Here is a 138,432-nt window from a genome sequence, read left to right on the forward strand (position 1 = left end):
CCTCCACCTCCCAGGTTCAAGGGATTCTCAGCTTCAGCCTCCGGAGTAGGTGGGACTATGGGCGTGTACCATCACGCCCAGCTAATTTTTTTGTATTGTTTGTAGAAATGGTATTTTGCCATGGGGGCCAGGCTGATCTCAAGCGATCCACCCGCCTCAGTCTCCCCAAGTGCTGGGATTACAGATGTGAGCCACTGCATCAGGCCTAAAAGAAGTTTTTTATCTTCACTGATCTTTCAAGTATCAACTCAAACACAATTTCCCAACTTACATAGGTTTAAGCCTTATTCTACTTTGAACCTATTTAGAACAATCTGAAGGGGCCAGGCACAGTGGCCCACGCCTGTAATCCCCGCACTTTGAGAGACCGGTCAGGAGTTGAGGTTAGGTCTACCAAAAATACAAAATTAGCTGGACATGGTGGCGCACGCCTGAAATCCCAGCTACTCAGGAGGCTGAGGCATAAGAATAGCTTCAACTTGGCCGGGCGCGGTGGCTCAAGCCTGTAATCCCAGCACTTTGGGAGGCCAAGACGGGCGGATCACGAGGTCAGGAGATCAAGACCATTTTGGCTAACACGGTGAAACCCCGTCTCTACTAAAAAAAATACAAAAAACTAGCCGGGCGTGGTGGCGGGCGCCTGTAGTCCCAGCTACTCGGGAGGCTGAGGCAGGAGAAGGGCATAAACCCGGGAGATGGAGCTTGCAGTGAGCTGAGATCTGGCCACTGCAGTCCAGCCTGGGCGACAAAGCGAGACTCTGTCTCAAAAAAAAAAGAATAGCTTCAACTCAGGAGGCAGAGGTTGCAGTGAGCAGAGATTGAACCACTGCACTCCAGCCTGGGCAACAGAACAAGACTCCGTCAAAAAAACCCCCACGATTTACAAGGTAGGTAAGTTCTAGCTTAAAAAAATACAGCGAGACTCCCATCTCAAAAAAAAAAACAAAAAAAAAAAAACAGACTTCTTGGTCTGGCGCGGTGGCTCATGCTTGTAATCCCAGCACTTTGGAAGGCCAAGGCGGGCGGATCACCTGAGATCAAGAGTTTGAGACCAGTCTAGCCAATATGATGAAACCCCATCTCTACCAAAAATACTAAAAAAAATTGGCCAGGCGTGGTGGCGGGCATCTGTAATCCAGCTACTCAGGAGGCTGAGGCAAGAAAATCACTTGAACCCGGGAAGTGGAGGTTGCAGTGAGCTGAGCTCACGCCACTGTACTTCAGCTTGGGCAACAAGAATGAAACTCCGTCTCAAAAAAAAAATAAATAAATAAAAGACTGATAAGTAATTTTACCAAGTTCACTCTTACTTTCTTATAAACATAAAATTACATTTCCTTGGTTAAAAAAAACTATTGTAAATATAATTTCATGGATTTCTGGCACAGGACTGGAACCACATGTGATACTAACCAAATCATCCTAAGGGTTTTCATGAGCAATCACTATACCAAGTGCACGATAAAACTGACATGCCAAGTATAAGTGCATATTCATCCCATCAAAAAGTCACTGTAATATTATGCCAGGCTAGTTTTTGTTCCCATGAAAATAAGATTTTTAAAAATAGTTTTATTCAGTGGAAGTACACATATGAATTCCTCACCTGTCGTTCACAATAGGCTTTCATTAGTTTACTAAGTGGTGTATGCCTCTTAATCTTAAACTGCACCACAGAACCATCCTGCCCCGCCACCTTCAAATTAATATGATCGTTGTTCTCAGTCTTGACTCCTTCCTGTTAAAAGAAACATAAAAGTATAATTTGGGAAATGTGATCAACACACACTTTTATAAAGCAGCAGCAGCCCTAAGTTGCTTCAAAAATCAACAGGTTTCTCATACGGTATGCTAAAACGGCATACGGCTGTTTTCAGCTGCTGAAATCAATGTGAAAGAGGAGAAATCCTGCAGCAACAGTATTAGATAGCTGTCAGATACAGAAAAGCCCACATGCAATACTATCAGTAACAACAATACATGTTTAAAGTTGGGTCCTATTCAGTGTATTGAACGTTCTCTTGAAGCTAAACTTTCTAAAATGGCATATATCACTCCCAAAATATACTCCCAAAAAAGTTAAAAATAAGAGTCTCTTTTCTAAGCACTTTAAGTACAACTGCAAGAAACAAAACAATAAATATACAGCCTGCCATTCAAAACTCATTACCGCTGTCGTTAAAAAGTTACCAAACTCAGTTTAATAACCTAAATCCAATCTCCATTATAGTAAACACACACACACACAAATCGAAGAATATCCCGATTCCCTCCAGAACAGCGGTAATACTCAGGACCATAGTTACGTTCTCCTCTATTAGCAGCTTCATTTTTATCTTCGGTTAAGAGCACTTATTCTCCCCTCCCCTTCGTTGTCATGGATCAAATACACAGTTTTATCCCAAGTGTTTCTTGTAGATTTCGACCCAACCTAAAGTTGCCCAAAATCGAGTGTAGAAGGCATTCTGTAGCCCTAAAACGCTCCAGAAAGTAAAGGCGCGAGAGGCGGGAGGTGTCACCAAACTAAAAGCAGTAAGTCCCGTGTGCCCCGATGATGGGTGTCCCCCAGTCCTCCCGGGAAGTCTTCGGGTGCCTCAAAAGCCGCATTCAAAAGTTAAGGCGCACAAAGTCTCTCTGCTCGTACCTGTGCCTCCAACTTCATGAAACCACATGGTCTTCGCGGATTAGGGGTTCCTTGGCACCCAGGGAAAAGCCGCTGCCCCTCCCCCCTCAGGCCCCTGAGGCCATTAAAGTGGGAAATACTCCACGGGAATCCCCCTACCCCCAGGCCCAGTACGGCGGCCAGCGGGTATCCAGGTTCCTGCTCATCAGCAGCCCATTGATTCGCCCCGAACCCTCGCCCCGCCGCCGCCGCCGCCGCCCCGGGCAGGAGTCCCCAGATGCCCGCGGTTCCTACCCCTGAGAGGTGAAGCCCGAGCCCAGGGGACTCCCCGCCGCCTCGGAGACTGCAACATCCGACGCGGGGTCGGCGCAGGGTGGAGACCCCGCGCGCCCTAACGCCCCTCCTCACGCGCGCCGGTCGGCTGGGCCAAGAATCCCCGTTCGGGGCTGGTGGGCCCGCGGGCGTCCGCGATCTGCCCGCCCAACTCGCGCCCCGCGCGCACTCGGAGGCCGCCGGGGGCGGGAGAGAGCGGCGGGGCCTCCTCCGGCGCGGGAGGGAGGAAGAGAGGGAGGGAGGAAAATGGCGCGGAGCGCCGGGGCCTGAGCCGCGGCCGGCCCTGTGGGGGGCCCGGGAAGGCGCTGGGAGCCAGCGGCGGGCTCTGGCCGGACCCCGGCCCGCGCCCTGACCCCGACCGCCCGGCGAGGCGAAGGGGCCGGCGCCGAGCTCACCTTGGGCTTTTCGTCGGCCATGGCGAGCGCCGGAGTCTCCTCAGCTGCCGCTTCACAAAAGAGGTACCAGGTCCGCACCAAACGAGCACACAAGCAGCACCAGGAGCGGCAGAAGAAGGAGGCGGCAGCGGTGGACGAGGCAGAGGGTGCGCGCACGTCGTGCGCTCCCTCCCCCCACCCTGCGTGCGCGAGCACGAGCCGCCGGGGCCTCCCATTGGCTGGCGCCTCGCGGGAGCGCGCAACGCTTACATAACCACCCCCACCCCCCCGCCCCGCGCCACCGCGTCCTGGGCCAGGCGCCCGCCCAGCCGGCGGGAAGAAGCGCGGACACGCGCACCCTGGCCGCCGCGGGGGCGCGCCTGGCTCTGGGCGGGGCTGTATTGTCCTCCTTCGTGGTGGAGCATAATCAAAATGGCTTCCAGCTGGTCCTCGGTGGGAACGATGAGGCTCGAGGCTTTAGACGTAAGCCATAGGCCAGGGAAGGCTGACTGAGTAGAGGAAGAAGGGGATTCCTAAATCAAAGCCCCAGCATGAGGTTCTGGAAAAATCTCTCTCTTTCAGTGGACCAGCAGCCCTCCCATGGTTACTTCCTCTCAGTCAGTCTTAACCTGCTTCCCACCAGACTCTTGCCTCAAATGCAGTGTCTTCTTGTTTTTATTTTTCTTTTGAGACGGTGTCTCGCTCTGCTACCCAGGCTGGAGTGCAGTGGCACGATCTCGGCTCACTGCAACCTCTGCCTCCCGGGTTCAAGCGATTCTCCTGCCTCAGCCTCCCGAGTAGCTGGTACTACAGGCGCCCGCCACAACACCCGGCTAATTTTTTGTATTTTTCGTAGGGACAAGGTTTCCCCGTGTTAGCCAGGATGGTCTCGGTCTCCTGACTTCGTGATCCGCCCGCCTCGGCCTCCCAAAGTGCTGGGATTACAGGCGTGAGCCACCGCGCCCGGCCTGCAGTGTCTTCTTCTGTCCTGCTGGTAACCCTAGACTTTGACTAGCTATGGGAAAATGTTCATGTATTCATTCAACGAACTCCTTACTCATGGCCTATCTTCCAAGAGGAAAGAGTATCCTTAAGCGAGAACTACCCAACAATCAAGCTTCCAGCCAATTTAATCATTTCCTCCTTGCATGCAGTTAGAACATAGACATGCATCCCTCCTGTCTGAAGAACAATCCAGTGTGTGCACTGGATTCCATCTCGCTCCTCCCCCTGGGCTTTATTATTTCCTTTTGTCCCTGAATTTTCTTCCTCTCCTCCGTTAGTATAGAAAAAAAAAAAAAAAGAAGCTCTCAATTCTATTAAGTTACCATCCTATCTCTCTCCATTCTTGGCCAAACAACTTGAAAAAATGTCCCTGCCAGCTGTCTTCAACCCCTCCCCTCCCACTCACTCCTCAACCCACTGCAATCTGGTGCTGTCCCCAAAGTTCCACTAAAACTGCTCTCCACAAGGTCACCTCAGACTTCTTTGCTGAATCCAGTATGCTTCTCAGTTTGTCACTCTTTCTCTTGAACTTTGCAGGAGGTAGATTTTCCTCTCATCTCTAGCCTGTCCTTTGTTCTTTCTGCAATTTTTTGTCTTACTCACTCCTTCCCTTAACTGTTCTTTAGGGTTTTCTTCAAGATCCTTTTATCACTCAATTCCCTCTCCGAGGATGATTTTACCCGCTTTCGCTGCCATCTCTTTGCTAATGATCCTCAAATCTGTTATTTCTAGTCCATATCTTTCTTCCGAGTTTCCAGTTGATTTCTGAACATCTCCACTTGGATGTCCCAGAGGCACCTCAAACCCAGCAACTCTCAACTAAAACTCCTCACTTTACCTTCCACGTGGGTTCTTCCTCCTGACCTACCACTCTTAAACTGAGTGACACACCACGACAACAGCTGCGCTAAGCTGGAAAGGCCAGTGACATTCCTGACTTTTTCTCCTTCACACTCTCCTCATCCAATCAATCACCAAGTCTTGTCTATTCCACCTTCTTACCAAATCTGCTTTCTTCAGCCTCTGGATGGAGCTTCATTTGTTGGCCTTCTGTAGGTCCTCTTTGGGTAGGAAGAGGCTCAAGACCTTAGATATGTGATAGGCCAAAGTCGGAAGACTAACTTTATCTAGTTCAGATCAACACTCTCAAAAGATACTGCAATATCAGCTGGGCACGGTGACTCACACCTGTAACCCCAACACTCAACACTTTGTGAGGCTGAGGCGGGCAGATCACCTGAGGTAAGAAGTTTGAGACCAGACTGGCCAACGTGGTGAAACCCTGTGTCTCTACTAAAAATAAAAAATTAGCTGGGCCTGGTGGCAGGTGCCTGTAATCCCAGCTACTCTGGAGGCTGAGGCAGGAGAATCTCTTGAACCCAGGAAGTAGAGGTTGCAGTGAGTTGAGATCACAACACTCAGTGCACTCCAGCCTGGGCAACAGAGCAAGACTTGGTCTCAAAAACAAAAACAAAAACAAAAAAACACAAAGATACTGCAATATGGAAATACCCTCCTAACTCATCTGTTTTTGTTGTTGTTGTTGTTGCTTGTTTGTTTTGTTTTAGACGGAGTCTCACTCTATCGCCCAGGCTGGAGTGAAGTGGCACGATCTCGGCTCGCTGCAGCTTCTGCCTCTTGGGTTCAAGCTATTCTCCTGCCTCAGCCTCCCAAGTAGCTGGGACTACAGGCACGTGCCACCACACAAGGCTAATTTTTTGTATTTTTAGTAGAGATGGGGTTTCATTGTGTTAGCCAGGATAGTCTTGATCTCCTGACCTCGTGATCCGCCTGTCTCAGCCTCCCAAAGTGCTGAAATTACAGGCATGAGCCACCACGCCTGGCCGTTTGTTTGTCTATTTGAGACAGAATGTTGCTCTTGTGGCCCAGGCTGGAGTGCAATGGCAAGATCTCGGCTCACTGCAAACTCTGCTCCTGGGTTCAAGAGATTATCCTGCTTCTGCCTCCTGAGTAGCTAGGATTACAGGCATGCCATGCACCACCATGCCTGGCTAATTTTGTATATTTAGTAGAGACGGGGTTTCTCCGTGTTGGTCAGGCTAGTCTCGAACTCCCGACCTCAGGTAATCTGCCCACCTTGGCCTCCCAAAGTGCTGAGATTACAGGCATGAGCCACTGCGCGTGGCCTAACCCATCTGTTTTAAAGTACCTCCATTATGCCTGGATATTTAAGTGAGTCAGAATCATCTAAAGGGCTGGTTTAAATACAAATTTTGGGGCCCCTTAGAAGGTTGGCTCTGGAATTTACCTTATTTATTTATTTTTTTTCTTTTTTAAGAAAGGTCTGCTTTCCACCCAGGATAGAGTGCAGTCCCACAATCATAGCTCACTGCAGCCTCGAACTCCTGGGCTTAAGCCATCCTCTTGCCTCAGCCTCCAAGTAGCTAGGACTACAGATGTGCACCTCCACACCCACCTAATTTATTTTTATTTTTTATAGAAATAGCATCTCCTGGCCAGGCGTTGTGGCTCATGCCTGTAATCCCAGCAAGAATCACTTGAACCCAGGAGGTGGAGGTTGCAGTGAGCCAAGATCACGCCACTGCACTCCAGCCTGGGCGACAAGAGCGAAACTCCATCTTCAAAAAAATAATGGAAGAAATGGCGTCTCCTGGGCTCAAGTGATCCTCCAGATTCAGCCTCCCAAAACGCTGGGATTACAGGCATGAGCCACTGTACCCTGCCAAATCTGCCTTTTTTTTTTTTGGAGGGTCTCACTCTGTTGCCCAGGTTAGAGTGAATTGGCGTGATCTCAACTCACTGCAACCTCTGCCTCTTGGGCTCAAGGGATCCTCCTGCCTCAGCCTCCCAAGTAGCTGGAACTACAGGTGCATGCCACCACACCAGGCTAGTTTTTTTTAAAATTTTTTTGTACAGATGAGGCTCTCACTATGTTCCTCAGACTGGTCTCAAACCCCTGAACTCAAGAGATCCTCCCACCTCAGCTTCCCAAAGTGATAGGATTATAGGTGGGAGCCACTATGCCCAGCCCTGGTATTTCTTAAACACATTAAAGTTTGAGGCCGGGCACAGTAGCTCATGCCTGTAGTCCCAGCATTTTGGGAGGCTGAGGTGAGGGGACCACCTGAGCTCAGGAGTTCAAGACCAGCCTGGGCAACATGGTGAAACCTCGTCTCTACTAAAAATACAAAAATTAGCCGGGTGTAGCTGGCATGCCCAGCTACTTCAGAGGCTGAGGCTGAAGAATTGCTTGAAACCAGGAGGCAGAGGTTGCCGTGAGCCGAGATTGCGCCATTGCACTCCAGCCTGGGTGACAGAGTGTAACTCTGTCTCAAAGAAAAAAAAAAAAGGAATAAATAATAACATTTGAGAAACACAAGCCATTATAAAATATAAACCAAAAAGGTTGGGCACTGTGGCTCACACCTGGAATCCCAGCCCTTTAGGAGACCAAGGCAGGCAGATCATCTGAGGTCAGGAGTTCAAGACCAGCCTGGCCAAAACATGTTGAAATCCCATCTCTACTAAAAATATAAAAATTAGCTGGGCATAGTGGCAGGCGTCTGTAATTCCAGCTACTCGGGAGGCTGAGGCGGGGGAATCACTTGAACCCGGGAGGCAGAGGTTGTAGTGAGCAGAGATGGCGCCGCTGAACTCCAGCCTGGGTGACAACACAGCGAGACTCTGTCTTAGAATAAGTAAGTAAGTACATAAATAAATAAAATACAAAAATTAGCTGGGCATCGTGGCAGCCACCTGTAGTCCCAGTTACTCAGGAGGCTGAGGCAGGAGAATTGCTTGAAACCAGGGGGCAGAGGTTGCCGTGAGCTGAGATTGCACCATTGCACTGCAGCCTGGGCGACAGTGCAGACTCTGTCTCAAAAAAATAAAATAAATAAAAATAAAAAATAAATCAAAAGAAGTTTCTGACACTCCCTGGTTCCTCACTAATCATCTGCTTCATAGGATAAGACCTGCGTGCCCTTTGAGAACTAATCCAAACCAACCACTCTAGCCTTGTTTCTAATCTTGAAGCCTCTGCTTTGGTCATATTCAATTACTTGGGGTTCCTAAATGTTCCCTCTCAACTTCAAGCTTTTGTACATTGTAGGCATTCGAGGATTCACTGAATGAATGAATGAATGAATGAATTGAAACTATCAGCTGGATGCAGTGGCTCATGTCTGTAATTCCAGCACTTTGAGAGGACAAGATGAGAGGATTGCTTGAGCCCAGGAGATTATGAATGCAATAAGTTATGATTGTGCCTCTGCACTCCAGCCTGGGTGACAGAGCGAGACCTCAAAAAACAACAACAAAAACCTATTACTAGGCCAGGTGCGATGGCTCACGCCTGTAATCCCAGAACTTTGGGAGGGCGAGGCAGGTGGATCACCTGAGGCCAGGAGTTCCAAGACCAGCCTGGCGAATAGGCGAAACCCTGTCTCTACTGAAAATACAAAAATTAGCCAGGCATGGTGGTGCATGCCTGTAATTCCAGCTACTTGGGAGGCTGAGACAGGAGAATCGCTTGAACTCGGGAGGTGGAGGTTGCAGTGAGCCGAGTTTGTGCCACTGCACTCCAGCATAGGTGACAGAGCAAGACCCTGTCTCAAAACAAAAACAACAAAAAAAAAACTATTACTACGTGTAAGATCCTATGACACTGGAAATACCAATAAGGGGAGACCAAATCTCTGACTCATATGACTTATGATTGGTGGAGAAGGAAATACACAAGAAGTGAAAGAGAAAGAGAACCAACTTAGGCACTAAGTGGGACATTACTAATGTTAGCTCATTTTCCGCTTACACAAACTATTCCAAGCAGGTGTAGTAGTTATTTGCTACTCACTCTCAAAGGGGTTAAGTAATCTGTTATCACACAGCTAGAAAGTAGTGTTAACTGAGCTCCTACTATGTGCTAGGGAAAAGACAAAGAGATACTGGCTGGGCATGGTGGCTCACACCTGTAATCCCAGCACTTTGGGAGCCGAGATGGGCCGATCACCTGAGGTCAGGAGTTCAAGACCAGCCTGGCCAACATGGTGAAACCCTGTCTCTACTAAAAATACAAAAAAATTAGCTGGCGTGGCAGTGGGCGCCTGTAATCCCAGCTACTCAGGAGGCTGAGGCAGGAGAATCACTTGAACCTGGGAGGCAGAGGTTGCTATGAGCCAAGATTGCGCCACTGCACTCCAGCCTGGGCAATAGAATGAGATTCCATCTCAAAATAATAATAATAATAATAATAATAATAATAATAATAATGCACGTTCAAGGCCGGGCTCAGTGACACACTCCTGTAATCCCAGCACTTTGGGAGGCTGAGGCGGGTGGATCACCTGAGGTCAGGAGTTCGAGACCAACCTGGCTAACATGGTGAAACCCCATCTCTAATAAAAATACAAAAATTATCCGGGCACGGTGGCGCACACCTACAATCCCATCTACTCAGGAGGCTGAGGCAGGAGAATCACTTGAACCCGGGAGGCAGAGGTTGCAGTGAGCTGAGATCATGTCATTGCACTCCTGCCTGGGCAACAAGAGCGAAACTTCATCTAAAAAAAAAAGGGCCAGGCACAGTGGCTCATGCCTGTAATCCCAGAACTTTGGGAGGCCGAGGCAGGTGGATCACCTGAGGTCAGGAGTTCAAGACTAACCTTGTCAACACGGTAAAACCCTGTTTCTACTAAATATATAAAAATTAGCTGGGCGTGGTGGTGAGCGCCTGTGATCCCAGCTACTCGGGAGGCTGAGGCAGGAGAATCACTTGAACTTGGGAGGCAGAGGTTGCAGTGAGCCGAGATCACGCCACTGCACAGCCTGGGCAACAAGAGCAAAACTTCATCTCAAAAAAAAAACAAAAGAAACATGCTCAAATATCTGAGCAATACATATTCCAAGGGCACATTGAAATTCTGGGAGCTGGTCCTAGGGAATGTACTGAAATTATATCCTGAGAATCCTTTGGCAATTTCCAGGAAAAAGTTGTGAAGAGATAGAAATTTCCACCGGGCGCAGTGGCTCATGCCTGTAATCCCAGCACTTTGGGAGGCTGAGGCGGGCAGATCACGAGGTCAGGAGATCAAGACCATCCGGGCTAACACGGTGAAACCCCATCTCTCTTAAAATACAAAAAAATTAGCCGAGCATGGTGGCGGGCGCCTGTAGTCCCAGCTACTCGGGAGGCTGAGGCGGGAAAATGGCATGAACCCAGGAGGCGGAGCTTGCAGTGAGCCGAGATCGCGCCACTGCACTCCAGCCTGGGCGACAGAGCAGGACTCCGTCGCAAAAAAAAAAAAAAAAAAAAAAGAAAAGAAAAGAGAAGAAAAAGATATAAATTTCCTATTAATATTCTCCCTCCATCATTTTTTTTTTTTTTTGAGATGGGGTCTTGCTCTGTCGCCAGGCTGGAGTGCAGTGGCGTGATCTCGCCTCACTGCAACCTCCACCTCCCGGGTTCAAGCGATTCTCCTGGCTCAGCCTCCTGAGTAGCTGAGACCACAGGTGCATGCCACCACGCTCAGCTAATTTATTATTTTTAGTAGAGATGGGGTTTCACCATGTTGGCCAGGATAGTCTTGATCTCTTGACCCTGTGATTGCCCACCTCAGTCACCCAAAGTGCTGGGATTATAGGCGTTAGCCACTGCACCTCTCCCTCCATCATTTTTACAGGGATGGGAGGAAAGGGATAGCTGTGCACTGGAAAAGGATGCTTTAGAGAAAGAAAGTGGGTCTGGGCATGGTGTCTCACCCATAGAATCCCAGCACTTTGGCATGCCTGGCAGGCCGAGTTGGGTGGTTCGAGGCCAGCCTAGGCATCATGGTGAAAGCCTCGTCTCTATCAAAAATACAGGGCCAGGCCGGGCGTGGTGGCTCAAGCCTGTAATCCCAGCACTTTGGGAGGCCGAGACGTGTGGATCATGAGGTCAGGAGATTGAGACCATCCTGGCTAACACGGTGAAACCCCGTCTCTACTAAAAAAATACAAAAAACTATTCGGGCGAGGTGGCGGGAGCCTGTAGTCCCAGCTACTGGGGAGGCTGAGGCAGGAGAATGGCGTGAACCCGGGAGGCGGAGCTTGCAGTGAGCTGAGATCCGGCCACTGCACTCCAGCCTGGGCAACAGAGCGAGACTCCGTCTCAAAAAAATAAAATAAAATACAAAAAATCAGCCAGGCATAGTGGTGCTTGCCTGAGGTTCCAGCTACTCAAGAAACTGAGATGGGAGGATCACTCGAGCCCAGGAAGCAAAGGCTGCAGTGAGCTGTGATTGCACTACTGCTCTCCAGCCTGGATGACATAATGAGACCCCATCTCAAAAAAAAAAAAAAAAAAAAAAAAACAGGAAAAGAAAAAGAAAGTGGGCTGGGAGACGGTGGCTCATTTAAGTAATCCCAGCACCGTAGCAGGCCAAGGCATGAGGATCACTTGAGGCCAAGAGTTCAAGACCAACCTGGGCAACATAGCAAGACTACTGTCTCTAATAAATAAAAAATAAAATAAAATAAAATAAATAAGAATATAAAAAAAATTTTTTTTTGAGACAGAGTCTCACTCTGTCACCCAAGCTGGAATGTAATGGTGTGATCTTGGCTCACTACAACCTCTACTTCCTGGGTTCACGTGATTCTCTCACCTCAATCTCCAGAGTAGCTGGGATTACAGGCTATGCCACCATGACTGGTTAATTTTTGTATTATTGTTATTTTTAGAGACAGAGTCTTGCACTGTCACCCAGGCTGGAGTGCAATGATGCAATCTCAGCTCACTGCAATCTCCCGGGTTTAAGCAATTCTCCTGCCTCAGCCTCCTCAGTAGCTGGGATTACAGGTGTGTGTCACCACGCCCGAATAACTTTTTTTTTTTTTTTTTTTTTGAGACAGAGTCTTGCTCTGTCGCCCGGGCTAGAGTGCAGTGGCCGGATCTCAGCTCACTGCAAGCTCCGCCTCCCGGGTTTACGCCATTCTCCCGCCTCAGCCTCCAGAGTAGCTGGGACTACAGGCGCCCGCCACCTCGCCCGGCTAGTTTTTTTGTATTTTTAGTAGAGACGGGGTTTCACCGTGTTAGCCAGGATGGTCTCGATCTCCTGACCTCGTGATCCGCCCGTCTCAGCCTCCCAAAGTGCTGGGATTACAGGCTTGAGCCACCGCGCCCGGCCTTTTTTTTTTTTTTTTTTTAACAAATGTCAGGAGCTAATTGAGAAACGAAATAAGACGCCAAAATGGTAGCCCCTGTGGGGGAGGCCGGATCCAACCAGGTATATTGGGTTAGAACCTCAGTCAGCCTATTTAAGAATGCAGCTGGGCCGGGCGCGGTGGCTCAAGCCTGTAATCCCAGCACTTTGGGAGGCCGAGACAGGCGGATCACGAGGTCAGGAGATCGAGACCATCCTGGCTAACACGGTGAAAGCCCGTCTCTACTAAAAAAATACAAAAAACTAGCCAGGCGAGGTGTCGGGCGCCTGTAGTCCCAGCTACTCGGGAGGCTGAGGCGGGAGAATGGCGTAAACCCGGGAGGCGGAGCTTGCAGTGAGCTGAGATCCGGCCACTGCACTCCAGCCTGGGTGACAGAGCAAGACTCCGTCTCAAAAAAAAAAAGAATGCGGCTGGATTTTCTTCCGGATTTTGAATAATTTCTTTTAATTTATTAAAATTTACAGTTTTGTTTGAGGCTGCTTGCATACCAGCCAACAAACACTGGACCATTACGTCTCACCTACGGCGCCCAGGCTGGCCTACTGGGTAGTCCCAGTCTGGGTCTGCCGAGGGGACTGCTTACTCCCCTAGTGGAATGGCGGTGTCAATTAAATGTAGTTGGTTGGCGTGCTGCCTGGCGGCCGCTAGGATGCACTCCTACTCCTCAGGGTTTAGGGTAGAAATTAGGATCACCTGGAGGTCATGCCAAGTTAAGTCATAGGCCTGACAAAGGTATCTAAATTCCTTTATGTATATGGTAGGATTAGCTAAGAAATCACCTAAACGCTTCTCAATTTTAGAAAGATTGGCCAATGAAAAAGGGACATGTACTCTGACTACCCCCTCTGCCCCAGCTACCTCTCACAAAGGTGCTAACACTATAGGAGGGTGTGGGGCAAGAGTGGGGGCATCAGCAAGGCACTTAGAGTGGGTGTGAGCAAAGACAGGGGACTCAGGACAGCCAATTGGGGGCCCTGAAAGAGGCACGGGACTGAGTGGATTACTAGTAGATAAAGAGGAGGAAGGAGGAGTCTGGACGGGGGCAAGAAGGAGGAGTATAGGGCGGGGGTGAGGGTACGGAAACAAAAGGAAACCCTAGGTCCTCCGGCTGAACAGAAAGGAATGAAGACTCCTCTTTTTCAGGTTCCTGTGAGCCGGCGTCCCTGGCCAGCATAACCTGGACCAAAGAACACCGGCTACACAAGTCGGGACGAGAGCGTAAGGCCCAAAAGCCTTGTATGTAATTAATTTCAGCCCACTTGCCTAGCCGCTGGCAGAAATTGCTGAGGTCGATCAGAACATTGCGGTCTAGGGTGCCCTTTGGTGGCCACTGAGACTGATTATCTAGTTTATATTGAGGCCACGCCACAGTGGAAAGGAAAATTAACCGCTGTAAGGTTTTTAAATTGGCTAGGAGGCACCCTAAAGGGGTGCTCTTTAGAAATTTGAACTGGGGGTTTCCCATTTGTTTCCTCCTTACTTACACAATGGAGATCTCTGCCTGGCTTCAAAGCGTCCTTTGAAATCACCAGAGACAGACTGGAGGCTCTTGGAGCCAAGGTGATTACCTTCAGGTGACGGACGTCTCCATCCTGAACAGGTCTCCCGAGCCACTTGGTGGCTCAAAAGTAAGCCTCGGACCTGCGCAGGATTTTTGGCCGAGGGAGGTAAAGAGGAGACAAGGGCACTTACCCCAGAAAGGCCGTGAGAGTGAGGGTCGTGAGGGAAGCGGGTCTCAGGTCCTGGTCCGTCTGTGGCGTGGGAGCAGGAGGAGGTTCCTCAACCCTTGGAGGCCTGAGGAGGGGTCTCCTCCCGGGTTTCGGCACCAACTGATTTGTTTTTCTAAGACCACCATAGAGAGCACAAAAGAACCAGCGAGTAGGCAAGGGTAAAAGCAAAACTGCAAATTTATTCTTTGGTCATCTAGCTCCAGGGAAAAAGGTATGGGGGTGAAGTCTGTCAGCCTCCGGCAAAGGAGGCCAAGAGAGTCGCCCGGGTGGAGTCCCCACAAAGGTGGGGGCTGAGGAAGCCCGCCCCGCGCGTCTGCCGGGAGCGGCTTTTCTAGGAGTGGAAGGGCAATAGGCGGGGCACGGACGTGTTGGGGAGGGGGAGGGGCTCCACAGGTGCCACCAGGTAAATCTTGGTCTCTTCGGATTGACGTGCCTGATTAATCTGCATCTTCCCGGGCACCAGCTGCATTTTTGCGCACACGGGAAAAGTTGGTGATGAAGAACCCGGAAATGCGTCATCTTGCCTCCATTTGTCCAGTCTTCATCTCCTGACTTCATGATCCACCTGCCTCTCAAAGTGCTGGGACTACAGGTGTGAGTGTGAGACAGAGTCTCCTTCTGTTGCCCAGGCTGGAGTGCAGTGGCATGATCTCTGCTCACTGCAACCCTGCCTCCTGGGTTCAAGCGATTCTCCTGCCTCAGCCTCCTGAGTAGCTGGGATTACAGGCGAGTGCCACCAAGTCTGGCTAATTTTTTTTGTATTTTTAGCAAAGATAGGGTTTCACCATGTTTTTCAGGCTGCTCTCGAACTCCTGACCTCGTGCTTTGCCTCCCATGGCCTTCCAAAGTGCTAGGATTACAGGCATGAGCCACTGGGCCCAGTCAATTTATTTATTTATTTATTTATTTATTTATTTTTTGAGATAGGGTCTCGCTCTGTCACCCAGGCTGGAGTGCAGTGGCACCATCGCACCATCTCGGCTCACTGCAAGGTCTGCCTCCCGGGTTCACGCCATTCTCCTGCCTCAGCCTCCTGAGTAGCTGGGACTATAGGCTCCCACCACCACGCCCGGCTAATTTTTTGTATTTTTATTAGAGACAGGAATTTTATTGTTTTTGTTCTGTTTTGTTTTGTTTTGTTTTGTTTTTTTGAGACAGAGTCTCTGTCACCCAGGCTGGAGTGCAGTGGCACGATCTCCACTCACTGCAAGCTCAGCCTCCTGGGTTCACGCCATTCTCCTCTCTCAGCCTCCCAAGTAGCTGGGACTACAGGCGCCCGCCACCACACCCGGCTAAATTTTTTTTGTATTTTTAGTAGAGACGGGGTTTCACCGTGTTAGCCAGAAGAATCGCTCCTGACCTCATGATCCGCCCGCCTCGGCCTCCCAAAGTGCTGGGATTACAGGCGGGAGCCACCGCACCCAGCCAATTTTATTGTTTTTTAAGAGACAGGTTCTTGCTTTGTTGCCCAGACTAGAGTGCAGTGATCATACCTCACTGTAACCTCAAACACCTGGGCTTCAGCAAGCCTCCCACCTCAGCCCGATTGTCTGGGACTACAGGCATACACCACCACATCCATCTATTTTTTTGGGGGTGGGGGAATGGTCTCACTCTGTTGCCCAGGCTGGAGTACAGTGGCATGATCTCGGCTCATCCCAACGTCTGCCTCCCTGGTTTAAGCGATTCTCCTGCCTCAGCTTCCTGAGTAGCTGGGACTACGGGTGCATGCTGCCATGCCCAAATAATTTGTGTATTTTTAGTACAGACAGGGTTTCACTATGTTGCCCCGGCTGGTCTCGAACTCTGGACCTCGTGATCCGCTTGCGTGTCAGCCTCCCAGCGTGCTGGGAATTTTTTTTTTTTTTTTTTTTTTTGTTTTGAGACAGAGTATCGCTCTGTCGCACAGGCTGGAGTGCAGTGGTGTGATCTCGGCTCACTGCAAGCTCCGCCTCCCGGGTTCACACCATTCTCCTGCCTCAGCCTCCTGAGTAGCTGGGACTACAGGAGCCTGCCACCATACCCGGCTAATTTTTGTGTGTTTTTTTTTCAGTAGAGACGGGGTTTCACAGTGTTAGCCAGGATGGCCTAGATCTCCTGACCTTGTGATCCACCTTGGCCTCCCAAAGTGCTGGGATTACAGGCGTGAGCCACTGCACCCAGCCAAGTGCTGGGATTGTAAGTGTGAGCCACCACCACGCCTGGTCTAATTTTTTTTTTTTTTTTTTTTTTTTTTTTTTTTTTGAGACAGAGTCTCGTTCTGTTGCCCAGGCTGGAGTGCAGTGGCACTATCTGGCTCACTGAGACTTCCACCTCCTGGGTTCAAGGGATTCTCCTACCTCAGCTTCCTGCAAAGCTGGGACTACAGGCACCTGCCACCATGCCTGGCTAATTTTTGTATTTTTAGTACAGGCAGGATTTTGCAATGTTGGCCAGGCTGGTCTTGAACTCCTGACCTTAAGTGACCTGCCTGCCTTGGCTTCCCAAAGTGCTGGGATTACAGGTGTGAGCCACCATGCCCGGCCTATTTTTTGTTTATGTTTTGTAGTGATGGAGTTGGTGTTGCTCTCATTTTGTTGCCCAGGCTGGTCTTGAACTCCTGGCTTCAAGTGATTCTCCCACCTCAGAACTGAGTAGTTATTATTATTATTATTATTATTATTATCATGACGGAGTGGAGTCTCGCTCTGTCACCCAGGCTGGAGTGCAGTGGCGCAATCTTGGCTCATTGCAAGCTCCGCCTCCTGAGTTCACGCCATTCTCCTGCCTCAGCCTCCCGAGTAGCTGAGACTACAGGTGCCCACCACTATGCCTGGCTAAGTATTATTATTATTATTTTTTGTATTTTTAGTAGAGATGGGGTCTCACCGTGTTAGCCAGAATGGTCTCGATCTCCTGACCTCGTGGTCTGCCTGCCTCGGCCTCCCACAGTGCTGGGATTACAGGTGTGAGCCACCACGCCTGGCCAGAACTGAGTCATTATTAAGTGGAACTCTGGGCTAAACCCTTAATTCTCACAAAGCCTCTGTCACAATTATCCCCATTTTACAGATGAAAAAAGTGAGACAGAGAATGGATGGGCAACTTGGTCACCTAACTTGAAGTGGCAGAGCCAGCGTGGAACTTAGATCTTCTGACTCAGAGCCCAGTGCTTAATTATTGTAGAACTGCTGCTGTGGAAAGCCACAGAGAGAAAACATACCAAAGGACGGAAAAAAAAAAAAATTCCGGCCGGGCACGGTGGCTCACGCCTGTAATCCCAGCACTTTGGGAGGCCGAGGTGGGCGGATCATGAGGTCAGGAGATCGAGACCATCCTGGCTACGGTGAAACCCTGTCTCTACTAAAAATACAAAAAATTAGCTGGGCGTGGTGGCGGGCACCTATAGTCCCAACTACTCGGGAGGCTGAGGCAGAAGAATGGCATGAACCCTGGAGGCGGAGCTTGCAGTGAGCCGAGATCATGCCACTGCACTCCAGCCTGGGCGACAGAGCGAGACTTCGTCTCAAAAAAAAAAAAATTCGGCCGGGCGCGGTGGCTCAAGCCTGTAATCCCAGCACTTTGGGAGGCCGAGATGGGCGGATCACGAGGTCAGGAGATCGAGACCATCCTGGCTAACATGGTGAAACCCCGTCTCTACTAAAAATACAAAAAACTAGCCGGGCGACGTGGCGGGCGCCTGTAGTCCCAGCTACTTGGGAGGCTGAGGCAGGAGAATGGCGTGAACCCGGGAGGCGGAGCTTGCAGTGAGCTGAGATCTGGCCACTGCACTCCAGCCTGGGCGGCAGAGCGAGACTCCGTCTCAAAAAAAAAAAAAAAAAAAAAAAAAAATTCATAGAATAGTACCAGGAACACCAGTCAAGTTGTCGTGACCTAAATTTGTGTGTGTGTGTGTGTGTGTGTGTGTGTATGTGTGTGTGTGTGTGTTTTGTCTCCTCCAGGAGAATAGAAGTTGCACAGAAGCAGAGGTCTGTCTGTAGTATCACACTTTTATTTCCAGCAGCAAGCACAGTTTCTGGGTCCTACTAGGTAAATAAAAGAATTAATGGGAAGAGAGTTGTGCAGTGAGCAGTTTGTACCATTAACGGTTAACTAGAAACTCTGGTAAGAGGCCCAGTGCAGTGGCTCATGCATGTAATCCCAGCACTTTGGGAGGCTGAGGTGGGCGGATCACCTGAGGCTAGGGATTGGAGACCAGCCTGACCAACATGGAAAAAGCCCATCTCTACTAAAAATACAAACTTAGCTAGATGTGGTGGTGCATGCATGTAATCCCAGCTACTCGAGAGGCTGAGGCAGGATAATCGCTTGAACCAGGGAGGCGGAGGTTGTGGTGAGTTGAGATCGCATCATTGTACTCCAGCCTGGGCAACAAGAGCAAAACTCCATCTCAGAAAAACAAACAAACAAACAAAAAAGAACTACAGAGTAAGGGCCGGGCGTGGTGGCTCACGCTTGTAATCCCAGCTCTTTGCAAGGCTGAGGCAGGCAGATCACTTGAGGTGAGCAGTTCAAGACCAGCCTGGGCAATATGGTGAAACCCCATCTCTACTAAAAATACAAAAATTAGCCTGGCATGTTGGCATATGCCTGTAATCCCAGTTACTTGGGAGGCTGAGGCAGGAAAATCACTTGAACCTGGGAGGCAGAAGATACAGTGAGCCGAGATGGCACCACTGCGCTCCAGCTTTGGGACAGAGCGAGACTCTGTCTCAGAAAAAAAAAAAAAAGAAAAGAAAAAAGAAATACAGAGTAAGAATAGAGTGAACTGTCAGGGTGCAGTGGCTCATGCCTGTAATCCCAGCATTTTGAGAGACCAAGGCAGGAGGATCTCTTGAGCTAAGGAGTTCAAGACAAGCCTGGGCAATATAGCAAAACCCCATGTAGTTGCAAAAAAAAAAAAAAAAAAAATTAGCAGTGAGCCAAGATTGCACCACTGCACTCCAGCCTGGGTGACAGAGTGAAACCCCATCACACACACACACACACACACACACACACACACACACACACACACACACACACACAAGGATCAACTAGCCAGAATTCTGCAGGATCAGCAGCCAAAGAAAAATACATCATTCCTAAAAGGGGTAAGAGGGCCGGGTATGGTGACACACGTCTGTAATCCCAGCACTTTGGGAGTCCAAGGCGGGAAAATCACAAGGTCAGGAGTTTGAGACGAGTTTGACCAACGTGGTGAAACCTTATCTCTATTAAAAATACAAAAATTAGCCAGGTGTGGTGGCCCATGCCTGTAATCCCAGCTACTCAGGAGGCTGAGGCAGGAGAATTGCTTGAATCTGGAAGGCGGAGGTTGCAGTGAGCCGAGATTGTGCTGTTGCACTCCAGCCTGGGCGACAGAGCGAAACTACATCTCGGAAAAAAAAAAAAAAATTAGCAGGCATGGTGGCACACACCTATAGTCCCAGCTACTGGGAAGGCTGAACCAAGAGAACTGCTTGAAGCCAGGAGGTGGAGGTTGCATTGAGCCGAAATCATGCCACTGTACTCCAGCCTGGGTGAGAGAGTGAGACTCTGTCTCAAAGAAAAAATCTAAAAGGGGTAGGAGAACAAGAATCATAGAGTTTTGTTTAGAGCTTTAAGTCCTTGCCAGAATCCCTAAACACATACCAAATTTATAATACACGTGACTAAACTGGTGTACTTTATACCATCAAATTTCCTTCATTCTGTAACGTAGTTTAGTTGAGTACTTCAGCTATTTGTGAATACTGTACGAATGTGAATAGTGAATTCTGGCCAGGTGCAGTAACTCACGCCTGTAATCCCATCACTTTGGGAGGCTGAGACAGGTGGATCACTTGAGATCAAGAGTTCAAAACCATCCTAGCCAACATGACCAAACGCTGTTTCTACTAAAAATACAAAAATTAGCTAGATTATAGTGACGTGTGCCTATAATCTCAGTTACTCAGGAGGCTGAGGCAGGAGAATCGTTTGAGCCTGGGAGGCAGAGGTTGTGGTGAGCTGAGATCCTGCCACTGCAATCCAGTCTGGGTGACAGAGAGAGACACTGTCTCAAAAATAAACAAAAAAACCTGAATTTCTCAATACTGCAGGAAGCCTGGAGGCAGAATGCTGATGTTATTGTAGAAATGCTATCAGCTGGGCTTCAGGGCTCACACCTGTAATCCCAGCACTTTGGGGGGCCGAGGTGGGCAGATCACTTGAAGTCAGGAGTTCGAGACCAGCCTGGACAACATGGTGAAATGTCGTCTCTACTAAAAACACAAACATTAGTTGGGCATGGTGGTATGTGCCTGTAGTCCCAGTTACTAGGGAGGCTGAGGCATGAGGATTGCTTGAACATGGGAAGAAGAGGCTGCAGTGAGCCGAGATCCTGCCACTGCACTCCAGCCTGGGTAACAGTGCAAGATTCCATCTCAAAAAAAAAGTAATTTTTTTTTTTTTTTTTTTGAGACGGAGTCTCGCTCTGTCGCCCGGGCTGGAGTGCAGTGGCCGGATCTCAGCTCACTGCAAGCTCCGCCTCCCGGGTTTACCGCCATTCTCCTGCCTCAGCCTCCCGAGTAGCTGGGACCACAGGCGTCCGCCACCTCACCCGGCTAGTTTTTTGTATTTTTTCTTAGTAGAGATGGGGTTTCACCGTGTTAGCCAGGATGGTCTCGATCTCCTGACCTCGTGATCCACCCGTCTCAGCCTCCCAAAGTGCTGGGATTACAGGCTTGAGCCACCGCGCCCGGCCAAAAAATAAAGTAATTAAAAAAAAAACAAAAAAAAAAACCTCTTTCTACCTGTGTCATGGCAAAAATGATGGGACCCAGGATTGTACTCGCAGTGAATGCCAAGAAGCTAGCACAGGCTGAGTGTCTCTAATATGAAAATCTGAAATGGGAAATATTCCAAATTCCAAAACTTCTTGAGTACCAACATGATGCCACAAGTGGAAAATTCCACGCTTGATACCTTGGCTTTCTTTCTTTCTTTTTCTTTTTTCTTTTTTTCTTTTCTTTTTTTTTTTTTTGAGACAGAGTTTTGCTCTTGTTGCCTAGGCTGGAGTTCAATGCCGTGATCTCACCTCACTGCCACCTCTGCCTCCTGGGTTCAAGAGATTCTCCTGCCTCAGCCTCCCGAGTAGCTGGGACTACAGGCACCTGCCACCACGCCCGGCTAATTTTTGTATTTTTAGTAGAGATGGGGTTTTACCATATTGGCCAGGTTGGACTTGAACTCCTGACCTCGTGATCCGCTGGCCTTGGCCTCCCAAATTACTGGGATTATAGGCATGAGCCACTGTGCCCAGCCTTCTTCCTTTTTTTTTTTAAATTATGTTTTATTTTATTTTGTATTGAGACAGAGTCTCGCTCTTTGGCCCAGGCTGGAATGTAGTGACATCATCATGGCTCACTGCAGCCTCAACCTCCTGGGCTCAAGCGATTCTCCCACCTCAGCCTCCCAAGTAGCTGGGACCACAAGCATGTGTCACCATGCTCAGCTAATTTTTAAAATTTTTTTTTTCTTAATTGTGTTATTTTTGGTAGAGACAATCTCACTATGTTGCCTAGACTGGTCTCAAGCTGCTGGGGTCAAGCAGTCCTCCCACTTCAGTCTTCCAAAGTGCTGGGATTACAGGTATGAGCCACGCCGGGCGCGGTGGCTCAAGCCTGTAATCCCAGCACTTTGGGAGGCCGAGGCGGGCGGATCACGAGGTCAGGAGATCGAGACCATCCTGGCTAACACAGTGAAACCCCGTCTCTCCAAAAAAATACAAAAAGCTAGCCGGGCGAGGTGGCAGGCGCCTGTAGTCCCAGCTACTCGGGAGGCTGAGGCAGGAGAATGGCGTAAACCCGGGAGGCGGAGCTTGCAGTGAGCTGAGATCCGGCCACTGCACTCCAGCCTGGGCGACAGAGCGAGACTCCGTCTCAAAAAAAAAAAAAAAAAAAACAGGTATGAGCCACAGCACCCCGCCCACCTTTGCTTTCTTTCTTTTTGCTTCCCTCCCTCACTCCCTCCTTCCTTTCTTTTCTTTCTCTCTCTCTCTCTTCTTCTTTTGTTTTTTGAAACAGGGTGTCGCTTTCTCACCGGAGTGCCAGGATCTTGGCTGACTTCAACCTGTGCCTTTTGAGCTCAAGCAATCACCCCAACCTCAGCCTCCCGAGTAGCTGGAACTATAGCATGTGCCACCACACCTGGATAATTTTGCTATTTTCTTTTTTTTTTTTTTGAGACGCAGTCTCGCTCTGTCGCCCAGGCTGGAGTGCAGTGGTGCGATCTCGGCTCACTGCAAGCTCCGCCTCCCGGGTTTACGCCATTCTCCTGCCTCAGCCTCCCGAGTAGCTGGGACTACAGGCGCCCGCCACCTCGCCCGGCTAGTTTTTTGTATTTTTTAGTAGAGACGGGGTTTCACCGTGTAGACCAGGATGGTCTGGATCTCCTGACCTCGTGATCCGCCCGTCTGGGCCTCCCAAAGTGCTGGGATTACAGGTCTGAGCCACCGTACCCGGCCAATTTTGCTATTTTCTATAGTGATGAGGTCTCATATATATACAGTCCTTCTAATGTGTCGGTTGGGATATCAAATGCAGGGAAATAGTGTCACATGTCACAATATTATACATTCACTGAATACTGACGTACACAATACTTTATATTCACTGCCTAATGATATACATATTGTACAAACGTAACTTAGAGAACAGTCCTGTAAGCTTTTTGTGTGCAGGTATCATTGCCTTTCACCTTTGTAGTCTCAGCAAATAGCAAAGTCCTGAGAGCCAGTAATCAATAAGTGTTCATTGACTAATTGATGCAGCAATAACTTTGTGTAGTGCTTTTTTTTTTGAGATGGAGTCTTGCTCTGTCACCCAGGCTGGAGTGCAGTGGCACGATCTCGGCTCACTGCAAGCTCTGCCTCCCGGGTTCACGCCATTCTCCTGCCTCAGCCTCCCAAGTAGCTGGGACTACAGGTGCCCCCCACCTCGCCAGGCTAATTTTTTTTTATTTTTAGTAGAGACGGGGTTTCACTGTGTTAGCCAGGATGGTCTCGATCTCCTGACCTCGTGATCCGCCCGCCTGGGCCTCCCAAAGTGCAGGGATTACAGGCGTGAGCCACCGCGCCAGGCCAAGTACTTTTTTTTTTTTTTTTGAGACAGAGTCTCGCTCGGTCGCCCAGGCTGGAATGCAGTGGCACCATCTTGTCTCACTGCAACCTCTGCCTCTCAGGTTCAAGTGATTCTCCTGCCTCAGCCTCTCTAGTAGCTGGGATTACAGGCACCCGCCACCACATCCAGCTAATTTTTTGTATTTTTAGTAGAGACAGGGTTTTACCATGTAGGCCAGCTGGTCTCAAACTCCTGACCTCAAGTGATCCGCCCTTCGGGCTCCCAAAGTGCTAGGATTACAGGAGTGAGCTGCCATGCCCAGCCAACTTTTTGTAGTACTTTTTTTTTTTTGAGACTGAATCTCGCTCTGTCGCCCAGGCTGGAGTGCAGTGGTATGATCTCGGCTCACTGGAAGCTCCACTTTCCTGGGTTCACATCATTCTCCTGCCTCAGCCTCTCGAGTAGCTGGGACTACAGGCGCCCACCACTACTCCTGGCCAATTTTTCCTATTTTTTTTTCAGTAGAGATGGGGTTTCACTGTTATTAGCCAGGGTGGTCTTGATCTCCTGACCTCGTGATCCTCCCACCTCAGCCTCCCAAAGTTCTGGCATTACAGGCGTGAGCCACTGTGCCCGGCCGTGTTGTTGTTTTTGAAACAGGGTCTTGCTGGAGTGCATTGCTATAACAATCGTAATTCACTGCATCCTTAACTTGAACTCCTGGCCTCAAGAAATCCTCTGGCCTCCGTCTCCTTCCTCTTGCTGTAGCTGGGTCTACAGGCATGTGCCACTACTCCCAGCTAGAGTTTTTTTTTCTTTTGAGAGGGATTCTCGATCCATTGCCCAGGCTGGAGTACAGTGGCGCAATCTCAGCTCACTGCAAGCTCTGCCTCCCGGGTTAACGGCATTCTCCTGCTTCAGCCTCCCGAGTAGGTGGGACTACAGGCACCTGCCACCACGCCTGGCTAATTTTTTTGTATTTTTGTAGAGAAGGGGTTTCACTGTGTTAGCCAGGATGGTCTTGATCTCCTGACCTCATGATCTGCCCGCATCGGCCTTCCAAAGTGCTGGGATTACAGGCGTGAGCCACCATGCCCGGCCTTTTTTTATTTTGTATTTTTTGAGACAGCATCTGCCTCTTGCCCTATTGCCCAGGCTGAGGCCAGAGATTTTGTTAAACAATGTACACTGCCCCCGTTCAGGAGCATTAGTTTTATTAGGCTGCATGAAATGTATCCACTTAAGATTTTACCAGGCTGGCTGCGGTGGTTCATGCCTTCAACCCTAGCACTTTGGGAGGCTGAGGCCGGTGGATCACCTGAGGTCAGGAGTTCGAGTCCAGCCTGACCAATATGGTGAAACCCTGTCTCTACTATAAAACAAAAAATTAGCCTGGTGGAGTGGTGTGCGCCTGTAGTCCCAGTTACTCAGGAGGCTTAGGCAGCAGAATCACTTGCATCCGGGAGACAGAGGTTGCAGTAAGCCAAGATGGCGCCACTCCACTCCAGCCTGGAGACAAAGCTTGACTGTCTCAAAAAGAAAAAAAAAAAAAAGAGAGAGAGAGCTTGTTAGATCTTAATGCTATACTTCCTTGATTACATTTATTTTAAGGCTGACAAAATGCCATTTAAGATTAAGTATGGCCGGGCGCGGTGGCTCAAGCCCATAATCCCAGCACTTTGGGAGGCCGAGACGGGCGGATCACGAGGTCAGGAGATCCAGACCATCCTGGCTAGCACGGTGAAACCCTGTCTCTACTAAAAAATACAAAAAACCAGCCGGGCGAGGTAACGGGCGCCTGTAGTCCCAGCTACTCCAGAGGCTGAGGCAGGAGAATGACATAAACCCAGGAGACGGAGCTTGCAGTGAGTTGAGATCTGGCCACTGCACCCCAGCCTGGGCGACAGAGCGAGACTCCGTCTCAAAAAAAAAAAAAAGATAATCAAAGTACTTAAATTGCCTGACCAAGAGCTAGATAACATTGAGGAAAATGTATTGGCAATATTCTTTGGTCTAAGACTGCTATATACCAGCCATTTAACCCAATCATTCGAATAGGCTTAGTAATACAAGGGTGAAAAAGGAAAACTACAGCTAATAGAACTTTTTCTTTTCTTTCTTCTTTTTTTTTTTTTTTTGAGACGGAGTCTTGCTCTGTCGCCCAGGCTGGAGTGCAGTGGCCGAATCTCAGCTCACTGCAAGCTCCGCCTCCTGGGTTCACGCCATTCTCCTGCCTCAGCCTCCCGAGTAGCTGGGACTACAGGCACCCGCCACCTCGACCGGCTAGTTTTTTGTATTTTTCAGTAGAGACGGGGTTTCACCATGTTAGCCAGGATGGTCTCGATCTCCTGACCTCGTGATTCGCCCGTCTCGGCCTCCCAAAGTGCTGGGATTACAGGCGTGAGCCACCGCGCCCGGCCTTTCTTTTCTTTCTTTTTTTTTTTTTGAGAGGGAGTCTCGCTCTGTCACCCAGCCTGGAGTGCAGTGGTGCGATCTCGGCTCACTGCAAGCTCTGCCTCCCTGGTTCATGCCATTCTCCTGTCTCAGCCTCCCGAGGAGTTGGGACTACAGGCGTCCACCACCACGCCCTGCTAATATTTAGGTATGTATGTATGTATGTATGTATGTATGTATGTATGTATGTATTTTTAGTAGAGACGGGGTTTCACCGCGTTAGCCAGGATGGTCTCGATCTTCTGACCTCGTAATCCGCCCACCTCGGCCTTCCAAAGTGCTGAGATTACAGGCATGAGCCACTGCGAATGGCCTATCCTTGTTCTATATATTGACTATGCATACTATATATGGACCTTTTCCTTCTTCAACCTCTCTATAGACTTCTAAGAGTAAGGTTTTGATGAAGTAGTTTATGTATCCTTCTTTTTTCAGATAATCCTAATGGAAAACCATTGGAAAAATGAAACAATTATCTTACAATTATTTTTCTCTTTCCACTCTTCCACCAGTGGCTCCTTCCCCTCTCTTTTCCCCTTCCTCTCTCTAGAGTGGTTGATTTAACTCTCAAACTGTATTTAACTCTGGAAACGTTTTCAGTTACGCAGGCGATAACTCCAACTTGAGATATAACAGAAACTTATTAAGAGAAAAAGAGCAAAATAATTCTTTTTTTTGAGACTCAGCAAAATAATTTTTTTTTTTTTTTTGAGATGGAGTCTCACTCTGTCGCCCAGGATGGAATGCAGTGGCGCGATCTTGGCTCACTGCAACCTCCGCCTCCCGGGTTGGAACAATTCTCCTGCCTCAGCCTTCCGAGTAGCTGGGATTACAGGTGTCCACCACCATGCCCGGCTAATTTTTGCATTTTTAGTAGAGACGGGGTTTCGCTATGTTGGCCAGGCTGGTCTAGAACTCCTGACCTCAGGTGATACACCCACCTCGGCCTCCCAGAGTGCTGAGATTACAGGCGCGGGTCACCAAGTCCGGCTAATTTTTTTTTTTTTTTTTTTTTTTTTTTTGTCGCCCAGACTGGAGTGGCACGATCGGCTGACTGCAACCTCTGCCTCCCGGGTTCAAACGATTCTCTTGCCTCAGGTGTCCGCCACCACGCCCAGCTAATTTTGTAATTTTAGTGGAGATGAGGTGTCTCCTTGTTGGTCAGGCTGGTCTCGAACTCCCAACCTCAGGCAATCCACCCACCTCGACCTCCCGAAATGCTGGGATTACAGGCGTGAGCCACCGCGCCCGGCCTAAATTTTGTATGTTTAGTGGAGACGGGGGTTTCACCATATTGGCCACGCTGGTCTCGAACTCCTGACCTCGTGATCCGCCCGCCTCGGCCTCCCAAAGTTTTGGGATTACAGGCGTGAAGCACCGCTCCCGGCCCAAGCCCGGCCAATTTTTTAATGTTTTTAGTAGTGACGAGGTTTCATCATATTGGCCAGGCTGGTCTTGAACACCTGACCTCCAGTGATCCGCCCACCTCGGGCTGCCGAAGTGCTGGAATTAGAGGCTTGAGCCACCTCGAAGGAGCATCGATTTTGCCCCCGTGCCTCTTGTGTGTGTTCTACTGTGGGAGTGACGGCGATTGCTTTCCAGCACAAGCCCATTTGAGTGTTGGGGTTCGGACAAGTGGCTCCTACGACACTAAGGTGGAGGTAAGGATGGAGCGAGGACTCCCAGAGTTGGGAGAGGTTGCAGGCTTACTGGGACCTCAGTCCGGCACGAATTCCCACCCAGGTGCCGCCGCCCCAGTCCGCGCACGCGCAGTCGCACCGTCTCGGGCCAAGGGTTCCTCCTGCCCCGCCCGCCGTCTCCGGGGGCCTTCTCTCCGCTGGGCACCAGGGTGTCCGCGGCGCCGCCTGATCCTGTTAGCGCGGTACTGTGAGTGCAGTCCGTCCTCGGCGCTGTTTTCCCTGACTTGCTGTCGACGCCAGGAAGGAAGGACGCGCGCAGGGGACCGCAGAGGGGTGGCCGTGGCTGAAGGAAGAGAGCGCCACAGCACTGAGGGTTTGGGCCTGCAGGCGCTGCAGGAGGCGCCCAGGCGGGGTCCTGTCTCTCAGCCAGCTCTGAGCGGGAGGCCTGAGCGGGAAGCATTGGCATCCCGGCGACTTCCCAGAGCCTGGGGTTCGGCGCTATGGAGGAGCTCGATGGCGAGCCAGCAGTCACTGTAAGGGCACCCCGAACAGGCTTGATCGTCCTTGCAGGTTGAGAACTGCGTCTGCTTCGTTACTTCAGGCTTGTCTGCTTCCCTACTGGCCGCGAGGCTCTCGTCCCCGTTCCTCGATTTAGTTGTCACTTTCCGGAGGTTGCAATGTTAACGAGGTGCCCGACCTCGGGTCGTAGTGGTCGCGGGGTTTCTGCCACCAGTCACAAAGCCAGGCCTCGAAGGTCCCAGTCTGTCCCTTTCCTTCCTTTGTGTTGCTGACCTTTCTACTTCCCTCGCATTTCCTCTTGGGTATTAGAGTGGGTTCAGCCCAAGCAGAGGAATTTATGTTTTTCTTCCAGTCGTATTAAGCTCTGCATCGCGGCACGTTGAGCTTCTGCTTGTGTGATCTAAGGTTTATTAAATGTGTTTATCCTCTCAGGAGACTATTCATATTTTATCGCTGTGCATTCAATTCCATTTGAACTTTGAAGAGAGTATGTCAACTGTGGATGATCTGTGATGTGTATACAAAAAATTCGTGGACTTTATGTGCGAGATACCTACCGTTTCTGCTACTTGGAATGCTTTTGTTTTCCCTCTTTCTCTTGTTAACCGCTGACTGAGGCAGGTCTCAACCGATAAAGGTTTATTTAGCTAAGGTTGAGGATCCAACCGGGAAAAAACACAGGTGACAGGAGGATCTGAGACCTGTGTTTTTTCCAAAGATGGTTTTGGGAACATCAGTAGTTAAAGAGGAAGGAACTAGCAGGAGGGGCAAAAAAGGGAGGTTAGGCAGTGAGGAGGCAAATGGTTACATTCTTGTGAGTCTCTTATTAGCCTCAGTAAATCTGCATTTTACCTGTGAAAAGAGGGAGTAGAGGAAAAATTTATGTATGCATTCATCTCAGGGTAGGTAGAGGGATGGTTTCATTTCTTTTTTCTTTTTTTTTTGAGACGGAGTCTCGCTGTTGCCCAGGCTGGAGTGCATTGGCACGATCTTAGCTTACTGCCACTTCCGCCACCTGGGTTCAAGCGATTCTCCTGCCTCAGCGTCCTGTGTAGCTGGGATTACAGGCGTGTGCCACCATGCCACACGCCTGGCTAATTTAAAAAAAAAAAAGTTTAAATTTTTATTTTTTTGAGATGGAGTCTGCTCTGTTGCCCAGGCTGGAGTGCAGTGGCGCAATCTCGGCTCACTGCAAGCTCTGCCTCCCGGGTTCACACCATTCTCCTGCCTCAGCCTCCCGAGTAGCTGGGACTACAGGCGCTCGCCACCACGCCCAGCTAAATTTTGTATTTTTAGTAGAGACGGGGTTTCACCGTGTTAGCCAGGATAGTCCCGATCTCCTGACCTCGTGATCCTCACGCCTCGGCCTCCCAAAGTGCTGAGATTACAGGTGTGAGCCACCGTGCCTGGCCTTTTTTTATTTTTTATTTTTAGTAGAGATGAGGTTTCACCATGTTGGCCAGGCTGGTCTTGAACTGACTTTGTGATCCACCCAGCTAGGCCTCCCACTGTGTTGGGATTACAGGCGTGAGCCACTGCGTGGCCCCGCGCCTGGCCGATTTCTGGTCTTTCATTTTTGTTGTTGTTTTTGAGAAGGAGTTTCGCTCTGTCGCCCAGGCTGGAGTGCAGTGGCGCCCCCCTGGGCTCACTGCAAGCTCCGCCTCCCGGGTTCACACCATTCTCCTGCCTCAGCCTCCCCCAGTAGTTGGGACTACACGCGCCCACCACCAGGCCCGGCTAATTTTGTTTTGTATTTTTAGTAGAGACGGGATTTCACCGTGTTAACCAGGATGGTCTGGATCTCCTAACCTCGTGATCCGCCCGCCTCAGCCTCCCAAAGTGCTGGGATTACAAGTGTGAGCCATTGCGGCTGGCCTGTTTCTTTTTTTTTTTTTTTTTTGAGGTGGAGTCTCGCTCTGTCGCCCAGGCTGGAGTGCAGTGGCGCGATCTCGGCTCACTGCAAGCTCCGCCTCCCGGGTTTTCGCCATTCTCCTGCCTCAGCCTCCCGAGTAGCTGGGACTACAGGCGCCCGCCACCTCGCCCGGCTAATTTTTTTTTTTGTATTTTTAGTAGAGACGGGGTTTCACCATGGTCTCGATCTCCTGACCTTGTGATCCGCCCGCCTCGGCCTCCCAAAGTGCTGGGATTACAGGCGTGAGCCACCGCGCCCGGCCTGGCCTGTTTCTTTTTTTTTTTTTTTTTGAGACAGAGTCTGGCTCTGTCGCCCAGGCTGGGGTGCAGTGGCCGGATTTCAGCTCACTGCAAGCTCCGCCTCCTGCCATTCTCCTGCCTCAGCCTCCCGAGTAGCTGGGACTACAAGCGCCCGGCACCTCGCCCGGCTAGTTTTTTGTATTTTTTAGTAGAGACGGGGTTTCACCGTGTTAGCCAGGATGGTCTGGATCTCCTGACCTCGTGATCCGCCCGTCTCGGCCTCCTAAAATGCTGGGATTACAGGCTTGAGCCACCGCGCCCGGCCTGGCCTCTTTCTTTTTTTGAGACGCAGTCTCACTTTGTCACCAAGGGTGGAGTGCAGTGGCGCCATCTCAGCTCACTGCAACCTCTGGCTCCCGGGTTCAAGCGATTCTTCTGCCTCAGCCTCCTGAGTAGCTGAGATTACAGGTGGTTGCCACCACACCCAGCTAATTTTTGTATTTTTGGTAGAGATGGGGTTTACCATCTTGGTCAGGCTGGTCATGAACTCCTGACCTCGTGATCCGCCTACCTCGGCCTCCCAAAGTGTTGGGATTACAGGCGTGAGCCACCACACCTGGCTAGGAGTTCGAGACCAGCCTGGCCAACATGGCAAAACCCCGTCTCTACTAAAAAAAATACAAAAATTAACCTGGCATGGTGGCGCATGCCTGTAATCCCACCTACTCAAGAAGCTGAGGTAGGGCCCGGCGCAGTGGCTCAAGCCTGTAATCCCAGCACTTTGGGAGGCTGAGTCGGGCGGATCACGAGGTCAGGAGATCGAGACCATTCTGGCTAATATGGTGAAACCCCGTCTCTACTAAAAAATACAAAAAAAAAAAAAAAAAAAGAAGCTGAGGCAGGAGAATCGCTTGAACACAGGAGGCAGAGGTTGCAGTGAGCAGAGATCGTGAGATCGCGTCACTGCACTCCAGCCTGGGCAACAAGAGTTCGAACTCCTGACCTCAGATGATCTGCCCGCCTCAGCCTCGCAAAGTGCTGGGATTACAGGTGGGAGCCACTGTGCCCAGCACAAAATGAATTTTTCTTACTAGTGTTATAAGAAAATGTTATTGAAGGATACAATGTTATTACAGGACCAGCTATGCTCTTCACTTAAAGTGTTTTTCAGCCAGGCCGGCATGGTGGAAAGTGTTTTTCAGCCAGGCGGGTGGGGTGGCTCATGCCTGTAGTCCTAGCACTTTGGGAGGCTGAGGTGGGTGGATCACCTGATCTGAGGAGTTTGTAACCAACCTAGGCAATATGGTGAAACTCTGTTTCTACTAAAAATGAAAAAAAAAAAAAAAAATAGCCGGGTATGGTTGCACACACCTATAGTCCCAGCTACTCAGGAAGTTGAGGCAGTAGAAGCCCTTGAACCCAGGAGGCGGAGATTGGAGTGAGTTGAGATTGTGCCACTGTACACCAGGCTGGGAGACAGAGTGAGTCGCTGTCTCAAAAAAAAAAAAAAAAAAAAAAAAATAGAACGACTTAAGAACATTCTTCATTTTAGATTTCTATGTCTTATTTTACTAGGTGATTCCAGGCGTGAATTCCAAGAAGAACCAAATGTGTTTTGACTGGGGTCCAGGGGAGATGCTGGTGTGTGAAACCTCCTTCAGCAAAAAAGGTAGGGGTTTTTTTCCTTCCAAATTGTCCATCTTGGCACATTTGGTTGTTTTTCTGTTTATTACCTCAGATTTGACTAGTTGTGGACTGAAACAGTTGAATTTGTTTTGTTCCATTTTAATTTTCTTTATTTTGTTTTCAAGATACAACAGGGTTTTGTTGTATCACGTAGGCTGGAGTACAGTGTGATCATGGCTCACTGCAGCCTCTACCTCCTGGGCTCAAGTGATCCTCCGCCTCAGTCTTCCTGGTAGCTGGGACTACAGGTCATCGTGCCCCCACACCCAGCTAATTTTTTTTTTTTTTTTTTTTTTGTAGAGATGGGAGTCTCGTTTTGTTGCCTAGGCTGGTCTCACACTTCTGGCCTCAAGTGATCCTGCTGCATTTTGGCATTTTTATTTTTGAAATGTTAGCTATTTTAGATTTTCATTGATTTTTGAGATCTTGAAGATGTTGAATCCTGGAAAAAAATTAACAATAGTTTTCATGAAAAATTTTCTTCATATTTAAAATATCAAGCTTTTTATCTGTTTTTCTTTGTCCAAAGTGACCAAATTCCTCAGTAGCTTTCTTATTGTGAACCTTGCAGATGCTTGGCCATCACTTTTGTGTCGACAGCATGGATTCAGCTGAATAATAGTTCTGTAGGCTGAGCTAGCATCCAAAGCACAGATGGAGCTGGAGAGTGACATAGCTTGTCCTTGGCTTGATTTTCCTAAGTTCCATCAGCTATTGGATAGGATGTGAATCTTTTTCTTTTCCTGATACAGTCTCCTTCCAGTAGCAGGATAAAACTGGAATCTTGACATTTGATTTGTTTTCTTTCTTTCTTTTTTTTTTTTTTTTTTTTTTTTGAGATGGAGTCTCGCTCTGTCCAGGCTGGAATGCAGTGGTGCGATCTCACTGCCACCTCTGCCTTCCCGGTTAAAGCAATTCTCCTGCCTCAGCCTCCTGAGTAGCTGGGAATGAAGGCACGCGCCACCACACCCAGCTAATTTTTGTATTTTTAGTAGAGACAGGCTTTTGCTGTGTTGGCCAGCCTGGTCTCGAACTCCTGACCTCGTGATCCGCCTACCTTGGCCTCCCAGAGTGCTGGGCTTATAGGCATGTGCCACCGTGCCCGGCCACAAAACATTTTTTTTAGAGTAGATGGACTTTTGGGGATGATCCTAATAGATTTTAAATTTTTTTTTTTTTCTGTTTTGTTTCAGAAAAATCAGAGATGGTGCCAAGTTGCCCCTTTATCTATATCATCCGTAAGGATGTAGATGTTTACTCTCAAATCTTGAGAAAACTCTTCAATGAATCCCATGGAATCTTTTTGGGCCTCCAGAGAATTGATGAAGAGTTGACTGGAAAATCCAGAAAATCTCAGTAAGTTGGTTGCTGTTTGGTGTTGAAGCCCACTCTACACTGTGAAAAGCCAAATGAAGTACATTGTTGTCTTTTTGTGTTTTAAGGATTGCGTAAAGAAATAAGAGACTCCTGGTTCTAGCTGAGGCATTAGTACTGGACAGTGTACATTAGCAGTGATGGGAAGACTTAGTGGGAATATGCAAATGCTGTTGATTGGCTGGCTTGACAAGCTTTATTTACATTCCTATTTTACTTACCCTCTAAAGAAGAAAATTTAGGCCACACAAGCATGTGAAAGTCATTGAATGAGGTCACATTATTGGGAGATTTGAAAATTAATGTAACAGTTTTGTCTCTAAAAATTATGGTTGAGACATTATCTGACAACAGACCAGAAAACTCTTGTACTATTTATAGAGTAGGATTTTCTTGAATCGTAGTTCATAACTTCATCATTATCGGAGTGGTACTTGTAAATTGTAGACTTTTGGGACCCACCGCAGATCATCAAAATCAAAATCTCTGGTTGGATCTTAAAATCTCCAGCACACTGGAGTTTAAGAAGTCCTGTGTTAGACTTTTGTCAGCGTCCCTTCACATGGCTAGGGCATGGGCAGTGTTGGTATATTACTTCTTTCATAAGCTTTTCACAAATGAATCATTCTGGACAAGACCCAGGTCAACTTCTGTGTGAGTGTGTGTGAGAGTGATTATTGGTTGGTTTTCTGTTTTTTTCAAGACAGAGTTTCACGTTGTCGCCCAGGCTAGAGTGCAGTGGCGTAATCTCTGCTCACTGCAAGCTCCGCCTCCTGGGTTCACGCCATTCTGCTGCCTCAGCCTCCTGAGTAGCTGGGGCTATAGGTGCCCGCCACCATGCCTGGCTAATTTTTTGTATTTTCAGTAGAGGTGGGGTTTCACTGTGTTAGCCAGGATGGTCTCGATATCCTGACCTCGTGATCCACCCGCCTTGGCCTCCCAAAGTGATGGGATTACAGGCGTGAGCCACCATGCCCGGCCCTGTTTTTTGTTTTTTCTTTTTTTTGTTGTTAAGACGGAGTCTTGCTCAGTCACCCGGGCTGGAGTGCGGTGGTGCGATCTCGGCTCACTGTAAGCTCTGCCTCCTGGGTTCATGCCATTCTCCTGCCTCGCCCTCCCGAGCAGCTGGAACTACAGGCGCCCGCCACTACCCCTGGCTAATTTTTTTGTATTTTTAGTAGAGACGGGGTTTTACCATGTTAGACAGGATGGTCTCGATCTCCTGACCTCGTGATCCACCCATCTTGGCCTGCCAAAGTGCTGGGATTACAGATGTGAGCCACCGCGCCTGGCCGGGCCCTGTTTTTTTTTAACTCCGTCACCTGGGCTGGAGTGCAGTAGCAATCTCGGCCCACTGCAGCCTCTGCCTCCTGGGTTCAAGCCATTCTCCTGCCTCAGCCTCCCGAATAGCTGGGATTACAGGTGCGTGCCACCACACCTGGCTAATTTTTGCATTTTTAGTAGAGAGGGTTTCATCATGTTGGCCAGGCCGGTCTCGAACTCCTGACCTCAAGTGATCTGCCCACCTCAGCCTCCCAAAGTGCTGGGATTATAGGCGTGAGCCACTGCACCTGGCCTGATTATTGGTTTTAAGGGACTTTGGTGGGAATATTGGTGAGTTTGAGAAATCTATTGTCACTTCTAGGAAAAAACACGTCAAAAGTCCTGTAATTCCTTGATGGCAGGGGACCCTGTCTTATTTTTTATTTTTTTTGTTTTTTATTTTTTATTATTTATTTATTTATTTAATTTTTTTATTTTTTTATTTTTTTTTGAGACGGAGTCTCGCTCTGTCACCTGGGCTGGAGTGCAGTGGCTGGATCTCAGCTCACTGCAAGCTCCGCCTCCCGGGTTTACGCCATTCTCCTGCCTCAGCCTCCCGAGTAGCTGGGACTACAGGCACCCGCCACCTCGCCCAGCTAGTTTTTTGTACTTTTTAGTAGAGACGGGGTTTCACAGTGTTAGCCAGGGTGGTCTCGATCTCCTGACCTCGTGATCCGCCCGTCTCGGCCTCCCAAAGTGCTGGGATTACAGGCTTGAGCCACCGCGCCCGGCCTATTTTTTATTTTTTTTGAGACGGAGTCTGGCTCTGTCGCCCAGGCTGGAGTGCAGTGGTGCGATCTCGGCTCACTGCAAGGTCCGCCTCCCAGGTTCATGTCATTCTCCTGTCTCAGCCTCCTGAGTAGCTGGGACTACAGGCGCCCACCACCACGCCCGGCTAATTTTTTTTGTATTTTTAGTAGAGACGGGGTTTCACCATAGTCTTGATCTCCTGACCTTGTGATCCGCCCGCCTCGGCCTCCCAAAGTGCTGGGATTACAGGCGTGAGCCACCGCGCCCAGCCTTATTTTTTATTTTTTTTTTTGAGATGGAGTCTGGCTCTGTCACCCAGGCTGGAGTGCAATGACATGATCTTGGCTCACTGCAATCTCCGCCTCCTGGGTTCAAGAGATTCTCCTGCCTCAGCGTCCCGAGTAGCTGGGATTTTGTATTTTTAGTAGAGACTAGGTTTCACCAGGTTGGCCAGGCTGGTCTCAAACACCTGACCTCAGGTGATCCGCCCGCTTTCACCTCCCAAAGTGCTGGGATTACAGACCTGAGCCACTGGGCTTGCCATTAAATAACTTTATGTATCTATTTTTTTGAGACAAGGTCTGACTAGTAGATTTCATCTGCAACAATTAATGTCAGTGTGGGTTTATGAATATTAACTTTAGCCCATGGGTTGTTTTGTGGCGTTTTATTTTGTTGCCCAAGTTATTCCAGCTTCAGAAGGTTACGAGCTCCTTCACAATGGCTCCCCTCTTTCTTCCAGCAAATTTCTACGTTTATTTGAGTGTTTTCTTATTTTGTGGCACTACAAGATGTTCCAGGCTCATCTTGTGTGTTATTTCATTTTTTATAGATTGGTTCGAGTGAGTAAAAACTACCGATCAGTCATAAGAGCATGTATGGAGGAAATGCACCAGGTTGCAAGTAAGGACTGTGTGCCTGTGTGTGTGTGTTGGTATTTTGAGTATTTATCTATGCATAAATACTGTGAGGTAAAGTTTGATTGATATTCCAGTCCAAAACTTACTTTTCCATCTTTCACAATCCTTACTTTTTTGGTAATCATTTAGAGTATTTTTTTTTTTTTTTGAGACCGAGTGTCACTCTGTCGCCCAGGTTGAAGTGCTGTGGCGTGAACTCAGGTCACTGCAACCTCCACCTCCCAGGTTCAAGGGATTCTTCAGCCTCAGCCAGCCTCCTGAGTGGCTGGGACTACAGTTGCATACCACCAAGCCCAGCTAATTTCTGTATTTTTAGTAGAGGTGGGGTTTCACCATGTTAGTCAGGCTGGTCTTGAACTCCTGGTCTCAAGTGATCTGCCTGCCTTGGACTCCCAGAGTGCTGGGATTACAGGAGTCAGCCACTGTGCCTGGACTTTTTTTTTTCTGAGACACGGTTGCCCAGGCTGGAGTGCAAAGACACATTGTGGCTCATTGCAGCCGTGACCTCACCTCCTGGGCTCAAGTGATCTTCCTACCTCAGTCTTCCAAGTAGTTGGGATTGCAGGTGTGTACCACCATGCCTGGCTAATAAAAAAAAATTTTATCCCCTCTTCCTCAGAGACATTTGTTCTGATAACTTTTTTTTTTTTTTTTTTTTTTTTTTTGAGACGGAGTCTCGCTCTGTCGCCCAGGCTGGAGTGCAGTGGCCGGATCTCAGCTCACTGCAAGCTCCGCCTCCCGGGTTTACGCCATTCTCCTGCCTCAGCCTCCCGAGTAACTGGGACTACAGGCGCCCGCCACCTTGCCTGGCTAGTTTTTTTGTATTTTTTTTAGTAGAGACGGGGTTTCACCGTGTTAGCCAGGATGGTCTCGATCTCCTGACCTCGTGATCCGCCCGTCTCGGCCTCCCAAAGTGCTGGGATTACAGGCTTGAGCCACTGCGCCCAGCCTCTGATAACTTTTAAATTTTTTGTAGAGACGGGGTCTCCCTAATTTTGCCCAGGCTGGTCTTGAACTCCTGGGCTCAAGCAGTCCTTTCACATCAGCCTCCCAAGTGTTGGGCTTACAGGTGTGAGCCATACATGAAGCCACTCTGACAAAGGTCAGAGACCTTTATGATAACTTTGTTGCAGTTGAAAGTGCCATTTGGTAACTTGAGGGCCTTTGGTTTGAGAATTGAAGGGATATGAAGCATTAATAACAAAAAAATCCATAATTAGAAGAGATTATAATTTCTTTTAATTTTTGTCATTAAAGGAAACAAAGGCTCAGGCCATAGACCCTGGAATATTCAGCTATGACAATAAGCCTACGAGTTCCATTGCTCACTTAAAATGTTTTGTGTTTCGTTAGTTGCTGCTAAAGATCCAGCCAGTGGCCGCCAGTTCAGCAGCCAGGTAAGGGGAGTCACTTTTGTTGTTTTAGCATCACTGTGTCCTGTGTCCTGGGCACCCACCTGGGGTGGCTTTGCACTTCCTGTTATGGCAGAAGTCTCTTCAGGTAGATAGGCAGCTCCTTTGGGTGACAGTGATTGTCTTGCCCCTTTCAAGGTCTAGCTCACAAGGAAATGCTTGTTAAATACTTGAGTGAATGTTCAGTTCTTCTTTTTTTTGAGACAGAGTCTCGCTCTGTCACTCAGGCTCGAGTGCCCTAGGTTCAAGCAGTTCTCCTCCCTCAGCCTCCAGAATAGCTGGGTCCTACAGGTGCGAACCACCAAGCCCAGCTACTTTTTGTATTTTTAGTAGAGATGGGGTTTCACCATGTTGGCCAGGCTGGTCTCAAACTCTTGAACTCAAGTGATCCACCCGCCTCGACCTCCCAAAGTGGTGGCATTACAGGCGTGAGCCACTGTGCTGGCCCTGAATGTTCAGTTCTTATGGAACATGTATGTCCTGACCAAATTGTGTTGAGGGATTGTCACCCGAAATGGAGAACTAATCTTGTGAGATCACTGTTCAGTCTCATAAACACTATTCACTTCTCGAACTCAACATTTTTTTTTTCTCTTTGAAAGACAGGGTCTCTCTATGTTGTCAAAGCTGGTCTCGAACTCCTGGGCTCAAGTGATCCTCCTGTCTTGGCCTCCCAAAGTGCTGGGATTATAGGTGTGAGCTGCCACACCTGACCAAACTCAACATTTTTACTGAGTTGCAAGTGGCTCTACTTCACTTGGAGCTGGAAGATGACTTTTTCCTTAGTAGATGCTTCATATTAAATACTTTTCAAAGTTAGTAAGTGACTAGGCGGTAATTCACTGTCTCTGAAGTACCCTTATGAACAAGTCATTGTGGTATCTGTGGACTGAAGGATGGTGAGGAAGGGAAGCCTGCATATTCCTAAGGGCAAGGTCCAGGTCTGATTTATTTCAAGGTCTTATATTGGGCTTTCCCATTAATAGACTGTTTCCTAAACTTCAGTCCTTGGAATACCAACTTCACAATTCTTGCTCTGTCTACGTGTTTCGTGTCATCTACTGAATAATTTTGTGAATATTGTGTCTTCCTTTTACTCAAATGAAGTCCCTTTGCTAAAGCATCAATTCATCGAGGTAGGCTGGGCGCAGTGGCTTACGCCTGTAATCCCAGCACTTTGGGAGGCTGACGTGGGCGGATCTCTTGGGGTCAGGAGTTCGAGACCATCCTGGCCAACATAGAAACCCCATCTACTAAAAATACAATATTTAGCCAGGCGTGGTGGTGTGCACCTGTAATCCCAGCTACTCGGGAGGCTGAGGCAGGAGAATTGCTTGAACCCTGGAGGCAGAGGTTGCAGTGAGCTGAGATTATACCAGTGCACTCCAGCTTGGCTGACAGAGTGAGACTCTGTCTCAAAAAAAAAAAAAAAAGGCCGGGCGCGGTGGCTCAAGCCTGTAATCCCAGCGCTTTGGGAGGCCGAGACGGGCGGATCACGAGGTCAGAAGATCGAGACCATCCTGGCTAACACGGTGAAACCCCGTCTCTACTAAAAAATACAAAAAACTAGCCGGGTGAGGTGGCGGGCGCCTGTAGTCCCAGCTACTCGGGAGGCTGAGGCAGGAGAATGGCGTAAACCCGGGAGGCGGAGCTTGCAGTGAGCTGAGATCCGGCCACTGCACTCCAGCCCGGGCGACAGAGCAAGACTCCGTCTCAAAAAAAAAAAAAAAAAAAAAAAGCCAGGTGCGGTGGCTCATGCCTGTGATCCCAGCACTTTGGGAGGCCAAGTGGGGGAGATCACCTGAGGTCAGGAGTTCAAGACCAGCCTGGCCAACGTGGTAAAACCCTGTCTCGACTAAAAATACAAAAAATTAGTTGGGCGTGGTGGCACACGCCTGTAATCCCAGCTACTGAGGAGGCTGAGGCAGGAGAAATCACTTGAACCCAGGATGCAGAAGTTGCAGTGAGCCGAGATTACGCCACTGCACTCTAGCTTGGGCAACAAGAGCCACTCCATCTCAAAAAAAAATAAAATAAAAAAGTAATAATTGGTGACATGCAAGTTATATTTTTTCTTTTTTTCTTTTTTTTTTTTTTTTTGAGATGGAGTCTCCCTCTGTTGCCCAGGCTGGAGTGCAGTGGCATGATCTCAGCTCACTGCAAGCTCCGCCTCCTGGATTCACGCCATTCTCCTGCCTCAGCCTCCCCAGCAGCTGGGACTATAGGCGCCTGCAACCACTCCCAACTAATTTTTTGTATTTTTAGTAGAGACGGGGTTTCACTGTGTTAGGATGATCTCGATCTCCTGACCTTGTGATCCACCCGTCTCGGCCTCCCAAAGTGCTGGAATTACAGGTGTGAGCCACCGCGCCTGGCCATATTTTTTTTATTTTTTTATTTTTTATTTTTTATTTTTTTTTATTTTTTATTTTTTATTTTTTTTGAGACGGAGTCTGGCTCTGTCTCCCAGGCTGGAGTGCAGTGGCCGGATCCCAGCTCACTGCAAGCTCCGCCTCCCGGGTTCACGCCATTCTCCTGCCTCAGCCTCCCAAGCAGCTGGGACTACAGGCGTCCGCCACCTTGCCCGGCTAGTTTTTTGTATTTTTAGTAGAGACGGGGTTTCACCGTGTTAGCCAGGATGGTCTCGATCTCCTGACCTCGTGATCCGCCCGTCTCGGCCTCCCAAAGTGCTGGGATTACAGGCTTGAGCCACCGCACCCGGCCTCTTTTTTTAAATTTTGAGACAGGGTCTCACTCCTGCCCAGGCAGGAATGCAGCGGCACGATTATGGCTCACTGCAGACTCAACTTCCTGGGCTCAAGTGATCCTCCCACCTCAGCCTCCTGAGTAGCTGAGACTACAGGGATGTCTCATCACACTTGGCCAATTTTTGTATTTTTTGTTGAGACAGAATCTCGCAATGTTGCTCAAGCTGGTCTCGAACTCCTAGACTCAAACATTCCACCTGCCTTGGCCTCCCAAAGTGCTGGGATTACAGGCATGAGCCACTGCACCTGGCCAAGTTATTTTTGTAATGCACAGTAAAATAAAATCACAACCACTAAAACAAAATGTTAGCCTCCATCCCGCCACCTAACATCCTCGTGCTGACTCCCCTCTGGGAAATCCTCCTGTAGGATTGCAGCAGCTGTGGGGTTAAGGAATGACTGTGATGTGAGTCAAGGCCTGCTTTATCCCTTGGCTCTCAGAGCAAAGCTCAGTAATGATTTCAGGTGAAACCTATCTCCATTTCTCCCTTAGGTCTCCATTTTGTCAGCAATGGAGCTCATCTGGAACCTGTGTGAGATTCTTTTTATTGAAGTGGCCCCGGGTAAGCATGGAATAATCTCACCTTATAACATCATAGGTGTCCCCTGCCATCTTCTGCTCTTTCCTCATCTTTCCTGTGCATGGTGATGAGTGTTTTATTCCTGAGAATGTTCTTTCCATCATCATAACCACGGGAAATCGCTAGAAAACACCCAAAGAAACCTGACCATTTTGTCAGGTGCTACAAAGGGAATCATGCAGAGCGCCTCCTAGAGAGCTAAGCCGGCACAGGCACTGAGAAATACTAAACTAGTGTGTGAAAGCGGGGGTCAGTGTTAACATCATGAACTGGCTAAGCTCAAGAAAGTTTTATGAACGTGAGGTGGGATTAGGTGGTGAGAGGCAAAGTCACGTTGGGAATTCTGTCACTAATAATTGGGACAGGGCAATTCTGTGTGTTAACTCTGCCAATGGGAATTTTTTTGTTGATCTTTTTTTTTTTTTTTTTTTTTTTTTTTTTTTTTTTTTGAGATGGGAGTTTCGCTCTTGCTGCCCAGGCTGGAATGCAATGGCGTGATCTTGGCTCACCACAACTTCCAACTCCCAGGTTCAAGTGATTCTCCTGCCTCAGCCTCCTGAGTAGCTAGGATTACAGACATGCGCCGCCATGCCCGGCTAATTTTGTATTTTTAGTAAAGATGAGGTTTCTCCATGTTGGTCAGGCTGGTCTCGAACTCCCGACCTCAGGTGCTCTGCCCACCTCAGTCTCCCAAAGTGCAGGGATTCCAGGCTTGAGCCACCGTGCCTGGCCTTCTGTTGATCTTGAATTAAACTGTGATCAGTATAGTGTCATGGCCTGTATGAGCTCTCTGTGGATCTGCTGCAGCTTTTTTGCATTTCTTTTAAGGATTTATGTTTGCTCTTTCCCATAAATGAGTAGTAACCTCTGTGTAGCCCTAGCATTTTATTCATACTCTCGCTAAAGAAGTGAGGAACTTGAAATTAGAGTTGGTTGTTGAGAGGCCTCCCTTCTCCAGTGGATTTTTGAGGAGGTTACAGTTGGCCCTTTGTATCTGCAGGTTCTACATCATGGATACAGAGTGCTGGCTGTACTCTGCCATTTTATTTCATTTTATTTGTATTGACTGATTGAAACAAGGTCTTACTGTGTCACTTAGGCTGGAGTGTGGTGGTCCAATCACGGCTATTGCAGTCTGGACCTCCCAGGCTCAAGCGATCCTCCTGCCTCAGCCTCCTGAGTAGCTGGGACTACAGGCACATACCACCATGCTAGGCTAATTTTTTGTGTGTATATGCTGGGGGAGGGGAGACAGGGTCTTGCTCTGTCACCCAGGCTGGAGTATAGTGGCGTGATCACAGCTCAGCAGCCTCGACTTCCTGGGCTCAAGCAATCCTCCTGCCCAGCCTTTTAAGTAGCTGGGACCACAGGCACGCACCACCACGCCCAGCTAATTTTGTATTTTTTGTGGAGAGGAAGTTTTGCCTGTTGCCCGGGCTGTTCTTGAACTCTTGGGCTCAAGCAGTCTGCCCATGTTGGCCTCGCAAAATGCTGGGATTATAGGCATGAGCCACCATTCCTGGCTTGGCTAATTTTTTTTTTTTTTTTTTTTTGTGGAGATGGGGTTTCCCTATGTTGCCCAACCTAGTCTCAAACTCCTGGGCTCAAGCGATCTGCCTGCCACAGCCTCCCAAAGTGCTAGGATTACAGACATGAGCTACCGTGCCTGGCCATATTATTTTTTTGTTTTGTTTTTTGAGACAGAGTCTCACTCCATCACCCAGGCTGGAGTGCAGTGGTGCGATCTTGGCTCACTGCAACCTCTCCCTCCTGGGTTCAAGCAATTCTGCCTTAGCCACATGAGCAGCTGGAATTACAGGCATGTGCCACCACGCCCGGCTAATTGTTGTATTTTTAGTAGAGACAGGGTTTCACCATGTTGGCCAGGCTGGCTCGAACTCCTGAGCTCAGGTGATCCACCTGCCTTAGCCTCCCAAAGTGCTGGGATTCCAGGTGTGCGCCACCAGCCCCTTGGCCATATGTTTTTTATCATCATTGCCTACCTGGCTGCTTGCTAGTCAGTACTGGTTCCTAAACGGCCATTACTTGTGTAGCTATTGAGTATTTGTGAAGAATCTGGTGGTGAGGTCTGCATTCCATTTTCACCCCTTTCTGGGGTCAGTTAAAGATGGAGCTTCCTGGCACAGAGGTAATATTTGGTGAAAGTGCACTTGCTTTTCTAGCACAGTCCTTCATTCAGGACCACGTGTGTGACTGCTTAAAAGGGATAAACCTGTGTAGTCAGCGCGTCTGCCTTAACGTTCTCTGTTCTTTGGATAAAGTGGAACTTGCTGCAGATGAAGCTGAGGCTTTTGTGTGTGATGAGAGTCTCTCCTCCCAGCTGGCCATCTCCTCCTCCACCTCCTTGACTGGGTCCGGCTCCATGTGTGCGAGGTGGACAGTTTGTCGGCGGATGTTCTGGGCAGTGAGAATCCAAGCAATCATGACAGCTTCTGGAACTTGGTAAGACAGGCCGGGCCCCCACTTCCCACCATGAGTCCTACTGTCCCTGGTGCCGCTGGGTGGGTCTGAGGACACCCACCGAGCCTCCAGCAGTAGGCTGGCTTTTGGAGTCTGTTACTATGGAGACTCTCTTGGATCTTTTCTTCCCTGGATTTGGATTTAGACTATGGGAGAGTCTAAAACCGAGGTAACATGTAAGAAAAATAATGCTTTGAAAACTTTCCAGAGTAAAAGGAAATTTGATTTCTTTGTGGGTCTAAGGAAGAGAAGACATAAAAAGTAATACAAAACCTTTTTTTTTTTTTTTTTTTTTTTTGAGACGGAGTCTCACTCTGGCCCAGGCTGGAGTGTAGTGGCGCCATCTCGGCTCACTGCAAGCTCTGCCTCCTGGGTTCACGCCATTCTCCTGCCTCAGCCTCCCGGAGCAGCTGGGACTACAGGTGCCCGTCACCATGCCTGGCTAATTTTTTGTATTTTTTTCAGTAGAGATGGGGTTTCACCGTGTTAGCCAGGATGGTCTTGATCTCCTGACCTCGTGATCCGCCTGCCTTGGTCTCCCAAAGTGCTGGGATTACAGGCATGAGCCACCGTGCCTGGCCTTTTTTTTTTTTTTTTTTTGAGAAAGGGTCTTGGCTGGGTGTGGTGGCTCATGCCTGTAATTCCAGCCAGCACTTCGGGTGGCCAACTCAGGAATCGCTTGAGCCCAGGAGTTTGAGATTAGCCTGGGCAACAAAGTGAGACCCCCATCTCAAAATAAATTAATAAATAAAAATATGAAAGAAAAAAGAGAGTCTGACTCTGTTCCCCAGGCTGTTGTGCGGTGGCGTGATCTTGCTCACTGCAGCCTCCACCTCCTGTGCGGTCCTACCACCTCAGCCTCTCAAGTAGCTGGGACCACAGGTGCGAACCACCATGCCTGGCTAATGATATAAAAGCAATTGATGGGGGCTGGGGTGCTTACGGGGTTGGATGTAAATGAGCTTGCACATTACTTTGGATTATCAGTTTGGAAGTCAGCATGTCGTATGTGTGTATATGGATGTATTATCTATGTGTTAGATATTTCCATTCGCCTCTGCTGACTGACCCAATTGGGAGGTGGCAGGGAGAAGATTGCTAGTTGACTGGGCTAATGGAAAGTTGACTAAACCTATAAAACCTGAAATTGGGAACAGATTGTGAGGACAAAAAAGAAAAGAAAAGAAAACCTGTAATTCCGCCCAGCACGGTGGCTCACGCCTGTAATCCCAGCATTTTGGGAGGCCGAGGTGGTGGATCACCTGAGGTCAGGAGTTTAAGACCAACCTGGCCAACATGGTGAAACCCCATCTCTACTAAAAATACAAAAATTATCTGGGTGTGGTGGTGAGTGCCTGTAATCCCAGCTACTCAGGAGGCTGAGGCAGCATAATTGCTTGAACCTGGGAGGCAGAGGCTCCGGTGAACTGAGATGGTGCCGCTGTACTTCAGCCTGGGTGACAGAGCGAGACTCTGTCTTAATTAGGGAAAAAAAAAAAAAAGAAAACCTGGAATTCAAATAAGGAGTTGTTACCATTGGGGCTATTTCCAGGCCTCGCGGTGCTGGGAGGTCTCTGCAGGTAAGGGGAGTGCCTTGTTCAGGAAGTAGTGGGCCAGATGCTCGAGTCTCGGATCGATTCGCTAAGGTTTGTTGTTGTTTAGAGACAGGATCTCGCTTTGTGGCCTGGGCTGGAGTGCAGTGGCGGGATCATGGTACACTGTAGCTTTGATTTCCTGGGCTCAAGCAGTCCTCCCACCTCAGCCTCCTGAGTGGCTGGGACTGCGGGCGCACACCACCATGCCTGGCTAGATTTATTTTTTGTAGAGATGAGGCCTCACTGTATTACCCAGGCTGGTCTTGAACTCCTGGGCTCAAGCAGTCCTCCCACCTTGGCCTCCCAAAGTGTTGGGATTGCAAGTGTGAGCCACCATGCCTGGTCATTCACTGAGTATTTATTGAGTCCCTTCTATTTGCAAGGCACCAAGGAGATAACCATGACTAAAACAGGCAAAGATTCCTGCCTTTATAGAGTTTATATCCTGTGTGTGGAGACAGAACAGCAACACATAGGCTAGTACCATGTATCCTGGCACATAGTGAAGTGCTCTGGCAAGGTGCCAAAAAGAGGGGAGGCTGCAAGTGCTGGAGTGGCATCAAAGAAGGCCTCCCTCATGAGAGATTGGAGGTGAGACCTGAAGGAGGTGAGGAGAGCTAGGCTGAAGAAAGCATTCCATATCGCAGGGCCTGCAGATGCTGTGTTCTAGAGCCAGGGTGGGGCAGGAGGGGCTGTGCTGTGTAGGGATGGGTGGGAGGGATGAGTTGGGGAGATAAAGACAGAGAGATACCAGTCTGAGAGGGCCCCCTGAGTTGTCACCGAGACTAGCTTTTTGCAGCCTACATAGCAGGGTGACTAAGAACATGGTCTGTGGTGCCACACTGCCTGGGTTAGCTTTCTAGCTCTGCCTTTTACTAGCTGTGAGGTGGTGGGGGTTTTTTTTTGTTTGTTTGTTTTTTTTTTTGAGACAAGAGTCTCGCTCTGTCATCTAGGCTGGAGTGCAGTGGCACAGTCTCGGCTCACTGCAACCTCTGCCTCCAGGGTTCAAGTGATTCTTCTCCCTCAGCCTCCCAAGCAGCTGGGACTACAGATGCATGTCACAACACCCAGCTAATTTTTGTATTTTTAGTAGAGGTGGGGTTTTACCACATTGACCAGGCTTGTCTTGAATTCCTGACCTCACGATTCACCCAGCTCGGCCTCCCAAAGTGCTGGGATTACCAGCGTGAGCCACCATGCCTGACCTTTTTTTTTTTTTAAAATACGATTTTGCTGTGTTCCCCAGCTGCAGTGCCCAATCACCACTCACTGCAGCCTTGGCCTCCAGGGCTCCAGTGGTCCTCCTACTTCAACCTCCCAAGTAGCCGGGACCACAGATATGTGCTACCAGCACCAGCTAAAGTTTTTTATTATTTATTTATTTGTTTGTTTTTTTGAGATGGAGTCTTGCTCTGTTGCCTGGGCTGGAGTGCAGTGGCGCTAGCTCAGCTCACTGCAACCTCTGCCTCCCTGGTTCAAGCAGTTCTCCTGTCTCAGCCTACTGAGAAGCTGGGATTATAGGCATACACCACAATGCCCAGGTGACTTTTTTTTTTTTTTTTTTTGGTATTTTTAGTAGAGATGGGGTTTCACCATGTTGGCCAGGCTGGTCTTGAACTCCTGACCTCATGACCTCAAGTGATCTGCCTGCCTCCCTCCGTCCCAATTTTTTTTTTTTTTTTTTTTTTTTGAGCCAGAGTCTCACTCTGTTGCCCAGGCTGGAGTGCAGTGGCCCGATCTCGGCTCACTGCAAGCTCCGCCTCCTGAGTTCACACCATTCTCCTGCCTCAGCCTCCTGAGTAGCTGGAACTATAGGTGCCCGCCACCACGCCCGGCTAATTTTTTGTATTTTGTTTAGTAGAGATGGGGTTCCACTGTGTTAGCCAGAATGGTCTCAATCTCCTGACCTGGTGATCCACCCTGCGTGGCCTCCCAAAGTGCTGAGATTACAGATGTGAGCTGCCGCACCCGGCTAACCCAATCATTTTTTATTTTTATTTATTTTTTGAAACAGAGTCTCACTCTGTTCCCCAGGCTGGAGTGCGGTGGCGCGATCTTGGCAGGGATTACAGGCTCCTGCCATCTTGCCTGGCTAATTTTTGTATTTTTAGTAGAGATGGGGTTTCGCTGTTTTGGCCAGGCTGGTCTCGAACTCCTGACCTCAAGTGATCTGCCTGCCTCAACCTCCCAAATTGCTGGGATTACAGGCTTGAGCCACCATGCCCAGCCAAATTTTTTTATTTTATTTTATTTTATTATTTTATTTTATTTTTGAGACGGAGTTTCACTTTTGTTGCCCAGGCTGGAGTGCAATGGCGCGATCTCAGCTCACAGCAACCTCCGCTTCCTCAGCTCAAGCGATTCTCCTGCCGCAAGCCTCCCGAGTAGCTGGGATTACAGGCATGCACCACCATGCCTGGCTAATTTTGTATTTTTTTAGTAGAGACGGGGTTTATCCATGTTGGTCAGGCTGGTCTCGAACTCCCGACCTCAGGTGATCCGCCTGCCTCGGCCTCCCAAAGTGCTGGGAGTACAGGCATGAGCCGCCACACCCAGCAATTTTTTTAGTTTTTGAACTCCTGGCCTCAAGCAATCCTGCCTTGGCCTCCCAAAGTATTGGGATTATAGGTGTGAGCCACTGTGCCCAGCCACTAGCTGTGAGATCTTGAGTGAGCTACTTAATGGCCCTAAGGGTCCTCATCTGTGTAGTGGAGATAATAATACCTGTCCCACGGGGCTGCTGTGATCATTACATTAGTTAAAGGACATAAATGTGGTTGAAGTAGTTGACATGGTTGATGCACAGTAAAAGCTAGTCTTTTACTTCTAAGCCAGATGGGGTGAGGGGGCATTGGAGAGCTAAGCAGAGGAAGCCTGACATCTTACTTAGGTTCCCAAAGGCTGTCCTGGCTGCCATGTTGATACTATACAGCAAGGATGGAAACAGGCCAGTCCGGATTCTGCTGTACTAAGCCAGACAAAAAAGATGGTGGTGGTGTAGGCTAGATATGTTTGAAGAGAGTTGATGGGGTTTGCTGATGGATTGATTTGATGTGGGCATGCAAGAAATAGAAGAATGTGGGAGGATGAGGTTGGTGAGTTGGAGGCAAACTGGTGTTTAATTTTAGACATGTTTCTCTCTTGTGTGTGTGTGGTTTTTTTTTTTTTTTTCCCTGAGACAGAGTCTCTTGCCCATGTTGGAGTGCAGTGGTCGGATTACAGCTCACTGCAGCCTTGACCTCCTAAGCTTAGGTGATCCTCCCACCTCAGCCTCCCAGGTAGCCAGGACTACAAAGGCGTGCCACCACACCCAGCTAATTTTCGTATTTTTAGTGGAGATGAGGTTTTGCCATGTTGTTCAGGCTGGTCTCAAACTCCTGGGGTCAAGCAGTCCACCCTCCTTGGCTTCCCAAAGTGTTGGGATTACAGGCATGAGGCCCCATGCCTGTCCAACATGTTACGTTTTAAGATGCCTATTCAAGATCCAAGTGGAGATGTTGACTAGGCCCTTGAATATACAAAGCTGGAATTCAGAGAAGGAAGTTTGGGCTAGAGTGGAAAAGTTGGGAGTTATCAGTATATGTATGTATATATATTTGTGATTTTTTTTTTTTTTTTTTTTTTTGAGACGGAGTCTCGCTCTGTCGCCCAGGCTGGAGTGCAGTGGCCGGATCTCAGCTCACTGCAAGCTCCGCCTCCCAGGTTCACGCCATTCTCCTGCCTCAGCCTCCCTAGTAGCTGGGACTACAGGCGCCCGCCACCTCGCCTGGCTAGTTTTTTGTATTTTTTAGTAGAGACGGGGTTTCACCGTGTTAGCCAGGATGGTCTCGATCTCCTGACCTCGTGATCCGCCCGTCTCAGCCTCCCAAAGTGCTGGGATTACAGGCTTGAGCTACCGCGCCCGGCCTTTTTTTTTTTTTTTTTTGAGATAGAGTTTTGCTCTTGTCGCCCAGGCTGGAGTGCAGTGCCTTGAATACTGAATTAGTGAATGTTGAACCATTGCTTCTAGGGGAAATACAGGGTTAGGTTCCTGCAAGCCTCTGGTCACATTTTGTTCAACCAGTCAATATATAACCGATCACTTGTTTTATGTATGTTTCTGTTTAGAGACAACTTACTTGACATAATATTGTTGATTCATTAACAGTGAACTCAGGGCCAACAGCACTGTGATTTGTGCCTGACTGAAGCTTATCCAACACCTCCCATAGTTCTTGCACTTAGCAACACTAGAAAGCACCTCAGTACTATACCTGGGGACCCAACAAAATGTACACAAATGAAAAAAAGTAGCATTAACTGCATCACAATAAAGCCTTGTTTAGTGTGTGTCAAGCAACTCAATATTCTTACCACTCCGTACATGTCCATGAATTTTGATTTGAAAGTACCACAAATATTGATTTGGGGGTTACAAATAAATTTTAGTGAGTAGGCAGATTCATAGATAAAGAATGAACTGTGAGGACTATTTGGTTAAGTGTATTTTTATTTTATTTATTTTATTTTATTTTTTATTTATTTATTTATTTTCTGAGACGGAGTCTCGCTGCGTCGCCCAGGCTGGAGTGCAGTGGCCAGATCTCAGCTCACTGCAAGCTCTGCCTCCTGGGTTCACGCCATTCTCCTGCCTCAGCCTCCCAAGTAGTTGGGACTACAGGCGCCCGCCACCTCGCCCAGCTAGTTTTTTGTATTTTTTAGTAGAGACGGGGTTTCACCATGTTAGCCAGGATGGTTTCGATCTCCTGACCTTGTGATCCGCCCGTCTCGGCCTCCCAAAGTGCTGGGATTACAGGCTTGAGCCACCGCGCCCGGCCTATTTTATTTTTTATATTTTGTTTTATATTTTATATTTTTATTTTATTTTTTTATATTTTATTTTATTTTATTATTTTTATTTTATTTTATTTTCGAGATGGAGTCTCACTCTGTCGCCCGGGCTGGGGTGCAGTGGCGTGATCTCGGCTCATTGCCACCTCTGCCTCCCGGGTTCAAATGATTCTCCTTCCTCAGCCTCCCGAGTAGCTGGGACTACAGGCACACACCATCATGCCCAGCTAATTTTTGTATTTTTAGTAGAGACAAGGTTTCACCATGTTGGCCAGGCTAGTCTCAAACTCCTGATCTCAGGTGATCCACCCGTCTTGGCCTCCCAAAGTGCTGGGATTACAGATGTGAGCTACCGCTCCCGGCCTGAGTGTATTTATTTTACATATTTATATTTGAACTGAAACTTTTATGAACCATTTTATTTAATGCATTCTGACATTTTCTATTATTTCAATTTTTTTCCAAACAAAACTTCTTACATATTTATTATTGAACCAGCCTACCAGTGTAGAGCTTATAATCAGAGAAAAACCATTTTCTCAACAAAGTATGTACACCTTTCCAGATAGTGGTGACAGTTTCAGCTTCTTGTGATAAGATGATAGTCTTATGTGCTGCATCTCATGTGTAATTCCTGGCAGACCTAGCTTGGTTCTTCTCCAGTCCCTCCTCTTGGGGTTGTAGCTAACTGTATTAGCAGTTTTTTGTTTTGTTTTGTTTTGTTTTGTTTGTTTTGTTTTGAGATGGAGTCTCACTCTGTCGCCCAGGCTGGAGTGCAGTGGCACAATCCCAGCTCACTGCAACCTCCACCTCCCAGATTCAAGCGATTCTCCTGCCTCAGCCTCCCAAGTAGCTGGGACTACAGGTGCATACCACCACGCCTTGCTAATTATTTTGGATTTTTAGTAGAGATGGGGTTTTACCATGTTTAACCAGGATGGTCTCAATCTCCTGACCTTGTGATCTGCGTGCCTTGGCCTCTGAAAGTGCTGGGATTATAGGCATGAGCCACCACGCCTGGCCCTGTATTACCAGTTTTAATCTGAATCCACTGGGGAATGGGATGATTTTGCTTTTGTTTCTTGGCCAGGAATTCCATGATCCTGAACGTTTTGTGAGAAGATGGTGGGAGAAAGAATCAACAGCACACACCATGATGGTGGAGAAGGGGTTGGGGGAAGCAGGTGGAGGAACATGTTTCTGTTTCATTTATTTTTGAAAAGCTGGGTCTGGGCGTGGTGGCTCATGCCTATAATCCCAACACTTTGGGAAGCCAAGGTGGGGAATCACTTGAGTTTAGGAGTTCGAGACCAGCCTGGCCAACATGGTAAAACCCTGTTTCTACTAAAAACACAAAAATTAGCTGGGTGTGCTGGCATGCACCTGTAATCCCAGCTACTCAGGAGGCTGAGACAGGAGAATCACTTGAACCCGGGAAGTGGAGGTTGCAGTGAGCCAAGATTGTGCCATTATACTCCAGCCGGGGCAGAAAGAGCAAAACTCTGAAGAAAAAAAAAAAAAATCTGGTCACAGGCTATAACGGACTATAGCTGGCTGTTTGAAAAACATGGTGGAAGTGGCAAAGCCATGAGACTGGATGTGATAGGTTACTTCTGGAGGGAAAGAGCCATCATTCTTCCCAGGGCCGACTCAGGGGCAGAAAGAAGCCTACGTGTAAGGAGTTAAAAAGCCAAAGTGTGGCCGGGCGCGGTGGCTCACGCCTGTAATCCCAGCACTTTGGGAGGCCAAGGCAGGCGGATCATGAGGTCAGGAGATCAAGACCATCCTGGCTAAGACAGTGAAACCCTGTCTCTACTAAAAATACAAAAAATTAGCCAGGCGTGGTAGCGGGCGCCTGTAGTCCCAGCTACTTGGGAGGCTGAGGCAGGAGAATGGCATGAACCCGGGAGGCAGAGTTTGCAGTGAGCCGAGATCATGCCACTGCACTTCAGCCTGGGCGACAGAGCGAGACTCCGTCTCAAAAAAAAAGCCAAAGAGGCCGGGCGCGGTGGCTCAAGCCTGTAATCCCAGCACTTTGGGAGGCCGAGACGGGCGGATCACGAGGTCAGGAGATCGAGACCATCCTGGCTAACACGGTGAAACCCCGTCTCTACTAAAAAAATACAAAAATCTAGCCGGGCGAGGTGGCGGGCGCCTGTAGTCCCAGCTACTCAGGAGGCTGAGGCAGGAGAATGGCGTAAACCCGGGAGGCGGAGCTTGCAGTGAGCTGAGATCCGGCCACTGCACTCCAGCCCGGGCGACAGAGCGAGACTCCGTCTCAAAAAAAAAAAAAAAAAAAAAAAAGCCAAAGTGTGGGGTGAGGGGACTGGCCTCCTGCTAGTGCTCATGCGCCCGGATCTCCTCCCAGGTGACCATCTTGGTGCTGCAGGGCCGGCTGGATGAGGCCCGACAGATGCTCTCCAAGGAAGCCGACGCCAGCCCCGCCTCTGCAGGCATATGCCGAATCATGGGAGACCTGATGAGGACAATGCCCATTCTCAGTGTACGTAGGGGTAGCTTTGCTCTACTGGGTCACAGGAGATAGGTGATTCACTAAATGTAAAGGGTTTGGGTGGGATGACATCTCATGGCTGGTCTCTCCCTTAGCCCGGGAACACCCAGACACTGACAGAGCTGGAGCTGAAGTGGCAGCACTGGCATGAGGAATGTGAGCGGTATCTCCAGGACAGCACATTCGCCACCAACCCTCACCTGGAGTCTCTCTTGAAGGTCTGGGAAGCAGTTCAGATTGCATGCATGTTGGCTCCCTGTGGGGGCTGTGGCATCCAGTGCAGCAGTGGCAGAAGCTTGGTCCTCTTTGGATAGGGCTGTCTGTTGCTCTGCCATGATGGTGAGAGCTTTCAGACTAGTTGAAATCCAGTGCCCTAGCAGAGGGCAGGAGCATTATGGAGAAGGTACCCCTGAAAAGAGGACAGAGTTCAGCACAAATGTCTCTTCCTCAGATTATGCTGGGAGACGAAGCTGCCTTGTTAGAGCAGAAGGAACTTCTGAGTAATTGGTATCATTTCCTAGTGACTCGGCTCTTGTACTCCAATCCCACAGTAAAACCCATTGATCTGCACTACTACGCCCAGGTGAGTGAGCTTGGGGTGGGCAAGGGTGGGGGTAGGAGTCCTGGTGGCGCTGTGATGGGTCATTCTCTTTGAATTTGTCCCCGAGGAACAGGAAGACCCTTTCCTTTGGCCCTTAGTGAAAGAACATGGCACCCTTCTCTGAGATTCCTTATACAGCAGCTCTGCCTGTCCCCTGAGTCTCTGCTTCCATCCTCGGGATTGAGTGTCTCATCACCCTTCCACAGTCCAGCCTGGACCTGTTTCTGGGAGGTGAGAGCAGCCCAGAACCCCTGGACAACATCCTGTTGGCAGCCTTTGAGTTTGATATCCATCAAGTGATCAAAGAGTGCAGGTAGGATCTCTCCCACCCCCCACTGTTACCATTTTTAGGTGTGCAAATATCACCACCATCCGTTTCTAGAGTGGCCTGTTCTTCCTTACCCTTCTTTCCTCAGACCTGCTATCTTAGTCCATCTCATGCTGCTATTGCAGAATACCTGAGACCAGGTAATTTATAAAGAAAAAGATGATTTTCTCACAGTTCTGGAGGCTAGGGAGTCCAGGATCAAGGCACTGGCAATGTTTCTGGTGAGGGCTGCTCTCTGCTGCCAAGATGGCACCTTGAACACTGTGTTCTCATGTGGTGGAAGGGCAAGAAGGACAAACTCCCTTCGTCAAGTCACTTTATAAGGGCACCCAGGCCGGGCGTGGTGGCTCAAGCCTGTAATCCCAGCACTTTGGGAGGCCGAGACAGGCGGATCACGAGGTCAGGAGATCGAGACCATCCTGGCTAACACGGTGAAACCCCGTCTCTACTAAAAAATACAAAAAAACGAGCCGGGTGTGGTGGCGAGTGCCTGTAGTCCCAGCTACTTGGGAGGCTGAGGCCGGAGAATGGCGTAAACCCGGGAGGCGGAGCTTGCAGTGAGCTGAGATCCGGCCACTGCACTCTAGCCTGGGCGACAGAGCAAGGCTCCATCTCAAAAAAAAAATAAAAATAAATAAGGGCACCCAATCACATTCATGAGTGAGGAGTCCTCCTGGCCTAATCACCTGTCAGAGGCCCTACCTCTTAATACTATCACATTGGCAAAACTGGGGTTTTAGAGAGGATCCCTTCAAACCATAGCACCTGCTCCCCTGCTTGGCCTGCTACAGGTAGATAATGGCTTCTCCCTGGGTGAGCTTGGGGACTTCCTGGAGGCTTGAGGGCTACCATATACATAACTTTCTATTTTAGGGATGTTTATTTAAAATAACATTGCAGGAAATTACTTTGACATTTAAAATCTAGAAAAAGCCAGTAAGCCTGTTTCTTGGCACCTAATGGACATGTAGTCACCTTATGGGATGGCATGTTCCAACAGTCTCACTCCAGTGACGTGAGCTACTGAACTACCGAGCTTGAGGCTGGGTATTATTCAGAATTTCCAGCCCTCTATCCAAAAGAAGGTGTTCTGTCATTGCACTGAAACTTTAGCAAGGCAGGAAAGGGAGTGCCAAACATAATGAATCAAAGGTAAACCTTTCCAGAACTCTCCACATATGGTAAGTCAGAAAGAATGTCCCCTTCCTTCTTGTGCACCCTGGATGGTGGGCATTGCACTGAAGACCTGCTGGGAAGGGAGGAAGTGGGTAATAGCAGAAGATGGCCTTGATCAGGTGTCAGATTCACTGACCTCAACTGGCTCTTTGTAGATCTGGGCATGGGAAGAGTTTCCTTAGCCCTGCCTGCTCTTATTTTGGCCAAAAGAAAGCCAGGGCTTCAAGAAAATGATTCTAGATTTGGGGAATGAAAAACAAGTTTTTTGTGTGTTTGTTTGTTTCTGGGTTTTTTGTTTGTTTGTTTTTGTTTTTTTTTTGAGACAGAGTTTTGCTCTTGTTGCCCAGACTGGAGTGCGGTGGCGCAATCTCGGCTCCCTGCAACCTCCGCCTACTGGATTCCAGCGATTCTCCTGCCTCAGCCTCCCAAGTAGCTGGGATTACAGGTGTCCGTCACCACACCGAGCAAATTTTTGTGTTTTTCAATAGAGACAAGGTTTCACCATGTTGCCCAGGCTGGTCTGGAACTCCTAACCTCAGGTGATCTGCCCACCTCAGCCTCCCAAAGTGCCGGGATTACAGGTGTGAGCCACTGCACCCTGCCAAGTTTTTTTTTTTTTTTTGAGACAGGGTCTCACTTTGTCACCCAGGCTGGAGCGCAGTGGAGTGATCTCAGCTCTCTACAACCTTGACCTCCTGGGTTCAAGTGATCCTCTTGCCTCAGCCTTCCAGGTAGCTGGGACTACAGGTGTGTGCCACTATGCCTGGCTAATTATTATTATTTTTTTTGTAGAGATGAGATTTCACTATGTTGCCCAAGCTGGTCTTGAACTCGTGAGCTCAAGTGATCTGCCTGTCTCAGCCTCCCACAGTGCTAGGATTACAGGCGTGAGCTGCCATGCCCGGCCTGAGAGTCAAGTTTCGTGTCAGTATTTTCACAGGCCTGTAAACATCGTGGGAAGTCCCTGCATGGAGAAATTAGAATAACTTAACAACACGCAAACACATCATCATTTGGCTTTTTTGGTGTCTCTGCCCATAGTTGAGTATTCCTAAATTTCCTGTCCATTATAACAGTGAATGAATTTCACCAGGGCTTCCTTTATAAGCTGTATCTGAATTTTTAGGAATAAAACAGATTTGAGCAGAACAAGTCTCTTGGATGCAGGGAGTATAAAAGGGGAAAGCGTCCTGCTGTTTCCAGTGGCAGAAGAAAAAGAGAAGTACCAATGAAGAGGGGTGAACAACAACACTCGTGCCGGACACAGACAAGGAAGGGTTAGGCTCACAGTCCCCCAGTCTCGGCCTCTCTCCACCCTCACAAGCAGGAAGGGATCTGAGCTCTGTTAGTGGGAAATCTTGGAGTTTGCATTTCTCTGATGGCGAGGCTACCTCCTATCCTGTTTTGAAAGAGGAACAGAAAAGCAGAGCTTGTCCCAGAAATTGTGAAACGGGCTGAAATGTCTTGAGAGACAGTAGCAGTTTTAGAAGTGTACCCTCCTGGCTCTGGGGAAAGATTGAGTTGGGCTCTTGTGGGCACATGTTTTCTCATGGGATGTATCAGTCAGACCTATGCACACTTCTGGGGGGCAGGGAAGTGTGTCTCTTTCTGGACTTGAGCCCGTGGGCTGCTGGCATGCCTTTTTAAAGGCATTAGAAAGAGGTTTCTTTCTCTTTTTTCTTTCCTGTTCACACCACCTTCATATGAACATGGAGAAGGGAGGTTTCTAAGTGGGCCCCTGATTTACTCCTATGTCAGTAGTAATGCCAGACCCTAAGGGGCAGAAAAGGCAGCCAGGGGATCCTGACTCAGAGGCTGTAGTTCCTCAGCCCTGCTAAAGGGCCAGGGGTTTGTCTGTCAGCGCCTGGCTGGGCATGCTTGACTGTTAACCCCTCAGCTGAAAAGATGGCAGGATTCCTCCACGGGGTCCTCCACAGGGTCCCTTCTTCCCTCCTGGCTTACAGCTTCCTCTGAAGACAGGCCAATTCCTTGCTCTCTGGCAAGAGGAAACAGAGCTGGGGTACACTTCACTGGGAGTTGGGCAAGATGTCGGCAGTTTCCTGGTGCCCTTCAAGTCCTCCAAAAGTATCGAGCTAAAAGGTGACAAGTCTTCCTTCAGTAACCTAAGAAGAGTTCCAGTTTAATGTCTGCTGAATCTAGAATCTTCTGACTTGTTTTTTGGCCCAGCACACAACCTTGGATGCAGGGTGCAGCAGTGTTTGCAAACCTCACACCCCATTTCTAGAATAGCAGGCAGAGGCTCTGGAGCTTTGATTACTCCAGGGCCCCCAACAAGCAAGATGGGGCCTGGGTAAGGAGTTGACAGTGACCTTAGTACAGGACAAACAGCTCATTTGGGGCTACAGTTGCCCAGGGGGGTCACCTTCATCGTAGCTGGTCTTCCCAACTCCACAGCGTTCTCGTTTTCAGCAGAGGGCTACTTCGGAGCTGATAATTAGGCCTTTCCTGCCTTGAATGTTGAGGTTGCCCGCCTGCTCTGCGTCTCGGCTGCTCACTCAGAATCCTTGAGTGAGAGAGAGACAGAGAGTGTGTGAGAGTGTGTGTGTGTGTGTGTGTGTGTGATCTAAGACCTAACTGTATGGTTCAGGCCTGCTGGGCCCTGCAGGGAGACTGTGGTGGCCTTGTGCAGCACTAGGTCTGGTCTCCGTCACTTGTGTTGTGGGCAGAGGCTCTCAGTGCTTGCTGCCTTCCAGCCTGGGAGGCTGCTGGATCCTTTGGGAAGACACCGGGCACAGTCTCAGCCCTTCCTTCCACTGGCAGGTGACTTTCATGCAGGCTAAAGCTTTGGCTCCCTTAGCCTGGGTCCCCTATAGCCTTTTCACTGGCTTCTCTAATGGTTTCGACATAACCATCAGCTATAAATCTGGGTAGCAACTTTCCCCTGGGCCAGCCCACTTTCTGAGTTTTCCCCAGCTTTACTGAGGTGTGATTAACAAAGTAGTATGTATTTCAGGTGTACAACTTTTTTTTTTTAAAGACAGTGTCTTGTACTGTCGCTCAGGCTGGAGTGCAGTGCTGCGATCTCAGCTCACTGCAACCTCTGCCTCCTGGGCTCAAGCCATCTTCTGCCTCAGCCTTCTGAGTAGCTGGGACCACAGGCACTCGCCACCACACCCAGCTAACTTTTTTTTTTTTTGGTGGAGATGGGTTTTTGACATGTTGGCCAGGCTGGTCTCAAACTCCTGAGCTCGAGTGATCCATCCACCTCGGCCTCCCAAAGTGTTGGGATTACAGGAGTGAGCCACTGTGCCCAGCCAAGGTGTACAACTGTTTTGAGAGACGTGTACATTGTGAAATTAAGCTAGTGAGCACATCCGTCACCTCATATAGTGACCCTTTTGGTGTGCGTGTGGTGAGAATATTCAAAAGCTGCTTTCTAGCTGGGTGTGGCAGCGCATGCCTGTAACCTCAGCTACTGGGGAGGCTGAGGCATGAGAACTGCTTGAACCCGGGAGGTAGAGGCTGCAGTGAGTCGAGATCTCACCAGTGCACTCCCACCTGGGTGACAAAGCAAGACTCCATCTCAACTACTTTCTGAGCAATTTTTTTTTTTTTTTTTTTTTTTTTTTTTTGAGATATGGTTGTGCTCTCTCACCCAAGTTGGAGTGCAGTGGTGTGATCTCGGCCTACTGCAGCCTGTGCTTCCCAGGCTCAAGCAATCCTCCCACCCCAGCTTCTCGAGTAGCTGGGATTACAGGTGTGTTCCACCACACCTGGCTAATTTTTGTATTTTTAGAGATGGGGTTTCGCCATTTTGCCCAGGCTGGTCTTAAATTCCTGGGCTCAGGTGATCTGCCTGCCTTGGCCTCCCAAAGTACTGGGATCATGGGCATGAGCTACCATCACACCCGGTCCCATCTCTCTGAGGGATAGGACATGTGGGGTTCTTGCTCACCCCCGCTCTTGTGGGACGCGGCCTCTGCCCTGACTTTCCTTCTTGCTTTGGTGTCTGAATCTGCAGCATCGCCCTGAGCAACTGGTGGTTTGTGGCCCACCTGACAGACCTGCTGGACCACTGCAAGCTCCTCCAGTCACACAACCTCTAGTAAGTGGCCTGGAGGCACTGATCCTCCTTTTCTTACCACCAAGCCCTCGAGGGTGGGGTGAACTGATATGCCTGGAAGGGAGGTTGGGCTTAGGAAGGGGGCCCTGAACAGGGCAGGCCAGGAGTCTTGGTCTTTTGGTATGTTTTATTCCAGTTTCGGTTCCAACATGAGAGAGTTCCTCCTGCTGGAGTACGCCTCTGGACTGTTCGCTCATCCCAGGTAGGAAGGATCCCACGGGTGCAGGCTGTGCCGTGTGCTCTTCAGCATGCGGGTGCCACTGGAGCTTGGACTGTTCTCTCCCAGTTGGCTCCCTGAAGGCTACGGAAGGGTCAGTGAAAGGGAGCTGCAGGTGCCAGTCCCCAGAGCCACGAGGCAGCACCTCACGTCTGTCTTCCTCGAACTTTTGCAGCCTGTGGCAGCTGGGGGTGGATTACTTTGATTACTGCCCCAAGCTGGGCCGAGTCTCCCTGGAGCTGCACATTGAGCGGATACCTCTCAACACCGAGCAGAAAGCCCTCAAGGTGCTGCGGATCTGTGAGCAGCGGCAGATGACTGAACAAGGTGAGCTGGCCCTGCTCCCAGCCTTACCATCTGTGGGACGTGGGAGTCAGGGCAACCTGAGGTCACACTCTGTGCCTACCCCAGCCATTCTCCTCGTCACAAGCCACCCTGGAGAGAGGTGGGGCCGTGGATGCCAAGAGGTAAACTAAGAGATGGGATAATTATTTGGGAGGGACAGGAAAGCTAGGGATCCACTGGAACCGAGACAAAATCTACACACCACCTGGAAAGGCCTGAGCCACCCCTTTTCTCACACACTTGATTCCACGAGGTCAGGGCTGGGGTCGGCGCTATTTCCCTGTCCAGGTGGGTTGCTGTTGCTATCTCAGCCTGGCTCAATGGGGAAGCAGTGCTGGAGGTGGCTCCAGAAAAGCAGAGAGAGTGGAATGAGGATGACCAAGTCTGCCCCTTCCTTTCTCCCCTCACTGTTGAGTGATGTAAACATGAGTTATTACCCTGCAGAGAGACAGTTGGCATGTTCACAACCATTTCTGAAAGCATATGGTATTCATGATGCACAGGAAGATAGGATTTGAGGCATCTGGAGAGGTAGCAGAAGAGCTGACACGTAGGGAGAAACAAAAATCTTTTGCTACCCTTGAAGCCACACACACTCCCAGAGCCAGTCCTGCCGTGACGGGCACTTACACTCTTAGCAGAGAGCCCAGACACTGTTAATCAGCCTGAGTTTCCAGCTCTGTCAGTCCAGCTGCGTTTAGAGCCCACAGAGTGGCTTTGGGGTGGAGTGAGGCTGTGAGGCCACTCTGGTCCCCACAGGGCTCAGGAATGGAGTGATTTGTGGAGTGAAAGCCCGTTCACCTTTTCTTTTCCCTCGCAAAGTTCGCAGCATTTGTAAGATCTTAGCCATGAAAGCCGTCCGCAACAATCGCCTAGGTTCTGCCCTCTCTTGGAGCATCCGTGCTAAGGATGCTGCCTTTGCCACGCTTGTGTCAGACAGGTGGGTACTGCTGGTGTTGGCTTCCCAGGGACTGGGTGGTTGAGGTGGGCCTGAGACTACTGCTCTGATGTCTGGGCTGGCCCTGCAGGTTCCTCAGGGATTACTGTGAGCGAGGCTGCTTTTCTGATTTGGATCTCATTGACAACCTGGGGCCAGCCATGATGCTCAGTGACCGACTGACATTCCTGGGTGAGTCCCTGGGTTTTGTGCCCTGTGCTTTGGACACAAGTGGGTAGTTGGGGAGGTTGGAGGGATCATATCAGACTTCTCCCAGCGCTTCCTTCATATATTCCCATTGCATCAGTGGCCCCAGAAACATCCTCCATCATGTCCAGGATTGTGAGTTTGGCTGTCACATCTCCTTAGTGCCTCCATGTTTCTGTCTGTCTTTTTTTTTTTTTTTTTTTTTGAGACAGAATCTTACTCGCTTTGTGGCCCAGGCTGCCAGGCTGGAGTGCAGTGGCATGATCTCAGCTCACTGCAACCTCCACCTCCTGACTTCAAGCGATTCTCCTGCCTCAGCCTCCCAGGTAGCTGGGACTACAGGCATGCGCCACCATGCCCGGCTAATTTTTTGTATTTTTAGTAGAGATGGGGTTTCATTATGTTGGCCAAGCTTGTCTCGAACTCCTGACCTCAAGTGACCCGCCCACTTTGGCCTCCCGAAGTACGGGGATTACAGGCGTGAGCTACTGCACTGGGCCAGTGCCTCCATGTTTTTTTTTTTTTTTTTTTAAGATGGAGTCTCACTCTGTCTCCCAGGCTAAAGTGCACAATCCCGGCTCACTGCAACCTCCACCTCCCAGGTTCAAGCAATTCTCCCTCTTCAGCCTCCCAAGTAGCTGAGACAACAGGTGCATGCCACAATACCTGGCTAATTTTTATATTTTTAGTAGAGATGGGGTTTCACTATGTTGGCCAGGCTGGTCTCAAAATCCGGACCTCAGGTGATCCACCCACCTCGGCCTCCCAAGGTGCTGGGATTACAGGCATAGGCATGAGCCACTGCACCTGGCCTAGTCAATCTATTTTAATCCATGACTATTGTTGTGTATTTTGACTCTGATGTTTCCCCAGATTTGGCTCTTTGGAGTTCTTCCAAGTCTGCTTTGAACGCTCTTGGTCTGTATCTCATTGGGGCCTATGAGTTTGGAGATAGAAAAAATCTCCTGCTCTGTGCAGCGGCTGGTCTGTGGTTTTTCTTCTCTTGTTTAGGGCCAGGGTGACTTTTGTAGGTGTCACTTGGGCAATTTGGGGGAATATGCACGTTACCTAGTACTCTTGTTTCGCCATAGGAAAGTATCGCGAGTTCCACCGTATGTACGGGGAGAAGCGTTTTGCCGACGCAGCTTCTCTCCTTCTGTCCTTGATGACGTCCGGGATTGCCCCTCGGTCTTTCTGGATGACTCTGCTAACAGATGCCCTGCCCCTTTTGGAACAAAAACAGGTGAAGGTTGCAGCAGGGTGGTTTTCTTTGCTTGTCAGTCCCTGCTGGAGCTTAGTTGTGTAGCTGTTGGCAACGTGCGTGTTTCCTCCCTTGAAGTTCTGCCTGCGCACGTGTGTTCCCCTTAACACCCTCTGGAATTCCAGACTCACACAGGAAACACTGTGTGATTTGAAATGAGGTCTTCCTATACAAAGCACACTGTTGCGAAAGGCATGAAAGGAAGAACGTCCGAACATGGGCCCCTGCCCCAACCAGTGTAGGCCTGGGCTGGGGGCAGCCAAGCAAGGCAGGCTTTCTTCCCTAGGTGATTTTCTCAGCAGAACAGACTTACGAGTTGATGCAGTGTCTGGAGGACTTGACGTCAAGAAGACCTGTGCGTGGAGAATCTGATATCCAGCAGCTCCAGGTCATTTTCACTTCTGGGCTGATGGTTCCACGTGGAGGTGGGAAAAGGCTCCCTGTATCTCAGTCTTCCCCTTCCCTCCAGAAACACTGGCTCCTATGGACACATGTGCCTCTGTTCCCCTTAACCTGTGTCATTCACACACCACCTTCTTTTAGGAGGAAATGAGGGATTCTAGTGTTCTGAGCTCTACATTTTGCTGTTTCCTGTTCATCATTTCCAGTATGGCCCTTTGGTATTGCTTTCTTTTATATTGATAATTTTCTGGAAGCTACTATGAGTGTTAAGTGCTCTCTACCTTTGGATTAGCTAGAACCTTCGGGAGTGTGAAAGGGCTCCTTCCTGCTCTTGTCTCATGCTGGCGCTCTCTGCTTTGCAGGATGAGGACATAGAAACCACCAAGGTGGAAATGCTGAGACTCGCTCTGGCACGAAATCTTGCTCGGGCAATTATAAGAGAAGGCTCACTGGAAGGTTCCTGAGAACTGCTTCATTGTGGTATCTTTGTATGGCAATGTATATAGATTTTTTAAAGGAATAAATGTGTTGCAAATGTAGGTTCTTAAGAGTCCACCCAGGGAGCTTATCTGTCCAGTCTGAACCTGAGGTAATAAGATTAAAAAATGCTTGTTTTATGTTTTTTTTTTTTTTTTTTTTTTGAGACAGTCTTGCACTGTTGCCTGGGCTCGAGTGCAATGGTGCCATCTCAGCTCACTGCAGCCTCTGCCTCCCAGGTTCACGTGATTCTCCTGCCTCAGCCTCCCAAGTAGCTGGAATTATAGGTGCACACCACATCCAGCTAGTTTTTTTGTTTTTTTGAGACGGAGTCTCGCTCTGTCCCCCAGGCTGGGGTGCAGTGGCCGGATCTCAGCTCACTACAAGCTCTGCCTCCCAGGTTCACGCCATTCTCCTGCCTCAGCCTCCCGAGTAGCTGGGACTACAGGTGCCCGCCACCTCGCCCGGCTAGTTTTTTGCATTTTTTAGTAGAGACGGGGTTTCACGGTGTTAGCCAGGATGGTCTCGATCTCCTGACCTCGTGATCCACCCGTCTCGGCCTCCCAAAGTGCTGGGATTACAGGCTTGAACCACCGCGCCCGGCTTTTTGTATTTTTAATAGAGACGGGTTTTCACTGTGTTGGCCAGACTGATCTCAAACTCCTGACCTTGTGATCTGCCCACCTTGGCATCTCACAGTGCTGGGATTACAGGCGTGAACCACCGCACCCAGCCTTATCTTATGTTCTATTTGATGTGGAACTGTCCTCCTGTGCCTTCTTAGATATAAGAAACCACCCCCCAGGTCTGGCGCCGTGGCTCACGCCTGTAATCCCAGCCCTTTGGGAGGATCCCTCAACCCCAGGAGTTTGAGACCAGCCTGGACAACGTAGGGAGACTTCATCTCTGTTTAAAAAAAAAAAAAAAAAGAAACCCCCAAAGTTATGGTGACTACAGTGTCTTGGAAATTTGAAGAACCCTTGGTGGTATAGGTGGTATACTTGTGCTTCTGAAATCTTGCCTCACCTCTTCTGCAACACTTAACATTTTGGTTATTTAGTTCCCTTAAAATATAAGCATACAGGAACCTGCACTTTTAACAGAAACCTTTGGCAGTTCTATCACAGGCTATCCACTCACGTATATCTGGAATTCAGAGGTGGCACCTTTTCCTCCATCAGGGTGAATGGGCGTCTCTATTAGGAAGATTCCAAGTACAGTGAAAATGGTTTTATTTAACATGCAGCAAAACAAGGGCAGCAGAGTTGGTATAGCCAGTACAGCCATTTGCCACGAAGCATTGACCTCAATAGTAACGAGTAACACTCAAATAATTGTAATGTCTAGAGCGTAATAGAAAGTTCCATTTCCACAGAGTAATTCCAGACATTCCCAGGGCTGCAGCAGCCAGTCTCTGGAAAGCTCTTGGATTTGTTCTTTAGTGAAAAATGATTCACTTTTGACCTGTCCTGTTCTAATGAAGCAGTGAAACCTGCTTGCTAAAGACAGCGAGGGGCAGGGAAGGGGTATGACTTCTTGATCCATAGGAAGAAATAAGGAAGCCTGGCAAAGGGGCAGGGAGGAACCAGGGAACGTGGTCTGTGCCACCTTCCTTTCTCCCAGAGATGTCCGATTGCTGAGCTTGTTCACCTGAGCTCTGCAAGCTTCCCCGTGTCTATGGCAGCTGGTGATTTTTTTTTTTTTTTTTTTGTGAGGGAGGCTTGGAATCCCTGTCCCAGGATCACATCCAGCAGCCAGAGTGGCCAGGACAAGCTGGCTGAGGCCAAGCACTGTTTAAGCAATAGGGTCTGTTGACTCGGCTCAAGTGTGGCCCCTGATCTCATCACCTCCAGACCCAGCATCTCGCTGACAGTGCCCCTCAGGAGCTGGGGAACAGTCGAGGTTTCTGGGCAGCACATTAAGACATATGTCTAGTGTAACATTTGTGATCCTGAGGCCTCCTGTGTCCAGCCACGGGTGCCACACCACATGCCATCTGGTGAGAGGAGAGGGAGGCCAAAGCAGTGGGACGCAGAGTGGCGGGAGATTGTAAGGGGAGGATAGCAGTTTATTTCATGCCAAGCAAGAGGTAGTCAGTAGGATGGCCTGTCCCCACGGCTGGAGGCACGCTTTTCCCAGAAAGCTGAGTACCTGCTTCTGGAGAAGGGGAAACACTGGCTCTCCTCATTTTCCTTCCTATCCCTAGTTGGGCCTGTCATGAGGCCAAATTCCATGTCCTGCCAAGATGTCCATAGGACATAGCCTGCCACTGCCAGGGATAAGCACACAACTCATTACTCCGTGGCCATTCTAGGATGATGCTGTCCACCAGAGGCAGGGCTGGGGACTTTGCAGTATGCCAGTTCCTTATTCGGGCCAGGTATCTTCCTCAGCCACTGAGCTTGGCCCACCTCCCTGGGGATGGCAGCAGGAACTGGCTGGCGGGGGAAGCATAGAATTGCAAAAGGGCTGCGGCCCCTTGGGCTGTGCAGCTGTCAGGTGTGAGGATGTGGCTCTTGTGGGGAGTGAGCCGTGACAGCCTCCCTTTAGAGTCTCCCACCCCCACCCCGGTGGCTTCAGTGAATGCCAGTAGAAAGAAGAAAACACCTACGCCAAGCCTGGGGTCCATGTTCCCGGGACAGCAGTGAAGTCAGGGGCCACTCCCCACCCCTGACAGCATATGGCCACTTCAAGTCACACAGGTAGATAAAAACAGGTCCTTTTAGGGGCCAAAGGAGAGGTTACCACAGCAGCAATTTGGTTCCCAGCAGAAATGCCCAGGGCCCCCGTTCCACATCAAAGCTACAAGCACTGTCGTCAGGGCATGGAGAGTGACGGGACCAGAGCCCTCCGGGTCTCAGGGCAGCCTGCCTGGCTTCAAGGTGGAGATCACAGCATCCTCTGGGGTCATAGGTTCCCCCATTGCTCCACAGGAGGGAACTGGTCCACCTCGCCCACCTCTGTGCTCAGCTGCTCCCCAAGGGCGAAGGTCAGCTTATACCGAAGCCGCACCTTCTCCTGTGACAGAGGGCAGCAAGTGAGATCCAGCCCGGGCGGCCCCTCAGCAGGACGTCCTCTACTCTGCTACCCTCTCTGTGCTACAGGAATGGTCCCTTTTCCCCACAACCCCCAACCATGCTCAGCTGCTTAACCTAAGGCAGCAAAGGGAAGTGTCCATCCTGTAGTCAAAACACTTCCGGCTGGGAGGTGGTGGTCCTGAGGTCCTAATCTGGGGCAGTTGGGGCCTCAGGCTGGGACCCTGGGTTCTTTGCTGCTCACCTTCAGTGGATTGGCCAGCAACATGACCTGGGTGATGGCTGCAGGTGGCTGGATGGGGCTAAATGGAGAGAGTTCTGTCCCAGAGGGTGGCTGCAACTTCACTTTCATTGACTAAAGAGAGAGAGAAGCTCCTTTGAAGACAGCTAGCAGGTGCCCCAGATGGAACCCACAGTGCACATACACACTGCCACCTGCTGGCTGCAAAGGCCTCCACACAATAGGGTCAAGCTAAAGCCGTTTTGGCCCCAGGGAGACACTAGTACCTTGGGCACTGCAGCCTGCAGCACGATGCTCTTGACAGGCAAAGGAGCTGTGTTCAGCATAGACACCACCACCACCAGCACGTCAGGTCGTCCTGGAGGACACTCCTTGGCAAAGTGGAAGAGGATGCGGAAGCCGTTTTTATCATAGGCTGTGATGGGAAGGGCACTGCCTGCAAGAACGTGGCACGTGGGTGTGGGAGGAGCAGCACCCGAGACACCCAGCAGAGCCCTGGCGGTGAGGGGACCAAGGCTACTCCGTGGCCATGATGAATCCAATGCTTCCTTACGGAATCTGGGAGGGGCGCTCAGTGAGGAGCTTAAGGGCGAGAATGCAGGCAGGGAGGACTGCCTGGCTCTAAGGGACCCCCTGCAAACAGTGCCTGGATCCACCCATCGCATGTCCTACAGCTCTGTGGCTGTAGGCCCCACTGCCCTGCCCACCTCAAGCCTCCAACACCTACTAGGCTTGATCGATTCCAGGGGCACGTGGATGCTGGCCAGGGAGAGCTCAGGCCCCTTCAGGGGGCTGCCCTGGGACTGGAAACTCAGCGGCTGGAAGAGCGGGCTGCCAGGCCCCGTGGAAAAGGGCAGGAGAGGCCTGGCTGGGGTGGTGGTGGGGATGAGAGGGGAGGTGGCAGGCTTCACCAAGCCTGAGGTCCTGGGAGATGGGAAGGATGGAAGGCACATCAGAGAGCCAGCCAGAGCTGCAGGACTGACCCTCACCCAAGGCCCCTGGCCATGCTCTTACCCAGGCCCACCCCTTGCCTTCCAGCCTGACTGATGGGACTACAAGGCACCCCCACCCCCTTCAAAGTTAGCTCTGGCTCTGACACATTCAGGCCCAACCCCACATCTCCTCCCACTCATTACACTTTGGCTCTTCTAGAAGCTGATCGAGGGCATCCAGGTGGTGCAACACGCTGTCACCCAATGCCAAGCCATGGTGCCCAGGGACTGCAGGCTCAACTTTTGGGGCCAAGGCTGGGGCCACTCCAGTAGAAAACAAGAAGGAGCCCGCACTGGGGGCAGGAACACTGGCTGGGACCACAGGAGCTGGGAAGGGAGGCGGCAGTGGAGCTTGGGAGCTGCTTGAGGAGGGGGCTGAAGGCTGGAGAAGCGGAGCGTCGGAGGTGCCACAGGCAGCGGTCCCTGGCCTGGGGCTGAAGAAGTCCAAGTCGGACTGCTCCCTCTGTGAGCAATGGAAAAGGTGGTGAGCCAAGGGCTGGCGGGGAGGGCCTGCTGCTGGAGCGGGGCACAGCCCTCCAAGGACCGCACAGAAGACAGCCCCGGAAACACTCATTGTTCCCCGCTGCAGCTGGCAGGCTCTGGAGGGGAAAGACAGCTACCTGTAGCCCAGGAGACATGACACTGGAAAGTGGAGGTCCTTGGCACAGTAGTGCTGTCACCGATCCTGTGCCCCTACCTGGAGCAGGTGCCACTGGCTGTTCCCAGCTGACTCTTTGGGAGGGACATTAGGGGCTGGGTCGGCGAGGCCTGACAACAGAGAAGAAAACTGGATGAGAAGAGACTGAGCTGGGCAGCCCTAGCCCCGCCTTGCCTGAGGAGGGGTCAGGTGACAAGTGACATCAATGGGTGAAGGCACAGGGAGAAGCTGTTCTGCAGGCAGCCTCCAGAGGGGAATGAAGCCCTCCAGTCCATGATGCAGAAGTGGGGGGTTTGTGGGGCAGGGTGCAGGGCAGGAGGCAGAGTCCACCGGGAGGATGGCCCTGGGGCCCTCAGGGTTGCTGAACTTCACTGACTACCTACAACTCAGGGCTCTTTGCTCACCTCAACAGTCACACTGGGGCCCCACTCAGGACTCCTTCTAATTCCACATACCCTTCTTCCTCCCAGATCCCTGCGGGCCGTACCCAAGCAGAGCAGCTCCTCGTCCAGCAAGGAGAGGGCGTTGCTTGTGCTGTTGGGCCCTGGGGTGGCCTCGGCCTGGCTAGAGGAGCGGCTACATGGAGGTCCTGAAGCCTGGGGTGGTGGAGGGAGGATTGGGATGCCTGAGGAGGGTGGAGTGGGTGCTGAGGCCAACACGGAGGACAAACTGTTTGTCGTGTCCAGCTCGGCAAGGTCGATGAGCGTGCCTTGGTTACTGCACTGACTGTTTCCTGGATGGGTCAACAGAGCGGAACAGGAATAATCAGGGGTCTTCTAGTGGCTGTGTGGCAGGAGGCAGCACCTTAGGCACAGTGGTTACTGCTCCAGCCTCTGGCCTAATCCAGTGGCATCTCTGCCAGGGGATGCTGCAAAGCAAGCCTGAGAAAGCAGGCGGGGAAATTCCCACCCACATCTCCAGGCCTCCGGGAAGCTGAAGGACTGCTTGGAATGGCAAAGAACCCCCTTGGGCCTTGTGCAACACCACGCTGGCCAGCCTACACCCACAGCTTCATGGTCGTGACCTGAGGCTGGTCTGGAGGAGTCTAGAGTTGGGGACCAGAGCATCTCACCTTCCGAGTCAGGCAGGGTTAAGGTGGCCACCTCGCCATTGATGACGTGCCCTTCAATAATTGTTTTGTAAGAGTTGATGACCCGGGAGAGGTTGTCACTGGCCTGCAGGATGTCCCCTGGAGCAGGAAAGAGAGACTTCTCACTCCTGTTGTGACAGTTCCCACCCACGTATCCAAACGCCTGGCTCATCCCTGACAGTTGCTCTTTCACTCACCCAAACTGTTATCATTGTCCTCAGTCTCACTGGCGAGTTTAAATAAAGTCCGCCTCTTGTTCTCACACCGATCAAACAGCTCCTGAAAGAGACTCAGACATAAACATCAAACCACACAGGCCCTTAGAGATCATCCAATTCATTCAGGGTTCACACCCAGAAAATGACGGGGATCTGCCATTGCCAGGGTCAGTTACCAGCAGAGCTGGGACCACAGCGCACGTCTTCTTGCCACCAGCCACCACCACACCACGTCACCCAGGATGTTGGTTTAGGTAGCAGTCACCAAGATGGATGAAGGGAAGTCAGTCCCCTCCTGCCTTCCAGGCTGGCATGTTCCTCAGAACTCAAAATACCCACCCAACATGGCCTGCACCACATGGGCATCAGGGTCACAAGGAAGCCTCTCTGTCTCAACGTCCCCAAGGCAGGAAGGAAAGGCAGAGAGCAGGGGTGAGCACCGAGGGCGTGGTCTCTGGAGTCAGACTCAGGTTTCCATCCAGCCCTTACACCCTAGGCAAATCAGCTGATCCCAGGCAGCAAATGGGGACACCACTCTCTACTGACGTGGCTGCTGTGCAGATGAGTAAGGTCATGAATACGCTGCCAAGTGCACAGCCTGTGTCTCTGAGAAGGCAGGTGCTCAGCAAATGCCGGCTGAGCTCCTGGAGGGCAGCGTAGCCCCAGGAGGCAGCCTTTGCCGTCGGCAGTCCTACCTTCATCAGCTCTCTGTCCCCGTCCGAAGAGTCCTCCTGGCTGTAATGAAGCAGCATCTCATTGAGCAGTCTCACGTTGTTGTTAACTTCTTCTAACGTGTGCAGACGCTTGGTCACCTTCTGGATCCGTGCCTCATCCTGCCCCAATGAAGAAGATCAGGAGAAAGAGAGCTTCACTTGACTGTCTTTCCACTTCCGCCAGGTCATACCTTACCCCACGACACAAGCGCAGAGGCACGGAAGCTCCTTCCACTGTTGGGTGCCTGGGGCCCAGTCTACACTTCTGCTTTCACATCCCTGCTCCCGTCCCACTCCTCTCTTCTGTGCTCCCGTGGAAGCTATTGTGCTCCTCCTCCCACTCTCAGCCTCCGGGGCACAGGTAGGGCAGCTGGCAGCAGGGGAGAACAAAACAGGCCCGTGTCCAGGGGCAAAGAGGCTTCTGCTGTGTGGTCATGGGTTCCTCCACCCCGTGCCTGAAGGACCAGGGCCCACTCACTTCCTTCACCATGGACTTGATGAGCTTGTTGGCCTCTTGCAGATCATCTGGGTTCTTGCTTTTCAGCAGCTTGGCTAAAAGCTGAGAGAGGAGGAAATCAGAGGTGAAGGGAAGAGGCAGCATCCCTACCCCAGGGAGACGCCAGAGAGCTCCCCGCAGCACAGTGCAAACCATATTGCCCTGGTGCTACCCCCTCTCATCTGAGAAAATCCCAGGCCCAGGGTGCTCTTTACCTTAGACTTCTCCTCATCATCAAAAACAGGGTTTTTGGGACGAGGTGGTGGAGAGGGGATCAGCGTCCTGTCCACAGGAATTGGTGGGTCAGACTGCACTATGCCTGAAAGGGGACATGGCAGCACGTGCACTCAGGCTGTGGTCACCTTGTCACCCCTCCTCATACACCAAGGGCCACGTCCCTGTGATCAAGACCTGCAAAGGGTAGCAGGGTGGAGGGCAGGTTGCTACACTTTATCCCATCCAACCCGACTCAGCCTTGCCTGGGGACAAATGCTGTTCACTTCAGGAGGGACTGTGGGGATCCCAAACCTTCCCTTCTCTCCTGGCCTGGGCCAGCCTTCGAGGGCTGCCTGGAGGCTGTGGGCAGGCAGACACGTACCCTGTCTCTTCAGCATGTGGTAGGCATCTTTGATCTTTGCTTCTTCTGGCAGGGCCATGGTCCAGCTGTACAGCAGCTCAATAACCTTAGTCTTCACTTTCTCAGACACCCTGTCCCCCAGGTACTACATGGCAAGAGAAAATGAGAGGACCTAGTAACTGCAGTTTTGAGGCAAAGAAAGTGTAAGGCTCCCTTCACAGCAATGCCATGGCTGCTCAGCAGCTATGGTCCTACTCAAAATCCGCAGGTGGGCCGGGCGCGGTGGCTCAAGCCTGTAATCCCAGCACTTTGGGAGGCCGAGACGGGCGGATCACGAGGTCAGGAGATCAAGACCATCCTGGCTAACATGGTGAAACCCCGTCTCTACTAAAAATACAAAAAACTAGCCGGGCGACCTGGCGGGTGCCTGTAGTCCCAGCTACTCGGGAGGCTGAGGCAGGAGAATGGCGTGAACCCGGGAGGCGGAGCTTGCGGTGAGCTGAGATCCGGCCACTGCACTCCAGCCTGGGCAACAGAGCAAGACTCCGTCTCAAAAAAAAAAAAAAAAAAAAAAATCCGCAGGTGTCCAAGTGTGTGTGAGACAGCGTGGGGAGGGGAAGGACCGCCCTGTGGTGTGGTTGTGTCCATCTGGATAGTGTGTGGATAGGCAGGGGACCAGGAGGTCATCACTGCATTTTCACGCACAAGTTGCCAGAAACAAACTGCATTTTATCTTGAGGGTGTTTATGAGAATGTCTTTAGCATGAAAAAGTATTCCCTCTGCTTTAAGTGGGGGCCCAGAGCTGTGCCACACCAGCGTGCAACAGAACATGGCCAGCTGAGCATCGGAGCAATGACGGAGGCCAGCTCCCCGTATCCACGTGAGACAGGCCAAGAAAACCCACAAAACCCACAACTGCCGTGTGCTGGGAGCCTAGAGTCCCATACTACATGGGCCCTCACCTTGGACAAACACACAGCCACTGCCACATCACCTGTCAGATTTGGGTTGTGGGCGCTTCAGAAAAAACTGCCAGTCCCTGTGGCCTGTTTGGTCATCCCGTTACCTCCAGGGCCTAGCTCTCTAAGACACGAATAATCTCAGTTCCTTGGAGATGTTGGATGGGCAGTGAAAGCCAGTATGATGGGAGATGGGAATAACACAAAAGAAGTCCCTAAGAGCGAGGAATCTGCCGCTGACTGACCTTTGGAGAGACGACTTTGATTAACTCATTCAAAAAGCGGAACTTCCCCACTTCGTTATGAAATCTCCTCCCACAGTTCTTCATGCACGCCTCCAGCACCTGTAGCCACACAGAGGAGAGGCACTGAGTGAGGGTGCGCTCAGGGCTGGGACCTGGCACTGGCAAGACCCCTGGCACCCAGAGAGTGCTGAATAAACATGCCCACAGGAAGGAGCTCATCACAAAAAGCGGTGTGCACTGCCCGGGACAGTGCAATTAAGCAACGGGATCGCTCACAGACCATGTCCCTCCAACTGCAAACCTCTGCTGGGGAAGCTGGGCAGGGACTAAAGCAAGAAACCCCGAGAACCCGACCCTAAGAAGGCCTGGATGCCAGTCCTGGAAGGTGCCTTCCTTAAAGATTCTGGCCTTGTGTTTTACAATGAGGGAGGTGAGGTCCAGGGACAAAGTTTCTCTGACTCGGTGTCCTGGGTTCTTTCCACAAGCTCACCAACAGTTGTGCAGGGGGTGGGAGGGATGTTTAAATCCTGTGATCTTTGAGAAAGATGACAGGATATTTCACCTCCCTCCACTGATCTCCCTAACTTCCAGTTCGGCTTTCCTGTGCTGCCTGTGGTCCCTGGCACTGCGGTTTCTTGGGCGGGGGGGGGGGGGGCACTGTCCATGCTCCCTTTCTTGGCTTCTGCATTTTAAAGCAGGGTTTCTCAGATGAGGCCTGGCTGATACTTTGGGCTGGTCATTCTTTGTCGTGGGAGGCCACTCTGCACTTTATAGTGTGTTGAGCAGCATCCTTGGCCTCTGCCTACTTGATGCCGGGAGGACCCCTACCCCGATGTGTGACAACTAAAAATGTTTCCAGACATTGCTAAATGTTCCCTGGAGGGCCCTGTTGAGATTCACTGTTTTTGTTTTTGTTTTTGTTTTTTTTGAGACAGAGTCTCGCTATGTTAGGCTAGAGTGCAGTGGTGTGATCACCACTCACTTTAGCCTCAACTTCCCAGGCCCAAGCCATCCTCCAACCTCAGCCTCCCGAGAAGCTGGGACCACAGGTGTGTGCCACCATGCTTGGCTAATTTTTTAATTTTTTGTAGAAACAGGGTCTCACTATGTTGCCTAGGCTGGTCTTGAACTTCCTTAAGCAATCCTCCCGGCCTAGGCCCCAAAAAGTGCTGGGACTGTAGGTACAAGCCACCGTGCCCCACTGAGAATCACTGTTTTAAGGAATTCGTTCTACAGCAAACATGACTGAGGGGAGCATGTGAGCTAGATGGTATTTCTTTTCTCTTTCCAGGACCCGAATGCAGCCAGGCTAAAGCCCCGGATTCCTCAGATCTCGGCTGCTCTTTGGTTTAGGAGCATGTGGAAGCACTGAGGGCCAGGCACCATTCCACGCCTTAAATTCCCTCAGTCTGAATAAACACCAAGATCAGCCCCAGGGGACTCAGCCATCAGTGCGACACCTTCGCTAGTGACTGGCATTATGTTTAACTACAGAATGAACGGACTCACCTCTCTTTTCTTCCCCCAGCCAACTCTGAACTATCAGCACAGCCCTCACGAAGGCTTCTCCTGCCCCACATGAGGCTCAGGGCCCTGACTCTGCGCTGCTTTCCTTAGCCGCTCTGCCTCACACACTAACCATGTGGCTGTGCTGGCAGGGATAGCACTGCAGTCACCGAACTGCAGTTAGGGAGATCAGCGGAGGGAGGAGAAATACCCTGTCATCTTTCTCAAAGATAATAGGATGGAAACATCCCTCCCACCCCCTGCACAACTGTTAGTGAGCTTGTGGAAAGAACCCGGGACACCGAGTCAGAGAAACTTTGTCCCTGGGCCTGGCACAACGCACACACATTTGTGGAACGGCTGGCTGAACAGATTCTAGATCTATCTAGTCTGTATCAAGGACTTTCTGTTGGCTTTTGGGATGAGCCCTTAGAACCGCTATGGGGGCATGAGGAACGGCGTAGGCAGGTGAGGGGCTGCAGGCTTCCATCTCCGGAGACTGAAGGACCTACTGTCAGGGCCTGGAGCGCCTCCCATTCCTGCGGGGACTGGATCTTGTGGGCCAGCAGTCGGACGGCGATCTGTGGCCTGGCGGACAAGCAGAACACACTTCAGTGCACTAAGCCTGGGGCTACCTGGCTGGCCCTCCTTGGCCATGGTGGTTCCCCTTCCCAGACCGCTCCCTCAGCTGCCCCCACAGTGCTGAGACTCACCCTTCGAGCTCCTTGTTGATCTGATCACAGAAGCCAATTATGTATTCCCAGTCCTCCTGGCGGTTGGAAGGATTGGTGGCTTTATCTTGGGACAGAACAAAGACGACGACAAGTGTTAGGAAGAGCAAGGAGGATGCAATGGAAAGTTTTCTTCGCAAGTTTTAGGCACTAAGAGTTTGCTTTCAACTTTACTTTCTAATAGAGAAGCCTCAATAGTTGAGTCAGTAGCAAAGACAAAGGAAAAAAAAAGTTCAGTCGGAGAGCAAATACAAATACTGCTTTCTGATCAGTATTTTGAAAGTCACAAATAAAAGAGAAAACAAATTCTGTCTCGTGAAGCTTAGAGTGGATCAAGGTCAAAAGGACAAACACAAATAATTAAAATAAATGCCCATATAAAACATGTAAATATAATAATAAAGGGAACTCCAGCTGTATACAATTGAGCTCAGTGATAAGCAAGTGGAGATGGTCAGGAAGGGTTTGTGGGGAAAGTGAAATCAGATTAAACTAGATAAAAAATATACATATTTATAACCATGAATTTTTTTTTTTTTTTTGGACAGAGTCTCACTCTTGTCGCCCAGGCTGGAGTACTGTGGCGCAATCTCAGCTCACTGTAACCTCTGACCCCCGGGTTCAAGTGATTCTCCTGCCTTAGCCTCCCAAGTAGCTGGGACTACAGGTGCGTACCACCACAGCCCGACTAATTTTGTGTTTTTAGTAGAGACGGGGGTTTCTCCATGTTGGTCAGGCTGGTCTCGAACTCCCGACCTCAGGTGATCTGCCCGCCTTGGCCTCCCAAAGTGCTGGGATTACAGGCGTGAGCCACCGCGCCAGGCGAATATTTTCCACATACTTGTCAAAAGGTTTTTCCAGACCTAGCCTTCCATAATGCTTTAAGTACTTTTGAAATTGCACATAATGCTCATCACTGTCAAGGCAACAACATTTACTTAGCCCCTACTAAGCCCCGGTCACTGTGCAATCTGCCTGGGATTGCAACTTGAGTATCTAGCACCCCCAGGCTCTAATGGCCTTCCATGGTCAAGCACAAACACAAGTACTAGAGTTCTCAGAGGGCCACTGGGATTTAAAATCCAGGTACTAAATGCAAAGTTCCGATATTTGGTATGGGCTCTCCTCCCTGCTACCTTCCCAAACCTGTGATTACACTGACGAGCCCCGCTGAGGCTGGTTACATGGGTTCCCATCTCTGATTCAGATCCAGAGGCTCCCTCTTCAGAAAGCACTCTCCAGCTGTTTGCTAAATTTAGGGCTTTGGGTTCCGAAGACAAATGGAAGGCTGAAGACACACACCCTTGAAAACACTCCTGCTCCCAGCTGGGCACAGTGGCTCACGCCTGTAGTCCCAGCACTTTGGGAGGCCGAGGCGGGCGGATCATGAGGTCAGGAGATCGAGACCATCCTGGCTAACACGGTGAAACCCCATCTCTACTAAAAAAATACAAAAAATTAGCCAGGCATGGTGGCGGGTACCTGTAGTCCCAGCTGCTCCGGGAGGCTGAGGCAGGAGAATGGCGTGAACCTGGGAGGCGGAGTCTGCCGTGAGCTGAGATCACGCCACTGCACTCCAGCCTGGGTGATAGAGCGAGACTCTGTCTCAAAAAACAAACAAACAAACAAACAAACAAAAAAACCCAAAACACTCCTGCTCCCTCCCCAGATCTCCACGAGGGCCCAAAGCAGGGCATCAGAGCCCCTCCCGACAAGTCCCTCTTTGTCAGAAGTTTCTAAATTCTGATTTCTCATGATAGCGTTTTGTTAACTTTAAAAATCACCAGCTGGGCTGGGTGCAGTGGCTCACACCTGTAATCCCAACAGTTTGGGAGAACGAAGCAGACAGATCACCCGAGGTCGGGAGTTGGAGACCAGCCTGACCAACATGGAGAAACCCCATCTCTACTAAAAATACAAACTTAGCTGGGTGTGGTGGCGCATGCCTGTAGTCCCAGCTACTCAGGAGGCTGAGGCAGGAGAATCACTTGAACCCGGGAGGTGGAGGTTGCCTTGAGCAGAGACAGCGCCACTGCACTCCAGCCTGGGCAACAAGAGTGAAAATTCCGTCTAAAAAAAAAAAATCACCAGCTGGATGAGCAAATCCTAACAGAGACTCCAGCTCCTTCACTGGGAACAGGGCTGCAGGGATCTGAGTAGAGACAGCTGCCAGGCAGAGGGAAGGCCCATGGCACCCAGTGCAGCACCCTGCTTCCCAGGTCCGGGCTCGGCCTCCCCGGCAGTGTTTCTGTTCTGGCTGCAATGGCTGCGAGGGGAAGATTCTGATGGTTTAGGTTCATATTTATTTATTTATTTTTTGAGATTGAGTCTCACTGTGTCACCCATGCTGGAGTGCAGTGGCGCGATCTGGGCTCACTGCAACCTCCGCCTCCTGGGTTCGAGCTATTCTCCTGCCTCAGCCTCCTGAGTAGCTGGGATTACAAGCATGTGCCACTACGCCTGGCTACTTTTTGTATTTTTAGTAGAGATGGGATTTCGCCATGTTGGCCAGGCTGGTCTAGACCTCCTGACCTCAGATAAGGAGGTCAAGACCAGCCCCAGCCTCTCCCAAAGTGCTGGGATTACAGGCGTGAGTCACCACACCCTGCCTAGGTTTCTATTTAGAAGAAAAGAAGGACCGGGCGCGGTGGCTCAAGCCTGTAATCCCAGCACTTTGGGAGGCCGAGACGGGCGGATCACGAGGTCAGGAGATCGAGACCATCCTGGCTAACACGGTGAAACCCCGTCTCTACTAAAAAATACAAAAACTAGCCGGGCGAGGTAGCGGGCGCCTGTAGTCCCAGCTACTCCGGGAGGCTGAGCCAGGAGAATGGCGTGAACCCGGGAGGCGGAGCTTGCAGTGAGCCGAGATCCAGCCACTGCACTCCAGCCTGTGGGACAGAGCGAGACTCCGTCTCAAAAAAAAAAAAAAAAAAAAAAGAAGAAAAGAAGGTGTCTGTCTTCAATCTTGACAGACAATCAGTAGGTCCTTCAAAATCTCGAGCTTGAAAGGAGGGGAGTTGAATGTAATCAAGGGTGGCCATCTGGAAAGAAATCCTGCATTACTGTACGGTAGCCTACCAGTTATCACATTCCAAATGCCGAGTCTCTCCCACCAATTGTCTGAAACCTTCTCAGGTGTTAGCATTACTGTGGCTCTGTTACTAATCCCTATCGGGTGCTTAAAGTTCTCCATAATTGGCCAGGCGCGGTGGCTCAAGCCTGTAATCCCAGCACTTTGGGAGGTCGAGACAGGCGGATCACGAGGTCAGGAGATCGAGACCATCCTGGCTAACACGGTGAAACCCCCGTCTCTACTAAAAAATACAAAAAAAAAAAAACTAGCCAGGCAAGGTGGCGGGCGCCTGTAGTCCCAGCTACTCGGGAGGCTGAGGCAGGAGAATGGCGTAAACCCGGGAGGCGGAGCTTGCAGTGAGCTGAGATCCGGCCACTGCACTCCAGCCCGGGCGACAGAGCGAGTCTCCGTCTCAAAAAAATAAAAATAAAAAAATAAAAAGTTCTCCAAAACACCAAAAGGCTGCAGGGTACAAAAATTAAATGGTCTGAGGAGCCGTCCCCATCCCCCAGTGCTATTACTTTGGGAACCGTCATACACCTTGTGATAGGAGAAAAATTGGCCCACTCCCACTTTTTGGACAGTGAAAAGCATCTTCCAAGTACAGAGTAAAATGTGGATCCCCCACCCCCGAAACAATGGGTATTCACCACAAAATAGCTTCTTCCCAAGCCTATTAGCGTTCCAACAGCATTTCTACTTCCAAGAACACTCCTGCCCACTTTTCACCTGTATTAATTTCTCTAGAATTTCACTTTCTTCCACCTTGATAGACCTTTTTACGGCAAATCCACAGGGAGCTCTTTGCCTACTCAGGGGCACAAAAAGCCCTGGTTTCTGCAATGGTCAGTTCCATGTCTATCTCATCCAGCTCTCTGGGCAGCTCAGAAAACAGAGCTCACCCGCCCACAGGAATGGGAAGGAACCTCTGGGGATAATTCTGGGTGACTTGATCTCTCCATCTGCCTACTGCCTCCCCAGCAGATGCACACAGCCTTCCACCCACTCAACATTTCCTCCACCTGGCACAGAGGTGACACCCGAGCTTCCCCTACAGACCTTGCCTTCCTGAACCGCCCCTATGGGCTCTGCTCTGACTCATGATTTCTGTCTATTTTCGGGCCTCTGTTGAAAGCCTCATCTGTTTCTGTGTCTCTGGATTTCCTGCTTTCATTTTTTCAGCTTCACTCCATTGCTAGCCTAGACTCTCGTGGGATTTAAAACATCATGTGGGGATGGAAACAGCAGCATTGGGTACCCCATTCCAGCATAGCTCAGACATTCCAAAGAAAACAAGATCTACATAGCAGGCTGGATGCGGTGGCTCATGCCTGTAATCCCTGCGCTTTGCGAGACCAAGGCAGGTGGATCATTTGAGGTCAGGAGTTCGAGACCAGCCTATACAACATGGTGAATCCTGTCTCTATTAAAAATATTAAAATTTTTAATCCCAGCACTTTGGGAGGCCGAGACGGGCAGATCACGAGGTCAGGAGATCGAGACCATCCTGGCTAACATGGTGAAACCCCGTCTCTACTAAAAGTACAAAAAACTAGCCGGGCGAGGTGGCGGGCGCCTGTAGTCCCAGCTACTCGGGAGGCTGAGGCAAGAGAATGGCGTAAACCCGGGAGGCGGAGCTTGCAGTGAGCTGAGATTCGGCCACTGCACTCTAGCCCAGGCGATGGAGCGAGACTCCGTCTCAAAAAAAAAAAAAAAAAAAAAAAAAATTAAAATTAGCCGGGCACAGTAGCACACACCTGTAATCTCAGCTACTTGAAGGCTGAGGCTGGAGAACTGCTTGAACCCAGGAGGCAGAGGTTGCAGCGAGCCATGATCGTGCCACTGCACTCCAGCCTGGGCAACAGAGTGAGACTCCATCTCCAAAAAAAAAAAAAAAAAAAAAAAAATATATATATATATATATATATATATATATATGGGCTGGGCACAGTGGCTCATGCCTGTAATCCCACCATTTTGGGAGGCCGAGGCAGGCGGATCACCTGAGTGAGGTTGGGAGTTCGAGACCAGTCTGACCAATATGGTGAAACGCCATCTCTACTAAAAACACAAAATTAGCTGGGCGTGGTTCCGCACGCCTGTGATCCCAGCTACTTGGGAGGCTAAGGCAGGAGAACCGCTTGACCCCAGGAGGCGGAGGTGGCAGTGAGCTGAGATCAGGCCATTGTACTCCAGCCTGGGCCATAGAGTGAGGCTCCATCTCCAAAAAGAAAAATCTATGTAACAAATGACTTACAAACAAGCAGACGCAAGAACATGGGCTGGAAAGGGAGTAAAGGTCAATCTTCAATGGTAGTGTCCTGAATGGAAACACAAACTTAGTCAATCACCAAGTCTTTGTTAAGCACCCAAAGACAATGAAGTAAACAGCATGTCAACATGCCAGACCCCGGAGGGACTGCAGAAAAAGTTCCAGACACAGATTTGACCCTCGAGGAGGCTGTGCTCTCCGGGTTCAATACATGAAACAAAAACAAGACAGTAGATAATTGGGCTAATTTGGTACAGAAATGAGTCTAAAAACAAATGTATGGCCCAGGCTCACACCTGCAATCCTAGCATTTTGAGAGGCTGAGGTGGGTGGATCACGAGGTCAGGAGTTCAAGACCAGCCTGGCTAAGATGGTGAAACCCTGTTTCTACTAAAACTACAAAAATCAGCCAGGCGAAGTGGCAGGCACCTGTAATCCAGCTACTTGGGAGGCTGAGGCAGGAGAATCACTTTAACCCAGGTGGCAGAGGTTGCAATGAGCTGAGATTGTGCCACTGCACTCCAGCCCGGGTGACTACAGTGAGACTCCGTCTCAAAATAAATAAATAAATAAATAAATAAATAAATAAATAAAAGCATCACTTCTTTCCTGACTTCCCTATTTCTTTTTATTTTATTTTTTTTTTTTATTATACTTTAAGTTCTAGGGTACATGTGCATAACGTGCAGGTTTGTTACATATGTATACTTGTGCCATGTTGGTGTGCTGCACCCATCAACTCGTCAACACCCATCAATTCATCATTTATATCAGGTATAACTCCCAATGCAATCCCTCCCCCCTCCCCTCTCCCCACGATAGGCCCCAGTGTGTGATGTTCCCCTTCCCGAGTCCAAGTGATCTCATTGTTCAGTTCCCACCTATGAGTGAGAACATGCGGTGTTTGGTTTTCTCTTCTTGTGATAGTTTGCTAAGAATGATGGCTTCCAGCTGCATCCATGTCCCTACAAAGGACGCAAACTCATCCTTTTTTATGGCTGCATAATATTCCATGGTGTATATGTGCCACATTTTCTTAATCTAGTCTGTCACAGATGGACATTTGGGTTGATTCCAAGTCTTTGCTATTGTGAATAGTGCTGCAATAAACATACGTGTGCATGTGTCTTTATAGCAGCATGATTTATAATCCTTTGGGTATATACCCAGTAGTGGGATGGCTGGGTCATATGGTACATCTAGTTCTAGATCCTTGAGGAATTGCCATACTGTTTTCCATAATGGTTGAACTACTCTTTTTTCTTTTTTTTTGAGACAGGGTCTCACTCTGTCACTCAGGCAAGAGTGCAGTGGTGTGATCATGGCTCACTGTAGCCTCAACTTCCCAGGCTCAGATGATTCTCCTATCTCAGCCTAGCTGGGACCACAGGCACTCACATTACGCCCAGCTAATTTTGTGTACTTTCGGTAGAGACAGAATTTTGCCATGTTGCTCAGGCTGGTCTTGAACTCCTAGGCTCAGGCAATCCGCCTGCCTTGAACTCCCAAGGTGCTGGGATTACAGGTATGAATCCCAGTGCCTGGCCTCTTTTGTTTTTTTTTTCTTTTTTGTTGTTTGAGGCGGGGTCTCATTCTGTCACCCAGGTTGGAGTGCAGTGGCTCCATCACGGCTCACTGCAGTCTCTGCCTCCCAGGCTAAAGTGATCCTCCCACCTCAACCTCCCAAGTAGCTGGGACCACCCACAGGAGTGTGCTCATTCTTTTTTTAGAGATGGGAGTCTCGCTCTATTGCCCCAGGCTGCAGTAGGCAATCATGGCTCACTGTAGCCTCCAACTCTTAGGCTCAAGCGATCCTCCCACCTCAGCCTCCTGAGTAGCTGGGACCACAGGAATGAGCCACTGTATGTGGCCTATTAAGTCACTATTCCTATAAATAGTGCCACCTTCCAAAAGTCCCCTAGGCCCCCACCTCTTTTTCGACTCTTTCTTCCCTCTCTCCTCATCCATTCCTCTGTCCTGTGATCCTTTCCTTTTCAATGTCTTTTTAAATCCCTTCCTTCCTTATCCCTATCCTCCGCTCCTTCTCACCTGCTTCTAGAACTTCCATTCTAATCCATCCTAATCCTACGTAAAGTCCCTATATCAAATCAAGCCTCTTAAGACACCAAAACACTGATTCCATCTAGTACAGAAGGAATGAGGGCCTGATAACTGCAGAAATTTAAACTTCTTTGACGGGGCCAGGCGCAGTGGCTCATGCCTATAATCCCAACACTTTGGAGGGGGCTGAGGCAGGTGGCTCACTTGAAGTCAGGAGTTCGACACCAGCCTGGCCAACAGGGTGAAACCCCATGTCTACTAAAAATACAAAAATTAGCCAGTTATAGCAGCACATACCAGTAGTCCCACTTGGCACCTCCCAAGTCCCACTACTTGGGAGGCTGAGGCTGGAGGATCGCTTGAACCCAAGCAACAGAAGTTGCAGTGAACCGAGACTGTGCCACTGCACTCCAGCCTGGGTGACAGAGCGACTCTGTCTCAAATAAATAAATAAACAAATAAAATAAACTTCTTGGGCTGGAAATTGGAGACTTGGTAGAATTTAGTCTTAACTTCCCAGCCTTATCTTTCCTCATTCCCAAAGCCCTCTGTTACTGTGTGCCCCAAACAGGTTTGCTCTCTCCACATCACCATCTAGTGTTTTTTTTTTTTTTTTTTGCCAAATTTTCCCATTCTTTAATGGCTAGCTCAAATGCAGTATCCTCACTGAATCATCTATTTCCCTATCCCCAGTTCCCTAAAGAGAATGCCTGCATTTTAGCACTGACTTATATATCTTTAAGAGTTCTTTATCCACTCCAGCATCACTTCCATCCAACTAAAGGCAAAATCTTTTTTTTTGTTTTTGAGATGGAATCTCGCTCTGTCTCCCAGGCTGGAGTGCAGTGGCTGCGATCTGGGCTCACTGCAAGCTCCGCCTCCTGGGTTCACGCCATTCTTCTGCCTCAGCCTCCCCAGTAGCTGGGACTACAGGCGCCCGCCACCACGCCCGGCTAATTTTTTGTACATTTAATAGAGATGGGGTTTCACCGTGTTAGCCAGGATGGTCTCGATCTCCTGACTTCGTGATCCGCCCGCCTCGGCCTCCCAAAGTGCTAGGATTACAGGCATGAGTCACCGTGCCCGGCCGCAAAATCTTCTTAAACTTCCCAACTCCTATAACACCCCATATAGCAGGTACTCATTAAACATTGCTTGACTGATCGTGGTGGGACTTGAGAGAAGACTGAAGTCATCAAGAGATAGTTTGTGAGAAAAGAGAATCTGAGATGGTTTTTCAAGCATTTAGTTGAGGAAAGGGGAGCAGGTAGCTTCCACGTAAGGAGAGCAACGTGTATTGGTAAGCTAAGAACATCAGACGGAGCAGAGCAGAAAAACGTGGAAGCCACAGAGAAAAAGGCCTGGAACAACCAAGGCCAGATTACAGGCAACAGTGGAATGACTTGATTCAACACAAGTGTGCTTCTGGGAGCAGAATGGACTGAGGAGAGGTGAGGACGGGAGAGTCCTGAGTCTCTGGGCCAAGCAGAGGCTTCTGCAACCATTCAGGCAAACGTGGGGTGACAAGGACCCTGAGTGAGATGATGTTGAACCCCAACTGCTGGTTTGCTCAACTGGTACAGTTCACATCATTAAGTCCTAACAACTGTGAAGCTTGTGTCTCTACAGATAGCATGTGACTCCCCCGCCACCAAGTGTCCCTCTCATTTCATAATGTGACTCTAGGCTGGGTGCAGTGGCTCACATGGCTCACATGTGTAATCCCAGAACTTTGGAAGGGAAAGGTGGGAGGATCACTTGAACTCAGGAGTTTGAGACCAGCCTGGGCAACATAGCAAGACCTCATCTCTACTAAAAATCAAAAGAATTAGCCAAGCGTGGTGGCGTGTGCCTATAGTCCCAGCTACTCAGGAGGCTGAGGCAGGAGACTTATTTGAGCACAGGGGTTCAAGGCTGCAGTGAGCTATGATCACACCCCTGCACTCCAGCCTAGACAACAGCACGAGACTCTGTCTCAAAAACAAGTAACAAAAACAAAATGTAACTCTAAATGTAGCCTATTAAACTCAGCTTAGGTCACTTAAATTATTCAATACCCATATTAACATCTTCAAAGCAAACTAATTCCACTGTGGTTATAGCAAGTTAGGCATTTCTAGGCAAGTGGTTTGATTGAAGTCAGGATGTCCTCTTTTTGTGAAATTATGGCAATAGTACCTGCTTTGCTAGGATACTTGATAAACGAATTTAATGAATATCTGTAAAGTACTTTGAGCTCCTTGGAGAACAGTTCCATATATAAAGAAGCCTTATGACCTGCCTGCAACTGTAGATTTGGCAAACGTAATCTTACTTTTTCTCTCTTTTGGGATATGCTCCCCTTTAAACTGAAGCTCAACCTCCTGAAGGGGGTTTCTTACTAGGAAAAATCAGACAATTTAAGGAAATAGCTATGACCTCCAAGATCCTGGAAGCAGTACTAAATAAGAGACCTCAGAACGAGGCAGTACCAGGTATCTCACCTATCCCATTACCAGTCCAATTTTTCTCTCCACTTAAAGGAGGCTTCCAGGTCTAGCCTATAGAAAAGTTCACTTATTAACCCTCAGGCAGAGTACTACCTGCTAACCAGATTAACACACATTTCCTTCGTAGCACTGTAATTCACAGTGCAATGACAGCAATGTGCCTCTATAACTACAGCTTCAGACTGTGCTCCTCAGCCTTACTCAGAATAGGCTATCAACACTGACTCGTTAGGATGTTCAAAGGGGTATATGTACGTGTGCGGGGCGGGGGAGGAGTCCTCGATACCGATTTCACCATGCTTCTGTGGTCACTGCAGGAAAAAGAGCTCTCTGTTCTCATCGTCGCTCTCTTTAGAATATTATTCTCACTTCAAGCATTCTGCCTGAGCGAAGCCGTCACTTCTCCAACACATGGTCACAATTCTGAAGCTGCCTGGCGACTAAATGCAGTCGGCAGCACCCACCACTATCGGAGATTCAGCCCCAATCCGAAGCTCTTCCCTTAGTCAGGAATTGGGGCGCTAGGATCCTGGAGTCACCGCCGGGCGGCGACCCCACCACAATCTCCCCAAAGCGCCGATGCATGTCAGCCCTAAGATCGTGACTGTCACCTTCCCCCGAGCCTGCGGTGCCCGACGGGACCCCGAGTTCACGCCGCCGCGCGCCAGAGCAAGAGGAAGAGCCGCAGCTAGGGAAGCGGGGGCCCAGCTGGGGCCCCGGCGCCCTGATAGGGAAGGGGCGTGATAGCATGCTGCTCGCGGCGAGGGCGAGCCCGGGCGTGGGCTGCTAAGAGGTGAAGCCGTAGAGCCCGGGGAGGGGACGTGGGGGTAAAGAGAGGGGCAGCCCAGCGGCTCGAGAGCAGGCAGAACCGGCCGCGGCTACTCACTCAGCCAGGACTCCAGGCTCTCCCCTTCCGCCTCCGCCATATTGCAGCCGCCCGGGCCGGCCCCGCGGCCTAAAAACTCGCGAGAGTCTGCACGAGCTGAGACGGGGCGGGGCTTGCATGGGGGCCTGAGGGGAGTGAGTGCCGTCACCGAGGGCCGCGCCAGACTGCGACAGATATTGGGAGGGCAAGTGTTTCCTTTTGGCTCTTCCCTTTGGACCCCGGAGTGAGAAACTCTAACGTCCAGATCAGTGAAGAGAAACGCCGATTTAGGACCCTGAGGAGTCTTTGTCACCCGTTTCGCCTCACTCGCTCAGGCGCGCCGAGGGCAGTCCTTGTGGGGTCCTCGTGGCCAGCCAAGATGGCTGCCCCCGCAGTGAAGGTTGCCCGAGGATGGTCGGGCCTGGCGTTGGGCGTGCGGCGCGCTGTCTTGCAGCTTCCAGGGTGAGAGGGCGGTGGGCAGCGGGGGGTGCCGCTTGGTTCTACACGAAGGGACCTGCGAGGAAGGAAGGGGGCCACAGGCAGGCCGCGTGGGGTCCTGGAGAGAGCATTGCTCTGGGGGCCGGAGTATCTGCATTCAAGCTTCTAAGTTAGCTGCGTGACCCTGGGCCAATCTGAAGGTTTAGTGACTACCTCTCGCCTAAGGGGTCTGGCTGATCTAGGGTCTAACGCGGAGCTGAAAGTGCGGTTCAGCTAAAGAGCTCAGAGCTGGGATCGCCTGTGAATTGGGAGGGGTGTGTAGGCGCCAAGCCCATCCTTACCGTTAGCACTTGACCAGGAGGAGACTTTACCCACCTGCTTGAGGGATGTCCTCTTACTTCTTGGGACAAGTACCTGAATTGTTGTGGCTCAGTTTTAGCTCGCGGTCTCCGCGCCGCTCTCCCTCGTCGGGACGTTGGCAGCCATGCCTATTGTTAAGTCAAACCTACTCGCTTGTGAAGTCAGCTTTTGCCTGTCTCCTCCTCTTCCCCCTCCTAGGCTAACTCAGGTGAGGTGGAGCCGCTATAGTCCTGAATTCAAGGATCCCTTGATTGACAAGGAATATTATCGCAAGCCTGTGGAGGAGCTAACTGAGGAGGAGAAGTATGATCGGGAGCTCAAGAAGACTCAGCTCATCAAAGCTGCTCCAGCAGGGAAAACAAGTTCTGTGTTTGAAGACCCAGTCATCAGGTTAGATGGAAACAAACATTTGTTACATGGACTAGGACTATCCCAGGGAGGGTCTCTGGTGAGGATTCCGTGATACAGCCTTGGAGAGCTAAACATGTTGCTTTTCTCTTTGAAGTAAATTCACCAACATGATGATGAAAGGAGGAAACAAAGTACTGGCCAGATCCCTCGTGACTCAGGTAAACAGCACCTCCCTCCTCAGTCATCTTTCTTTTGCCCTCCACCTCATAGCCTTGTACTTGGTACTTTCAGTGTAGCTTAAGAGGAAATGGATTCATATACCTATTATTAAGATTAATTTTCCTGCATATGTATGGGCTTTTATGAAGCCCTGTAGGAGTCAACAACTGCCATTCCTTGGTGTTTCAGAAATAAACACACAATTTAAAAAAAAAAGGGAAAAAAAAATAAAACAACTGCCATTCCCCACCTCACTCCTCCTCCACCGACACCACAAATCTCAGTCCACTCTTTTTGTCCTAGTCTAGCAAAGGGAGAGGCACTTAAAAACTTTGTTTTGGATGTGCTGTGAGAGGAGCTGCATTGCCATAGGAGAACCGGAGGATGGGAGTAAAGGACAAGGTACTAGCTTGGCTGAGTAAACCCTTTAGGGAGCCTGGGGCAGCCTCTTCCACTGTATTCTTTTGCAGACTCTGGAAGCTGTGAAAAGGAAGCAGTTTGAGAAGTACCATTCTGCTTCTGCAGAGGAACAGGCAACCATCGAACGCAACCCCTACACCATCTTCCACCAAGCACTGAAAAACTGTGAGCCTATGATTGGGCTGGTACCCATCCTCAAGGGAGGCCGTTTCTACCAGGTGAATGAATGGCCAGGGCAAGAAAGCAGGACCCCTCACATGTGAAACAAGATAGGTGATACCTGGGAGTTGGGTCAAGATTGATAGCTTTCTAGCTTGTGCAGTGGGATTGCACCTGTAATCTCAGCACTTTGGGAGCCTAATGCAGGATAGCTTGAGCTCAGGAGTTAGAGACCAGCAGGGCGACATAGGGAGACCCCATCTCTACAAAAAAAAAAAAAAAAAAAAATTAGGCTGGGCGCGTGGCTCACGCCTGTAATCCCAGCACTTTGGGAGGCCGAGACGGATGGATCACGAGGTCAGGAGATCAAGACCATCCTGGCTAACACGGTGAAACCCCGTCTCTACTAAAATACAAAAAAATTAGCCGGGGGTGGTGGCGGACGCCTGTAGTCCCAGCTACTCGGGAGGCTGAGGCAGGAGAATGGCATGAACCCGGGAGGCGGAGCTTGCAGTGAGCGGAGATCGCGCCACTGTACTCCAGTCTGGGCAACAGAGTGAGACTCCGTCTCAAAAAAAAAAAAAAAAAAAAAAGCCAGCTGTGGTGGTGTGCACCTGTGCTCCCAACTACTCAGGAGGCTGAGGTAGGAGGATCACTTGAGTCCAGGAGATCAAGGCTGCAGTGAGTTGTGATTGCGCCCCTGCATTCCAGCCTGGGCAAGAGAAAGCTTGTCTCAGGAAAAAAAAAAAAAAAAAGGCCGGGTGCGGTGGCTCAAGCCTGTAATCCCAGCACTTTGGGAGGCCGAGACGGGTGGATCACGAGGTCAGGAGATCGAGACCATCCTGGCTAACACTGTGAAACCCCGTCTCTACTAAAAAAAAATACAAAAAACTAGCCAGGCGAGGTGGTGGGCGCCTGTAGTCCCAGCTACTCGGAGGCAGAGGCAGGAGAATGGCGTAAACCCGGGAGGCGGAGCTTGCAGTGAGCTGAGAACCGGCCACTGCACTCCAGCCCGGGGGACAGAGCGAGACTCCGTCTCAAAAAAAAAAAAAAAAGAAAAAAAAAAACCCCACTGGCATGGTGACTCATACCTATAATCCCAGCACTTTGGGAGGCCAAGGCCGGTGGATTACCTGAGGTTGGGAGTTGGAGACCAACATGGAGAAACCCTGTTTCTACTAAAAATACAAAATTAGCCAGGCGTGGTGGTGCATGTCTGTAATCCCAGCTACTTGGGAGGCTGAAGCTAGAGAATCGCTTGAACCCAGGAAGTGGAGGTTGCGGTGAACCGAGATCATGCCATTGCACTGCAGCCTGGCGACAGACCAATACTCCGTCTCAAAAAATAAAAGAAAGGCCGGGCGCGGTGGCTCAAGCCTGTAATCCCAGCACTTTGGGAGGCCGAGACAGGCGGATCACAGGGTCAGGAGATCGAGACCATCCTGGCTAACCCGGTGAAACCCTGTCTTTACTAAAAAATACAAAAAAACTAGCCGGGCGAGGTGGCGGGTGCCTATAGTCCCACCTACTTGGGAGGCTGAGGCAGGAGAATGGCGTGAACCTGAAAGGCGGAGCTTGCAGTGAGCTGAGATCCGGCCACTGCACTCCAGTTTGGGTGACAGAGTGAGACTCCGTCTCAAAAAAAAAAGAAAAGATTGAGACTGTCATTGTCCACTCGTCTGAGTCCTATAGCAGAAAAATTATAGGCAGAAGATGGAAGAGAGCAAAAAGTACCTAAATAACATCTGGGAGCCCACCTCCCTTTACCTTCTTCTGTCAAGCATCCTGTGTGTCCTAACCTGTAAAATTCTCATGGTGAGGGACTGTTCATATCCTATCTTCGTATGCCAGTGTTTGCCATAGTGCTTGACCCATAACTGATGCTTCATCCGTGTTTGTTGAGCATTACTAGGTACCTCTTTCATAGCATTTAATTATATTGTATTGTCCTGAGTTTTCTTGTGTTCTCCTTTTTCAGTATCAACTCCATGGGGTAGGGACTTCTTCATTATTGTCTGCACTCTTGTGTCTGGCATGGTACTGACACATAGTGAAGGCCTAGCAAATTATTTTTGGACGGGGGGGTCTTGTTTTTTTTTTTTTTTCTTTTAACTGTTCTTACAGGGTCTCTTTGTTTTTCTTTTAACTTTGTTTTTTTTTTTTTTTTTTTGAGATGGAGTTTCACTCTTGCCCAGACTGGAATGCAGTGGCGTAATCTTGGCTCTCGGCTCACTGCAGCCTCCGCCTGCCAGGTTCAAGAGATTCTCCTGTCTCAGCCCCTGCACCCCACCCCCCACTGCCCACCCCGAGCAGCTGGGATTACAGGTGGCCGCCACCATGCCAAGCTAATTTTTTTGTATTTTTAGTAGAGTATTTTTGTATTTTAGTAGAGGGTTTTGCTGTCTGAAGACTGAAGGGGTGTTGTTTTTAGGTACCTATGGTCTGAGGCAGATAAGTCACCCCAGCTAATGGGGCTTTTCCTATTTGGTTCCTATAACAACTTGGTAGGACTACCATTTAGGAGGGAAAATGGCCAGTGCTTTTCTTTTCTTTTTTTTTTTGTTTTTGTTTTTGTTTTTGAGACGAGGTCTTGCTCTGTTGCCCAGGCTGGAGTGCAGTGGTACAATCTTGGCTCACTGCAACCTCTGTCTCCTGGGTTCAAGCAGTTCTACCTCAGCCTCCCAAGTAGCTGGGATTACAGGCGCCTGCCACCGCGCCCAGCTAACTTTTGCATTTTTAGTAGAGATGAGGTTTCACCATGTTGGCCAGACTGGTCTCGAACTTCCGACCTCAGGTAATCCGCCTGCCTCGGCTTCCCAAAGTGCTGGAATTACAGGCTTGCGCCACCGCGCCTGGCCTTCTTTTTCTTTTTAATATATGGAGACAAGGTCTTGTTATATTGACCAGCCTGGTCTTGAACTCCTGGGCTCAAGCGATCCTCCTGCCTCGGCCTCTGAAACTGCTGGTATTACAGGTGTCAGCCACTGTGCCTGGAGAGGCCAGTGCTTAATGAGTGTTTGCTGAATGAACGCCTCTTATGTCTGCTGCACTGGGGTCACCTGAAGGTGAGGGAAGCTCAAAGAAGAAAAGACAGGCCCTTCTCACCAGGCCTGACCAGGGCTGGTCCAGAGGGAACGTGTGGTTACTCCTTAGAATTCAGGGAGGCAGGAGGCCCCAAACCCTGGCAGACTCTTGGATCAACTTGCCTATGTCCTGTCTCCCCAGGTCCCTGTACCCCTACCCGACAAGCGCCGCCGCTTCCTAGCCATGAAGTGGATGATCACCGAGTGCCGGGAGAACAAGCACCGGCGGACACTGATGCCGGAGAAGCTGTCACACGAGCTGCTGGAGGCTTTCCATAACCAGGGCCCCGTGATCAAGAGGAAGCATAACATGCACAAGATGGCAGAGGCCAACCGTGCCCTGGCCCACTACCGCTGGTGGTAGAGTCTGCAGGAGGAGCCCAGGGCCCTCTGCCGCAGCAAACAGTGTGAGCCACTGCCAGGCTGAAAGCTCCCTGTGGGTTAGGGATGTGGCTCCTTTGTAAGGGTGGGCAGGCCTCATGAGAAAGAGGGAGCAGCATGGTCACTATCCGTGAATCCTTCTTTCTTTGAGGCTGGAACTTACTCTCTCTGCCCCCATTTCCTTATAAAGAGGGAGCACATTGACTTGGGAATTTCCTCCAGGAAACTCAGGGCCGTCTTCTCTTCCCTTAGATTGGGGTGGACCTTTGGATATAAAAGGAAGCAGTTTTAGTATTAGAAAAGATTTATTAGAAATTCTCACGCTGAACTGGTGTAGCATGTGGTGCAGCATTCATTGAAACTGGCTGGAGGAAATAGGCTTGCTTCCAGAGTTGTCCTTGCACAAAATGTATAAAAAGCAGTTTCTGGTGTGACTTGTGCTCTGTCTCCACCCCTTGACATCCCAAAGCATCCCAATGGCTATGCTTACCCATTTTACAGATGGGTAAACTGAGGCACCAAGGTAGTAGCTGCACTAATGGTTACACACTGCAGTGGCTCTTAGGAGTTGCTCTTCTCTGCCTGGCCCTGGTGGGAAGGTGGTGGGGAAAGGGGCTCAGGGCAGGACCATGGCATAAGTGGGAAACATCTCACCAGGAGACGGGAAAGTCTAGAAGGGAAGACGCTCAAAGTCTAGAAGGGAAATGTCTTTGGGTGAGGCAGAGACTCCACTGCCAGTTTCAGAGGTGTGTAGAAGAAAGGCCAGCGCTGGCGAGGAAGCCCTGATCTGGAGGCCTAGTCAGAGACTTCGCTGTAGTAATACTTGTGAGCAGCTGGCGTCGTCTTCCAGCCGGCCGCCCGGAACTCAACGATCTCCAGCAGCAGCAGCTGAGCCAGGGAGCTGAGGCCAGTTGGGAGCAGGAAGCCATCCCGGATCAGCACAAAGAGCTCATCCATACGCTGCCCATTCATTTTCTCCAGCTGCTCCCCGACCCGGTGCAGCTGCAGCACCAAACAGTCCACCTGCAGGGGACGGCGGGGGGGTGCGGGGGGGTAACATGAGTGAACTGGGGCAGGGCCAGCCTGTCACACAGCATTTGCCAAGTGCCAGGTGCTGTGCCTTGCCTTTACACTCATTCCCTTGCTCCCTCCTCACCATCCAGTGGGTACTTCTTTACCATTGAAGCAGAGCTATCACTAATGATCTGAATTTGACTGGTTTTACAGCTCTGCAGTGTTAGCAGAGTTTTGCAGGAGCCAGCTGTGCTGTGCTGATGGTATCATTCTCTTACTCAAGCATTTTCAGTGGCTCCTATCAGACTTCCACATCTTACACAGAAAGAAATGAGTTTCGGGACTTCCTGAGGTCCCTTGTCTGGCCAGGCTCCATTCAAGCCTGTCTCCAAACCACTTCTTCATCCCACTCTCCTGCCTCCCTCACACTGCCTGACCCTGGTTTGGCTTTGGGGCCATCTGTACCCACAGCTAGCCATGGCTCGCACAGCTGCCATGAGAAGTTGGCTTTCTGACTGAGAAGGAAGCTGCTGAGCCAGTAGGTTTTGGCTGCTGTCTGTATTGGATAAATTCCAGACCTGGCAGCTTGTCCTGTAATTCTGACAGGCCTTAAACACCCCCGCACTCCTGCCCCAGAAGTGACACAGTCCTCAAAGGCCTCCGTGAGCAGTGAGCTGACACTCGTCGGCTCAGCCAGACTGTCCATCCCGCAGCCTTCTGTGCTTGTGCCGGGGCTGGGGCCACCCACCTCCTCCTCCTTGCTCAAACTGTCTGGCTGGGCCAGCCGGAAGAGGCAGTCATAGACAGGGTTCACCAGGGCCATCATGGGCATGTTGTTCACCTGTGAGGGAGAGGAGGGGTCAGAGCACCAGGCTTAGTGGCCAAGGGGAACAGTCCAACCTGGGCCTCAGGTGACAGGCCATGTCGCCTCCCAGGGTGGCTGCCGGGGCCTCACCCTCAAGTAGTCAAAGATGTTGCAGATAAAGGTGACATAGCAGACCCAGCCCTGCAGGGAGCGTGCTCGCAGCTGCTCCCGAGCCTGGTACTCCTGCTGCAGCCGGTTGAGGAGTCCACGCCGGAAGACACTCTGGCCTGCTTGTTTACTCTCTGCCTGTGAGCCAGGGAGAGGAAGGTGAAGGGTGGGGGGCGGTGCCCCTGCAACCCCACCCATCCTATGCCTCTCTATGCCTTTGAGCTAGACCCTGTGCATCTCTGTCCTACAGGCCAGGCCTTCTGCCCACTCCTGAAGCACCTTCCTCAAAGCAGCTTCCTTTACTCTCCCAACCCCCAACCTGAATGATGGCGTAGCACATGCGTCCCGCTTCCTTGCTGAACACACAGTCCTGCAGAGAATGGTCCACAATGACATTGGCCACTTTCTCCAAGTCCACAGCACCCGGATCTAGGGGTAGAGATAGGAGGGGAGTCTAGAGCTGCTGCTTTATCACATTTGCCTCCACCTGCTTCTAAGAACTTGAGATACTTAGAGTAGAGCACTCTCATATGCTTGAAGTGAAAGATCAGAAATCATACAAAGGACAGTGACTTCAGTGGTGCAATCAGCCCATGGTACTTACAAGAAATCATGGCCGAGCTCGGTGGCTCACGCCTGTAATCCCAACACTTTGGGAGACCAAGGTGGGTGGATCACCTGGGGTCAGGAGTTTTGAGACCAGCCTGGCTAACATAGTGAAACTCCATCTCTACTAAAAATACAAAAATTAGCCATGTGTGGCAGCTCATGCATCATCTCATGTCATCCCAGCTACTTGGGAGGCTGGGGCAGGAGAATCGCTTGAACTCGGGAGGTGGAGATTGTAGTGAGCCGAGATCATACCATTGCACTCCAGCCTGGGCGACAAAGCAACACTCCGTCTCAAAAAAAAAGCAAAGAAAAATAATACAAATGGCCCGGTGTGGTGGCTCACGCCTGTAATCCCAGCACTTTGGGAGGCCGAGGCGGGTGGATCACCTGACGTCAGGAGGTCGAGACCAGCCTGGCCAACATGGTGAAACCCTGTCTCTACAAAAATACAAAAAATTAGCTGGGCATGGTGGCGGGCACCTGTAACCCCAGCTACTTGGGAGGCTGAGGCAGGAAAATTGCTTGCACCTGGGAGGTGGAGGTTGCCGTGAGCCAAGATTGTGCCATTGCACTCCAGCCTGGGCAACGAGAGCAACTGTCTCAAAAAAAAAAAAAAAAAAGAGAAAAGAAACCATACAGAGGACAGTAACCATAACAAACAGCTTTAGCTGTCTGTCTGCTGGTTGCCCAGTCAGAGAAAATGGGGAGGTTTATGTGGCTGGTAGGAACCAATCAAAGAAAGAATGTAGTTTCTCAGGAAACACATCTTTTCCTGGCACTAGATTGAGGAAGGAATACTAACCAGGACATGCCTCCAACAGCAGTTTCACAAGAAAAAGTGGTTTTTTTTTTTTAAACGGAGCCTCGCTCTGTCACCCAGGCTGGAGTGCAGTGGCCGGATCTCGGCTCACTGGAAGTTCCGCCTCCCAGGTTCACGCCATTCTCCTGCCTCAGCCTCCCAAGTAGCTGGGACTATAGGCGCCCACCACCTCGCCCGGCTAGCTTTTTTTGTATTTTTTTTAGTAGAGACGGGGTTTCACCATGTTAGCCAGGATGGTCTCAATCTCCTGACCTCGTGATCCGCCTGTCTCAGCCTCCCAGAGTGCTGGGATTACAGGCTGGAGCCACCGCGCCTGGCCAGAAATAGTGTTCTTATACTACACACATGCAAACTCCAGACAAGAGAGGGCCACACAGGGCCTCCCAACAGGCTCGGCTTGGCACATGATGGCTGCTGCTAATTATTAGTTGAGGACAAACTTCTGTCCTGCGTGTTACAGCGGGAAGGCATCAGGCGAGGGCAATTACTATAGCTCCTCTGGCAAACGGAATATTCTCCATCTGTTTCAAAGCAGGCAGCTGTGCATTCAAGAGACGGGGCTATGGCAGCACAGAAACGAGCAATTCAAATGTAAGCGCTTCAAGGGCAGAAGCTGTGCTCTTTTTTTTTTTTATGATTAAACCTTTTTTTGTTGTTGTTGAGACAGGGTCTCGCTCTGTTAGCCAGGCTGGAATGCAGTGGCAGGATCATGGCTCATGGCACCCTCACCCCCCGAGGCTCAATCAATCCTCCCACCTCAGCATCTTAAGTAGCTGGGACCACAGGTGCGTGCCACCATGCCCAGCTAATTTTTCAATTTTTTTTTTATTTTGTAGAGATGGGGTTTACACCATGTTTCCCAGACTGGTCTTGAACTCCTGGACTCAAGCAGTCTGCCCACCTTGGCTTTCCAAAGTGCTGGAACTACAGGCATGAGCCATTGCGCCTAGCCCTATGGTTAAACTTTAAAAAAAGTCTTTACAGTCTGAGAGGTGACGGATTCATACTCCAAAATAATGGCCTCAATGTAGCTTGTCTTCCAGTTCAAGAATTACGTTGCCGACTCCTATCGCCAGAGAATGAGGGGAGGGGTGGAGGCATTCACCAGGCTCAGCCTCTGGTGCCGCCTACAGGGGCCCTTCTCTGTGGCTCCTGACCCCAGCTCAGGAAGGGGTCCCGTGCTCACCTTTGAGTGCTGTCTTCAGCAGCTGCTGGGTCTCTGCATCAAAGGACTGGATTTTATACTCCTCTCTACTGGGCTCCCCCATGACTAGCCAGCCCCGGTAGCTCTTGACTGGGCTAGGACTAAGGACAGCACCTGGGGAGGAGAAGAGGCGAAGGGAGTGGCCTCAGGTGTGGAGCGCAGGGCGCGTTCCGTCCTGCCGGCCCTGGGCGGGGCTGACCGCGCTCGGACAGGACTCCAGGGCGGTCCGTGGCGTGCAGTGGTTGGCTGACGGCCCACCAGGCTTGGCATCTGGCGGGGACTGGGCATCAGCCAGGCACCTGCTGCTCAGTTTAGAAACCCCTCGCTTGTGGGATTACACAAGAGCGAGAAGCTGAAGCAGGAAAGCGCCCACCCTCCAGTCCCAGCGGGAGGCAGGAGTGGACTGGGGCAGGGTGTGTGCGGGCGGACGTTACGGTTGCTTAAATAAAGCAGCCTGACGCTGCTGGCCCAGCAAGATGCCGGGTGAAGGCCAGGCTGGGAACTCCAAGCGGTGCGACTCTGTCCCCAGTAGGGCTCCGAGGCCCTCTCCCCAACCCTCTTTCTGGCTTTTGCCTAGTCCTTGGGTCTAAACACCCGCCGCTGCATCCGCCGGATGGGGCCGGCCTGCGTAGGTAGGAACGCAGGCGCCCTGTCCGCCCCCCAGACCCGGGCCAGTTTCTCCCCGGGACAGACTGGTGGGACTGGCTCCCGAGTGGCTGTAACCCGGCCCTACCCACTCGAGACTCCTAATTCCTAAGCTCCATTCTGGAGCTTTCCTCTTACGGGGCGGGGGCAGAAGCCTCCCGCCGGAGGCTCCCCTCTAGCCATAGGAGGCGCCTTTAGGGTCTCCAGCCCTCGACCGCTCCCCCCGTGCCCGGAACGCCCCTCCCGGCAGCACAGGGCTGACTGCGTAGCCCACGGCCCAGGATCCCGCGGGCGGGAGAGGCGGCTTGGGGGCCGGGACCCACCTGCCGGGCCGGCGGCGCGCGCGCGCGTGCCCGGGGCCGCTTGGCCGCTGGGAGCGCGCAACCAGCGTCCGGCGCTGCGGGGGCTGCCGTGAGCTCATCTCCTCGCGTGGCGCCGGGGAAGGGCCGGCTCGCCGGCGCCACCTGCCGAGGTCCCGGGGCACTGCCCTGGCCTCCAGGCCGCCCCGGAAGCCACCTCGCCCGCGTGGGATCCTGCTACGCTGCCACTCAGCCGCAGGCGGAACTCGCTCGGCTCGTCACCTCTTCACCCGGTGCGCCTCGGCCCTGTCCGGGCCCACGCCGGACCTGCCGGATCCTCGATCTTGCGCGTGGCCCCGCACTCGACCCTCCCCGGAGCTCAGCTGCACGGGGCCGGGAGACGCCGCTGGGCTGCGCGGCGTGGGAGGAGCCTGCAGAGGGCGTGGTGGGCCCCGGTGGGAGGAGGAACAGCATCTGCTCTGGTCGCACCACTTTCCCCTTTCCCCCCACCCAGGTAGAGAAGGCAGGGTCTGCAGGACCGGGACCAGCCACAACCCTCTCCCGCTCCAAGGAGGACATGGTCGAAGCGAGTTTCAGGTCAGAGGGGCAGCCCTGAGAAAGGGGCCCCGTGGGCAACTCGCGGCCATCGGTTGTTGCGAGTGCCCTTGAAGTGGCGCGGACCGGTCCACCGCCCGGCGTCTGCCCTGAGTGACAGGAGGGCACCTAGAAGGCGGGGAAGAACTGCCGCCGTTCCTGCCGCGGGACCGGGAGGAACCTTGCCGGCGCTGCCCGCGTTTTCGCCTCCTTTTAAAAGAACCGCCAAAGTGGTCACCAAAAACGGAGGATAAAGAGAACGCTCAGCTGCAGCAAAAGAAACTAGTGGGCAGGAGAGATGAAGAAAAGCTTTAACGGAATTTCATAAAAAATACATTCAGGGCCGGGCGCGGTGGCTCAAGCCTGTAATCCCAGCACTTTGGGAGGCCGAGACGGGCGGATCATGAGGTCAGGAGATCGAGACCATCTTGGCTAACACGGTGAAACCCCGTCTCTACTAAAAAATACAAAAAAACTGGCCGGGCGAGGTGGCAGGCGCCTGTAGTCCCCCAGCTACTCGGGAGGCGGAGGCAGGAGAATGGCGTAAACCCGGGAGGCGGAGCTTGTAGTGAGCTGAGATCCGGCCACTGCACTCCAGCCTGGGCCACAGAGCGAGACTCCGTCTCAAAAAAAAAAAAAAAAAAAAAAAAAAAACATTCAGGCAGCTGCAGCCTCGCGGCCCCCGCCGCAGCCTGGACCTTGGGAACCAGCAGCCCAGAGCCAGGAAGCCTCAGCATTCAGGGCCGACAGAACCCAAAATCCCACATCAGAGGCAGGGAAGGATGGTGCGAGGAGCAGCCCAGGACCCACACGCCAGGGCCAGCGCCGGTTCCCAGTGGGTGCCTCCTTCCAAGGCTGGAGAGGGAGGCAGAATGGAGGGCTTCCCAGGTCGGAGCAACCCTACAGGCCGGGCAGGTGGAGGGAAGGGTGCAGGTCACGTTCTGGAGACCTCCCCTCGGCCTGGAACTGGTTTCTCCTCTGCCTCTCCGCCTGTGGGTGTCCCTGTGCTCTGGTAACACCCCAGGCACCAGCTGTGCCCTCACCAAGGTGCCTGCCCGCCCCTTCCTTCTACCATCCCCATCAGCGGGGCTGCTTCAGAGCCACGGCCCTTCTGGGGCTACAGGGGAGGATGCACCCACAGCATGCTCTGCACTGAGGAGCAGGCAGTGGGTGCTGATGCCACCTGTCCTGCCGACAGCTCCTCACCCAGCAAGGCTGACCCAGCCCCGGGTGAAAGAGGGGCGACTGAGGTAGATTGGGGTGAGGCTGCACCTTCACCCATGCCTGCCCACAGCATGGCCCCTCCACTTCCTGCACGAGTGCTGGGAACTGCTTTTCATGGAGCCCCACGGATATGACCAGCCCGGTGCTGGGAGAGGACGGCCTGGGTGGTGTGTGTCTGCAGACACGAAGATCTAGGCACGGGGCCCAGGAAGTGAATGGCTCAGCCTGGAGTTTCCCCCAGCACTAGAAGCAGAGCTGCCAAGGGCTGCAGCTATGGAGAACATGGGATTTGAGGAAGGCAGGAGTCCTTTCCGTCATACTTTGTGAGCAGGCAGATGTGCCAGGGGAGATGGAGTAAGATAAGGAATGTGCGTTTAGCTTTAATGTCTATTAAATAGGTTGGGAAAAACAGGCCGAGTGTGGGGACCTGACTCCTGCTAAGGGCCTACTGCAGCCCTCTGCACTCAAGCAGCAGCCCCATCCAGACCAGGAGCGTTCTGTTCTCCGGGCAGACAGGGCTGACAGGTATAGGACGGCATCTCTTTCCTTTGGAGTGTGGGCTGGGGTCAGAGGAGAAACAGCAACTTCCCGCTCCTTCTCGCTGTGTCGTTGGTTCACCGTAGACCACGTCCTGCATTCCCTCTGATTCTCTCATGGGGAGAGCCCTGGACCTTCTGGTGGTGTCCCAGCTGGGTGGGTTCAAGGCTGCCACCTTGCTGGGGGCAGCTGGCCAGCAGGGAAGGGCCAGAGAGCACCTCTCAGTGGAGACTGAATCTTCCTTCCTTCAGGAGGTTGCCTCCAGGAAAGACCTGGGGTCCTTCCTGCGCTCAGCGCTGGCTGGCTGTCCTGTTCATGCAGTGGAAGACATTACAGAAGAATTCATACCAGAAGAACATGAAGCCTGTGGAGAGAGCAGCCTTCAGCAAGCTGGGGGACAGGCCCTTGAAGAAGCCCAGGGCACCTTCCTTTTGCAGCACCTGCTTGGCACAGTCCCTGAGGCCCTTGTATCTGTGCACCTGGGGAGAGGAAAGGGATGAAAATATGGATGTCCACTCTGCTCCCATCAACACAGCCCCTGGCATATCACAGCTCTTAAGAAGTACTTGCTGGACAAAGGAATGAATGCAAAATAGCAAATATTTTTATTTTATTTTATTTTTTCGTTGAGGCAGAGTTTTTCTCTGTTGCCCAGGCTGGAATGCAGTGGCACAATCTTGGCTCATTGCAGCCTCCGCCTCCCAGGTTCAAGCGATTCTCCTGCCTCAGCCTCCTGAGTAGCTGGGATTACAGACACACACCACCAGACCCGGCTAATTTTTTGTATTTTCAGTAGAGATGCAGTTTCACCATGTTGGCCAGGCTGGTCTTGAACTCCTGACCTCAGGTGATCCACCTGCTTCAGCCTCCCAATGTGCTGGGATTACAGTCGTGGGCAACCATGCCCAGCTCAAAACAGCAAATAAATTAATCTCATTCTTTGTACTGCAATTGGGTTAAGACTGAACAGATGACAGGCCTAGAAATCAGCAGCTGGACAGAATTCCCTCCTGCCCAGGAAGAACGGCTGCCTGTGGCTCCAAAGGATCCAGCAATGGCTCTGGAGCCTCTTCCCAGACGTGTCTCTGACCCTTCATCTCATCCCACCTGATCCCCCTTGGGCAGCAGATCTGAACCTGGCCCTCAGTAGCTCTCAGCCAGGCCTCCCTGCCTCCAGCTCACCCTCTCCAGCTGACCTCATGCACTGCTGCCAGACTTTCGTCCCCAGGCACAGCCCTCCTCAGGCCTGGCTTCCCTCCAAAAGCTGCAGTTACTCATAGTGACAACATCATGAGAAATCAAGTTCAAACCCCAAGATCTGCCATTCAAGGCACTGCACCATTTCGCCTTGATTTCCCTCCCTGATCTGACCTCCACTGTCCTCCCACATGCCCTTCCCACCTCTGGCCAGACTGGATTACACTAGTCTTCGTTAGCAGCAAGACCTCCCTCTGCCATCCTGGGCTCCCACCATCACTCCCTGTCCAAATTCAAACTGTCCCGTCATGCTGGGTGCAGTGGTGCATGCCTGCAGTTCCAGCTACTTGGGAGGCTGAGAGGGGAGGATCGCTTGAGCCCAGGAGTTCGAGACCAGCCTAGGCAACAGAGTGATATCCCATTTAAAAAAAAAAGAAAAGAAAACAAACTCTCTCTTCAGGACAAGTTGGTAAGTAGAAAAGGGAGGTTACAAACCTTGTATACAGTGTATTCCCATTTTTGTTAAAATGTACACTGTATTTATGAAAAGAAATAAAACTACACTGAACGTTTCTATGTGGTTATCTGTGGTAGTGAAATTACAAGAGATTTTGGTCTTTTTTTTTTTTGAGACAGAGTCTCACTCTGTCGCCCAAGATGGTGTGCAGTGGTGTGATTATAGCTCACTGCAGCCTCGAACTCCTGGGCTCAAGCAATTCTCCTGCCTCAGACTGTCCAGTAGCTGGAACTACAGGCACACACCACCATGCCTGGCTAATTTTTAAATTTTCATTTTGTAGAGACGGGGTCTTGCTATATTGACCAGGCTGGTTTCAGACTCCTGGCCTCAAGTGATCTTCCCATTTTGGCCTCCCAAAGTATTGGGATCACAGGTGTGATCAACTGCAGCTGGCTTGGTCTTTGTTTTTGTCTATCTAAATTCTCTAAAGGTTCCTACAAAGAAAATGCATTACAACTACAAACCCAACTCTTTATCTTCCCCCAAGGAAGGAATGCTCTCTCCCTACCTTGTCTCCCATTCCATGCCATCCTTCTCCTCTGACATTGTCAGGCATATTTTTTCATGCCTCTACATCTCAGGTTCCAGGATACAGAGGGGAGAGCCCTGGAACTGCCCATCCTTACCCACCTCCAACCCTACCCATTGACGGCCAAAAGAAAGGGACTATGTAAAAATCTGAGGAACTGAGGAGTGACTACTAAGACTAGAACATGACCTAGCATGGGGCTTCTCTGAATGCCAACTCTCCTAGTGTGCATAAAATACAACCTCGGGCCGGGCGCGGTGGCTCAAGCCTGTAATCCCAGCACTTTGGGAGGCTGAGGTGGGTGGATCACGAGGTCAGGAGATCAAGACCATCCTGGCTAACACGGTGAAACCCCGTCTCTACTAAAAAATACAAAAAACTCGCCGGGCGAGGTGGCGGGCGCCTGTAGTCCCAGCTACTCGGGAGGCTGAGGCAGGAGAATGGCGTGAACCCGGGAGGCGGAGCTTGCAGTGAGCTGAGATCCAGTCACTGCACTCCAGCCTGGGCGACAGAGCGAGACTCCGTCTCAAAAAAAAAAAAAAAAAAAATACAACTTCGGCCCGGGTGTGGTGGCTCATGCCTGTAATCCTAGCACTTTGGGAGGTTGAGGCGGACCGATCAACTGAGGTCAGGAGTTCGAGACCACCTTGGCCAATGTGGTGAAATCCCATCTCACATGGTGAAACCCCGTCTCTACTAAAAATACAAAAATTAGGAGATGGTGGCAGGCGCCTGTAATCCCAGCTACTCAGAGGCTAAGGCAGGAGAATTGCTTGAACCAGGGAGGTGGAGGCGGCAGTGAGCCGAGATCACGCCACTGCACTCCAGCTTGGACAAAAGAGTGAGACTCCGTCTCAAAAAAATATATATGGCTGGGCACAGTGGCTCATGCCTGTAATCCCAGCACTTTGTGAGGCCAAGGCAGGTGGATCACCTGAGGTCAGGAGTTCGAGACCAGGCTGGCTAACATGGTGAAACCCTGTCTCTACTAAAAATACAAAAAATTAGCTGGGTGTGGTGGCACGCGTCTGTAATCCCAGCTACTTGGGAGGCTGAGGCAGGAGAACTGCTTGAACCCAGGAGGCAGAGGTTGCAGTGAGCCAAGATCACACCATTGCACTCCAGGCTGGGCAACAAGAGCAACTCCATTTCAAAACAAAAACCAAAAGCAAAAACAAAAAAATACATATATATAACTTAGTTGCTCAAATTCACCCCATTCCAGAACAGCTACAGCAAAACCCCTTTTCTGTGTTCTTTAATATTTGGGGAACTTCCCTATGTGAATGTATTCTACGTCCACACTGTACTGGACATGTTTTGTTTTTTTTTGAGACAGAGTCTCGCTCTGTCACCCAGGCTGGAGTGCAGTGGTGTGATCGCGGCTCACTGTAACATCTGCCTCCCAGGTTCAAGTGATTCTCCTGTTTCACCCTCCCGAGTAGCTGGGACTACAGGCGCCCGCCACCATGCCCAGCTAATTTTTATATTTTTAGTAGAAACGGGGTTTTACCATGTTGATCAGGCTGGTCTAGAACTCCTGATGTCAGGTGATCCACTAGCCTCGGCCTCCCAAAATGTTGGGATTACAGGTGTGAGCCACCACGCCCACACCCAGCCTCTGGACATGTTTTTTTTTTTGAGATGGAGTCTTGCTCTGTTGCCCAGGCTGGAGTGCAGTGGCGTGATCTCAGCTCACTGCAAGCTCCGCCTCCTGGGTTCATGCCATTCTCCTGCCTCAGCATCCTGAGTAGCTGGGACTACAGGCGCCCGCCACCACGCCCATTTAATTTTTTTTTTTTTTTTTTAAGTAGAGATGGACTTTCACCATGTTAGCCAGGATGGTCTCACTCTCCTGACCTCGTGATCTGCCCGCTTTGGCCTCCCAAAGTGCTGGGATTACAGGCGTGAGCCACAGCGCCCGGCCAGGACATGTTTTAAGAGCAGAAACTGGGCTAGATGCAGTGGCTCACGCCTGTAATCCCAGCACACTGGCAGGTGGAGTCAGGAGTGTTCAAGACCAGCTGGGGAAACAGAGTGAGACCCTGCCTCTATTTTAAAGAAAAAAGAAAAAAACAACAGACACTGTATGTCCTTGGCCCAGATCCTCACAGTGCTCAGGACCCAGGGCTCGCATGCAGCTTTCCCACATGCTTGAGGATCTCCAGGGATAGACTGGAGGTGAAGGGGCCATGGCCAGGGGTAATGTTGCCCAATGGGTAGCAGGTGACTACTGCTTCCCTCATGTGCCCAGTGATGGCAAGGGTCAGAGCTGTCTGCCCGGAAATGAATGCCTCACCTGGCCAAAGGCAGCTCTGGCGTGCTCGAACCCTCCAACCTGTAGCCGCTTCTTGAAGAGGTCCAGCGGATATGTCAGGGTCTTGCTGATGACACCAGCTCCACTGCCACAAAGCAGGTTTTGGAGGTTCTCTGAACCAGAGAAGTGGGATTGGGAGAACGGATGAGAGAAACACAGTCTATGGGTGACAACTTAAAAGGCGTCAGGGCTAATCCTCCACCACAAACCAAACCCCATAAGCGCACTTCTATCTGACTCCACTGGTCCTCCCGTGCCAAAGAGCCAGACATAGCCATTTCTGGCGGAGTGATCCGGGCTGGAAGGGCTGGAGGCCGTAGTCCCTCAGCTGGAGGCAACGTGGGCCTCAGGCTCTGCAGCATGACTCAGTTCAGGGCTGGAGAGGGACCAGGATGCCCCACCCCTCTCCAGCCTCCCCCTGCCCACACCTCCCGCTCCCCCTGCCTGGAAAAAGCAACGAAAGAACCTCAACCAAAAAACAAGCAATTTGCAATTTGGACTTCTGACAAAAATGAAAACCATGACCAATCACGGGAAGTAAATGTCAGTAATGCCAGTGATGGGTGTGACATGAGCTGGGAGGAATCAAGTTCTCTCCAAGCAGCTGCAGTTGCTTTGTTTGCCACATTACAGAGCCGGGTACAGAGACCCACAGTCTTCGATTTGGACAGAACTTTAGCTCCCTCGTGATTTGGAAGAGGGCATTCTGGCGGCTGGGGTGGGAGGGTTCCCTCTCGTGTGAGGGCTGCCTCACCATTTTTCTTTCCTTCGGCTGGCATGGCCCACTTGTACAGGTGCTTCAAGGAGCTGTAGCAGGAGAACTGCAGCCCGGCGTAGGGGAAGATGGCGATCAAGGTGGGGGCCAAGCCTTTGTAGAAAACCTGGGGGCCCTCGCTCCTATACATGGTCCCCACGGCGTGGCGCAGCGTATTATAGACCTGGACACACACATGCACTTTGAATGATCTCAGTGAGGTGATTTTAGCCCTGGAACAGCCCATCATAGCTCTGTCCCCTCGCCTAAAAACCCAGTTACCAGGAGCGAAACTCCTCCTGCCAGGAAGACAGTCAAGGAAAACGCTGGGAAGAGATTCAAAGAGTGGCATTTTCCAGAAACTCCCCCTTCTACACATGTATACCACTGTTATATCCACAGGTGTGCGCAAAGGTATGTGTCCAAGAGTCGCTGCAGTGTTCTGGGGAAGAGCTAAAGATGCGATGTCCATCTGTGGGTGATGGTTACATGAATTACAGGACACCAGCTCACAAGAACACAGTGCAGCTGTTAAAACAGGAAGGTGCGGCCGGGTGTGGTGGCTCACGCCTATAATACCAGCACTTTGGGGAGGCAGAGGCAGGCAGATCACTAGAGGCCAGGAGTTTGAGACCAGCCTGGCCAACATAGTGAAAGCCCATCTCTACTAAAAATACAAACATTAGCCAGGTGTGGTGGCTCATGCCTGTAATCCCAGCTTCTTGGGAGGCTGAGGCACAAGAATTGCTTAAACCTGTGAGGCAGAGGTTGCAGTGTGCTGAGATTGTACCATGGCACTCCAACCTGGGTGAAAGGCGGAGACTCTATCTCAAAAACAAAAATAAATAAATAAATAAGTAACAAAAATAGAGAGGAGGTCTTGCTATGTTGCCTAAACTGGTCTTAAACTCCTGATCTCAAGAGATCCTTCCTCCTTGGCCTCCCAGAGTGCTGGGATTACAGGCATGAGCCACTGCACCTGGCCAAGCATGTTACTTAGAATTATGGAAGAAAATAATCAAAGAAACAACTGTAAGTATGAAAAGTAGTCACCTCTGGGGATCGGAATCAGGGAGCAACTGGTATTTTTTAAAATTATAATTCATGAAGAACTGTCTTTGTAACCTTGACACACCTTATATGTTGTAAAATTTTTTATCACGCAAGGTCAGGTTTACGATATGGTTGTGACTAGTCTAAAGCAGGAGGAGGGTCTTGTAGGTTTTAACCAGGTCTCTTCCCCTCACTTTCATGACCAGATATTCTCTGATCATTCTAGAATCTAAAATCCAACATGTCCACAGATTAAGCTAGAGGTAATATGCTTTTTTTTTTTTTTTGAGACGGAGTCTTGCTATGTTGCCTAGGCTGGAGTGTAGTGGCACAGTCTTGCCTCACTGCAGCCCCCACCTCCCAGGTTCAAGCGATTGTCATGCCTCAGCCCCCCCTCCCCCAGTAGCTGTGATTATAGGCACCTGACACCACGCCCAACTAATTTTTGTATTTTTAGTAGAGACGGGGGATTCATCATGTTGGCCAGGCTGGTTTCGAACTCGTGATCTTAGGTGATCTGCCTGCCTCAGCCTCCCAAAGTGTTGGGATTACAGATGTGAGCCACCGCACCTGGCCTAAAAAAAATTATTTATTTATTTGTTATTATTATTTTTTTGAGACAGAGTTTCGCTCTGTCACCTAGCCTAGAGTGCAGTGGCACGATCTCAGCTCACTGCAAGCTCTACCTCCCGGGTTCACACCATTCTACTGCCTCAGCCTCCCGAGTAGCTGGGACTACAGGCGCCCACCACTATGCCTGGCTAGTTTTTTGTATTTTTAGTGGAGACGAGGTTTCACCGTGTTAGCCAGGATGGTCTCCATCTCCTGACCTCGTGATCTGCCCGCCTCAGCCTCCCAAAGTGCTGGGATTACAGGCATGAGCCACCACACCCTGGCCAAAAAAAAAAATTTTTTTTTTTAATTTTTAAATAATAAAGAGATGGGGTCTCGCTACGTCATTCAGGCTATAGTGCAGTGGCTATTCACAGGCATAGTCATGGCACACTGCAGCCTTGAACTCATGGGCTCCAGCAATCCTCCTGCCTCAGCCTCCCAAATAGCTAAGACGATAGCTATTAGCTCATTCTCTTTTCTTAATATTTTCTTCACTTTGGCCGGGCGCGGTGGCTCAAGCCTGTAATCCCAGCACTTTGGGAGGCTGAGACGGATGGATCACAAGGTCAGGAGATCAAGACCATCCTGGTTAACACGGTGAAACCCCGTCTCTACTAAAAAACACACCAAAAAAAAAACTAGCCAGGTGAGGTGGCAGGCGCCTGTAGTCCCAGCTACTCGGGAGGCTGAGGCAGGAGAATGGCCTAAACCCGGGAGGCAGAGCTTGCAGTGAGCCGAGATCCAGCCACTGCACTCCAGCCTGGGCGACAGAGTGAGACTCCGTCTCAAAAAAATATATATATATTTTCTTCACTTCTTCCTCCTCACAGACTTTTACTGAAGGTTGGAAAGAAACACAGGAGGATTATGGCAGAGCCAGAACAGGAAAGCTGGACTGACAGGAGCCATCTCTGCCTCAGCTCTGCAGCTACCACGCTGCGGAGGTTGGTCTGTGCTCTCTATCTGTAAACACCTTCCCCTCCATTTCTGCTTTCAGTTCCTAGGGTCCCTCATCCCATTTCCCTGCAAGGACTGTCATCCCAAACCTCCAGGTTTCTACTGAGTTATCATACAGAGCAACTGACCTCTTATGCCCCACTAGTTTTCTGTTTTTCTTTTACATGGAGTTTTGCTCTGTCACCCAGGCTAGAGTGCAATGGTATGATCTCAGCTCACCACACCTCCACCTCCTGGGTTCAAGCAATTCTCCTGCCTCAGCCTCCTGAGTAGCTGGGATTACAGGCGTGTTACCACGCTCAGCTAATTTTTGTATTTTTAGTAGAGACGGGGTTTCCCCATGTTGGCAAGGCTGGTCTCAAACTCCTGACCTCAAGTGATCCACCCGCCTCGGCCTCCCAAAGTTCTGGGATTACAGGTGTGAGCCACTGCGCCTGGCCTACGTTGTTTTCTTTTTCTTGGCACGTGAGTTATGACATACTCCTTAGTGGATTTCAACTTCCATGGCCGCCATCCTGCCCCAATCCTTTTCCTTCGGATTGTTCCCAGGGGACTTTGCCCTTCTCAACCAAAAAAAGTCATGAGGCTGTCTCCTAAACAAAAGGGCCTCCCTACCCAGGACCCGCACCCCCAACCAATACAAAGAACTGGCAGAATTGAATCCATAATTATTCTGCATTGGTCCAGATCAAATTCTTTTTTTTTTTTTTTTTTGAGACAGGATATCTCACTTTGTCTCCGGGCTGGAGTGCAATGGTGCAATCATGGTTCACTCCCCAGGCTCAAGCAATCCTTCCAACTCAGTCTCCCAAGCAGCTGGGACTACAGGTGCACACCACCATGCCTGGCTAATTTTTTTGTATCTTGTAGAAAGCCATGTTGCCCAGATCAAACTCTTAAACAAAGTATCCTTCCTTTCCACTAACAGTATCCTAAAGCAGAGTTGAGACAGTGGAAAAATTATTGTTTCTCAGCCAGGTGTGGCAGCTCAGCCCTATAACTGCAGCACTTTGGGAGGCCAAGGCAGGAGGATTGCTTGAGCCTAGGAGTTCGAGAACAGCCTGGGCAACATGGTGAAACCCCATCTCTACAAAAAATAGAAAAATTAGCCAGGTGTGGCACTGAGCACCTATGGTCCCAGCTACTTGGGAGGCTGAGGTGGAAGGATTGCTTGACCCCAGGAGGTGGAGGCTGCAGTGAGCTGTAATTATACCCCTATAATTCAGCCTGGATGACAGAGTGAGACTCTGTCCTAAAAATAAAGAAAAAAAGACCAGGCGTGGTGACTCATGCCTGTAATGCCAGCATTTTGGGAGGTTCAGGCGGGCAGATCACTTGAGGCCAGAAGTTCCAGACCAGCCTGGCCAACATGGCAAAAACCTGTCTCTACTAAAAATATAAAAATTAGGCCGGGCGCGGTGGCTCAAACCTGTAATCCCAGCACTTTGGGAGGCCGAGATGGGCAGATCACGAGGTCAGGAGATCGAGACCATCCTGGCTAACACGGTGAAACCCCGTCTCTACTAAAAAAAATACAAAAAACTAGCCGGGCGAGGTGGCGGGCGCCTGTAGTCCCAGCTGCTCCGGAGGCTGAGGCAGGAGAATGGCGTAAACCCGGGAGGTGGAGCTTGCAGTGAGCTGAGATCCGGCCACTGCGCTCCAGCCTGGGCCGCGACAGAGCAAGACTCCATCTCAAAAAAATAAATAAATAAATAAAATAAAAATTAGCCAGGCATGGCCAGGCACGGTGGCTCACGCCTGTAATCTCAGCACTTTGGGAGGCAGAGGCGGGTACAACACAAGGTCAGGAGTTCAAGACCAGCCTGGTCAATAAGGCAAAACCTCGTCTCTACTAAAAATACCAAAATTAGCCGGGTGCAGTGGCAGGCACCTATAATCCCAGCTACTCGGGAGGCTGAGGCAGGAGAATCACGTGAAACCGGGGGGCAGAGGTTGCAGTGAGTCGAGATCGTGCCACTGTACTCCAGCCTGGGTGACAGAGTAAGACTTTGTCTCAAAAAAAAAAAATTAGCCGGGCAGGGTGGCAGACCTGTAGTCCCAGCTGCTTGGAAGCCTGAGGCCTGAGAATGGCTTGAATCTGGGAGGTGATCGCAGTGAGTTGAGATTGTGCCATTGCACTCCAGCCTGGTTGACAGAGCGAGACTCCATCTCAGAAACAAACAAACAAAAACAACCAGGAGTTCAAGACCAGCCTGAGCCTGACCAACTGAGCAACATAATGAGACCCTGTCCCTACAAAAACAAAAAATTAAAAACTTAGTCAGGTGTGGTGGCACACATCTGTGGTCTTGGCTACTTGAGGGTTGAGGCAGGAAGACTGCTGGAGGCCAGGAGTTGGAAGCTGCAGCCATTGTACTCCAGCCTGGGTGAAAGATCAAGACCCTGTCTCGAAAAATATATACAAATAATAACAATAAAATTATGCTTTCTTGGTTGAGAACACACAGACACACACACATATGATGCTATTCTTAAATATGTCTAGGAAACAGTAGGGAGGTCTATGTCAGGATTTAATCCCTTGGTTTCACTCAGTAAATTCTTCCTCGAGTCTATCCCATTTCTACTATTCCATTCTTTGTGGAAACCAAAGACACTTGAAATTGGACAGGTGCGGTGGCTCACGCCTGGAATCCTAGCATTTTGGGAGACCGAGGCCGGGGATCACCTCAGGTCAAAAGTTCGAGACCAGCCTGGCCAACATGGTGAAACCCTGTCTCTATAAAAAATATAAAAACTAGCCGGACATGGTGGCATGTGCCTATAATGACAGCTACTCAGGAGGCTGAGACAGGAGAATCGCTTGAAGCCGGGGAGGCAGAGGTTATAGTGAGCTGAGATCATGCCACTGCACTCCAGCCTGCGCAACAAAGTGAGACTGTCTCAAAAAACCAACCAAACAAACAAACAAAAAAACAAAGACACTCTCATAATAATCCAGCAATAAGTTCTCGAGTCCCACTTTCCCAGATGCAGTCCTTGATCCAGCCCACTGCTGAGTATTTATTTGTTCTGTTTCACACCGGTAGGTTCTGTCTCTCAGGGAGGCTGTGAGCTCCTTTGAGGGAGGGACATAGAGCACCCTGCACCATGCTGCCCACAGTCATGGGTTTTACAAACTGCCAGACAAACTGAAAACCCGAACCTCTCCCAGCTTTGCTTTCTGCAAGGACAAGAACTCAACCTCTGCTGAGTGCGGTGGCTCATGCCTGTAATCCCAGCATTTTGGGAGGCCGAGGCTGGCAGATGGCTTGAGTTTAAGAGTTCGAGACCAGGCCGGGCGTGGTGGCTCACGCCTGTAATCCCAGCACTTTGGGAGGCCGAGGCGGGTGGATCACGAGGTCAGGCGATCGAGACCATCTTGGCGAACACGGTGAAACCCCGTCTCTACTAAAAAATACAAAAAATTAGCCGGGTATGGTGGCAGGCGCCTGTCATCGCAGCTTCTCGGGAGGCTGAGGCAGGAGAATGGCGTGAACCCGGGAGGTGGAGCTTGCAGTGAGCCGAGATCCAGCCACTGCACTCCAGCCTGGGAGACAGAGTGAGACTCCGTCTCTAAATAAATAAATAAAAGGCCGGGCGCGGTGGCTCACGCCTGTAATCCCAGCACTCTGGGAGGCCTAGGCAGGCGGATCACGAGGTCAGGAGATCAAGACCATCCTGGCTAACATAGTGAAACCCCGTCTCTACTAAAAATACAAAATTAGTCAGGCATGGTGGCGGGTGCCTGTAGTCCCAGCTACTCAGGAGGTTGAGGCAGGAGAATCGCTTGAACTCGGGAGGTGGAGCTTGCAGTGAGCCGAGATCGCACCACTGCACTCTAGACTGGACGACAGAGCAAGACTCCGTCTCAAAAAAACAAAACAAAACAAAAACAAATAAATAAAAAATAAAGAATGCAACCCTTGTGACAACAGCTTCCTTATTTGGGCTACCTCATCTGGCCCCTGGTCACTCACCTTGGGCTCACCCTGAGCTGCAAAGCGGGTGCGCAGAACATCCACAGGGTGCACAGTGAGGGTGGCCATACAGGCAGCCAGACCACCACACACAAAGTGCACTGAGAATTCCCGGGCGTCGTACACGCTGCCTCTGTGGACCAGCTCCGTCAGCATTTCAAACGACAAGAACTGGAAGAGTAAGTGAAGAAGTCACTGACAGCCCAAAGGATGAAGGCAAGGACCAAATACTCCCCAAATACATCACCTGTGACCTGGCTGGAGCCCAGGTGGAGGGGGGAGGAAAAGGTCAGGAAATATTCTTTTTGAGCAGTGACAGCCTATGATAAATATAAAATTCTACGTAAAACTCAGATGCCATTTGACACTTGAGTAGAGTCAGACACTCAAAGGTTTAAGAAGATATATGGGGCCCAGGGGCAGTGGCTCACGCCTGTAATCCCAGCACTTTGGGAGGCCGAGGCGGGCAGATCACAAGGACAGAAGTTCGAGGCCAGCCTGGTTAACATAGTGAAACCCTGTCTCTAATAGAAATACAAAAATTAGCCGGGCATGGTGGCGGGCACCTGTAGTCCCAGGTATTTGGGGGACTGAGGCAGGAGAATCACTTGAACCCGGGAGGCGAAGGTTGCACTGAGACAAGATCATGCCACTGCACTCCAGCCCCGGCGACAGAGCAAGACTCAGTCTCAAAGAAAAGACTGGGTATAGTGGCTCACGTCTGTAATCCCAGCATTTTGGGAGGCCGAGGCGGGCAGATCATGAGGTCAGGAGTTGGAGACCAGACTGGCCAATATGGTGGAACCCCACCTCTACTAAAAATACAAAAATTAGCCAGGCGTGGTGGCGTGTGCCTGTAACCCCAGCTACTCGGGAGACGGAGGCAGAAGAATCGCTTGAACCTGGGAGGCAGAGGTTGCAGTGAGCCGAGATCGCACCACTGCACTCCAGCCTGGGAGACAGAGTGAGACTCTGTTTCAAAAAAAAATAGGCCGGGCGTGGTGGCTCACGCCTGTAATCCCAGCACTTTGGGAGGCCGAGATGGGCGGATCACAAGGTCAGGAGATCGAGACCATGGTGAAACCCCGTCTCTACTAAAAATACAAAAAATTAGCCGGGCGCGGTGGCGGGCGCCTGTAGTCCCAGCTACTCAGGAGGCTGAGGCAGGAGAATGGCGTGAACCCGGGGGGCGGAGTTTGCAGTGAGCCGAGATCGCGCCACTGCACTCCAGCCTGGGCGACAGAGCGAGACTCCGTCTCAAAAAAAAAAAAAATAAAATAAAAAAATAAATAAATAAATAAATAAATAAATAAAAGATACATGAGAAAAATGTATATCAGAAAATGTCACTGGCTAACTTAGTTTTCTGAGAACTGGGAAAGACGGCCATGCTCTGATTCCTGCAGGGATCCCTTCCGCGCAGCTGGCGGCGGCACTGTTCGAGAATCATTCTTTTCTGGGGCAGATTCTTTCGGGAGCATGTTCAACAGGGTGACCCCCTTACATTCAGATCTTTGTTTTCTTTTTTTGTTTTTGTTTTTAGAGATGAGAGTGTCGCTCTGTCACCCAGGCTGGAGTTCAGCGGCACGAACACGGCTCACTGCAGCCTCCACCTCCTGGGTTCCAGTGATCCTCCCACATCAGCCCCTCAAGTAGCTGGGACTACAGGTGCATGCCACCATGTCCAGCTAATTTTGGTATTTTTTATAGAACCAGGGTTCCACTATGTTGCCAAGGCTGGTCTCAAACTCCTGAGTTCAAGCGATCTGCCTGCCTTGGGCTCCCAAAGTGCTGGGATTACACACATGAGCCACTGAGCGTGGCCCTGTTTTGCTTTTTGAGACAAGGTCGCATTCAGTTGCCCAGGCTGGAGTGCAGCGGCTCGATCATAGTTCACAGCAGCCTTGACTTCTCTAGCTCAAATTATTATCCTGCATCTGGAATAACTGGGGCTAGAGGTGTGTACCACCATACCTGGCTAATTTTTTTTTTTTATTTTTAGTAGAGAGGAGGTCTCGCTATGTTACCCAGGTTGATCTCAAACTCCTGAGCTCAAGCCATCCTCCCACCTCAGCCTCCCAAAGTGATGGGATTACAGGTGTGAGCCACTATACCAGGGCTATGCTCAGATCTTCCTTCAGCCAAATCAAGATGGCCTGGCTTCTTTTCTTTTTTTTGAGACGGGGTCTGGCTGTGTCGCCCAGGCTGAAGTGCAGTGGCACAATCGTGGTTCCCTGCAAGCTCCACCTCACCTCTCGGGCTCAGGTGCTGGGATGACAGGTGTGAGTCACCGAGTCCGGCCCAGGCCTGGCTTCTTGAGACTGTCCTGTTGCTGTATTTATTTGTCACGCTGCAGTATCTGTTTGCAGACAAGTGCAGAGACAGGATCGCAGGACGTGTCCAGCCAGTAAACACCTGACTTGGGTGGTCACTGTGATGTCACAGGAGGAGTAGGCAGGGACGTCTCTAGCACTAGCTGCCTAGGTGGGGGTCGTGGCTCTGCCATTTTCTAGCTAGTGACTTTGGTTGGGTTAATTGTGTAAGCTCTGTCCACCTCAGTCTTCTCACGCGTGACATGGGAGGGACAACAGCCCCTACCTTGAGGACTGCTGTGACTGTATGTGAAGTGCTTCCAACAGGGGCCTGGCCCATGGTTTGTACTGTACAGGGCTGGTTCTTACCATGTCTACTGCGTAAAATCACACGCTGTGCACTATGACTATACTGGTGCTCCACTGAACAAAGCGTGAGCTCTAACCCTAGCCTTGCCATGTGCAGGCTGTGTGGCCTCAGACAGCTGACTTCACCTCCCTGAGATCCACATGACACCTACCCTGCCCTCCTCATGATGGTGTGGTGAAGTTCAGATGAACCACATATGTGAAGGTGGTATTTCAAAAACTGAAATGCATTAGTGCTGTCCTTCGCCAAGCCCCACAGAAGCATGACATCAAATCAGTCTCCAAGATGCAACATCTAAGTTACACAGGATAGATGCGGGGACACAGGGGAGGGGAATGCCTACAGTACAGCTGGTCAGGAAGGCTCCCGGGTGAGGCAGGTGGGAAGTGTGGGGCCTGCCTCTCCTGTCCTGCCCTACGGAGCATTCCTGCTTGCCTCACCCTCCCTCTGCTCCTCCCTTGAGCAACGTGACCCCAGAGGCCTGGCCAGGTCCCCTGCCACCTACTTGGACAGCTCCATAGCCTATGGAGAGAATCTGAGCGGGGATGTGTCCTTTCCAGAAAGCTGTCAGCCCCTCCTCCTGCAGAATCTGCCTAGAGGCCTGGAGGATGCCATGGTACTTTGCGTTGGGGTCACTTCGAGACAGGCGCTCATGCTGAAGCTAGGAATCAAAATGAAAAAGGTCAGGACAGCGGGGTGGGCTGGAACGTGAAGGGGAACTTTCAGAAAAGGCAAGCCCTTCATCTGTATAGAATTCCAAGTTTTAGGAACTGCTTTTGCAAGAAAGACAACTTGTCCTCCAGTCCATCGCATGGAAAAAGGGGAAGTGTACCTGGAAACGGATCTTGATGACGTCGAAGGGACTGATCAGCGCCCGAGTGACAAGTCCAGACACAGACCCAGCCACTGCCACCTGGAACTTGGTGTTATTCCTGCCATCTGGTTTGGGGTCATAGCCAACCATCCCTGCCTCTGGCCCACACAATGTCCATCAGTATCAAGCTAAATGCAAGAGATACGGAATAAACACCAGGCAAGTTTCTCACGGTCTCTGCTCAGATACCACCTCCTGAGAGCAGCCCTCCCTGACTAGACTGGAGTTCAAGTCAGGAACTCCAGGAGTTCAAGAGCTCAGGAGTTCAAGACCAGCCGGCAACACTGCAAAACCCCAACTCTACAAAAATTTTAAAATAAAATAAAATAGCACTTGTTTTATTGTTCTTTACAGTACTTATTACTATGGCATATTCGTTTACTTTTTTAGAGACAGGGTCTCACTCTGTCACCCAGGTTGGAATGCAGTGATGCCATAACTCACTACAGCCTTGAACTCCTGGGCTCAAGTGATTCTCTTGCCTCAGCCTCCCAATTAGCTGGGACTTACAGGTGCAGGCCTGGCTAAGTTTTTTTATTTTTGTAGAGATAAGGTCTCAATATGTTGCCCTGGCTGGTCTCGAACTCCTGGCCTCAAGTGATTCTCCTGCCTCAGCCTCCTGAATTGCTGAGAATACATGCATGAGCCACAGCGCCCAGCACACCATGGGTTATTTATACAGTACATTTGTTTCTTGTCTCTCTCCCTGACTAGAATGTAAGCCCATGGAAACATGGCCTTGGTCTCATTTGTTCACTCCTAAATTTCCAGTTCCTGGAATATAACTCATCATGGTAAGTGCTTAATAATATTTGAGAATTGAGGCCGGGCGCGGTGGCTCAAGCCTGTAATCCCAGCACTTTGGGAGGCTGAGACGGGCGGATCACAAGGTCAGGAGATCGAGACCACCCTGGATAATACGGTGAAACCCCGTCTCTACTAAAGAATACAAAAAACTAGCCAGGCGACGAGGCGGGCGCCTGTAGTCCCAGCTACTTGGGAGGCGGAGGCAGGAGAATGGCGTAAACCCGGGAGGCGGAGCTTGCAGTGAGCTGAGATCCGGCCACTGCACTCCAGCCTGGGCGACAGAGCCAGACTCCGTCTCAAAAAAAAAAAAAAAAAGAAAAAAAAATAATAATATTTGAGAATTGAATGAACAGACTTGATAGGCAACTGTTGGTCCCAGAGAGCAACTGACTTTCCAAGACATCTGGCAACTTTATAGCAAACTCCTGCTCACTAGTGAGCCCACTCAAGTGTAAAGCTGAGGGACTGAAGGACATGCAGGGCTAGAGAACAGGGATTGGGATTCTTTAACAATCCCCCACTGTCCAAAGGAAGAGCCCTGAGGCCCCGAGCCCCTTAACCTTTTCCTTTCCTCTTCTGCACACACCTCAGGCCTCCCAGGCACAGTGGGGCCATGCTACGCTAGCAAATGATGCTTCTGGCCAGGCGCGGTGGCTCATGCCTATAATCCCAGCACTTTGGGAGGCCAAAGTAGGCAGATCAGCTGAGGTCAGGAGTTCAAGACCAGCCTGGCCAACATGGTGAAACCCTTGTCTCTACTAAAAACACAAAATTAGCTGAGTGTGGTGGCGGGCGCCTGCAATCCCAGTTACTCGGGAAGCTGAGGAGGGAGAATCAGGTGAGCCTGGGAGGCAGAGGTTGCAGTGAGCTGAAATCAGGCCATTGCACTCCAGCCTGGGCGACAGAGTGAGATTCCGTCTCAGAAACAAACAAAACAAAACAAAACAAAAAAGTACCTGGCGCGTGGCTCAAGCCTGTAATCCCAGCACTTTGGGAGGCCTAGGCGGGCAGATCATGAGGTCAGGAGATCGAGACCATCCTGGCTAACACGGTGAAACCCCGTCTCTACTAAAAAATACAAAAAATTAGCCAGGCGTGGTGGTGGGCGCCTGTAGTCCCAGCTACTCGCGAGGCTGAGGCAGGAGAATGGCGCGAACCGGGAGGCGGAGCTTGCAGTGAGCCGAGATCGCGCCATTGCACCTCCAGCCTGGGCGGCAGAGCGTCTCAAAAAAAAAAAAAAAAAAAAAAAAGAAAGAAAATGACGCTCCTGGGCTCCCCTGACTCACACCTACTGACCTCTTCAGCCTCACTCTGGACCATTCTTCCCCTTCCCTCACTTAACCAGAGTGGTCGGACTGCTTCTGCCCAGTTCCTGGAAAACTCGGCGAGCGCTCCTATCTACTGCCTTGCCTGTACTCCTCCAGTTCCCTACGTCTGAAACGCAGCCCCATCTCAGCCCCTACTCACTTTTTCAAGGCTAGCTCCTCTCATCCACCAGAGCTCAGCTAAAAAGCATCCTTTCCAGGAGATGTACTTTTTTCCTTTTTTGTAGAAACAAAAAACAAAAACAAAAACAAAAAACAGTAATACCTATATATGCTCTGTAGAGTTGTACAAAGCATAGAAAGAAGTCTGTAACCACACACACATCAACAGGTAGTTGGTAATTGATCACTGGGAGAAGGGATGGGAAGGGAAGAAGGAAGGTAGACCTGTCGATGTAATTCTATATTGTTTGAATTTGTTATGGAAAAAAAAAAAATCCCTAAAACTAGACTTCAGAATTACCCTAGTTCTTGAATATTTGTATTAGCAGGGGTGGGGGTGGGGGAGGAGGGGGGATACTGCCTACAGGATGACAGCCTCCACCCCAGACATCAATTCCTTGTCACCTCTCACCCACCCTGGAACTCCTCCCCAGGCGCCCATGAGGAAGTTTAAACATGCAGCAAGCGACTGAGAGGCAAAACCTCTCCAGGGGTTACCCAGGGGCCGCTCAGGTCACACAGAGCAGTGTCAGTTTCCCGCTCATCTGGGCAGGAAGGAGGAGCAAGCCCGAATGGCAGGTGTCCTGGATCGGTGTCAAGAGGAGACCGGAGCATAGCAGGCTCTTCCCGGTGGTCGGGTGCCCATGTGCCCAAGGGTTCAGCTGAGCAGCTCTGCAGAGGTCCCCGCGTGGATACTTAGGTGTCCACGTGTGACTCGGGGTGTGTTTTTTTCTCCCCGAGTCCGAGGGAACGCCCTGGAGCTCAGGTGCTCAAGGGCGTGCGCGGGGCTCTGCCGCTGGTGTCCCTGGAGATGCTTCTCGGGTCAGGTGTGACTCGTGTGTACACAGTCCCCGCCCCCTCGTAAGCGCCCGGGTGCGTGTGCTCCCTCCCTACCTCCCTGCGGAGCGAGGGTGCAGGTCCCCGAGAGGACTGCGAGAAGGACGGAGGTAGAGGTTACTCACACGGCTCGGCGGGTGCGGCCCGGCCACGCGCGCTCTGCTCTCTCTAGCACCTCGCGCAGTCTTAACAGCTAAACTCTACTGAGCTCGAACGAAAGTGGCGGTCTCCTGAACCAATCACCGCGCAGCTCCCCGCCAGACGCTGGACCAATGGTTTTGCGCTTGAGGTCTGGCAACCCCCCCCCCTCCCGCAAGGTATTACTGGGTAATGTAGTCCTTTGCGACCAAGGGCAGGTCCGCTGGACGGCGCACAGCCTCCTGGGAGATGTAGTCCGGCTGCTCGCGGGCGCGCGAGGGAGACGGACGCGTTAGAAGGAGGCGGCTTGCGAAGCCGGGCTGCGACCTTAGGGGTCGCCGTGCCCTGGCGTGTGGCTCGAAAGTCAGCCTGCAGGCGGGGTCCAAGGTTAGGGCGCGGTGAACTCGACGCGCTTTCCTTAAACTCTGTTAATGACAGAACACGGATAATCTCAACTTGGTAAATATGGCAGGAAGCCTAGCAAAAACCTGGAGGACGCGGGGGAGAGAATAGATGAGAACAGTCTCCTCGGGGACAGGGAGGGCAAAAACACTAGTGTCTCCCCCTCTCACCCCAAGTTTTAGTATTTCTCATTATAGAAGTAATATTAAAAGTATATAGACAAAAAATGTAGAAACGAAGGAGGAAATGACTCATCCTACCGCCCTCACACAGCTAGCGTCACGGTTTTGCACGACAGTATTGCCTCCTGACTTTTAAATTGCATTTTTTTATATTCGTGTTATTTTGACGCACAATTTTAAGACATTTTTATTGTAGAAAATTGCAAGATATACAGAAAATTTCAAGATATACCTGATGAAGCCGCGTAGAGTCGCTATCCGACCTCAGCAGTTACACGACCCACGGGGCAATCTTGTTTCCTCTATTTCTGCACCTACCTCGCACCCGCTGCCCAGCGTTATTTTGAAGTAAATACCAGCCATCATGTGTCCTCACCAGTCAATATTTCCGTATATGTCTTTAAAGGACAAACATTCCCTTTTTAATACGTACACATTATGTTTCATACACACACAAAACTGTCACTTCGACCCCCAAAAAAACCTTCCTAATATCAAATATGAATTACTGTTTACACTCCTCTAAATGAAAAAAAGTCCTTTTTTTTTTTCTTTTTTTTTTTTGAGACAGAATTTTGCTCTTGTCACCCAGGCTGAGTGCAATGGCGCTATCTCAGCTCACTGTAACCTTTGCCTCTGGGGTTCACACGATTCTCCTGCCTCAGCCTCCCGAGTAGCTGGGATTACACGCGGGCACCACTATGCCCAGCTAATGTCTTGTATTTTTAGTAGAGACGGGGTTTGCCATGTTGGTCAGTCTGGTCTCAAAACTTTTTTTTTTTTTTTTGAGGCAAGAGTCTCATTCTGCCACCCAGGCTGGAGTGCAGTGGTACGATCTCAACTCACCCCAACCTCCACCTCCCAGGTTCAAGTGATTCTCCTGCTTCAGCCTCCTGAGTAGCTGGGACTACAGGCGTGCACCACCACACCCAGCTAATTTTTGTAGTTTTAGTAGCGACGGGGTTTCACCATGTTGGCCAGGCTAGTTTTGAACTACTGACCTCAAGTGATCCACCCGCCTCGGCCTCCCAAAGTGCTAGGATTATAGGCGTGAGCCACGGTGCCCAGCCAATTTTTTTTTTTTTTTTTTTTTTTTATGAGACTACTTACATGGTGTTGTGTATTTCCATGAGGAACATCATAATGCCTGCTTGTCTCTCATTTTGTGATGTTTGCAGCCATTGTGCCTCAAAAAAGAATTGGTTCCTGGCCGGATGCAGTGGCCCACACCTGTAGTCCCAGCACTTTGGGAGACCAAGGTGGGTGGGTCACCTGAGGTCAGGAGTTCAAGACCAGCCTGGCCAACATTGTGAAACCCCATCTCTACTAAAAATACAACAACAAAAAAAATCCAAAATTAGTGGGGCACAGTGGCAGACACCTGTAGTCCCAGCTATTCGGGAGGCTGAGGCAGGAGAATGGCTTGACTGGGAGGTGGAGGTTCCAGTGAGCCGAGATGGCTCCACTGCACTCCAGCCTGGGCAATAGAGCAAGACTCCATCTCAAAAAAAAAAGAAAGGTTGCCCCATTTTATTTTCTCACCAGCTGTATGACAGTTCTAGTTCCTCCACATTTCTACCAGCACTTGGTAAGGTCAGTCTTTATAATTTTGCCTGTTTTTTTAGGTACGCAGTGGGTTATCACATTATGTGATAGGGAAATTAATTTGCATTTCCCTGATGACTAATGTTGAATATCTTTTCAGGTCTCTTTCTTCCTTCCTCTGCCTCTCTCTGTTTCTCTCTCTTTTCATAGGGTCTCACTATGTTGCCCAGGCTGACCACAAATCTTTTCGTATCTTCTTGTGAAGTGTCTATTCAAATCTTTTTGTTTGTTTTGTTTTGCTTTGTTTTGTTTTGAGACAGTGTCTCCCTCCGTCACCCAGGCTGGAGCCTGGTGTGTAATCCCAGGCAAAGATTTATTTGGTACAGGCCAGGCATGGTGGCTTACACCTGTAATCCCAGGACTTTGGGAGGCTGAGGTGGGTGGATTACCTGAGCCCAGGAGTTTAAGACCAGCCTGAGCAACATAGGGAGATCCTGTCGCTAACAAAAATTAAGGCCAGGCGCAGTGGCTCATGCCTGCAATCCTAGCACTTTGGGAGGCTGAAGTGGGCAGATCACTTGAGGTCAGGGGTTTGAGACCAGTCTGGCCAACATGGTGAAACCCCATCTCTACTAAAAATACAAAAATTAGGCTGGGCACACTGGCTCACACCTGTAATCCCAACACTTTGGGAGGCCAAGGCACGCAGATCACCTGAGGTCAGGAGTTTGAGACCAGCCTGACCAGTTTTGTTTTGTTTTGAGACAGTGTCTCCCTCCGTCACCCAGGCTGGAGCCACACCACTGATCTCCTTGGATCAAGATATCCTCCTGGCCCAGCACAGTGGCTCGGGCCTATAATCCCAGCACTTTGGGAGGCCGAGGTGAGTTGGTCACCTGAGGTCAGAAGTTCAAGACCAACCTGGTCAACATGGCAAAACCCCATCTCTACTAAATGTACAAAAATTAGCTGGGCGTGGTGGCAGGTGTCTGTAATCCCAGTTACTCAGGAGGCTGAAGCAGGAGAATCCCTTGAACCCAGGAGGCGGAGGTTGCAGTGAGCTGAGATCACGCCACTGCACTCCAGCCTGGGTGACAAGAGTGAGACTCCCTCTCAAAAAAAAAAATGGTGTTAAGGTGGGCTTGGTGCGGTGACTCATGCCTGTAATCCCAGCACTTTGGGAGGCCAAGGCGGGTGAATTACTTGAAGTCAGGAGTTTGAGACTAAGGGAGGAGACCACCCCTCATATCATTTTATGCCCAATTTCTGCCTCCAAAGAAAGAAGAAGTAAAAACTGAAAGGGAGAAATGAAATCCACAGGCAGACAGCCCAGTGCCGCACCCTGGGCCTGGTAGTTAAAGATCGACCCCTGACCTGACTGGTTCTGTTATTTGTAGATTACAGACATTGTATAGAAATGCACTGTGAAAATCCCTATCTTGTTTTGTTCCGATCTAATTACCGGTGCATGCAGCCCCCAGTCACGTACTCCCTGCTTGCTCAATCAATCACAACCCCCTCACACACACCCCCTTAGAGTTGTGAACCCTTAAAAGGGACAGGAATTGCTCACTCCGGGGGCTCGGCTCTTGAGACAGGAGTCTTGCTGATGATCCCAGCCAAATAAACCCCTTCCTTCTTTAACTCGGTGTCTGAGGAGTTTTGTCTGTGGCTCATCCTGCTACAAGACCAGCCTGGCCAACATGGTGAAGCCCTGTCTCTACTAAAAATACAAAAACTATCTGGGCGTGGTGGTGGGTACCTGTAATCCCAGCTACTCAGGAGGCTGAGGCAGGAGAATCACTTGAACCTGGGAGAAGGAGGTTGCAGGGAGCCGAGATCACTCCACTCCAGCCCGGGCAACAGCAAGACTCCATCTCAAAAATAAACAAAAATAAATAAATAAATAAAGATGTTAAGGTGGCCCATAATGAGCAGACCCTAAAAAAGAAATTTGACTTCCTGTTCTAGTCGGAAGCATCTCTCACTGTGGCCTTCGGGCTGCACTGTTCTCCCTCACTCCCTTTGTCTCCTTGCTTAGGGATTGCCTTATTTCCCCACACAAGTGCAGTCTTCATGTTTTATCTCTGTTGTCCAGGTCAGTTTGTGAACTGATGGCTAACCTCTTTCCAGATCATCTCTTTGGCTAAGGAGATCTTTGGCCCTACTTTGTTTTCTTGAACTACAGCAAACCTACATTTTAGAATGGACCTCTTCAAAGGCCAATCAGCAGATAAGCCAGGAAGGACCTTTGACTACAGGCTAATTATAGGGTGACTTAGATGCAGGGCACCACAGATGGTCAGAACTGGAAAGATTCATGGACGTCATTTCATCTGGCCGGGGCCCCGAAGGACTAGGAGATGTGCCTGTGGTCCCTCAAGATCAGGTGGCAAATTGGTGACTGGGATGAGATGAGACTGGAGGTAGACGCTAGTTTTCCTGGGCTTACCCGGATTGTAGTTTTTATATATTTGAAATTTGGCCATTTTATTTTAAGTGAAATATGTTTCGTAAATATGAAAAGAGAAACCAGAAAGTAACGGTTCCTGTCAGCTTGGGGAAGTGAATCCTTTTGTGACCTCACCAACACTTACCCTAAAGAGGCCTATAAAAAGCTCCTTTGGACTTCCCCCGCCTCCTCAGAAGGAGTAAATATCTCCTTGGCCTTGACCAAATAGAGTTGGTATTTAGCAGCTGCTTGAGTTGATGCTTCTGAGGCAAATGAGTCCCTTAACATCTAAATGAGTTGGTCAGTTCTCTGTAAGAAGCCTGAAAGTCAGAAGGCAGCTTGCTGTGTGTCTCTGGCAAGTAACTTTCCTTCTCTGGGCTGCAGTTCCTTCATCTGTACAGATGGAGTTGGACTACAGGGTAGGTCAAGCCTTGCTGCCTCTGCACCTCCACAGTTCTAAAATATAATCTGCATTTTTTTTTTTTTTTTTTTTTTTTTTTTTGAGACGGAGTCTCGCTCTGTCGCCCAGGCTGGAGTGCAGTGGCTGGATCTCAGTTCACTGCAAGCTCCGCCTCCCGGGTTTACGCCATTCTCCTGCCTCAGCCTCCCGAGTAGCTGGGACTACAGGCGCCTGCCACCTCGCCCGGCTAGTTTTTGTATTTTTTAGTAGAGATGGGGTTTCACCATGTTCGCCAGGATGGACATTTTTTTTTTTTATTTGAGACGGAGTTTCGCTCTGTTGCCTGGAGTGCAATGGTGCAATCTTGGCTCGCTGCAACCTCCGCCTCCCAGGTTCAAACAATTCTCCTGCCTCAGCCTCCCGAGTAGCTGAGATTACAGGTGCACACCACTATGCCTGGCTAATTTTTGTATTTTTTTTTTTTTTTTTTTTTTTTTGAGGCGGAGTCTCGCTCTGTTGCCGGGACTGGAGTGCAGTGGCCAGATCTCAGCTCACTGCAAGCTCCGCCTCCCGGGTTTACGCCATTCTCCTGCCTCAGCCTCCTGAGTAGCTGGGACTACAGGCGCCCGCCACCTCGCCCGGCTAGTTTTTGTATTTTTAGTAGAGACGGGGTTTCACCATGTTAGCCAGGATGGTCTCGATCTCCTGACCTCGTGATCCGCCCGTCTCGGCCTCCCAAAGTGCTGGGATTGCAGGCTTGAGCCACCGCGCCCGGCCTCTAATTTTTGTATTTTTAGTAGACACGGGGTTTCACCATGTTGGTGAAACATGGCTGGTCTGGAACTCCTGACCTCAGGTGATCTGCCCATCTTGGCCTCCCAAAGTGCTAGGATTACAGGTGTGAACCACCGCACCCAGCCATAATCTGCATTTTTAGTAAACATCCCAAGTGGTTCTCAGTTTCAGCTGATACAAGAATCACTGTATGCTTGTTTTATTTTTTTGTTTGTTTTTTATTTTTTGTTTGAGATGGGGTTCCACTCTGTTGCTCAGACTGCAATGCAGTGGCTTGATCTCAGCTAACTGCAAGCTCTACCTCCCAGGCTCAAGCAGTCCTCCCACCTAGCCTCCTGAGTGGCTGGGACCACAGGTGTGTGCCACAATGCCCAGCTAATTTTCTGTATTTTTGTAGAGATGGAGTTTTGCCATGTCGCCCGGGCTGATCTTAAACTCCTGGGCTCAAGCAATCTGTTTGGGTCAGCTTCCCAAAGTGTTGAGATTACAGGAGTGAGCCACTGTGCCTGGCCAGATGTTTATTTTAAAATGTGGATTACCTCCTACCTAGGGACACTTATCCTGATCAAGCAGGTCTGGGATGGGGCCTGGGAATAAGCATTTTGGTTGGTGGCCCACACTTTCAGGGACCAGACTGAACTGGAGATAGCTGATGATCCCAGGATGCCCTTGCTTCCTTCTACCTTCTTTTCACTCAGGATAAGATGAAGGGCTTCTTTTTTCTTTTCTTCTTCTTCTTTTTTTTTTTTTTAATGGAGATGGAGTCTCACTATGTTGTCCAGGCTGGTCTCGAGCTCCTGGCTTTAAGCAATCACCTCGCGTCAGCCTCCCAAAGTGCTGGGATCAAGGGTTTGAGTCACCATATGACTGGACTTTAAAAAAAAAAAAAACTCATCAAATATTGAGGGGCTGTTTTGACCACTGTTTCAGATGCTGGAGATTAAGCAGTGAACCAATCAGAATTCTTGCCCTCTTGGATCTGACTTTCTTTCACTCAGCAATATGCAGCTAAGGTTTTCCCACATTTTCTCCTGGCCTGACAGTGTGTTGCTTTTTGGTGCTGAATAACGTCTCATTGTGTGGATCCAGCACACAGTTTGCTTATCCATTCATCTATTAAAGGATATCTTTTTTTTTTTTTTTTTTTTTTTGAGATGGAGTCTCTCTGTGTCCCCCAGGCTAGACTGCAGTGGCACGATCTCAGCTCACTGCAACCTCTGCCTCCTGGGTGCAAGCGATTCTCCTGCCTCAGCCTCCCAAGTAGCTGGGACTACAGGCATGTGCCACCATGCCCGGGTAATTTTTTGTATTTTTAGTAGAGACGGGATTTCACCTTGTTAGCCAGGATGGTCTCGATCTCCTGACCTCGTGATCCTCCTGCCTTGGCCTCCCAAAGTGCTGGGATTACAGGTGCGAGCCACCCCGCCCGGCCTTAAAGGATATCTTAGCTGGGCGCGGTGGCTCATGCCTGTAATTCCAGCACTTTGGGAGCCGAGGCGGGCAGATCACGAGGTCAGGAGTTCAACACCAGCCTGGCCAACATAGTGAAACCCTGTCTCTACTAAAAATACAAAAAATTAGCTGGGCATGGTGGTGGGCACCTGTAATCCCAACTACTCAGGAAGGTAAGGCAGGAGAATTAATTGCTTGAACCTAGGAGGCAGAGGTGGCAGTGAGCCGAGATCGTGCCATTGCACTCCAGCACAGGTAACAGTGCGAGACTCCATCTTAAAACAAAAAAACAAAAAAAAGAACATCTTAGTTGCTTCCGAGCTTTAGCATTTATGAATAAAGTTGCTATAAGCCTTCATGTGCAGGTTTTTGTATGAATATAAGTCTCTGTCATTTTATTTTATTTATTTTTAAATGAGATGGGGTGTGCCCAGGCTGGTCTCCAACTCCTGACCTCAAGCAATCCACCCACCTTGGCCTTCCAAAGTGCTGAGATTACAGGCGTGAGCCACCATGCCTGGCCTCCATTTTATTTTTTAAAACTTAAGAGAGCTACAGGGCTGAGGAAATAATGAGAAGCCAACCACTGCTGGAGTATTCTGGAGGAAGTCCTGATAGGCTGCAGGCCCCAAAGATAGGGGCACCTCGGCAACAGTTCCTTTTTTTTTGTTTTTTCAGATTTACTCAGCAAATGACTCAAACACCAGGAAACTAAAATAAAAAATAAAAAATAAAAAATAAAAAAAAAAAGGATTCACTGTCCAGTAACTTTCAATAGCTGATTTCTTATGCATTTCGACTTTCTTCTGTCGCTCTTCTGAGGGGAGTGAAACATCAAGAGGCTACAGGGGGCCAGGTGCAGTGGTTCACGCCTGTAATCCCAGCACTTCAGGAGGCCGAGGTGGGCGGATCATCTGACGTCAGGAGTTTGAGACCTGGCCAGCGTGGTGAAACCCTGTTTCTACTACTAATAAAAAATTAGCTGGGTGCGGTGGCTCACGCCTCTAATCCCAGCACTTTGGTGAGGCCCAGGCAGGCGGATCACCTGAGGTCAGGAGTTTGAAACCAGCCTTGCCAACATGGTGAAACCCCACCTCTACTAAAACTATAAAAATTAGCTGGGCTGCCTGTAATCCCAGCTACTCAGGAGACTGGGGCACAAGAATTGCTTGAACCTGGGAGGTGAAGGTTGCAGTGAGCCGAGATCATGCCACTGCACTCCAGCCTGGGTGACACGGTGAGACTCTGTGTCAAAAAAAAAAAAAAAAAAAAAAGGCCAAGTGCAGTGGCTCATGCCTGTAATCCCAGCACTTTGGGAGGCTGAGGCAGGCGGATCAGGAAGTCAGGAGATCGAGACCATCTGGCTAACACAGTGAAACCCCGTCTCTACTAAAAATACAAAAAATTAGCCGGGCGTGGTGGCGGGCGGGCGCCTGTAGTCCCAGCTACTTGGGAGGCTGAGCCAGGAGAATGGCGTGAACCGGGGAGGTGCATCTTGCAGTGAGCTGAGATCGTGCCACTGCACTCCAGTCTGGGCGACAGAGTGAAAATCTGTCTCAAACAAATAAACAAAAAAAGCCAGGTGCGGTGGCTCACGCCTGTAATCCCAACACTTTGGGAGGCCAAGGCGAGTGGATCACCTGAGGTCCGGAGTTTGAGACCAGCCTGACCAACATGGAGAAACCCTGTGTCTACTAAAAATACAAAATTAGCCGGGCCTGATGGCGCATGCCTGTAATCCCAGCTACTTTGGTTCTCTGACTTTGGTTCTCTGACCAGATCATCAACTGTTGTGGGTGACCATGCCTCCTTACTCATCACCTGTTTCTGAGCTTCTGTGAGAAAGAATTTTCTGGCCGGGTGCGGTGGCTCATGCATGTAATCATAACACTTTGGGAGGCTGAGGCAGGTGGATCACCTGAGGTCAGGAGTTCAAGACCAGCCTGGCCAACATGGTGAAACCCCGTCTCTACTAAAAACACAACAAAAATTAGCCAGGCGTGGTGGAGGGCGGCTGTAATCCCAGCTACTCGGGAGGGTGAGGCAGGAGAATCGCTTGAACCTGAGAGGCAGAGGTTGCAGTGAGCCGAGATCACGCTACTGCACTCCAGCCTGGGCAGCAAGAGTGAAACTCCATCCCCCCCCCAAAAAGGGAATTTTTGCTGTGTCTGTGGGAAGCCCATCTTCACCCTGCCTGCCATCAAATGCACACAGGGAACAGAGTGCAGCCCCATCACGAAGGTAGAGGTGTCTGTGTGTGGAAGGGTTGGCATGTCCCACATCAACCACAAACCATGTTTTCTTTTATTTTTTATTTATTTATTTATTTATTTATTTTTTTTGAGACAGAGTCTCACTCTGTAGCCCAGGCTGGAGTGCAGTGGCAGCGATTTTGGCTCACTGCAACCTCTGTCTCCAAAGTTTCAGCAGTTCTCCTGCCTCAGCCTCCTGAGTAGCTGGGATTACAGGCACGCGCCACCACGCCCAGCTAATTTTTTATTACTAGTAGAGATGGGGTTGCACCATGTTGGCCAGGCTGGTCTCGAACTCCTAACCTCAGGTGATCTGGCTTCCTCGGCCTCCCAAAGTGCTGGGATTCCAGGCAGGAACCACTGCGCCCAGCCACAAACCATGTCTTCTTCTCCAACAATTTACAATTCCTGACTCAAGGATGACTATCTCTCCCAGCATTTTGGAAGACCGAAGCAGGAGGTTTACTTGAGCCCAGGAGTTCAAGACCAGCCTGGGCAACGTAGTGAGACTTTGTTTCTACCAAAAAAAAAAAAAAAAAGATGTGTAGCACGCGCCTGTAGTCCCAGTTCCTCGGAGGCTGGGTGGAAGGTTCTCTTGGGCCTGAGAGGCAGAGGTTGCAGTGAGCCAAAATCATGCCACTGCACTCCAGCCTGGGAGTGCAGGACCCAGCCTCAAAAACAAAAATGGGCCGGGTTTGGTGGCTCACGCCTGTAATCCCAGCGCTTTGGGAGGCCGAGGCAGGCGGATCACAAGGTTGGGAGATCGAGACCATCCTGGCTAACACAGTGAAACCCTGGTCTCTACTAAAAACACAACGAATTAGCTGGGTGCGGTGGCGGGCGCCTGTAGTCCCAGCTACTCAGGAGGCTGAGGCAGGAGAATGGCGTAAACCCAGGGGGCGGAGCTTGCAGTGAGCCGAGATCGCGCCACTGCACTCCAGTCTGGGTGACAGAGCAAGACTCCGTCTCAAAGACTACTTTTGGTAGCTCCAAATCTAAGAAGCAGGCTATGAGAAAATGGGTCTACAGCCTCCTCAAATCCATACCACATCAGGCAGGGTGGCCATGTCAGTACTCACAAGACAGAAACAGATTTTCTCCTGTCCCAATATTGATACATTTCCTTCCACTGTGCTTTTGCTGTATTTAAGTGATGTGTTTTTGTTTTTAACACAATTATAATCCTACTGTACATGTAAGATTATGTACTTTTACTTAACATTGTACTATGATGATGTTTCCACGTTTTTAAAGTTTTTCATAAACTATAATTTTTGTTGGTTGTATCATGATCTTTTTCTTCTTTTATGAGATGGGGTCTTGCTCTGTTGCCCAGTGGCAGTGCAGTGGCACAGTCATGATTCATCGCAGCCTTGACCGCCCAGACTCATGCAATTTTTCTCCCACTTCAGCTTCCTGAGTAACTGGGGACCTCAGGTGTGTACCACCATGCCTGGCTAAAATTCTCCCACCTCAGCTTCCTGAGTAACTGGGACCTCAGGTGTGTACCACCATGCCCGGCTAACTTTTATTTTATTATTTGTAGAGGTGAGGTTTTCCTATGTTGTCCAGGCTGGTCTGCAACTCCTGGGATCAAGCGGTCCTCCCGTCTTAGCCTTCCAAACTGCTTGGATTACAGGCGTGAGCCACTACACCTGGCTCAGAATGATTTTTAAAGCATATTTATATTAAGATATAATTCACATAACATAAAAAACATTACAAAACTGTATGTTTAAAAATATACAGCTCCATGGGGTTTGTTTAGTGTATTGTGCAATCATCACCATTATCCAATTCCAGAACTTTTTTTTCTTTTTTTTTGAGACGGAGTTTTGCTCTTGTCGCCCAGGCTGGAGTGCAGTAACACAATCTTGGCTCACTGCAACCTCCGCCTCCCAGGTTCAAGCGATTCTCCTGCCCCAGCCTCCTGAGGGTGGGGAGGGATTACAGGCGCCCGCTACCATGTGAAGCTAATTTTCGGATTTTTGGTAAAGACAGGGTTTCGCCCCATTGGCCAGCTGGTATCGAATTCCTGACCTCAAGTGATCCACCCATCTCGGCCTCCCCAAGTGCTGGGATTACAGGCGTGAGCCACCGCGCCTGGCCAGCACCATCTTATTAATACATTCCCACCAGCAAGGTCTGCGGTTCCAGTTCCTCGCCATCCCCGCTAACACTGGGTGTTTTCTCTTTGGTGGACACTCATGTGCTTCTGCATTAGCATTTTTCCCTCCTTTCCCCACGCCTCAGCTCTGGAGTCACCGTCTCTCTGAAGTCTCTCCTGACCCCATCCAAGTCTGCGTCCCCTCTGCTCCCCATCCCCTGCTGCCTTGTGGGATGGATTACTGCTCAGTATCTGCCACGGTATCTCCGGCTCCCTGAGGGCTGGTGTTTGGTAACTTTCTGATGCATCTCTGTCTCCAGCATCTGGGCCTGTGTTCCAAGCCTCGGTAGACACTAGAGTGCAGGGATGAGTGAAGTGATTTCCCCCTTCCACATCCTCATCTGCCTCCACCCCATGAAAGTCTTTATAGACAGGGAATCGTGCGAGTGGAGAACTGCGTACGTAGCAGGGTTGAGTAGAGGAAGATGGGAGATGTCCACAGACGTCTTTTCTTTGCTCCCCTTTGCGGTGGGGGCTCTGAAGATGTCAGGGACTCTGGGGATTGGCTGCTTGGTAGACAGGCGTGAATGATGGGGTATCAGGACTAGATTCAGCTGCCCTGACAGTGACAGAGCCCTACAACCACAGTGGCTTGAATTCATCAAAGTCCAGAGTAAGCTGACCAGGGCTGGTTCAGCCACTGTCTCCATCAACTTCCCGGGAGCACCGCTCCCTTCCAGTCCCCCATGCCACAAGCCCTAGGGCACAAGTACCCAACCCAGTATGGGTCCGTGGCCTGTAAGGAGCTGGGCCCCACAGCAGGAGATGATGGTGGGCGAGCAAGCATTACCGCCTCCTGTCAGATCAGCGGTGGCATTAGATTCTCATAGGAGCACGAATGCTGCGTGAACTGTGTATACGAGGGATCTAGGTTGCATGCTCCTTATGAGAATCTAATACCTGATGATCTGAGGTGGAACAGTTTCATCCCGAAACCATTCCCCTCCACCGTGGGAAACTGTTTTCCATGAAACCGGAAACTAGTGGTGCCCAAAAGTTTAGGGACCGCTGCCCTAGGGTGTGGCCCTCAGTGCCAGCAGCCAGAGCTTCAGACATCACAGGGGTAGTGAAGCAACAGGATGGAGACAGGACTGCAAGAGAAAGGAGTTCCAGGAAGGTTATCTGGGGCTGCCATGTGAAAATTCTGCTTGGACCCTATTGGCCAGAGCTGAGTCACACGGCTGCACCTAAATGTCAGCAGCTGGGACGGGTGGCCTTTACTGTGGGTAGTCATAGGCAAGCTAAAAAGTGCATATTCTCTGGCTGGGCACGGTGGCTCACGCCTGTAATCCCAGCACTTTGGGAGGCTGAGGTGGGCGGATCACTTGAGGTCAGGAGTTCAAGACCACCTTGGCCAATACAGTGAAACGCTATCTCTACTAAAAATACAAAAATTGGCCGGGCGTGGCAGTGGGTGCCTGTAATCCCAGCTACCCGGGAGGTTGAGGCAAGAGAATTGCTTGAACCTGGGAGGCAGAGGTTGCAGTGAGCCGACGTTGTGCCACTGCACTCCAGCCTGGGTGAAAGAGTGAGACCTTGTCAAAAATAATAATAATAATTGGGCATTTTCCTATTATGGAAGAGGAGAGGGGAAGGTGGCAGATAGCATGTCTGCCCAGCTGGATAGATGAAGAGAAACATCTTTTGAGGAAGTATACGATTCCTCTGGCATTAGGCTGGATATTTTATTTTATTTTGTTTTTCGAGACGGAGTTTTGCTCATGTCGCCCAGGCTGGATTGAAATGATGTGATTCAGGTCACTGCAACCTCCACCTCCTGGATTCAAGTGATTCTCCTGCCTCAGCCTCCTGAGTAGCTGGGATTACAAGCATGGGACACCAGGCCTGGCTAATTTTTTGTATTTTTAGTAGAGATGGGGTTTCATCATGTTGGTCAGGCTGGTCTCAAACTCCTGACCTCAAGTGATCCACCTGCCTCAGCCTCCCAAAGTCCTGGGATTACAGGCTTGAGCCACTGTGCCCGTCCAGGCTGGATATTATATACATAGTCACGTCTCCCAAAAACCCTAGGAGGCCAACATCATATTCCATCATACTGCTGAGGAAAAAGCTCAGAGGCATCAGGCACCTTGCCCAAGGTCACATAACTAGCAGGATCTGGAGCTAGGACCAAGAACCCAGGTCTGTGGGATTTTGTTATGCACCGCCCCAAATTCATACTTTGAGGCCCTAACCCCAAATGTAATGGTGTTATCAATTTGCTCTCATACTGCTATGAAATACCCGAGACTTGGTAGTTTATAAGGGAAAGAGGTTTAATTGGCTCATGGTTCCACAGGCTGTACAGGGAGCATGGCTGGGGAGGCCTCAGACAACTTACAATCATGGCAGAAGGTGATGAGGAAGGGACATCTTACATGGCCGGAGGAGGAGAAAGAGAGCAAAGGGAAACGCGCTATTTCCTTCCTTCCTTCCTTCCTTCCTTCCTTCCTTCCTTCCTTCCTTCCTTCCTTCCTTCCTCCTTCCTTCCTTCCTCCCTCCCTCCCTCCCTCCCTCCCTCCCTCCCTTCCTTCCTTCCTTCCTTCCTTCCTTCCTTCATTTTTTTTTTTGACAGGGTCTCTGTTGCTCAGGCTAGAGTGCAGTGGCATGATGTTGGCTCACTGCAACCTCTGCCTCCCAGGCTCAAGTGATACTCCGACCTCAGCCTCCCAAGTAGCTGGGATTACAGGTGCGCGCCATCACGCCTGGCTAATTTTTGTACTTCTGGTAGAGATGGGGTTTCACCATGTTGGCCAGGCTGGTCTCAAACTCCTGACCTTAAGTAATCTCCCCGCCCGGCCTCCCAAGGTGCTGGCCCAGCTGCCCTGTGTTTTCATTTGAGATCATGCTCCTCACCCATCTGTACTTTGAGTTCTACAGCTGAGGGGGAGAGGTCTTCTCCCGATGGATTACTTTTCTCAGACTGCAAAAGTGTTTGGAAGAGCGTCCTCATGGTCAGAAGGCATTTGAAAAACAACTTATATTCCTTACTCAGAACGAAATAGTTTTTGTTTGTTTTTTTTTGAGACGGAGTCTCACAGTGTCACCCAGGCTGGAGTGCAGTGGTGCGATCTCAGCTCACTGCAACCTTCGCCTCCCGGGTTCAAGCAATTCTCCAGTCTCAGCCTCCTGAGTAGCTGGGACTACAGGTGCCTGCCACCACGCCCAGCTAAATTTTCATATTTCTAGTAGAGATGAAGTTTCTACATGTTGGCCAGGCTGGTCTTGAACTCCAGACCTTAAGTGATACACCCACCTCGGCCTCCCAAAGTGCTGGGATTACCAATGTGAGCCACTGCGCCTGGCCCATTTGCTCCTTTAATGAACTTTCATCTTCACTAGTGGTCTCAGGACAAGCAGAGCAGACAGTGGAAGAGCCTTGGAGCTCACCTGGCCACGGGCTTAAATGTGCCATTTAGACATGACTTTGAGGCCAGGCATGGTGGCTTTCACCTGTAGTCCTAGCACTTTGGGAGGCTGAGGCAGGAGAATTGCTTGAGGCCAAGAGTTGAAGATGAACCTGGCCAACATAGCAAGACCCTGTCTCTAAAAAAAATTAAAAAAAAAAAAAAAGACAGAATTTTGTCTGTATGAGATGGAATGCCAAACCATACACACAGACAGGTAATTCAGTAGGTAAGTAAGATCAACATTTGTACAGAGAACTCAATACCTTCCCATAGAAAAATGATAGCTGGCCGGGCGCGGTGGCTCACGCCTGTAATCCCAGCACTTTGGGAGGCCGAGACAGGCGGATCACAAGGTCAGGAGATTGAGACCATCCTGGCGAACACGGTGAAACCCTGTCTCTACTAAAAAAATACAAAAAACTAGCCGGGCGAGGTGGTGGGCGCCTGTAGTCCCAGCTACTCGGGAGGCTGAGGCAGGAGAATGGCGTAAACCCGGGAGGCGGAGCTTACAGTGAGCTGAGATCCAGCCACTGCACTCCAGCCTGGGCGACAGAGCAAGACTCCGTCTCAAAAAAAAAAAAAAAAAAAAGAAAAGAAAAATGATAGCTACTTAGAAAACGGGAGGCCGGTCATAGTGGCTCCCGCCTATAATCCCAGCACTTTGGGAGGCTGAGGTGGGCAGATCACTTGAGCTCAGGAATTAAAGACCAGCCGGGGCAACAGGGCGAAACCCCATCTCTACAAAAAGTACGAAAATTCTGTGGGCATGGTGGTACTTGCCTATAGTCCCAGCTACTCAGGAGGCTGAGGCAGGAGGACTGCTTGAACCCAAAGGGTTGAGGCTAGGATGAGCTGCGTTCACACCACTGTACCCCAGTCTGGGTAACAAAAAGAGACCATGTCTCGATAAATAGATAGATATAAATTTAAAAATAAAAATAAATAAATTAGCTGGGCACAGTGGCACATGTCTGCAGTCCTAGCTACATGGGAGGCTGAGGTGGGAGAATCACTTGAGCCCAGGAGGTCGAGGTTTCAGTGAGCCATGATCGCACCACTGCACTCCAGCCTGGGTGACAGAGCAACACCTTATAAAAAAAAAAAAAAAAAAAAAAAAAAAAAAAAAAAAGATGGAAGAAGATAAGGGTCTGCTTTAAAATATCAGCAAAGATGATAAAATATCTGGGAACAAATGTCACAAGAAACATGCAAAATCTCCATAAGGAAAAAGTTCCCAAAGGACATGAAACTGGAAAGACATGCCAAGTCCTCGGATAGGGACACTCAACAACATAAAACGCCAGTTCTTCTTAGTTTACAAATTTAACATGATCCAAATAAAAACACCAAGAGCCTTTTCTCTGGAAGGAATCAAGCTGATATTAAAGTTTACATTGAAAATATAAACAAGGCCGGGCGTGGTGGCTCATGCCTGTAATCCCAGCACTTTGGGAGGCCAAGGTAGGCGGATCACAACATGGTCAGGAGTTCAAGACCAGCTTGGCCAACATGGTGAAACACCATCTGTCTCTCTCTCTCTCTCTCTTTTTTTTTTTTTTTTTTTGTGACAGAGTCTCACTCTGTCGCCCAGGCTGGAGTGCAGTGGCGTGATCTCGGCTCACTGCAAGCTCCGCCTCCCGGGTTCACGCCATTCTCCTGCCTCAGCCTCCCAAGCAGCTGGGACTACAGGTGCCCACCACCACTCCCGGCTAATTTTTGGTATTTTTAGTAGAGATGGGGTTTCACCGTGTTAGCCAGGATGGCCTCAATCTCCTGACTTTGTGATCCGCGCACTTCAGCCTCCCAAAGTGCTGGGATTACAGGCGTGAGCCAACGTGCCCGGCCTTTTTTTTTTTTTTTTTTTGAGATAGAGTCTTGCTTTGTTGCCCAGGCTGGAGTGCAATGGCGTAATCTCAGCTCACTGCCTCCTGGGTTCAAGCGATTCTCCTGCCTCAGCCTCCTGAGTAGCTGGGACTACAGGCGCGCACCACCACACCCAGCTAATTTTTGTATTTTTAGTAGAGACAGAGTTTCACTATGCTGGCCAGGCTGGAACTCCTGACCTCAAGTGATCTGCCCGACTTGGCCTCCCAAAGTGCTGAGATTACAGGTGTGAGCCACCGTGCCGGCTGGGGAAACCCCATCTCTATGAAAATACAAAAATTAGCCAGGTGTGGTAGCCGGTGCCTGTAGTCGCAGCTACTCGGGAGGCTGAAGCAGGAGAATTGCTTGAATTCGGGAGGCAGAGGTTGCAGTGAGCCGAGATCACGCCATTGCACCCTAGCCTGGGCGACAGAGCGAGATTCCATCTCCAAAAAAAAAAAAAAAAAAGGAAAAGAAAAGAAAATATAAGTAAGAAGAACCAAAAGACATTCTGAGAAGAGCAATGGAAAAATAATGGCCGATCTGACATCAGAATCTTAGTGTGTGGCACTAGCCCATGGACAGACTGCAGAGTGACAGAGGCCCAGAAACAGGAGCCCAGTATACAGAACACATGGACACTCAGTGTACAGAACGTACCCTCTCGCAGGGGGCTGCCAGTGGACCTGTGAGTAAATACTATCCGGACAAGCATGTAGCCATCTGGGAAAAAGGAGAGCTGAATCCATCTCTCACACCAGTATCAGGATACCTTTAAACAAATCAAAGATTTACACAGGCCAGGCGCAGTGGCTCTCGCCTGTAATCCCAGCACTTTGGAGGGCCAAGGGGTGATCGCTCCCAAGGGGAGGGCCAAGGGGAGATCGCCTGCCTCGGCCTCCCAAAGTGCTGGGATTACAGGTATGAACCACCGCGCCCGGGCAATTTTTGTGTTTTTAGTAGAGTCGGGGTTTTACCATGTTGAACAGGCTGGTCTTGAACTCCTGACCTCAAGTGACCCACCCACCTAGGCCTCCCAAAGTGCTGGGATTACAGAATTGAGCCACTGTGCCCACAGGAAGATGGAGAAAGGGAGGATGGAGGAAGGGAGGATGGAGAAAGGGAGGATGGAGGAAGGGGGGATGGAGGAAGAAGGGATGGAAGAAGGGGGCAGGCAGTTGGGATTTCGAGACTGCAGGGGAACAAAAGCCTCCTGGGAGCTGGTCAGGAAGGAGTTCTCAGCAGATGTGGGGTCTATAGAGCCAGTTCTCATGACAGTCTGGGGATAAGCAGAGAGCAGAGAGGAGGGGCTGAAGGTTAGAGAGGAGAGGACAGTGGCCAGGGCAGAGGTGGCCTGTAAGTAAATACTATCCAGACAATCATGTAGGATCTGGAGAAAAGGAGAGCTGAATCCATCTCTCACACCAGTATCAGGATACCTTTAAATGAATCAAAGATTTACACAGGCCAGGTGCAGTGGCTCACGCCTGTAATCCCAGCACTTTGGAGGGCCAAGGCCAGGGGATTGCTTTGAGGGAGGAGACCACCCCTCATATCACCTTATGCCCAATTTCTGCCTCCAAAGAAAGAAGTAAAAACTAAAAGGGAGAAATAAAATCCACAGGCAGACAGCCCGGTGCCACACCCTGGGCCTGGTTGTTAAAGATCGACCCCTGACCTGATTGGTAATGTTATCAATAGATTACAGACATTGTATAGGAATGCACTGTGAAAATCCCTATCCTGTTTTGGTCCGATCTAATTACTGGTGCATGTAGCCCCCAGTCACATACCCCCTGCTTGCTCAATCGATCACGACCCTGTCATGCACCCCCTTAGAGTTGTGAGCCCTTAAAAGGGACAGGAATTGCTCACTTGGGAAGCTCGGCTCTTGAGACAGGAGTCTTGCTGATGTCCCCGGCCGAATAAACCCCTTCCTTCTGTAACTTGGTGTCTGAGGAGTTTTATCTGCCGCTCGCCTGCTACAGCTTGAGTTGAGGAGTTGGAGTCCAGCCTGGGCAACATGGCGAAACCCCAGCGCTACTAAAAGTACAAAAAGCCGGACATGGTGGTGCGCGTCTGTGGTCCCAGCTACTTGGGAGGCTGGGGTGGTAGGATTGGTTGAGCCCAGGTCTTGCCTGCGATCTGGGAGAAAGGTAGATGCTGACCGAAGGCAAAGACTCAGAAGGGATTTGTTTGGCCAAAGGCTTGAAGAATTGGACCAGGTGCAGACTGTATGAGATCTTGAATGCCAAGATCCTAATCAGCAACTGTCACGATGCACTTAATCGTTGCAGTTGCAAAACACCTGTGTACATAATCATGTTGGATCCTCAGAGCAACCTAGTGACATTTTCGTTGGTTTGATTTTTAAACAGATGAAGGAAGGGGGTGAGAGGTTAAGGGCCCTGGTCATGGCCAGGCACCATGGCTCACGCCAGTAATCCCAGCACTTTGGGAGGCTGAGGCGGGTGGATCACTTGAGGCCAAGAGTTCAAGACCAGCCTGGGCAACACAGCAAAACCCCATTTCTATTAAAAATACAAACAACTAGCCAGACATGGTGGAACGTGCCTGTAATCCACTTGGGAAGCCGAGGTGGGAGAATTGCTTGAACCCAGGAGGTGGAGGTCGCAGTGAGCCAGGACTGTATCACTGTACTCCAGCTTGGGCTATAGAGTCTTGCTCTGCTTCTTTTTTCTCTTTTATTTATTTATTTATTTATTTTGAGACGGCGTCTTGCTCTGTCCCCCAGGCTGGAGTGCAGTGGCGTGATCTTAGCTCACTGCAAGCTCTGCCTCCTGGGTTCACACCATTCTCTTGCCTCAGCCTCCCGAGTAGCTGGGACTACAGGCGCCCGCCACCATGCTCAGCTAATTTTTTGTATTATTAGCAGAGATGGGGTTTCACCGTGTTAGCTAGGATGGTCTTGATCTCCTGACTTTGTGATCCGCCCGCCTTGGCCTCCCAAAGTGCTGGGATTACAGGAGTAAGCCACTGTGCCCAGGCGAGTCTTGCTGTGTTTCAAAAAAAAAAAAGAAAGAAAGAAAGAAAAGAAAGAAAAAAGGGGGCCCTGGTCACACAGTGAGGAATAAAGGCCCTGGCATCAGGCCTGCGATCTCATGCTCTTTGTCTTACATCACACTGCTCCTGAGGGGCAGGAGCCTGGACTTTGCCCTCTTTGGGCAGGCTGGTGAAAGAGGCAGGGTGGAGAGACAGGGGGAGGTTTTGTGGCAGTGGGGAGAGGGGGACAAGGGGCTGGGACCAGGATGGTACCAGGGAGCGTTTTCCCGCAGCCTGTCCCTGGAGCCTCGCAGCGTCCCTGGTCCTGTGGGCTCTTGGCTCACCTCCTGCCGCTCTGCTCTGGCCTCTCTCCTCTGTGCTTTCTGCCTTCCCCTCACCCGGCCCTCAGGGCTGTGCTTCCTTATGGGGACTGGAGTATGTGAGGCCTCACCTGTGGCCATGGTTTCAGGGCCACCTCCACGCTGACAATCCCTGGATCTGGATCCCCTGTCAGATCTGTCTCCTGAGCTCCAGGTGAACACACCCTGCTTTCTAGATGTTTGTCCTCAGGCACCTCAAATCCAACCCTCCAGCCTTTCTCCCCGCCTCACCCCACCCTGCCCATCTTCCCCTAGTTCCCCATCTCAACAAACAAAAGCCACAGATCCCCCCCACTGCCCTGCAGCCATCTGGACCTGCCTTTCTCTCCACCCCAGGTCTTCCCAGCTCCTCCTCCTAAATACAGCTCAACGCCACTGGCTTATATCGCCCTCTGCCACTCCCTTCACTGGGACAACCGCAGCAGATTCTTTTCTTTCTTTCTTTATTTTTTAGACGGAGTTTTTAGACGGAGTGTCGCTCTGTCCCCCAGGTTGGAGTGCACTGGTGTGATCTCGGCTCATTGCAACCTCCGCCTTCCAGGTTCAAGTGATTCTCTTGCCTCAGCCTCCTGAGTAGCTGGGATTACAGGCACACACCACCATGCCTGGCTAATTTTTGTATTTTTTTTTTTTTTTTTTTTTTTGAGACGGAGTCTTGCTCTGCTGCCCAGGCTGGAGTGCAGTGGCCGTCTCTCAGCTCACTGCAAGCTCCGCCTCCCAGGTTCACGCCATTCTCCTGTCTCAGCCTCCCGAGTAGCTGGGACTACAGGCGCCTGCCTCGTCGCCAGGCTAGTTTTTTGTATTTTTTTTTTTTTTTTTTTTTTTTTTGAGACGGAGTCTCGCTCTGTCGCCCGGGCTGGAGTGCAGTGGCCGGATCTCAGCTCACTGCAAGCTCCGCCTCCCGGGTTCACGCCATTCTCCTGCCTCAGCCTCCCGAGTAGCTGGGACTACAGGCGCCCGCCACCACGCCCGGCTAGTTTTTTGTATTTTTTAGTAGAGACGGGGTTTCACGGTGTTAGCCAGGATGGTCTCCATCTCCTGACCTCGTGATCCGCCCGTCTCGGCCTCCCAAAGTGCTGGGATTACAGGCTTGAGCCACCGCGCCCGGCCGTTTTTTGTATTTTTTAGTAGAGACGGGGTTTCACCATATTAGCCAGGATGGTCTCGATCTCCTGACCTCATGATCCGCCCGTCTCGGCCTCCCAAAGTGCTGGGATTACAGGCTTGAGCCACCGCGCCCGGCCATTTTTGTATTTTTAGTAAAGACAGGATTTCCCCATATTGGCCCGGCTGGTCTCGAACTCCTGACTTCCGGTGACCCACCCACCTCGGCCTCCCAAAGTGCTGGGATTACAGGTGTGAGCCACTTCGCCTGGCCAACAGCAGCAGTTTCTTACAATCCAACACAATCGTGTCTGCTCTTGTGCTTAAACCCCTTCAGGATATGTCTGCATAAAACCT

General features: G+C 50.4%; 6 protein-coding genes and 1 pseudogene across 17 annotated transcripts in view; 3 read left to right on the forward strand and 4 right to left on the reverse strand.

The window, feature by feature from the left end:
- The window catches only part of SUMO2 (small ubiquitin like modifier 2), a 17,346-nt gene extending 13,808 nt beyond the window's left edge, over nucleotides 1-3,538 (reverse strand). The window contains exons 1-2 of the mRNA XM_030923781.1: nucleotides 3,352-3,538; nucleotides 1,607-1,738 (exon numbers count right to left, since the gene is read on the reverse strand). Of these exons, the coding sequence (XP_030779641.1) occupies nucleotides 1,607-1,738; nucleotides 3,352-3,372 (153 nt within the window). The 5' untranslated portion in view covers nucleotides 3,373-3,538. The remainder of the gene's footprint in view (nucleotides 1-1,606; nucleotides 1,739-3,351) is intronic.
- Nucleotides 3,539-27,614: 24,076 nt separating this feature from the next.
- Nucleotides 27,615-62,425, forward strand: NUP85 (nucleoporin 85). 6 transcript variants are annotated; one of them, XR_004055047.1, is made up of 20 exons: nucleotides 27,615-27,959; nucleotides 31,672-31,765; nucleotides 32,976-33,138; nucleotides 36,062-36,132; nucleotides 37,503-37,546; nucleotides 40,823-40,892; nucleotides 43,252-43,373; nucleotides 52,185-52,319; nucleotides 52,424-52,546; nucleotides 52,780-52,911; nucleotides 53,136-53,242; nucleotides 58,416-58,499; nucleotides 58,654-58,719; nucleotides 58,910-59,061; nucleotides 59,902-60,019; nucleotides 60,108-60,208; nucleotides 61,315-61,466; nucleotides 61,771-61,909; nucleotides 62,028-62,104; nucleotides 62,249-62,382. XR_004055047.1 is itself a non-coding variant. In XM_030923491.1 (20 exons), exons 1-20 carry the CDS (start codon nucleotides 27,927-27,929, stop codon nucleotides 62,259-62,261), a joined length of 1,959 nt encoding a protein of 652 aa, XP_030779351.1. In that variant the 5' UTR covers nucleotides 27,615-27,926; the 3' UTR covers nucleotides 62,262-62,407. The 6 variants fall into 6 exon arrangements, 5 of the variants coding, with proteins under 5 accessions (XP_030779351.1, XP_030779350.1, XP_030779352.1 ...); XM_030923491.1 differs by having other exon boundaries at nucleotides 61,771-61,872; nucleotides 62,249-62,407; XM_030923490.1 differs by lacking the exon at nucleotides 62,028-62,104 and having other exon boundaries at nucleotides 61,771-61,872; nucleotides 62,249-62,425.
- Nucleotides 62,426-63,578: 1,153 nt separating this feature from the next.
- On the reverse strand, nucleotides 63,579-84,722 carry GGA3 (golgi associated, gamma adaptin ear containing, ARF binding protein 3). Its single transcript, XM_030922640.1, has 17 exons — nucleotides 84,610-84,722; nucleotides 73,808-73,892; nucleotides 73,607-73,682; nucleotides 71,589-71,687; nucleotides 70,405-70,528; nucleotides 70,022-70,125; nucleotides 69,789-69,869; nucleotides 69,293-69,430; nucleotides 68,577-68,658; nucleotides 68,362-68,478; nucleotides 67,777-68,022; nucleotides 67,329-67,399; nucleotides 66,778-67,094; nucleotides 66,367-66,563; nucleotides 65,906-66,075; nucleotides 65,643-65,753; nucleotides 63,579-65,381 (listed from the first exon to the last, which is right to left on the reverse strand). Exons 1-17 carry the CDS (start codon nucleotides 84,647-84,649, stop codon nucleotides 65,271-65,273), a joined length of 2,169 nt encoding a protein of 722 aa, XP_030778500.1. The 5' UTR covers nucleotides 84,650-84,722; the 3' UTR covers nucleotides 63,579-65,270.
- A 17-nt stretch (nucleotides 84,723-84,739) lies between these two features.
- On the forward strand, nucleotides 84,740-90,430 carry MRPS7 (mitochondrial ribosomal protein S7). The gene is made up of 5 exons (XM_010387616.2): nucleotides 84,740-85,050; nucleotides 85,585-85,776; nucleotides 85,892-85,955; nucleotides 86,427-86,594; nucleotides 89,761-90,430. Exons 1-5 carry the CDS (start codon nucleotides 84,968-84,970, stop codon nucleotides 89,980-89,982), a joined length of 729 nt encoding a protein of 242 aa, XP_010385918.1. The 5' UTR covers nucleotides 84,740-84,967; the 3' UTR covers nucleotides 89,983-90,430.
- MIF4GD (MIF4G domain containing) lies at nucleotides 90,286-96,406 on the reverse strand. Of its 4 annotated transcripts, XM_030922639.1 has the most exons (7): nucleotides 95,591-96,406; nucleotides 94,605-94,736; nucleotides 93,859-93,978; nucleotides 92,306-92,415; nucleotides 91,969-92,124; nucleotides 91,762-91,854; nucleotides 90,286-91,022 (listed from the first exon to the last, which is right to left on the reverse strand). In XM_030922639.1, the coding sequence occupies exons 2-7, from the start codon at nucleotides 94,684-94,686 to the stop codon at nucleotides 90,795-90,797; spliced, it is 789 nt and encodes a 262-aa protein (XP_030778499.1). In that variant the 5' UTR covers nucleotides 94,687-94,736; nucleotides 95,591-96,406; the 3' UTR covers nucleotides 90,286-90,794. The 4 variants fall into 4 exon arrangements, with proteins under 4 accessions (XP_030778499.1, XP_010385920.1, XP_010385919.1 ...); XM_010387618.2 differs by lacking the exon at nucleotides 93,859-93,978 and having other exon boundaries at nucleotides 95,849-96,406; XM_010387617.2 differs by lacking the exon at nucleotides 93,859-93,978.
- Nucleotides 96,407-96,817: 411 nt separating this feature from the next.
- LOC104681379 lies at nucleotides 96,818-97,591 on the forward strand (annotated as a pseudogene). The gene has a single exon (XR_750577.2). The product of XR_750577.2 is annotated as an uncharacterized LOC104681379 (transcript).
- A 148-nt stretch (nucleotides 97,592-97,739) lies between these two features.
- On the reverse strand, nucleotides 97,740-117,265 carry SLC25A19 (solute carrier family 25 member 19). Of its 3 annotated transcripts, XM_030922641.1 has the most exons (8): nucleotides 116,656-117,265; nucleotides 115,674-115,747; nucleotides 113,358-113,527; nucleotides 113,031-113,186; nucleotides 109,844-110,014; nucleotides 103,239-103,422; nucleotides 102,467-102,597; nucleotides 97,740-98,400 (listed from the first exon to the last, which is right to left on the reverse strand). In XM_030922641.1, exons 3-8 carry the CDS (start codon nucleotides 113,487-113,489, stop codon nucleotides 98,212-98,214), a joined length of 963 nt encoding a protein of 320 aa, XP_030778501.1. In that variant the 5' UTR covers nucleotides 113,490-113,527; nucleotides 115,674-115,747; nucleotides 116,656-117,265; the 3' UTR covers nucleotides 97,740-98,211. The 3 variants fall into 3 exon arrangements, with proteins under 3 accessions (XP_030778501.1, XP_010385922.1, XP_010385921.1); XM_010387620.2 differs by lacking the exon at nucleotides 115,674-115,747 and having other exon boundaries at nucleotides 116,656-116,759; XM_010387619.2 differs by lacking the exon at nucleotides 116,656-117,265 and having other exon boundaries at nucleotides 115,674-116,636.
- Between the last annotated feature and the right edge of the window lie 21,167 nt (nucleotides 117,266-138,432).

The sequence above is a fragment of the Rhinopithecus roxellana genome, chromosome 19 (genome assembly GCF_007565055.1).
Source record: "Rhinopithecus roxellana isolate Shanxi Qingling chromosome 19, ASM756505v1, whole genome shotgun sequence".
Lineage (NCBI taxonomy): Eukaryota > Metazoa > Chordata > Mammalia > Primates > Cercopithecidae > Rhinopithecus > Rhinopithecus roxellana.

Coding starts and splice junctions, on each gene's coding strand:
- GGA3 (XM_030922640.1), bottom strand. CDS start 84,649: ATGGCGGAGGCGGAAGGGGAGAGCCTGGAGTCCTGGCTGA. Junction 70,529..71,588: donor TCAAAGTCGTCTCTCCAAAG/GTCAGTCAGCGG, acceptor CTTGCCATGTAG/TACCTGGGGGACAGGGTGTC. Junction 67,400..67,776: donor CGAGGAGCTGCTCTGCTTGG/GTACGGCCCGCA, acceptor CTCTGTTGTCAG/GCCTCGCCGACCCAGCCCCT.
- MRPS7 (XM_010387616.2), top strand. CDS start 84,968: ATGGCTGCCCCCGCAGTGAAGGTTGCCCGAGGATGGTCGGGCCTGGCG. Junction 85,051..85,584: donor GCTGTCTTGCAGCTTCCAGG/GTGAGAGGGCGG, acceptor TCCCCCTCCTAG/GCTAACTCAGGTGAGGTGGA. Junction 86,595..89,760: donor AGGGAGGCCGTTTCTACCAG/GTGAATGAATGG, acceptor CTGTCTCCCCAG/GTCCCTGTACCCCTACCCGA.
- SLC25A19 (XM_030922641.1), bottom strand. CDS start 113,489: ATGGTTGGCTATGACCCCAAACCAGATGGCAGGAATAACACCAAGTTC. Junction 110,015..113,030: donor TAGGCTATGGAGCTGTCCAA/GTAGGTGGCAGG, acceptor TTACTCTTCCAG/TTCTTGTCGTTTGAAATGCT. Junction 102,598..103,238: donor AGCCGAAGGAAAGAAAAATG/GTGAGGCAGCCC, acceptor TCTCTGGTTCAG/AGAACCTCCAAAACCTGCTT.
- MIF4GD (XM_030922639.1), bottom strand. CDS start 94,686: ATGGGGGAGCCCAGTAGAGAGGAGTATAAAATCCAGTCCTTTGATGCA. Junction 92,416..93,858: donor CTGTAACACGCAGGACAGAA/GTTTGTCCTCAA, acceptor CTCTACCCCTAG/ATCCGGGTGCTGTGGACTTG. Junction 91,023..91,761: donor GTTTGAGCAAGGAGGAGGAG/GTGGGTGGCCCC, acceptor CGTCCCCTGCAG/GTGGACTGTTTGGTGCTGCA.
- NUP85 (XM_030923490.1), top strand. CDS start 27,927: ATGGAGGAGCTCGATGGCGAGCCAGCAGTCACT. Junction 43,374..52,184: donor ATGACAGCTTCTGGAACTTG/GTAAGACAGGCC, acceptor ATCTCCTCCCAG/GTGACCATCTTGGTGCTGCA. Junction 60,020..60,107: donor GCCACGCTTGTGTCAGACAG/GTGGGTACTGCT, acceptor CTGGCCCTGCAG/GTTCCTCAGGGATTACTGTG.